Source organism: Chiloscyllium plagiosum, unplaced genomic scaffold (assembly GCF_037043375.1).
Source record: "Chiloscyllium plagiosum isolate Xiang-an unplaced genomic scaffold, Cpla_swu_hap1 HiC_scaffold_24, whole genome shotgun sequence".
In the NCBI taxonomy this organism is placed as follows: Eukaryota; Metazoa; Chordata; class Chondrichthyes; order Orectolobiformes; family Hemiscylliidae; genus Chiloscyllium; species Chiloscyllium plagiosum.
In genome coordinates, this window is record NW_028270162.1 from 50,268,380 (window position 1) to 50,405,348 (window position 136,969).

The window sequence follows — 136,969 nt, forward strand, 5'->3', positions numbered from 1 at the left end:
GTATATTCACACATCTGTAGGTGTGGGTGAGTTTGGGTTATTCATGTATCTGTATGTGTTTGCTTGTGAGTTTGGGTATTCACATAACTGTATATGCGTGTGTTTGAGTTTGTTTTATTCACAAATTTGGATGGGCATGTGTTTGAGTTTGGGGTATTCACAATCTGTGTTGTTTGTTCGTGTGTTTGGGGTACTCATGTATCTGTATCTGTGAGTGTTTTAATTATGGGTATTCATGTATCTTTAAGTGTTTGTGGGTGAGTTTGAGGTATTCAGGTATCTGTATGTGTTTGCGTGTGAGTTTGGGTTATTCACTTATCTCAATGTGTGTGTGGGAGTTTGGGATAGTCACGTATCTGTATGTGTTCGTGTGTGTGTTTGGGGTATTCAAGTATCTGTATGTGAGAGTTTGGGGTATTTATATATATGTATGTGTGTTTGTGTGAGTTTGGTGTCTTCATGTATCTGTACGTGTGTGTGTGTAAGTTTGGGGTATTCACGTGTCAGTGTTTGTGTCTGAGTTTGTGGTATTCCTGTGTCAGGATGTGTGTATGTGTGAGTTTGGGGTATTCATGTATCTGTATGTGTGTGAGTTTGGGTATTCACATATCTGTACATGCGTGTGTTTGAGTTTGGTGTATTCACATATCTGTATGTGCGTGTGTTTGTAGTCGTGTAATTGTATATGTGTTTGTGTGTGAGTTTGGCTTAATCATGCATCTGTATGTGTGTGAGTGAGTTTGGGGTATTCATGTAACTGTAAGTGTTTGTGCGTAAGTTTGAGGTATTCATGTATCTGTATGTGTGTGCTTGTATTCTTGTAACTGTATATGGATTCGTGTTTGAGTTTGGGGTAATCATGTATGTCTTTGTGTTTGTGTGGGAGTTTGGAGTATTAACGTATCTGTATGTGTTGGTGTGTGAGTTTGGGTATTCACGTATCTGTATGTGTTTGTGTGTGAGTTTGGGTATTCACGTATCTGTACGTGTGTGTGTGAGTTTGGAATATTCACACATCAGTGTGTGTTTGTGTATCAGTTTGGAGTATTCACATGTCAGGATGTGTGTATGTGTGAGTTTGGGGTATTCATATGTCTGTATGTGTGTGCTTGTAGTCTTGTAACTGTATATGTGCTTGTGTGTGAGTTTGGCTTAATCATTAACTGTATGTGTTTTTGTATCAGTTTGTGGTATTCACGTAGCTGCATGTGTTTGTGTGTGAGTTTTGGTATTCGTGTATCTGTACGTGTGCGTGTTTGTGTGTTTGGGATATTAATGTATGTGTATGTGTTTGTGTGTGTGTGGGGTATTAACGTATGTGTATGTGTTTGTGTGTGTGTGGGGTATTTATGTATGTGTATGTGTTTGTGTGAGTGTGGGGTATTCACGTATCTGTGCATGTGTGTGAGTTTGGTGTCTTCATGTATCTGTACGTGTGTATGTGTGTGTGTGAGTTTGGGGTATTCACATATCTGCATGTGCATGCATGTGAGTTTGGGGTATCCACATGTGTTGTGTGTGAGTGCTTGTGTGTGAGTTTGTGATAGTCATGTGTCAGGTTGTGTGGAAGTGTGAGATTGGGGTATTCACGTATCTGTATATTCACCTGACACATGAATATCTCAAACTTATAAACAAACACATACAGATACTTGAATACCTCAAACTCATGCACACACAAACAGATACATGAATACACCAAACTCGCACACAATCACTTACAGGTACATGAAGACCCGAAACTCACACACACATACAGATTTGTGAATATCAACATTACACACAAACATATACAGATAAGTGAGCACCCCAAAATCAAACAAAAACACATACAGATACGTGAATACCCCAAACACACACATACACACATCCTGCCACGTGAATACCACAAACTCAGACACAAATACACACTGACATGTGAATACCCCAAACTCACACACAGACACACACACGTACAGATACCTGAAGACACCAAACTCACACACATGCACAGATACGTGAATACCCCAAACTCTCACAAACACATATACAGATACATAAATGCCCCAAACTCACACACAAACACATACAAATACGTGAACACCCCAATCTCACACATACACAAAACCTGACACATGAACAGATACGTGACTGTCACAAACCCACACACACAAACACATACACATACGTTAATACCCCAAACACACAAACACACACACGTACAGATACACGAAGACCCCAAACTCACACACACGTACAGATACAAGAATACCCCAAACTCTCACACACACATACAGATACATGAATACCTGAACTCACACAAACATATGCAGTTACATGATTAAGCCAAACTCACACACAAACACATATACAGTTACAAGACTACAAGTGCACACATACAGATATGTGAATACACCAAACTCAAACGCACGCACATACAAATATGTGAATACCCCAAGCTCACACACAAACACATACAGATACATGAATACTCCAAGCTCACAGACATGAACATACAAGTACATGAGTCAAACAAACACATACAGTTACATGATTAAGCCACAAACACACGTACAGATACGTGAATACCCCAAAATCACACACAAACACATACAGATACATGAATACTACAAACTCAATCACACACACATACAGATATGTGAATACCCCAAACTCACATACAAACACGTACAGATACATGAATACCCAAACTCACACACAAACACATACAGATATGTGAATACCCCAAACTCACACACAAACACATACAGATACATGAATACTACAAACTCAATCACACACACATACAGATATGTGAATACCCCAAACTCACACAAACACATATACAGATACATAAATGCCCCAAACTCACACACAAACACATACAAATACCTGAATACCCCAATCTCACACATACACAAAACCTGACACGCGAACAGATATGTGACTATCACAAATCCACACACACATATGTTAATACCCCAAACATACAAACACACACATGTACAGATACATGAAGACCCCAAACTCACACACATGCACAAATAGATATGTGAATACCCCAAACTCACACGCATGCAGAAACAGATACAAGAATACCCCCAACTCACACACAAACACATACAGTTACATGAATACCCCAAACTCACACACAAACACATACAGTTACATGATTAAGCCAAACTCACACACAAACATATATACAGTTACAAGACTACAAGCACACACATACAGATATGTGAATACCCCAAACTCACACATACACACATCCTGACATGTGAATACCACAAACTGATACACAAACACACACAGATGCGTGAATACTCCAAACTCACACACACATACAGATACATGAAGACCCCAAACTCACACACATGCACAGATATAACAATACCCCAAACTCACCCGGACACATACAGATACATGAATACCCAAACTCACACACACATATAGATACATAACTACCCCAAACTCACACAAACACACAAACAGATACATGAATATCCCAAACTCACACACACACGTACAGATACATGAATACCCCAAACTCACACACAAACACATACAGATACGTTAATACTCCAAACTCACACACAAACACAAAGACATACATGATTAACCAAACTCACACACAAGTCCATATACAGTTACAAGAATACAAACACACACATACAGATACGTGAATACCTCAAACTCACCCACAAACACTTACAGTTACATGAAAACCCCAAACTCACTCACACACATACAGATACATGATTAAGCCAAACTCATACACAAACACATATACAATTACAAGACTACAAACACACGCACATACAGATATGTGAATACACCAAACTCAAACACACGCATATACAGATACATGAATACCCAAACTCACACACATACAGATATGTGAATACCCCAAACTCACACATACACACATACATATAAATAATACCCCAAACTCTCACATACAGATACTTGAATACCCCAAACTCACACGCGAACACAGATACATGACTATCCCAAACTCCCCCACACAAACACATTCAGATAAGTGAATACCCCAAACTCACCCACACCTACAGATGTGTGAATACACCAAACTCAAACATACGCACATACAGATACGTGAATACCCCAAACTCACACACACACTTACACATACATGATTAAGCCAAACTCTCACACAAACACATATGCAATTACAAAATTACAAACACACGCACATACAGTTATGTGAATACCCAAACTCACAAGCAAACATCTACAGATACATGAGCACCCCAAACTCAACTACACACACATCCAGATACATTAATACCCAAACTCACACAAATACACATCTGTAATACCCCCAAACTCACACTGACACATGAATACCCCAAACTCACACACAAACACATACAGGTACATGAATACCCCAAACTCACAAGCATGCACATGCAGATATGTGAATCCCCCAAATTCATACACACACATACAGGTACATGAATACCCAAACTCACACACAAACACATACAGATACATGAATAACTCAAATTCACACACACACATACAGATGCATGAATACACCAAACTCAAACACACGCACATACAGATACGTGAATACCACAAACTCACACACACACACACATATACAATTACAAGACTACAAACACACACACATACAGTTATGTGAATACACCAAACTCAAACACAAACACATACAGATACGTGAATACTCCAAACTCACACACAACACACATACAGATACCTGAATACCTCAAACTCACCCACAAACACAAACAGATACATTAATAACTCAAAATCTCACAGACACACCTACAGATACGTGAATACACCAAACAAACACACAAACACATACAATTATGTGAATACCTCAAACTCACCCACAAACACTTGAAGATACATGAATACCTGTAATTAAAACACTCACACATACAGATACATGAGTACCCCAAACTCACACACAAACAATACAGATGTGTGAATACCCCAAACTCAAACACACGCCCATCCAAAGTTGTGAATACACCAAACTCAAACACATGCACATACAGTTATGTGACAATCCCAAACTCACACACAAACACACACAGATATGTGAATACCTCAAAATCACAAACACACAAACAAATACGTGAATACCCCAAACTCCATACATACACACATATACAGATACCTGAATACTGCAAACTCACATACAAGCAATTACAGTTACACGAATACCCCAAACTCACTCACATGCACATACAGATACATGAAGACCCCAAACTCTCACACATGCATAAACAGATATGTGAATACCCCAAACTCACACAAACACACAGATACATGAATACCCAAACGCACACACAAACACATACAGATATGCGAATACCCCAAACTCACACACACACACAAACAGATTCAGGGTGTCAGGGTGTGTGGTTCTGTGAGTTTGGGGTATTCATTTATCTGTATGTGCGTGTGTGTTTAAGTTTGGTTATTCTAGTATCTGAATGTCTTTGTGCAGGCGTTTGTTGTATTCAGGTATCAGGATGTTTTATTGTGTGACTTTGGGTTATGCATGTACCTGTATATGTTTGTTTGTGAGTTTTGGGTACTCACATATCTGTATGTGCGTGTGTGTGAGTTTGGGGTATTCATGTATCTGAAAGTGTTTGTGTGTGAGCTTGGGGTACTCATGTGTCTGTATATGTTCGTGTGTGAGTTTGGGGTATTCAATGTATCTGTATGTTGTGTGTGATTTTGGGTTATTCATGTATCTGTATGTGTTTGTGTTTGAGTTTGGGGTATTCATGTATCTGTATGTGTGTTTGTGTGAGTTTGGTGTCTTCATGTATCTGTACGTGTGTATGTCTGTGTGTGAGTTTGAGGTATTGACGTATCTGCATGTGCATGCATGTGAGTTTGGGGTATCCACATGTCAGTGTGTGTTTGTGTCTGAGTTTGTGGTATTCACGTGGCAGGATGTGTGCATGTGTGAGTTTGGGGTATTCACGTATCTGTATGTGTTTTTGAGTGATTTTGGGGTGCTCACTTATCTGTATATGTTTGTGAGTAATGTTGATATTCACAAATCTGTATGTGTGTGTTTGAGCTTGGGGTACTCACTTATATGTATGTGTGTGTGTGAGTTTTGGGTCTTCCTGTATCTGTAAGTGATTGTGGGTGAGTTTGGTGTATTCATGTATCTGTTTGTGTGCATGAGTTTGAGGTATTCACTTATCTGTATGTGTTTGTTTATGAGTTTGTGATATTCATGTATCAGGTTGTGCGTATGTGTGATATTGGGGTATTCACATATTTGTATGTGTGTGTGTTTTGGTATTCTAGTATCTGCATGTGTTTGTGTGTGAGTTTGGGGTATTCACGTATCTGTATGTGTGTGTGTGAGTTTGGTGTATTCACGTATCTGCATGTGTTTGTGTGTGAGTTTGGGGTATTCATGTATCTGTATGTGCGTGTGTGTTTAAGTTTGGTTATTCTAGTATCTGAATGTGTTTGTGGGTGAGTTTGTGGTATTCAGGTATCAGGATATGTTTTTGTGTGACTTTGAGTTATGTACGTTTCTGTATATGTTTGTTTGTGAGTTTCAGGTACTCACGTATTTGAATGTGCGTGTGTGTGAGTTAGGAGTATTCATGTATCTGAAAGTGTTTGTGAGTTTGGGGTTCTCATGTGTCTGTACATGTTTGTATGTGAGTTTGGGGTATTCTAGTATCTGAATGCGTTTGTGTGTGAGTTTGTGGTATTCAGGTTTCAGTATGTGTTTGTATGTGAGTTTGGGGTATTCACACATCTGTATGTGTGTGTGTTTTAGTTTATGGTATTCATGTATCTGTGAGTGTTTGTGGGTGAGTTTGAGGTATTCATGTAACTGTATGTGTGTGTGTGTGTGATTTTGGGTATTCACATATCTGTATGTGTGTCTGTGTGAGTTTCGGGTATTCATGTATCTGTATGTGTTTGTGTATGAGTTTGTGGTATTCATGTGTCAGGTTGTGTGTATGTGTGAGATTGGGATATTCACGTATCTGTGTGTGTGTGTGTGTTTGCGAGAAAGAGAGAGTTTGGGTATTCTAGTACCTGAATGATTTTGTGTGTAAGTTTGGGGCATTTAGATATCATTATGTGTTTATGTGTGATTTTGGGGTATGCACATGTGTGTATATGTGTGTCTGTGAGTTTGGGGTATTCATGTATCTGCATGTGTGTTCGTATTCCTGTAACTGTATGTGTGTGTGTGTACATTTGGGGTAATCATGTATCTGAATGTGTTTACATGGGCGTTTGAGTATTCAGATTTCTGTATGTGTGTTTGTGTGAGTTTGGGTTATTCACGTATTCGTGCATGTGTGTGAGTTTGGTGTCTACATGTATCTGTACATGTGTATGTGAGTTTGGGGTATTCATGTATCTGTATGTGTTTGTGCATGAGTTTGTGATAGTCATGTGTCAGGTTGTGTGGGTATGTGAGTTTGGGGTATTCACGTATCTGCATGTGTGTGTGAGTTTGGGTATTCTAGTATCTGTATGTGTTTGTGTGTGAGTTTGGGGTATTCATGTGTCTGTATGTGTGTGTGTGAGCTTGGGGTATTCACGTGTCTATATGTGTGTCTGTGTGATTTTGGGTTATTCACGTATGTGTATGTGTTTGTGTGTAAGTTTGGGTTAATCATGTATCTCTTTAAGTTTGTGTGAGAGTTTGGGGTAATAATGTATCTCGTGTTTGTGTTTGATTTTGGGATATTAATGTATCTGTGTGTGTTTGTGTCTGAGTTTGGGGTCTACATGTGTCTGTACGTGTGTGTGTGTGTGATTTTGGGGTATTCATGTATCTGTATGTGTTTGTGTATGAGTTTGTGATAGTTATGTGTCAGGTTGTGTGGATATGTGAGTTTGGGGTATTCACGTATCTTTATGTGTGTGTGTGCATTTAAGTTTGGTTATTCTAGTATCTGAGTCTGTTTGTGTATTCAGGTATCAGGATGTGTTTTTGTGTGACTTTGGGTTATGCATGTACCTATATATGTTTGTTTGTGAGTTTCGGGTACTCACGTATCTGTATGTGCGTGTGTGTGAGTTTGTGTACTCATGTGTCAGTATGTGTTTGTGTGTGAGTTTGTGTACTCATGTGTCAGTATGTGTTTGTGTGTGAGTTTGGAGTATTCACACATCTGTATGTGTTTGTGTATGAGTTTGTGATAGTCATGTATCTGAAATGTTTGTGTGTGAGTTTGGGGTACTCATGTGTCTGTATGTGCTTGTGTGTGAGTTTGGGTTATTCACGTATCGGTATATGCGTGTGTTTGAGTTTGGTCTATTCACACATCTGTATGTGTGTGTGTGAGAGTTTGGGGTATTCATGTATCTGAAAGTGTTTGCGTATGAGTTTGGGGTATTCATGTGTCTGTATGTGTTTGTGTGTCAGTTTGTGGTATTCAAGTATCTGTAAGTGTTTGTGGGTGAGTTTGGCGTATTCACATATCTGAATGTATATGTGTATGTATGGAGTTTGGGGTATTCATGTATCTTTAAATGTTTGTGTGTGAGTTTGGGGTATTCACGTATCTGTATATGTGTGTGCGTGAGTTTGGTGTATTCACGTATCTGAATGTGTTTGTGTCTGAGTTTGGGGTAATCATGTATCTGAGAGTGTTTGCGTGTGAGTTTGGGTATTTACGTATCTGTATGTGTGTGTGTGATTTTGGGTTATTCATGTATCTGTATGTGTTTGTGTGTGAGTTTGGGGTATTCACATATCTGTGTGTGTGTGTACATATTCTTGTAACTTATGTGTGTGTGTGCATTTGGTGTAATCATGTATCTGAATGTGTTTGTGTGTGTTTGTGGTATTCACGTATCTGCATGTGTCAGTGTGTGTGTATGTGTGCGTGTGTGTGACAAAGTTTGGGTATTCACGTATCTGTATGTGTTTGTATGGGACTTTGAGGTATTCACATATCTGTATGTGTGTGTGTTTGAGTTTGGGGTATTCATGTATCTGTATGTGTTTGTGTGTGAGTTTCGGGTATTCTAGTATCTGAATGTGTTTGTGTGTGAGTTTGTGGTATTCAGGTATCAGTATGTGTTTTTCTGTGACTTTGGGGTATCTGTATATGTTTGGATGTGAGTTTGGGGTATTCACGTATCTGTATGTGCGTGTGTGTGGGTTTGGGGTATTCATGTCTCTGAAAGTGTTTGTGTGTGAGTTTGGGGTCTACATGTATCTGTACGTGTGTGTGTGTTTGGGGTATTCACGTATCTGCATGTGTTTGTGTGTGAGTTTGGGGCAATCATGTATTTGAAAGTGTTTGTGGGTGAGTTTGAGGTATTCACGTATCTGTATGTGTGTGTGAGTTTGGGGTAATCATGTATGTGTATGTGTTTATGTGTGAGTTTTGGTATTCATGTATCTGTATGTGTTTGTGTGTCAGTTTGTGGTATTCATGTATCTGTGCATGTGTGTGAGTTTCGGGTCTATATGTATCTGTACGTGTGTGTGTGTGTGAGTTTGGGGTATTCAAGTATCTATATATGCATTTGTTTGAGTTTGGTGTATTCACATATCTGTATGCGTTTGTGTGTCAGTTTGTGGTATTCATGTATGTGTATGTGTTTATGTGTGAGTTTGTGGTATTCTCGTATCTGTGCGTGTGTGAGAGAGAGTGAGTTTGGGTATTCACGTGTCTGCATGTGTCTGAGTTTGGGTTATTCATGGAGCTGTAAGTGTTTGTGGGTGAGTTTGAGGTATTCACGTAAGTGTATGTGCTTGTGTGTGAGTTTGGGTATTCACGTATCTGTATATGCGTGTTTGTGAGTTTGGTGTATTCACGTATCTGCATGCGTTTGTGTGTGAGTTTGGGGTATTCATGTATCTGTATGTGCGTGTGTGTTTAAGTTTGGTTATTCTAGTATCTGAATGTGTTTGTGCATGGGTTTGTGGTATTCAGGTGTCAGGATGTGTTTTTGTGTGACTTTGGGTTATGCATGTACCTGTATATGTTTGTGAGTTTCGGGTACTCACATATCTGTATGTGCGTGTGTGTGAGTTTGGGGTATTCATGTATCTGAAAGTGTTTGTGTGTAAGTTTGGGGTTCTCATGTGTCTGTACGTGTTTGTGTGTGAGTTTGGGGTATTCAGGTATCAGTATGTGTTTGTATGTGAGTTTGGGTATTCTAGTATCTGAATGTGTTTGTATGTGAGTTTGGGGTGTGCAACCATCTGTATCTGTTTGTTTGTGATTTTGGGTATTCACATATCTGTGTGTGTGTGTGTGAGTTTGGGGTATTCACGTATCTGTATATGAGTGTGTTTGAGTTTGGTGTATTCACACATCTGTATGTGTGTGTGGGTTTGGGGTATTCATGTATCTGAAAGTGTTTGTGTGTGACTTTGGGGTAATCATGTATCTGTAAGTGTTTTTGGGTGAGTTTGATGTATTCACGTATCTGTATGTGCGTGTGTGTATGGAGTTTGGGGTATTCATGTATCTTTAAATGTTTGTGTCTGAGTTTGAGGTATTCACGTAAGTGTATGTGCTTGTGTGTGAGTTTGGGTTAATCATGTATCTCTTTGGGTTTGTGTGGAAGTTTGGGATATTCAGGTATCTGTGCATGTATGTGAGTTTGGGATCTACATGTATCTGTACGTGTGTGTGTGTTTGGTGTATTTACGTATCTGCATGTGCATGTGTGTGAGTTTGGTGTATTCACATATCTGTATGTGTTTGTGTGTGAGTTTGTGATAGTCATGTGTCAGGTTGTGTGGATGTGTGAGATTTGGGTATTCACGTATCTGTATGCGTGTGTGTTTAAGTTTGGTTATTCCAGTATCTGAATGTGTTTGTGCGTGAGTTTGTGGTATTCAGGTAGCAGGATATGTTTTTGTGTGACTTTGGGTTATGCATGTACCTGTATATGTTTGTTTGTGAGTTTCGGGTACTCACGTATCTGTATGTGTGTGTGTGAGAGTTTGGGGTATTCACGTATCTGAAAGTGTTTATGTGTGAGTTTGGGGTACTCATGTGTCTGTATGTGCGTGTGTGTGAGTTTGGGGTATTCGTGTATCTGTATGTGTGTTTGTGAGAGTTTGGGGTATTCACGTATCTTTGTGTGTGTGTGTATTTGTGTGTGGGAGTTTGAGTATTCACGTATCTGTATATGTGTCTTTGTCATTTTGGACTTTTCATGTATCTGTATGTGTTTGTGTCTGTGTTTGGGGTATTCACATATCTGTATGTGTGTGTTTGTATTCTTGTAACTGTATGTGTGTGTTGTGCGTTTTGGGTAATCATGTATTTGTATGTGACTTTGGGGTATTCAAGTATCTAAATGTGTTTGTGTTGGAGTTTGGGTATTCACGTATCTATATATGTTTGAATGTGCGTTTGCGGTATTCACATGTGTGTTTGAGTTTGTGGTAGTCATGTATCTGTGAGTGTTTGTGGGTGAGTTTGAGGTACTCACGTAACTGTGTGTGTGTGTGTGTGTGTGTGAGTTTGGGGTATTCATGTATGTGTGTATGTGTGTGTGTGTACATATATGTGTGTTGGTATTCTTGTAACTGTATGTGTGTGTAATCATGTATCTGAATGTGTTTGCATGGGCATTTGAGTATTCATGTATCTGTATGTGTTTGTGTATGTGAGTTTGGGGTGTTCATGCATCTGTATGTGTTTGTGTGTGAGTTTGGGGTAATTCTTGTATCTGTATGTGTGTGTGTGAGTTTGGGGTATTCATGTGTCTGTTTTTGTTTGTGTGAGTGAGTTTGTGGTATTAACGTGTCAGGATGTGTGTATGTGTGAGTTTGGTGTATTCACGTATCTGTATGTGTTTGTATGTCAGTTTGTGGTATTCATGTATGTGTATGTGTTTATGTGTGAGTTTGGGGTATTCACGTATCTGTATGTGTTTGTGTGTGGGTTTATGGTATTCATGTGTCTGTATGTGACCGAGTATGTATATGTGTGTGTATATGTGTGTGTGTGTGTGTGTGAGAGAGAGAGTTTGGGTTTTCACGTACGTGTATGTGTTTGTGTGGGAGTTTGTCGTATTCACGAATCTGTATGTATGTGTGTGTATTAGTTTGGGGTTTTCACACATCTTTATAGGTGTGTTTGGGGCATTCACGTATCTGTATGTGTGTGAGAGTTTGGGTATTTACGCATCTGTATGTGTGTGTGTGAGTTTGGGATTTTCACGTATCTCTATATGTGTGTGTGACTTTGGGTATTCACATATCTGTGTGTGCGAGTGTGTTTGTTTGGGGCATTCACATATCAGTATTTATTTGTGTGTGATTTTGGGTGTGCACGTGTCTGTATGTGTGTGTGTGAGTCTGGGGTATTCACGTATCCGTAGGTATTCACGTCTCTGTATGTGTGTGTGCAAGTTTGGGGTATTCACGTATCTGTATGTGTTTATGTGTGAGTTTGGGGTATTCATGTACCTATTTGTGTACATGTGTGTGTTGAGTTTGGGTATTCACGTGTCTGTTTGTGCTTGTGTGAGAGTTTCGGGTGTTCACGTATCTGCATGAGTTTGTGCGTGAGATTGGGGTATTCACGTATCTGTATGTGTGTGAGCTGGGAAATTAATGTATCTGTATGTGTGTGTGTGAGTTTGGGTATTTACGTATCTGTATTTGCACATGCGTGAGTTTGAGTATTTTCACGCATCTGTATGTGTGTGTTTGCGTGTGTGTGTGATTTTGGTGTATTCATGTATCTGTATGTATGTGTGTAATTTTGGTGTATTCACGTATCTGTATCTGTATGCCTGTGTGTGAGTTTGGGGCATTCATGTATATCTGTGTGTTTGTTTGTGATTTTGGTGTTTATCTGTGTGTGTGTATGTGTGTGTGTGCGTGTGTGTATGTGTGTGAGTTTGGGTATTTACATATCTGTGTGTGTGTGAGAGTTTGGGGTATTCACGTATCTGTGTGTGTGTGTGAGAGTTTGGGGTATTCACGTATCTGTGTGTGTGATTGAATTTGGGGTATTCACGTACCTGTGTGTGTTTTTGTGTGAGTTTGAGTATTCACCTATCTATATGTGTTTGTGATTTTGGTGTTTAGCTGTGTGTGTGTGTCTGTGTGTGTGTGAGTGAGAGAGAGAGTCAGAGAGTTTTGTGTTTATCTGTCTGCATTTGTGTGTGTGTGTGTGTGAGAGAGAGAGAGAGAGAGAGAGAGAGTTTGGTGTTTATCTGTCTGTATGGACTTGTGAATTTTTTTTATGTCAGTTATGAGTGCATCTTAGTTTGGTGATTATGTGTTAATATGCGTGTGTGTGTTTGCGGGCTTATGCGTTTGTGTATGGGTCTTATGTGTCTGTATGTGTGCATGAGTTTGTGTGTGTATATATATACTGGATATGTGCGTGCGATCAGGTGTATATATAACTTTTTGCGTGTGAATTTGGGAAATGATGTGTCAGTATGTGTCTGCATGAGTTTGGCTGTTTATATGTCCATGTGTGAATGTGTCAGTTTGAGTTTGTATTTATATGTTAGTGTATGAGTTTGGGTTTTATGTGTCTGTGTGTTTGTTTGTGTGTGAGAGAGAGATAGAGTTTGAGTGTATATATGACTGGATCAGTATGTGTGTGTGAATTTGGGTATTCATGTGTCTGTAGGTGTATGCAAGTTTGCGTGTTTATGTATCGGTGTGTATGAGTTTCGGTGTTTATGTCTCTGTATGTGTGTGTGAGTTTGGGGTATTCATGTATCTGTATGTGTGTGTTTGTGAGTTTTGGTGTTCACATATCTGCGTGTGTTTCTGTGTGATTTTAATGTTTATCTGTGTGTGTGTGTGTGTGTGTGTGTGTGTGAGAGAGAGAGAGAGTTTTGTGTTTATCTGACCGTATTTGTGTGTGTGTGCGTAAGTTTGGGGTTTATCTGTCTTTATGGGCTTGTGAATGTTTTTTGTGTCAGTTATGAGTGCATCTTAGTTTGGTGATTATGTATTAATATGCATGTGTGTGTTTGGGGTATTTACGTATCTGTATGTGCGTGTGTGTGTGAGTTCGGAATATTCATGTATCTGTGTGCGTGTGTGTATGTGTGAGTTTGGGGTATTCACGTGTTTGTGAGGGTTTGGGTGTTTATGTATCTGTGCATGTTTGGGTGTTGTAGGGGACACCGTATTTCTTTTATACAATATATATCATTGCTGCTGAAACCAAAGGAACTCTATGAGAAAATGTAACCCACAGTTCTGATCTGGACTTTTGATATTCAGAATGTTCGTCTGAGTACAGTATTCTCTTCCATGAAATTGATGTCAAACTGCCTGTATTTGTCTGCCTTAATCATGAATTATTCAATAGCTAGTTATTTCCTGTTAATGGTGAAACTCTGTATGAATTGCTTTTGCCTGGAAGATAGCAGTCAGTCAAACAAGTTGACACTTTAGTGATCTTACTGGGATTTCATACATTTAAAAACAGCTTGTGAAACACGGGGAAGTGATTCTCAGTGCCCTCTCCACAGTTAAGTCATTGCAGTTTATATGTGTGTGTGTGTGTGTTTGTGTGTGTGTGGGGCTGTGAGCATGGTCTACTTGTGTCACGGTGGAGGCTACAAACTGGACATAAAAGGGGGAAAATTAATCAGCCTCCTGATGTTTATCATATTAACTGCTTCTGGTGTTCAACAGAGAATGCCACCTGTAGTTGAATAAGCTACTTCTCAGGCTCATTGTTTTATAATACCTACTTGAGAAGGGAACGAGTCAGCCAGCAGGATGCACGGAACTGTGTCCCAGTAAAAAGGAGCAAGGCGGGGGGGGGTCAAACAGGGAGCAAATTGGAACAAGGTGGAATGTTAAAAATCAGTTCTACTGTTCATTTCTCTCCAGCAGTTTCAAAGTTTCTTTATGCTGTTCTGCACAGGACGTTAACTAAAACAAACACTCAATGGCTAAGACGGCCATTTTCAAGAATGGCTTGCACGTTGACTCAATCCAGTTGGGAGCCGTGCAGTATGATTGTATTTTTCTGATCCAGTCCTTTGATCCGATAGGGTACAGGATTAAACACAGCTCCAGCTCCGGATGATTTGTCACTGATCAGATGAACAGGGCAGCAGTGACAATCAGAGTCGTTACAATATTTTAAACAATGCCTGTTTGTTGGAGACACTGGTAGATTGGTGCTCAGTGTTCCACAACCTCCTCACTTTTGGGTATTGACTAGTTCATTTGGGGTGTGGCTCCAGAAATGGTGACCCCTATTTTACATCTTGCCCAAGGATCCTATTGGTCATAAGTTGCAGAAGACTCACCAACTGAGGAGGCCCTTCACAATTGAGCCTGATTTTGTCCTTATTCAATGGCCACTCATACCTCTTCCTCGTCATTTCTACTGATTGCAATCATCATCAACAGGAAGCCAGACTGATTCCTCCTCAGTACCCCAGGGAGACTTCCCTGACATGTGGCTCCTTTGCTAAAGGGCCTCAGTTGGAATTTCAGACTGGGTATCGAACCTGGGTCCTGCTCAATCTGTTAAGACTAGTGTTACATGTTTGAAGCCAGCAATGGGGAATGGTTTACAAAGCAATGTATCTGTAACACAGAAACACTCCTCCTTGTACAATCATGTATAGGTTTTACAAGCACTGTAATTCACAGCTTCTTCTAATCCTTAAACAGCTATTTCACTTTGGATCAGCTCCAGTCTCCATTCTGTCTATTCCCTCAGCGAGCTGCACCAGTAACCATGTGATTCTAGTACCTCTACAACACCAACATCTACCTCACAAAGACAAAAATTGCCCAAGTATGTCCTCTTGACAAATAAATCCAACCTGGCCAACTACCTCCCCATCAGTCTACTCTTGATCATTAGCACAGTGACGGAAGGGGTCACTGACAGTGTTAACGTATTGAGCACCAACATGTCCCTCAGTGTTCCACTAGAATCACTGAACACCAGACTGTAGAACAGCATTGGTCAAAAACGCCAGTGATGAAGGGAGGGTGACTGCCCTTGACATCATGACGGCTGTATTTGACAGATTGTAGCATCAAGAGCCCGAGTAAAATTGGAGTAGATACCAACGGCAGCTCGTGGCCTTCTGGTCAACTGAAGGGCTGATGGTGTCACTGAGGATGACCACAGGCCTCTGACTACCCATCCCCAGCAATCTTCAGCAGCAGAGTTCCTGTTGCTGCTTCGGACCAGGGGAGAATCTGTCCAGCCGGGGGTCTTAAGATCTAAGCTGACCTTGCAAAGTCTCTGGTGCAAGAATCCCTGACGACAACTCCCCAGCCCCGCCCGCCCACCCAGCATTTCCCCAACCAGGACAATTACCACACGCAACCTCGCCATGAGCAGAGACAGGTGAGCAGGCTGCCTTCACATCTGAGGGCTCAAAAAAAGTACACCGTGGAGGTCATATGGTCTATGTAGCACTGAGTGGGTGACTAAATGGTGCTTCACTGCATCTGTGCATTGTGTTCCTTTCTGAGCACAATGCAAATACTTGAGGTCACATGTGTGAGAGTCCCTTTCTTAGGGGAGCACATGAAGAGTTTTGAGGTGGTGAAGAAGATCAATGGTTACTCTGGGTAGATATCCATTCTTCACTGGCGGTAAGAGTTTACATGTTCTGGGCTGTATTTCCAATGGAAGATTCACTGCCATTTTAAATGGTGCTGTTTATCCTGTGGTAGAAGGACTTTGTCGGATTGGTTGTAGGATCTTGACAAAAAGTTCGGGCCCCCTGCTATATCTGGTCACATCCCTGTGCAGCCAGACTAATCCAGTCTTCTGGAAAAGCACAGCCAGTCAGACAGCATCCAAGGAGGAGGAGAATTGATGTTTCGAGCCTAAGGTCTTCATCAAGGATGAGGCCTCATTCCTGTTGAAGGCCTTAGGCCCGAAACGTAGATTCTCCTGCTCCTCGGATGCTGCCTGACTGACTGTGCTTTTCCAGCACCACACTCTCGACACTGATCTCCAGCACCTGCACTTTCTCCCAACACAGTCTTCTGCAAAGTCCACCTCTCTCTCTCTCTCTCACTCCTGCAACTCCGCCTCTGTCAGAACCTCCTCCTCTTCTTCTCTGTCCATGGAAGTACTGTGGTATCGAGAGCACGGCAGCCCAGCACAATGAGTGGGGCAAATGCAGAATGCCACCACCAGTACCAGAAACCCACCCTGAGAAACCCAACTATCTATTCATTTGCCAGGAGAAGAAAGTTCTGTGATTGAAGTAGACTTCGATGCCAATCACAGGCGATGTGCTGAGGGATGGTTGTCCATCGTGCAAAAAAAACAGAATTGAGCTTTAATACTTCCCAGCACTTGGCTTTATTGCTTAATGAAGTAAGCAGTTGTCATCAAAATATTTTGTGTTGAAGGACATCTTTCCAATTGAGTTGGTAATCATGGTGGCCTCTATTTAAATTATAGCGGGGTATTTTAATAAGGCTGTAAAGAATGCAGATGTTTCCTTCCAGATATCAGGTAGATGGATAGACCTGTTACACACAGCAGTCTGTCTATCCTCAGAGTGACGTTTGACAATGAGGCTTGTAAATCATTCCCCACATCCAGATAGGATCTGAACTTGTTTAAAGTGACCTTCCTTCGAGTTTAAGCATGTAGCACTTAAAACATTTTTTTAAACAACTCCCTTCTCATGAATAAAAGCAAATTACTGCGGATGCTGGAATCTGAAACCAAAAAAAGAGAAAATGCTGGAAAATCTCAGCAAGTCTGGCAGCATCCGTAAAAAGAGAAAAGAGCTGACGTTTCGAGTCTAACAACTAAGCTTTGACAGAGGGTCAGTTAGACTCGAAACGTCAGCTCTTTTCTCTCCTTGCAGATGCTGCCAGACCTGCTGAGATTTTCCAGCATTTTCTCTTTTTTGGGTCTCTTCTCATGAACACGGCTGAACTTGCCCATTCCCAGCCAGTGTGTCCCCCTGATGATCTTCTGTCCTCTCCCATCCAGCCCATTCTGTGGTGCACATAATGCAGCCACACTTGGCTCTAACACGACACCGAGCCCTTTACTGACCGTCACTCATTGAATTCTGCTCACAACACCTGGGCAGTCAGCCATTTTGTCCAATCAGAGAGGTCAATAAAACCACTTCCATGTTATTTTGGGCACGTTCAGAGGGGCCTTTAAAGATTCTTACTGGATTCAGTTTGAGAATCAAACTTATTCAAACTGCCATGGCTTTAATTTCCAGATCTTGCCCTCTTTTTGTTAAGTGCTTTTTAGTCATTGGTTGTGATTTGCTATACGTTTACAAACCCTGAGGTAGGTGTGACCTAGTGGACCTTATTATCACTGGAATGTAAAGCTGGGGACACAGCGTTAAATCCTGGCTTGGCATATGGTGGAATTTGAATTAATTTTAAAAATAATTCTGGAATTAAGGGTCTAAGGATGACCATAGGTCCACTGTTGGAAAATCCCACTGATGTCCTTTAGGGAAGGAAACTGTCATCCTTACCTGGTCTGGCCTACATGTGCCTCCAGACCCACACCAATGTGGGTGACTCTTACTGGCTGTCTGGGACAATTATGGATGGGTAATAAATGCTGTCCTGGTCAGTGATGCCCCCATCCTGTGAACGAATACAAAAATAATCCACCATAAAAGTTGAATTTCCTGTTTTACACCAGTGGCCATGTTTTAAAAGCACTTCATGTTGTACAAGCAGGAGATGCCAACACTTCGACAATCCCCCTTGCTGATTAGATTAGATTACTTACAGTGTGGAAACAGCCCCTTCGGCCCAACAAGTCCACACCGACGCGTGACCCATTCCCCTACATTTACCCCTTCACCTGACATTTCCAGCAACACATTTCCAGCTCTGATCTCCAGCATCTGCAGACCTCACTTTCTCCGCTACAGACAATTTAGCATGGCCAATTCACCTAACCTGCACATCTTTGGACTGTGGGAGGAAACCGGAGCACCCAGAGGAAACCCACGCAGACACGGGGAGAACGTGCAATCTCCACACAGTCAGTCGCCTGAGGCAGGAATTGAACCCAGGTCTCTGATGCTGTGAGGCAGCAGTGCTAACCACTGTGCCACCGTGCCGCTCTTAATGGCCCTACTGGGTCTACTTGGCTTTCTTGGCTTAAGGTGACAGTGGAGTTTCACAGGAGGAGGCTGTAGTCTTAAACAAGCTGTTGTTGATTGCATGGTGACAATTGAGGACAGGTCATATGAATATAACAGATATTATCATGAAGTCTATCAGGGGACTTGGAAAGATAGGTCTTTCTTCCTCTGGGTCCAGAGCACTCCGGTCCTTGTGACATCACCAGATCAGCTTGAGAAGTCTTCAGAACTACCACCTTCTCCCTTTCTATCTTCTTCCCCAAAATTGACATTTATGTAGTCAGATACATTATCACATTTCTGACCTCTCCATCTTTTCCCAGTCTCTGACTTGCACACATTCAGGCAGTCTGGACGGTTCACTTGTCTTCCAGAAGGCATTCTCTTCAGGTTTAGAAGATTGGTCGGGTCTTTGGTTTGAAGAATGTTGGCATTGATTGTGCTCTAAACCCAATAAGGTCACGAATGGCTCTCTCCACTGGAGGACATTGTATCACTTGGAGAACAATGTTGCTGCTAAACCCAGCAATTGATCCATGGCCTCATCTGGTGGACCCTTAATCTCCTGAATGTCCTTCACTGAGGAACTCCTTCTTGCTGACACAGGTTATTAATCCAATACATCAAGGACCTGATGAATTTTCTTGATGTAAGATGGCTGCCCTGTTGAAGTGTGTGTTTTTTTTTGTAGGGAATCCTGTAGTGTTTGGAATGAGGTCAGCTCGGGAACCTCATGAAATAAGAGTTCCCTGATTGGGGCTATTAATTTGGTCCAATTAGGGAGTCCTGGCCAACAGATAAAAAGAGGCTTTGTATTGTCTGCACTTTGTGTGTAACAGTATTGTCTAATGTACAAATGTCATTGTCACTGTCTTGCCATAAGTGGAACTGGGATTTGAGGTTTGTCCTCATCTCCCTGTAAAATGGTTGAATGGTAGGGTTTGGGGCCTAGCTTTGCTGCTCCTCTCCCTTGTAACATTGCTGTCTCTTATGTACAGCTGTAAATGTTTTTTGTAAACTGTTTGTTTGTAATTTGTTTAATAAAATATAAATAAACAAGAAAAAAAAGAGGCTTGTCAGATATTCGGACACTCTGAGAGTTGGCTCTGAGGGAGCTGAACCAGTGTCAAGGACTCTCCCCGTGCAAATAAAGGGTGCCTTGGCGATAGGATACCGGCCTCTGTGGAGTGATGTCATATCCTGGATCTCCATGCAAGGTTGTTCCTCTTGACCTCATGACCTTAGAAGAACATGCATAAGAATCAGGAGCAGGAGTAGGCCGCCTGCCCCTTCGAGCCTGCTCCACCATTCAATACGATTATTGTGGCCTGATCTTTCCGTGGCCTCAGCTCCACTTACCCACCCTCTCACCATATCCCTTAATTCCATCACTGTTCAAAAAATGATCTATCTTACATTTAAAAGCATTTATTGAAGAAGCCTAAACCACCTCAGTGGGCAGGGAATTCCATAGATTCATAACCCTCTGGGTGAAGAAGTCCCTTCTCAATTCGGTCCTAAATCTGCCCCTAATTTTGAGACAGTGCCCTCTTGTCCTATTTTCACATGCCAGTGAAAACATCCTCTCTACTTCTATCTTATCTATTCCTTTCATCATTTTATATGTTTCTATAAGATCCCCCACATGTTTCTAAATTCCAATGAATATAATCCTAATCTACTCAGTCTCTCCTCATAAGCCAACCCCCTCAACTCTGGAATCAACCTAATGAACCCCCTCTGGTGCCAGTACATCTTTTTCTCAAGTAAGGAGACCAAAACTGCATGCTGTACTCCCGGTGTGGCCTCACCAGCACCCTAACAGCTGCAACATAACATCCCTGCTTTTAAACTTGATCCCTTTAGCAATGAAGGACAAAATTCCATTTGCCTCCTTAATTACCTTGTTGTATCTGCAGGCCAACCTTCTGGGACTCATGTACAAGGACACCCAGGTCCCTCTACACAGCAGCGCCCTGCAATTTGTCAGGGCTATTCAAGTAATAGTCCTTTTTACTGTTATTCCTACCGAAATGGTTAACTTCACATTTATTAACAATGTACTCCATCTGCTAGACCTTTCCCTTAAGCTATCTACATTCCTTTGCAAAGTTTCAGTCCTCTGCACACTTTGCTCTGCCACTCATCTTAGTGTCATCTGAAAACTTTGACACACTGTACATGGTCCCCAAATCCAAACCCTCGATGTGAATTGTGAGCAAGTGTGGTCCCAACACTGGTCTCTAAGGCACTGGTTGCCAACCAGAATAGCACTCATTTATCCCTACTCTTTGCTTCCTGGTGGTTAACCAATCCTCTATCCATGCTAATACATTGCCCATAACACCTTGCATCTTTACCGTATGCAGCAGCCTTTCATGCGGCACTTTGTCGAGTGCCTTCTGAAAATCCAGATACACCACATCTACCGGGTCCTTGTTGTAATGTGCTCGTAATGTCTTTATAGAATTCCAGTAGATTAGTTAAGCATGACCTGACCTTCATGAACCCATGCTGCATCTACTCAACAAGAGAATTTCTATCTAGATGACTTGCTATTTCTTCCTTGATAATAGACTCGAGATTTTCCCCACTATAGAAGTTCAGCTAACTGGTCTATAATTCCCCATCTTTTGTCTACCTCCCTTTTTAAACAGTGGTATCATATTTGCTGTTTTCCAATCTGCTGAAACTGCTCCAGAGTCCAGTAAATTTTGGAAAATTACCACAAGTGCGTTTGTTATTTCTCCCACCATCTCTTTTATCCCCCTGGGATGCACTCCATCAGGGCCAGGAGATTTGTCTATCCTTAGCTCCATTAGTTTGCCCAACCCAACTCTTCTGCAATAATGATCGATTCCAGGTTCTCACCTCCCTTCGTCTCTTTGTCATTAACTGGCATGTTATTAGTATCCTCCACTGTGAAGATTGATACAAAATGCCTGTTCAATGCCTCAGCCACTTCCTCAAATTCCATGATTAAATTCCCCTTCTCATTCTGTAATGTTTACCTTTACCACTCTTTTTCGCTTTATCTGTGAACACTGATTGTCCCACCTGAATGGTATCTTCCCTGGAGTCACATGTACCCTATTCTCACTCAGTATGTGCAATTCTTTAATTTGTTTCCCAATCTGTGCTGAAAATGTTTTCCCTGTGTCTGTGTGGATTTCCTCTGGGTCCTCCGGTTCCCTGCCAGTCTAAAGATGTGCTGGTTAAGTGGATTGGCCATGTAAAGTGCCCGTAGTGTCCAAGGGTATTCAGGCCAGGTGGATAAGCTATAGGAAATGAAGGGTTATGGGGATAGGGTTGGGAGATGGGTCTGGGTGGGATGCTCTTCGGAGGGTCGGATGGGCTGAATGGCCTTTTTGCGCATTGTCGGAATTCCATGATTCTAAGTATGTAAACTCTGCACTGCAACTTGCTGATTAAGTTGAATTGATGTTTCCCACTCTCCAAAAGCCATTCAACCCTCCAAAGGCTCTGTGCCCCATTGGTAGCAAAACAACCTTCAAGCCAGGAGTCCTGCTCCAGAGGTGTGTAATAATATCTCTGGAAATGTTTCTTATGAAAATGTCTACTATTGATCCTGAAAGGGTCACTTCTCCAGCCATGCTAATGAAGGATCGCTGCTTACTTATCATGCTCACAATCATACAGCATGAGAAGAGACTGCTGATTGGTTGGGTCACCATTAGCATGTAGATATAGTTAACTTAACCTAAGTTCACCTCATTCTCAGGCAAAGGAGGTAAATTCTGATTGGTCAGGACACTGCCATGAGAATGCTGCAGAGATTGGGAATCTCTCTGACCGCTTATATGTACAAATTCTTCTGATCAGTAGGAATAATTTTTCTACATTTCCCTTAATACCTGTCAAACCTCTATCAGCTCAGCTATAATCCTTTACATTCTAGGCAATACAATCTGAGTATGTAATTTCCCCTCGTAATTTAATTCCTGTTGTTCCGCTGTCATTTTGGTAAACAGGTCAGCGATTGGGAATTTTGCAAAGAACAATTCACCTCCTGCCTTCCCAAACTCTGTCCACCATCTACAAGGCAGAAATCAGGATGTGACGGAATGTTCCCGCTTGCCTGGTTGGGAACAGCTCCAGTAACACTCAGGAAGCTTGACACCATCTAGAACAAAACAATCCAACTGACTGGTGCCCAATCGGCCACTCTCAACATTCATTCCAATCACCACTGGTACATAGTGTATACCCCATCCATAAGATACACTGCAGCAACCCACCATGGTTCCTTCAAGGGCACCTTCCAAAACTCACAACCTCTACCACTTCGAAGGACAGGGCTGGCAGAAACATGGGAGCACCACCACCAGCAGGGCCTCCTTCAAGCTGGCAGTCCTTTGTCTGGGATCTGCTTCACACCTAAAGATGCACGATGTTTGTTGAAAACCTGCCACGGGACTGAGGTCTCTGTGCACAACTGTACATCTGCCAGAGCAGTACTCTCATCTCTTCAACATGTTTCATTTTATTTTCCGGGCACAACATACCTTTTCACAAGTCCATACAGGTTCCCTTACTTCCAGAGGAAGTGGTGGAGGCTGGTACAATTGCAACATTTAAGAGGCATCTGGATGGGTATATGAATAGGAAAGGTTTGGAGGGATATGGGCCAGGTGCTGGCAGGTGGGACTAGATTGGGTTGGGATAATCTAGTTGGCATGGACAGGTTGGACCAAAGGGTCTGTTTCCGTGCTGTACATCTCTATGACTCAATGATCATCTGAACATTCACAAAATAGAGTCATAGAGTCATGGGAGTCACTGACTGGGCCAGCATTAATTGCCTGCCCCAAGATATCCTTGAGAAGGTACTGGGAAGCTGTCTTCTTCAACTGCTTTCAATCCACATGCTGTGAGTTGACCCACACTGTCCTTCGGGAGGGAATTTTAGGATTTTGACCCAATGATAGTGAAGCAACCGTGATATATTTCCAGGTCAGGATAGTGAGTAGTTTGGAGGGGAATTTGCATTTCTGCTTCTGACTTGATTAATTTTATATATTTAATCATTTCCCTTTTAACCGTAGTGCCTTGTACACAACTCCCAGCTATTGTTTTACTCTCTTCCCTTTCTTTGCCAGTTGGCTGTCAATCGTAGGCCTCAATAGGCCCTTCAGGGGCAACAAGTTGCCTGAGGCAGGAAGCGACCAGTGGAGCTGTGCTGCCCCCTGCTAAATGACCCAGAGACAGGAAAGTCTTTGGAAATAGGCCCAACAGGACCACATTGGGAAATTCTGCACCTGTCTACCCCCATTCCTGCCTTGGCTGGGCTTCCAGAATCCATCGAAATTTACAGCAGAGAGGGAGGCCATTCAGTCTGTCGTGTCTTCGCCAGCCAATTTGTAACCATCCGATCTAATGTTTCTGGAATGGCTCTTCAAACCATAACTCTCAACGAGGACGGGGAACGATACTGAAAAATGAAAGATAGAACATAAAATGCTGGAGTCACTCAGCATGCCTGGCAGCATTTCAGATCTGCTTCCATCGCCTTAAATGTGAGGTGGAGGGGGTCAAAGGTGATGCAATATGACTCCGGAAAGGCAGGTGGAAGTTTGAGGGAAAACACGATGGCCCCAGGGTCCTTCATCCATCTCCTTAATTGGACAGATATCCTTAAAGATAAAGAGGTTACATTCTCCTGCCTCGTCCAACCCTTCACAGAGAAGATGGAGAATTTAATCATCGACCTAGTGTTGGTCCCAAAAATAGGTGAAACAAATCGCAGTGAATCACAGGATTGCTGCAGTACTGAAAGGATCCACTTGCCATCTGAGTGATTAGTGCCACTCCCCTACCTTCTTCCCCAAGCTCTACACATTTTTCATTGTCAGATGATCAATTCCCTCTCGAGTGCCTCAGTTGAACCTGCCTCCTAACTAGGATTTTCTCCTGTCTCGACTGTTTCTCTTAAAAACTACATTAAGTTTTGTCCCCTCTTGCTCTCAATCCCTCCATCAATAAAAGTACTTTCTCCCAATTCAACCTGTCAAATCACCAGCAGCAATAAATCATCGTGTAGGAGACAATACCAGGACCTACATAAAGTGATACTTGATGCAAGATCACTGAAGCCACATCCCGACCCTGTACAATCCGCCCCTTGGTTGATCCACGGCTTGTACAGTCATAAAGATGTACAGTACGGAAACAGACCTTTCAGTCCACCCCGTCCGCGCCGACCAGATATCCTCGCCTAATCTAGTCCCATTTGCCAGCACTTGGCCCATATCCATCTCCACCTTTCCTATTCATATACTCATCCAGATGCCTTTTAAATATTATATTTGTACCAGCCTCCACCACTTCCTCTGGCAGCTCATTCCATACACGCACCACCCTCTGCGTGAAAAAGCTGCCCCTTAGGTTCCTTATAAATCTTTCTCTTCTCATCCTAAATCCATGGTCCCTTACTTTTGGACTCCCCAGCCCTCTCCATGCCCCTCATGATTTTATAAACCTCTATAAGGTCACCCCTCAGCCTCTGATGTTCCAGGGATAACAGCCCCATCCTATTCAGCCTCTCCCTACAGCTCAAATTCTCCAACCCTGGCAATATCCTTGTAAATCTTTTCTGAACCCTTTCAAGTTTCACAACATCCTTTTGATAGGAGGGAGACCAGAATTGCACACAATATTCCAAAAGTGGCCTCATCAATGTCCTGTACAGCCGCTACATGACCTCCTAACTCTTGTACTCAATATTCTGACCAATAAAGGAAAGCATACCAAACGCCTTCTTCACTATCCAACTACCTGTGACTCTACTTTCAAGGAACTATGAACCTGCACTCCAAGGTCTCTTTGTTCAGCCACACTCCCCAGGACCTTACCATTAAGTGTATAACTCCTGCCCTGATTTGCCTTTCCAAAATGCAGCACCTCACATTTATCTAAATTAAACTCCACCTGCCACTTCTTTGTTCATTGGCCCATCTGATCAAGATCCTGTTGTACTCTAAGGTAATCCTCTTCGCTGTCTACGACATCTGCACTTTTGGTGTCATCTGCAAATTTTCTAACTACACCTCCTACGTTCACATCCAAACCATTTATATAAATGACGAAAAGCAGTGGACCCAGCACCGATCCTTGTGGCCTCCACTGGTCACAGGCCTCCAGTCTGAAAAGCAAACGTCCACCATCACTCTCTGTCTTCTACCTTCGAGCCAGTTCTGTATTCAAATGGCTAGTTCTCCCTGTATTCCATATGACCTAACCTTGTTAACCAGTCTCCCATGAGGAACCTTGGTGAACATCTTATCTCAGTCCATATAGATCACATCTACTGCTCTGCCCTCATCAATTCTCTTTGTTCTTCAAAACTTCTTCAAAAAACCCATTCAAGTTCGTGAGACATGATTTCCTACGCAAACGCCATGTCGAATAGCCCTAATCAGTCCTTGCCTTTCCAAATACATGTACATCCTGTCCCTCAGGATCCTCTCCAACAACACGGTGGCACAGTGGTTAGCACTGTTGCCTCACAGCGCCTGAGACCCGGGTTCAATTCCCGCCTCAGGCGACTGACTGTGAGGGGTTTGCACATTCTCCCCATGTCTGTATGGGTTTCCTCCAGGTGCTCCGGTTTCCTCCCACAGTCCAAAAATGTGCAGGTTAGGTGAATTGGCCATGCTAAATTGCCCATAGTGTTAGGTGAAGGGGTAAATGTAGGGGAATGGGTCTGGGTGGGTTGCGCTTCGGTGGGTCGGTGTGGACTTGTTGGGCCGAAGGGCCTGTTTCCACACTGTAAGTTATCTAATATCTAACTTGCCCATCACAGATTTCAGGCTCACTGGTCTATAGTTCCTTGGCTTGTCCTTACTACCCTTCTTAAACAGTGGCACCACGTTAGCCAACCTCCAGTCTTCCGGCACCTCACCCGTGACTATTGACAATCCAAATATCTCCCAAGGGGCCCAGCAATCACTTCCCTAGCTTCCCACAGAGTTCTAGGGTACACCTGATCATGTCCTGGGGATTTATCCTCTCTTATGCGTTTCAAGACATCCAACACTTCCTCCTCTGTATTACGGACATTTTTCAAGATGTCACCATCTACTTCCCCACATTCGGCATGGTGGCTCAGTAGTTGGCACTGCTGCCTCACAGTGTCAGGGACCCGGGTGCAATTCCAGCCTCGGGTGACTGACTGTGTGGAGTTTGCACATTCTCCCCGTGTCTGCGTGGGTTTTCTCTGGGTCCTCTAGTTTCCTCCCACAGTCCAAAGATGTGCAGGTCAGGTGAACTGGCCATGCTAAATTGCCCATAGTGTTAGGTGCATTAGTCAGAGGGAAATGGGTCTGGGTGGGTTACTCGTCGAAGGGTTGGTTGGGCCGAAGGGCTTGTTTCCACACTGTAGGGAATCTAATCTAACCTAATCATTCTATACCTCCCATGTCCTTCCCCACAGTAAACACCGATTCTGTGTCATCTCTGCATACCTTTGAAGCATAAACCACGACACCAGCCTTCCAGGACTGTCCTGGAGGCTGCCGGGATTAAAGGTTCCTTTCGGATGTACTGCTATAAAGGGGAAACAACTCACAGAGGTGTTGACCAAAAGTTGCGTGTTCTTTTCCCATTATCTTCACACATTTCTGCTTCATTAGGAATACAAATATTGGAGACTGGAGAAATGTCTGTTTAGAGAGGTGAGAGAGGTGATATACAAGATAATTGAGATTTATTCGACCAATATTTATTGCCCTTGAGAATGGTGCAGTGAGTTGTCTACTGCAGCCCATGTGCTCAAGGCAGACCCGCAATGCCCATAGGGAAAGAATCCCAGGTTTTTTGACCCAGCGACAGTGAATGAACGGGTATGTATTTCCAAGTCACGATGGTGAGTGGCTTGGAGGGGAACTTGCAGATGGTGATGTTCCCATGTATCTGCTGCCCTCTTCCTTAGCGATGGATGTGATCATGGGTTTGGAAGGTGCTGCCTGAGGATCTTTGGTGAATTTCTGCAGTGCATCCTGCAGATAGTACACACTGCTGCAACCAAGCATTGATAGTGGATGGAGTGGATGCTTATTAACCCCAAACAAGGGATTGCTGGGAAACAGACATGCAAATTCATTGAGTGATAGGAGTTGGGAGGTCATGTTGCAGCTGTTCAGGACATTGGTTTGGCCACTTTTGGAATACTGCATTCAGTCCTGATCTTCCTGCTACAGGAAAGATGTTGTGAAACTTGAAAGGGTTCAGAAAAGATTTACAAGGATGTTGCCAGGGTTGGAGGGTTTGAGCTATAGGGAGAGGCTGAACAGGCTGGGGCTGTTTTCCCTGGAGCGTTGGAGACTGAGGTTTATAAAGGTTATAGAGGTTTATAAAATCATGAGGGGCATGCATAAGGTGTATAGTTAAAGTGTTTTCTCCAGGATAGGGGAATTCAAAACTATAGGATCTAGGTTTAGGGTGAGAGGGGAAAGATACAAAAGAGACCTAAGGGGCAACACTTTCACGCAGAGGGTGGTACGTGTATGGAATGTGCTGCCAAAGGAAGTGGTGGAGGCTGGTACAATTGCAACATTTAAGAGGCATCGGGATGGGTATATGAATAGGAAGAGTTTAGAGGGGATATGGACCAAATACTGGCAAGCGGGAGTAGATTAATTTAGGATATCTAGTCAGCATAGATGAGTTGGACCGAAGGGTCTGTTTCCATGCTGTACATCCATGACTCTAAGTAGAAGCATTATTTGGTCCAGGTGGGAGGGGGGGCAGAAATTAAGGAGTGAAAATAAATTAAGATGGGATTTGCAGACGACTTAACCTGGCTTGGACAGCTCTAATTTGTGAATCCACACTTGTCTAGGCTGCAATGATAGTCAGTGGTTAGCACTGCTGCCTCCTAGCACCAGGGGCCTGGGTTCAGTTCCAGCCTCGAGTGAGTGTGTGGGGTTTGTACAGTCTTCCCACATGTGTGCAGATTTCCTCTGGGTGCTCCGGTTTCCTTCCACAGTCCAAAGATGTGCAGGTTGGGTGGTTTGGCCGGGGGAATGCAGGGGTTACAGGGATAAGGTGGGGGTGTGGTTCTGGGTGGGATGCTGTTCAGAGGGTCAGTGAGGACTCAGTGGGCGAAAAGGCCGGCTTCCACACTCTAGAGATCCTGTGATTTTGTGGTGTTAATGCCCCATCTTGCTCCCTCTGCTGGATATACCTGCAATTACAAATATAATTTTAAAAAACACATATTGGGATGATAATGTAACCGCAGAGCGGGCAGAGGGATACCAAGCTCTTTACAACGTCACCGGAGAGTGTTTTCAATCCTAGCACTGCTCTGATTGTCATCATTTAACTTTGACATCACCAGCCAGTGGGATAGTCCTGGTGTTCGGTGACCTATTTCCCTACACTCACAAAAAGCTAAGACACCACCGTGCCTCCCAGATATTCTGGCTCAAATCCTGTCCGATCAGCTGTTGGGGATATGAACCCCAAATATGACTGGGGGATCCACATCCTTGTATGGATTAGTGGTGCTGGAAGAGCACAGCAGTTCAGGCAGCATCCGAGGAGCAGCAAAATTGACATCTCGGGCAAAAGCCCTTCATCAGGAATAAAGGCAGAGAGCCTTAATGTATGACCAAGGGTTCTGAAACTGGACGGTTTTTCTCCCTGCAAGACTGTAGCCCTGCATAAATGCGGGTTCTTTACCTCGATATGAATTAGATTCACCGGGGGGGAGGGTTGGGGAGGGGGGGGGGGAGGTTAATTAAACCAGACAAAGGGCCATAACCACGGGTCTACATTTCTGAAGGGCGATCTCTCCCCTTTCTAATTAGGGGTATGGGTGGTTTGCGCTTCGGCGGGGCGGTGTGGACTTGTTGGGCCGAAGGGCCTGTTTCCACACTGTAAAGTAATCTAATCTAATCTAATCAGCCGATTAGTGCGGGGGGGATCACCCTCTCGGACCTTTCTGCTGAAGTATTATGAGAGTCCATTCGGCTTTCAAATCTCTCATTGCCTCAATGTGTGTCAATATGGTCCTGCATGAGTAAGAAAAGCCTTTGGTCTTTTGCAACTGCAGGGAATGTCAGATTCCAAAGCTTGTTTCCTCTTGATACGCCCAAGACTGTATGGAATTGCTTTAGTACCTGTGAGTGTAGCTAAAGAATTCTTATGAACAAAGTATATTTTTGCAACAAATTTTTAAAAAACGCAGTAAATGGAAAGCCCTTATCTACTTGGTCCTTTTGGACCACCCCATCCCAATTTTTGACCTTGCTCAATGGATAATTTTGGCTGTAGTTTGATTTTCCGATGCTGACAGCAACAAGGCAGGATTGTGGCCCCCTGATCATTGCTGATGGTTTGCTCCAGGCTGCAGGCCCTGTCCTAATCTCTTCATTCATTAGCACATTCCTGACATTCCTCAGGCTCCTTATCAGATTCTACAACAAAACCGCCTGTCCACGTCCTGCTGTTGGGCCCAAGGCTGCTGGTTACCTGATCACTACACATTCCATTTTCATTCATATATTATTTTTAAAACATCACTTGCAGCCCCTGGCGATAGTTAATGCAGGGCAGCTTGCTGGTGAGGTGGGCAGAAAAGATGACTGAGGGACTTAAAACTGGCTTCAGTCTGGTTTGTGCACCATAGTCACTGCTGGTTAGTGGGGGTAGGGGAAATGATTGTAGTCCCATGGGGAACAGTGTTCTTTTTACAACAGCCCAGCCATAAACTGGGAATGGCTTCTCAATAAGGATTTGTCAGTGAAATCTAAAAGCTACTCGCCACAATTTGAGCTGCTTCCCAAATCCTCATTGTGCCATTCTCGGGAAAACGAATGGCTTGCATTAATATAGCATCTTTTGTGATGTTAGAATGATCTGAAGAAGCTTATGTTCATTTAAATAGGTGCTTTGGAGGCGGAATCATTGTGGGTAATCTCATGGCTAATTTGTGCAAGGCATAATCACACAAACAGAGACCAGATTAGATTAGATTAGATTCCCTACAGTGTGGAACCAGGCCCTTTGGCCCAACAAGTCCATACCGACCCTCCAAAGAGTAACCCACCCAGACCCATTTCCCTCTGACTAATGCACCTAGCACTATGGGTAATTTAGCATGGCCAATTCACCTGACCTGCACATCTTTGGGCTGTGGGAGGAACCAGAGCACCCGGAGGAAACCCACGCAGACACTGGGAGAATGTGCAAACTCCACACAGACAGTCACCTGAGGCTGGAATTGAACCTGAGTTCCTGGTGCTGTGAGGCAGCAGTGCTAACCACTGAGTCACTGTGCCACCCCATGAAGTAAAATCTGAAGATACTGGAGAAACACAGCCGATCCTGGCAGTATCTGTGGTGAGAGAAACAGAGAATAATGTTTCAGGTTGAGATGACCTTGCATCAGGACCTTTCCATTATCTTGACAGCAAATGTTAAATCTATTTCGCTCCACAGATGTTATCAGCTGTTGAGCAGAGTCATAGAGATGTACAACACTGACACAGACTGTTCGGTCCAATTCGTCCATGCCGACCAGATATCCTAAACTAATGCAATCCCATTTGCCAGCACTTGGTCCATATTGCTCCAAACCCTTCCGATTCATATCCCCATCCAGATGCCTACAGCCATCCTTCTTTTTGCTTTTCTTTCAGATTTCCAGTATCTGCAGTATTTTGCTTTTGTGTTAGATTTTTCACCATGTCGTTTGATGCTGACATCCATGAGTTGGTCAAAATGAACGTTAATTTCCTTAGACCCAGGCTTCTTAATCACACTTTTTGTTACATATTAAGACTAAATGCCACAGTAGACAGCGTTCGGAAATATACCGGCTCAGTATTGCTGTTGCATTCTTGAAAGTCTCGTCATGAACTCTTGCTTCATGCTTGTCAGTCTATTCCACATGCTTCTTGCACGTTTCAAACATTCACATGACTAGACTTCAAGCTTCTGTCTAACTCTTGCATGGTTTTCTTTTGACTCCGCCCACACTGTGCTATTTATACCGAGTGAGGAGCTGCTCTGTGACATTGTTACATAGTTACTCCTAGGACCTAACATTCTATTAACATTGGAAAGGCCAGGTTTTTGAAGATTAGTTGTAAGATGAGTGTTGGCCCATGACATTGGGGTGAAGTCTTCTGTCTTCCTTCTTAACTACTGGACATGGAATATTTTACATCCATATGAGAGAAAGTTGGTTCATGTCTCATCTAGCAGAAGGACTCACTAACACTGCAGCACTTTCTCAGTGCAGCACTATATAAAACTACTAAGGCTTAGATTTTGACTCAGGGTGAGTTTGTCGACTCTCCTGCTCCTCAGATGCTGCCTGACCAGCTGTGCTTTTCCAGCGCCACACTCTCGACTGTGAGACTGTTACCATCAGAGCTGTGGCTATGAGATACAATGCAGTGACAGAGGACACCTCAGTCATTCTCCTGTACCTCACTCAAGTGACTGAAATGATAATAGAGATTTGTGGGTTCTACAGTCATGGGGCCCATCATCCAGTTTGATTCTGTCCCATTGGGGTCACTGCATCGTGATCAGGAACATTCAGCCTTGGTCGTTATTCTTCTCTTGTTTAGCCAGGAAGGCTTTGAGGCCAGTGCTTACACCTGGATTGCGGACCTGAGCAGCATAGATACAGTCACCCACGACCCAATCATACACAACTCAGGCATTAACCTTAACACTACAAGGCACCTCAGACTCCGATATACAAAGCGACACTTGGGATCCACTTGACCTTGAAATTTTTGGATTGTGGTGTACCCCAGCCATGTTTGCCTGTGATATGTTCACGGTTGATTTGTCAGATGTTTGGGATTGGGGACCACACAGTAAGGGGTGTAGTTTACTTGTCTCGGGGGTTTCAGGTACCCAACCCATAATCTCTAAAGCTCTCACAAGTGTGTGGAGGGGTGTTGGGGTGGGGTTAATGAGATGGAGGGTGAAAGGTAGTGTGATTGATGAGGATTTGGGGTGAAGGATGGGATACTGGAGAGAGGGAGGTTTGACAGATTGATAGGGCAAGGGCAAGGAGGGGATGGAGGGGTGGGGGAAAGGGGTAACAGTGTGTGCTGATGGAGGGATAGGATAAAGTGTGGCAGATGGAGTGAAGAGTGTTCGGTGGGACAGAGAATTGGGTGGAGATGTGACGGGGCGGAGGGAGAGCTGGACAGCTGGGCTGATGGACCGAGGAGTAGGGGAATAGGATGACAATGCGGAGGGGGGGGGGGGAGAGTGAGCATGGGCAGTGGCGTTGCTGGGGGGGGTTTGTTGTCGAGTGACGAGAGAGGGCTTCAGGGTGGAGGTAGAGATAGAGGGCAGGGAGTGAATCATTAAAAGTGGAGAAGAATCTGGAATAGGATGTGAATGAAAAAAAAAGGGACAAACACGAGGAGCAGTAGGGTGTAATTTAAAACGCTGTGATACCTCACTGAGGATTCTTAATGAGAGACTGTGTCTCCCAGCCTGAGTGATTGAGCAGGAATTCGGAGCATTGCAAATACCAGCGCTGGGCCTGTACAAGCAGAACAGGGGTCAAAGGGTTAGGTTCACTTGAAGAAATGTGTCTTTCCTTTTTGAAGTGCGGTGCGAGCTTTTGTACTGTCACTCATTCAGAACACCCATCTTCCCAGGCTCACAAAAGGAACCAAATCCTCAATACTTTAGCTCAACTCCTTCCTGTGAAACTCTGTGAATGGTGCGGCACTTTCCAACACGTGTTTTTTTTACAACATTTCCCGCAACTGTTAAGGGACAGAGACTCCGGGGCGTTTGAGGTAGTGTTAACAAACCTGCAAACATACATTCTCACTTTTGCAGGGTTGCCTTTAATAGTGCTTCGCACTGGGATTGTCTTCTGTGGCTACCCTTAACGACAACAAATAGACTTCAAAATTATCACATTGGCTGTGAAACCTTATGGGGATGCCTGGGGTCATGAAAGATGCCATACGAGTGGAAGTCTTTTTATTTACCAGCTTCTCCTCAGTGATCATTAATCAGCCGATGACTGAATAAAGACCTGCAACTCATCCCGGCTCTCAGAAACATCTCCGAGAACCTCACAATAGGTTCACCTTTGAAGTGGTTGGGCTTTTGTGTGGCCAAGCTGACAGCTGTTTGGTGTAAAGATCCCAGAGATTGACGCAAGAAAGTGCTTGTCCTGCTGGTGGGTAATTTATCTGACCGTCCTCATGTGCCTATGTACCTTGTGTATGTATACATCTGAGAGTGTGGGTCAGACAAACACACAACACCTCACTACACCCCTGCGCACTCGTACACACATCACACACTAATCCTCAACATACGCATAATTCACACACACAGGCATACACATGGGTGCGTACACACACGTACACACCTCACCAGCACCATGTGCATTCACACACCTGCACACTTATTGACACACACACACACGCTAGATTCTCTACAGTATGGAAACAGGCCCTTCGGCCCAACAAGTCCACACATATCCTCCGAAGAGCAACCCACCCAGACCCCTGCCCTACATTTACCCCTGACTAATGCACCTAACACTGCGGGCAATTTAAAGTGGCCAATCCACCTGACCTGCACATCTTTGGACTGTGGGAGGGAACCAGAGCACCTGGAGGAAACCCACGCAGACACGGGGGGGAATGTGCAAACTCCACACGGGCAGGTGGGAATTGAACCCGGGTCCCTGGTGCTGTGAGGCAGCAGTGCTAACCACTGAGCCACCGTGCCACCCCTTGCAATTTGAATTTATAAAGTGCCTTAAGCAATAAAAAAATTAAGATGAGCCTCTGCAACCTAATCAAAAAGATACAAAGCTGGACATAACATAACAGAGACTGGGAAACCCACATGATTGAGGGTCAGTGTTCGGAGTGAGTGAAATCGATCAGCACTCTCCCCCTATTGTCAACACGACTCCACCAATAAATGCTGTTACAGATTTAACTCTGTTACCTCTTTGATCAGGAGAATACTTCAAGAATCTATAAACAAAATTACTCATTTAACATCATGAACCATTGTGTGACAAACACAGTTGAAAGGGAACTGGGGATCATTGACACTGCTCCTGCCATCTACTGAAGGATGGATGCTTCAGGGATAGCCTAGGATCTGAAATTGCGCCATTTAACTGTAAAAGTGGACTAAAAAAATCATCGCTTAATTAGACATATTGTGAAGTTTGGTCACTGCTATCCACCAGGAGAAAGTGGGGACTGCAGATGCCGGAGATCAGAGATCACAAGAGTGTGTTGCTGGAAAAGCACAGCAGGTCAGGCAACATCCGAGGAGCAGGAGAATCGACGTTTCATCAGGAATGCAGAGAGAGAGCTGGACAGGGCTGGAGCGCTGAGATCTCGGAGCTGGACAGGGCTGGAGTGCTGAGATACCGGAGCTGGACAGGGCTGGAGCACTGAGATCTCGGAGCTGGACAGGGCTGGAGGAGGTGACTAGGAAAAGGAGAAGCCTAAGCATGAAGAGATTCATAATAACTTTAAAATGGACACACCAGCAGAACTGAAACTAATGTAGGTTAGTGAGAGTAGGGATGATGGGTGAAGCGGATTAGTTGGTGAGAGATGTCAGTCAGAGATGAGAGTGAATGCCTTTGTTATCAAGGCAGTTTTTGAACTGAAGGCTGGAGGTGACATGTTTCTAGCACCATTGTTACACATGCCTGAGGGAAGCCCCATAATGCACCAGGTGGTCCACGGATGAAAGACTCATGCCCAAAACATCGATTCACCTGCTCCTCAGATACTGCCTGACCGGCTGGGCTTTTCCAGCACCACACCCTTGACTCTGATCTCCAGCATCTGCAGTCCTCAATTTCTTCTGGTCAACACTGGCAGCCCATCCACTGTATTTAAATAGATAATTAAAGTCTACTAAAGCCTATTGAGCAGAATAATACATTGTGCAAGCCATGATATGGTTGGCATGGGCAGGACACAGCAGATTGTATCACTTTGGCAGAGTTAAAATAACATCAGGAAGGAAGGGACTAACTCCACCACTCCCCCACCCTCCCAAGATGTCACACCTTACTTAGTCCTTCCCTCCCCCATTGAGTTAGGACTATGGAAGTGACCTTCATTCCAGTGGGTTAGTGAACAACTTTCCATGTCAGTGTGTGAGCCGGCTTGACCCTGCACCTCCAGAAATTGAACTGAACTGAACTGAATTGATTGTCACGTGTACCGAGGCACAGTGAGAAGCTTTGTCTTGTGAGCAATGCAGGCAGATCACAGAGTTAAGTGGCACGGACAGGTAAATAATAGGTAAAGAGCGGCAAAACCATAAACACAGGAACGTTAAGAGTTGCAACCTTGAGTGTGGCATCAAGGAGCCCTGGTAAAGTCTCATCGTTGGAGGGTCAGCTCCAGGACCTCACTGCAGGAATCCCTCAGGGTACTGTCCAATATCCAACCCATCTTCAGCTGCTTCATCATCAGGTCTGAAGTGGAATATTTGCCCTTCAATCACATTCCATCTTCTCAGATACTGAAACGGTCTGTGCCCATCAAAGGCAAGAACTGGACAACATCCAGACTTGGGCGCGTAAGTGTCGAGTGACAATTGTACCACACAAGTCTAAAAGATACTTGGATAAGTACATGAATAGGAAAGGGTTAGAGGGATATAGGCCAGGAGCAGGCAGGTAGGACTAGTTTAGTTTGGGATTGTGTTTGGCATGGACTGGTTGGACCAAAGGGTCTGTTTCCATGCTGTATGACTCAGTAGCTCTAAGTGCCAGGCAATGACCATCACCGACAAGACAGAAGCCCAAGCATCGCCCCCTGACATTCAAAGGCATTATCCTAAATAAATGCCCCACTATCGATGTCTTGGGGTGACCATCGCTCAGAAACTGAACTGATCAGTGACACAAATGCTGTGGCTACAAGAGCAGGTCAAATGATGGGATATCTGTGGTGAATAATTCAGCTCCTGATTCCACTAAACCTAAGCATTATCTGCGAGACATGAGTTAGGAGTACAATGGAATATTACTCACTAGCCTGTATCAGCCTGACAACACTCAAGAAACTCAACATTATCCAGGATTAAGAAGTCGGCTTTGCTGGTATCCCACGCAACCTTCAATATTCACTCCCTCTACACCCAGTGGCTGCACTGTTTACCATCCAGAAGATGCTCCGTAGAAACACGCCAAACAGCAACTCCGTCACCTGCAACTGGTCCTGTCTGGGGGATAATGACAGCAGATTAATGAGAGCCTGCAAGATCCTAATTGAGTGAATCAGCACCCTAACTTGGAAATGCATCATCATTTGTACAATATCACTACATCAATATCCGAAACCTCATCCTCAAACGCATCTGCAGGTGAGCCAACATCACATCGACTGGGCAACTTCTGGAAGGCAGCTCATGCCCACAGCGTGTGTTGGTGAGTGTATCAGTTCTGCTGTGCCAGGGTCAGACACCTTCATAAAGAGGGGAAGTTACAGGACAATGCTGTAAGGTGAGATCGCCTGCACCCTCAGCTACGTATCGTTCCATGGATTTGGGGAGGGGGGAAAGGGGACAGAAAATATTCAAAGAGAGTTAATACTGTCAAAATGGGCTGTGTTTACTGAGCTGTGGGACTTTCCATATGGCTCCCACTTGGGGATTCAAACAAGTCTAATGAACTTTTAACAAACAAATATCCAAATTCGCCAGGAAGGATAGTCATTCCAGAACACACACTAAGTGCCAGCAACTCTCCAAACACATGGCAAAGCCCTCATCATTCAAACTGCAAGCTCTGTTACATACCATTCCAGTGGACTGAGCTGCAGCATACACTACTGCCCTCTGCTGCTGAACGGGAAGAGGTGCAGGCTCTTTCATTCATAGAATCACATCTTGGTCACAGCCTGTTCTCAGTAAGAGCACCTCCAGAGGTCCAATTGCCAGCCTTTTCCCCGTACTCCTGGAAATCTCTTGGCTTCCAATAGTCATTCAATTTCCTTTTGAAAGCCGTTGTTGAAACTATGATTCTAAGACTCTTTCTGACTCTACCTCCATTGCATTATCCTCTTTATTCCCCTTGATGGTTAACTGCCATATATTCTTCTTAGATTCGCCCTTTCACGTTTTTGTTTACTTTTCCACTATTCCTTGAACTTCAACATGCAGCTTGGATCCTGAATGTGTGATTGAAACATACAGTATATGTGCAGCATTACCCATGTGGCTGGTGGGGAAGCAATGGTTTAGTGATGCTGCAGCTGGACGAGAAAGCCAGAGACCCAAGGGGACCTGGGTTTGAAACCAACTATGATGGAATTTGCATTTTAAAAGATTGGAATGAAAAGTCTGATATGACCATGAAATCATTTTTGATTATCATAAAAATCTATCTGGTTCAACTGGTCTCATCTACATATGAGACCAAATACAGAACAATGTGATTGACTCTTAACTCCATCTGAAATGGTCGAATAAGCCACTCAGTTATATTAAACTGCTAAAGAGTCTCAAAGGAATCAAACTGAATGGACTGCCTGTCTTCAGCTGAAGCACCAGAAACAAGAATGGCAAATCTGGTCCTCTTGACATTGCAAAGTCCTCCTTACTGACATCTGGGGACCAGTGCCAAAGCAGGGAGAGACTCAGTCCAACAACAGCCTGACGTAGTCATGCTCAAGGAATCCTATCCGAGAGACATTGTCCCAGACATCCCTATTACCAACCCTGGCTATATCCTGTTGCACCAGCAAGACTGAGCCAGCAGAGGTGGTGGCACCAATGATATACAGTTGGAGGGAGTTGCCCTGGGAATCCTCAACATTGATCCTCGACCCCATAAAGTTTCCTATACATACTGTACTTCAGAGGGTCCCAGCCTTGGCTGTTTATACCTTCACCTTTTATTCTTTATCCTCACGTTTTCCAGCAGGAATAAAACCACATTGGGGAGTCAGCAGACATGTTTTCTAACAAATACAGTACTATGATGCTGGCGATCTTAAATAAAAGTGGGAAGTTCTTTTTCTCTGAAGGAGTTATATTGGATATGCAATGTTAGCTGTTTTTCTCTGAATAAATTCTACCAGACCTGCTGAGTATCTCCAGAACTTCTAGTTTTATTAAATTTCTAAGCTCAAGACAGCTGAAGTCAATTATGTCAACATCCTAATCATGCGCCCCTGGTTCCCTATACCCTCTTCTCAGTCACTAATCTGAGATCAGTTCAGGTAAAAACAATGACTGCAGATGCTGGAAACCAGATTCTGGATTAGTGGTGCTGGAAGAGCACAGCAATTCAGGCAGCATCCGAGGACGGGCAAAATTGACGTTTCGGGCAAAAGCCCTTCATCAGGAATCTTTTTTCAAGGCGGCAGTAGGAAGAGGTGTCCTCGAGTTGGCGTTTGGCTTCAGCGATATAGAGGTCAGTGCGCTAGACTACCACTGCGCCCCCTTTATCCGCTGGCTTGATGGTGAGGTCGGGATTGGAGCAGAGGGATTGGAGGACTGCATGTTGTGAGGGTGAGAGATTGGAGTGGGGGAGGGGGGTAGACAAGTTGAGGCAGTTAATGTCCCGGCGGCAATTGGAAATGAAGAGGTCGAGGGCAGGTAATAGGCCAGCGCGGGGTGTCCAGGTGGTTCCTGATGAAGGGCTTTTGCCCGAAACGTCGATTTTGCCTGTCCTCGGATGCTGCCTGAACTGCTGTGCTCTTCCAGCACCACTAATCCAGAGATCAGTTCAGCCCACTGCTCAGCACACCGTGTTTTGGAGCTACATGGTGTAAGTACCCATGGTGGCAATGAAGGTGGGAGAGTCATAAAGAAAGCTGATAAGTCAGGGTCTTCCATAGTGGGGCTTGGGACTTCAAGTGGGTGGAAGGACAACAATGATTACTCAAAGTTCTGACTAAGCCACAAACAGCTTTGCTCCCATTCTAACAGGCAGTTGCATTCCCAGCCCCCAACAACCCTGCTCTCACAGGTCTCCTCCCCAACATAACTGGCTCTTACCGAAGGCTCAGAGGGATTTTCAAGCCTTGTCTGACAGCGAGCCCATCTGGGTGAGGTGAGCAGTGAATTACATTCTCAACTGCCCTATGATTGGCCTAGTAAGCGATTTATTAACTGCTAAAAAATCTCAAAACGGGAATGAAACCAGACTGATCACCGAGCATCGAGCTAGGCACCGGAAAAGACAATGAGGAGAAAGTGAGGTCTGCAGACGCTGGAGATCAGAGCTGAAAATGTGTTGCTGGAAAAGCACAGCAGGTCAGGCAGCATCCAGGGAACAGGAGAATCGACGTTTCGGGCATAAGCCCTTCTTCAGGAATGACCTTCAGGAAAGCCCTTCCTGAAGAAGGGCTTATGCCCGAAACGTCGATTCTCCTGTTCCCTGGATGCTGCCTGACCTGCTGCGCTTTTCCAGCAACACATTTTCAGACTGGAAACGACAATGTCTGAAACAGCCCTGCAAATCCTCTTTTCTGACATCTGGGAGCTGGTGTCTCACAGACTAGTCAAGCAACAACCTGACCGAGTCACACCCACAGAATCATGCTTTACATATGCAATAACTCCTTGCAAGTCCCAAGGAGAACCACTAATTAATCTCCAGGCGGTGTTTACGGAGTATGAGCTCCCTTGGTAACAGGTAATGGCCTATCCAGCTAGAACTCATCACCTGAGCCCTCAATAAAGCAGAGCCATTCAACTTGCACCTGCTCCAGAGACATGTGATAACATCTCTGAACAAGTTGATTCGAAAAATAGGTTAATAAAAAATGTAAGATTTGGTAGTGGCCTTTGTGATACCGTGGTCATGTCCCCATCTCCAAACTAAGTCGTCCTGGTTTATGTCTCACCTCCTCCAGAGATGTGTCACCACAAAACAAAAGATTTTAAAAAAAATAAAGCTAAGGGCTCTTGTAGGCCAGTGGTAGTGCCCCTGACTCTGCACAGAGAGGCTCAGGTTCATGTCCCAATTGCTCTGGACGTGGGTAATGGAGCTGATAAGAACGTGTCGAGAGAGCAACTGGAAGACTGAACAAACAGCGGTGATGGTCTAGTAGTGAGTATTGCTGCCTTCCAAGCTGTTGACCCAGACTTGATTCCTGGATACGGGAAGTTGAGTTTTGGGCTCTCTTGCATCACAGTGGTAATGGCCCTTCCCCTGGACTGAGAGGCCTGGGTTTAAGTCCCACCTGATCCAGAGGTGTGTAATTACATCTCTGAACATGTTGCTTAGAAAATTAGGATAAATTACAAGAAAACAGGCATGGTCTTCTCTGTCCTTACATCCCCCTCACTTTTGATGGTTTGCATGGCCCATAATGGGCTTTGCTTGTAAAGGTCTACTTGGCGAGACAGGTATTTTCCTGGTGGCGGTTAGGAACTTAAAGAAACAAAAGAAAATATCATGGTGATTTTGGTGCTGGGAAAGTCACTCAGATGCGCATGATAGCAATCCAGATATAAACAAAGAAAAATAAATTAAACAATCCTGTATAATCACAGATTGCATGGACTCTGAGCCCAACTATTTACTTTGCAGCGTTGTTGAGCCTGTGGACAATGTGTACGTTGCTTGTGGGTGACCACACTGTTTTTGTTTTTGATATTTGAAACATCTTTTGCTGGGTTTTTGGTTGCACTCCCACACTCCGAATCTCTGGGCACCCAGGTCAAAGGGGTGAGGCCAGATCAGAGGATGCCCTCATGATTCTGCTCCTGGTCAGGCTGGTTATAAACTGGGCCGGGGGGGGGGGTGTAAACTCTGCCAACTTCCTGCCCCTCTTCCACAGCTACATTCAAGTCTGGGTGTTGGCGGAGAGAGCAGTGTCCACGAATGCCCTCAATGTCTGGAGAAGAAGGTGGGCACCACAGGGGACAGAGTGCTTTATCTCCCCCTCCTATTCCATTTTGATTTAGTCCCTTCCCTCATTCTCCATCTTCCCTCACTTTTCATAGTTTGTGTTGCCTTGAACAGACTTTGCATGTAAATATTGATATAGCTGGACTGATGATTTAGATTAGATTACATTACATTACAGTGTGGAAACAGGCCCTTCGGCCCAACAAGTCCACACCAACCCACCGAAGCGCAACCCACCCAGACCCCTACATATTCCCCTTACCTAACACTACGGGCAATTTAGCACGGCCAATCCACCCTAATCTGCACATCTTTGGACTGTGGGAGGAAACCGGAGAACCCGGAGGAAACCCACGCAGACACGGGGAGAATGTGCAAACTCCACACAGTCAGTTGCCTGAGGCGGGAATTGAACCCGGGTCTCTGGCGCTGTGAGGCAGCAGTGCTAACCACTGTGCCACCGTGCCTGACGGCAGTTAATAAAAAGGTCACGGTCATTCGGTGGTAGGGGAAAACAAACGTTTGGCTGTGTGTAATAGCACTTCTGGATATAAAAATAAATAAAAACAGACCCAGTTGAACTTCCAATAATGGGCTTTTCATCCATATGTCTAATTGGCTGGTTTCTGGTTGTGGTTGATGTTTAGAAACAAAAAAAGTCAAGGTGTATTGGTGATGGAAAAAAAGTGTTCAGTTGAGTGTAAGAGCACCCCTCGGTATATAACAAAAATTTGTGATATGGTGGTAGTGTCCCTACTCAGGGGCCTGGGTTCACATCCCATCTGTCCCCGAGGTGTGCCATAACATCTCCTCGTGCACTGGTTGCAAGTTGCTGAGATGTCTGGTGGAATCCTGTCTGCTTGGATGAAATTTCATATTGGCTCCAGGGTCCTGAACCTCCCCCAGGAGCCTGTGCCCCCCCCCCCCCCCGCCAACCTGAAGCGACTCATGCGAATGCCCCCCACGTCCTTCTGCCTCACAAACAGGTGTTTTTTTTGAAACAGGCTGCTGCTGTACACCATGCAATGCCAGCGAGTCTGCAATCTGAACATGCCTTGGGATGTTTATTTTTCACCGGATGGTGGGGATTCCCAATAGAGGGTTGTGGACATAGGAGTCCTCCCATTCTCCATAGGGGACTTGGGATGGGGTGTGTTGCGCTGTTGGAAATAGAACATTACAGGCCCTTCGACTCTCTATGTTGCACCGATCTGTGAAACCAATCTGAACTACACAATTCCACTTTCGTCCATATACCATTTAAATGCCCTTAAAGTTGGTGTGTGTACTACTGTTGCAGGCAATGTGTTCCACACCCCAACTACTCCGGGTAAAGAAGCTTCTTCTGACATCTGACCTATATCTATCACCCCTCAATTTAAAGCTATGTCCCCTCATGCAAGCCATCACCATCCGAGGAAAAAGGCTCTCACTATCTACCCTATCTAACCCTCTGACTATCTTATATATCTCAATTAAGTCACCTCTCAACCTCCTTCTCTCTAACAAAACCAGCCTCAAGTCCCTCAGCGTTTCCTTGTAAGACCTTTCCTCTATACCATGCAACATCCTGGTAAATCTCCTCTGAACCCTTTCCAAAGCTTCCACATCCTTCCTATAATGCGTTGACCAGAACTGAATGCAATACACCAAGTGCGGCTGCACCAGAGCTTTGTAGAGCTGCACCATAACCTCATTGTTCCGAAACTCGATCCCCCTACCAATAAAAGCTAACATCCTGTATACCTTCTTAACAAACCTATCAACCTGGGTAGCAACTTTCAAGGCTCAATGTACCTGGACACCGAGATCTCTCTGCTCATCTACACTACTAAGAATCTTACCATTAGCCCAGTTATCTGTGTTCCTGTTACTCCTTCCAAAGTGAATCACTCCACACTTTTCTGCATTAAACTCCATTTGCCACCTCTCAGCCCAGCTCCGCAGCTTATCTATGTCTCTCTGTAACTTACAACATCCTTTGCCACTATCCACAACTCAAGTGACCTTCATGTCATCTGCAAATTTACTAACCCAGCCTTCTATGTCCAGGTAATTTATTAAAATGACAAACAGCAGTGGACCCAAAACAGATCCTTATTTTACCCCACTAGTAATTGAACTCCAGGATGAATATTTCCCATCAACCACCACCCTCTGTCTTCTTTCAGCTAGCCAATTTCTGTTCCAAACCGTTAAATCACCCTCAATCCCAAGCCTCTGTATTTTGTATCATGGGAAACTTGATCAAACGCCTTACTGAAATCCATATACATCACATCAACCGCTTTACCCTCATCCACCTGTTTGATCACCTTCTCAAAGAACTCAATAAGGTTTGTGAGGCATGGCCTACTCTTCAGAAAACCATGTCGACTATCCCTAATCAACGTATTCCTCTCTGGGCGATTATAAATCCTCTCTCTTATAATCCTTTCCAACACTTTACTCACAACCGATGTAAGGCTCACAGGTCTATGATTACCAGGGTTGCCTCTACTCTCCTTCTGGAACAAGGGAACAACGTTTGCTAGCCTCCAGTCTTCTGGCACTATTCCTGCAGAAAATGACGACATAAAGATCAAAGCCAAAGTCTCGGCAATCTCCTCCCTGGCTTCCCAGAGAATCCTAGGCCCAGGGGACAGAGTATCTTACCACTGGCAATAGCAACATACTGGTAACATCCACAGCAAAGGGCACAATATTCAACAGTCTGCTTCTTATAAACAATTCAAAGACTGATCCGTAAGACTTGCTTTTCCCTAACTTATACCTTCATAGATTTGTCTCTAATTTCTAATTTGTGCATGTCTGTTCTTGCAAGACTATTCCATCTCATCTTTCTTCTCGTGGGAGCAGCACAGTGGCTCAGTGGTTAGCACTGTTGCCTCACAGCATCAGGAACCCAGGTTCAATCCCAGCCTTGGGCAACTGTCTGTGTGGAGATTGCACATTCTCCCAGTTTTTGCATGGGTTTCCTCTGGATGCTCCAGTTTCCTCCCACAATCCAAAGATGTGTAGGTTAGGTGAATTGGCTATGCTAAATTGCCCATAGTGTTTGGTGCATTAGTCAGGGTTAAAATGTAGAGGTTTGGGTGGGTTATTCTTCAGAGGGTTGGTGTGGACTTGTTGGGCCAAAGGGCCTGTTTCCAATACTGTAGGTAATCTAATCTTAGTAATTAATAAACGATCTCTTCATTAACTCAACTAAGCCTGGTTAAATTGGCTCCTTTTAAAAATTACAGGCAGTTCTTCCAGAATGTGATAGCTACATCCCTGTGCTACGCAAAAATCACGCTTTACAAATATCATGTAATGTGTTAGCAATGCGATGGTGCTTTAGCCAACTGATGTATTAAATATTCATGCTCTAGAAACAGTACTTCCTATTTGTCAGTTGTGTCACAGCAAATTTTGTTGATGAAATGCATGTTGTAGCAGAATGACCTGCAAGTTCATTTGGTCTGGGACCCTTTCAAATTAAGTCAGGATAAATGAAGAAAAGCTTATGCCCGAAACGTCGATGCTCCTGCTCCTCGGCTGCTACCTGACTGGCTGTGCTTTTCCAGCACCACATGTTTTGACTCTGATCTCCAGCATCTGCAGTCCCCCCTTTCTCCTAGTTTCGGGTAGGACCCTTCATTGAGTCCTGACGAAGGGTCCGACACAAAGCATTGACGCTCTTGCTCCTCTGATGCTGCTTGACCTGCTGTGCTTTTTCCAGCTTCACATATCAAACCATCCAGGACAAAGTGGCCCACTTGATTGGCAACTCATCTGCAAACATCCATTCTCTCCACCACTAATGTTCAGAAGTATCTACAAGATGCACTGTAAAAATTCACCAATGCTCCTTAGACAGCACCTCCAAATCTGTAATCAATATCATCTCAAAAGACAAAACCTTCAGAAACATGAGAACACCACAATCTGCAATTTCTCTTTTCAAGCCACTCACCATCCTGACTAAGAAATATATCACCTATCCTTTTGTGTCACTGGGTCAAAATCCTGGAAGCCCCCTCCCTAACAGCGTTGTGGATGTCCCAATTACAAATGGACTAAGGCACTTCAAGAAGGCAGCTTCTCACCATCTTTTCAAGGGCAGCTGGCCAAGCCAGAAAACCCCCACACGAATAAAATAAAAATGGTTTTTAAACATAGAGTTAGTTGTTTTGGTGTCGGTTCTGTGAAGGCAATGTTTCGAAGAGATCAGAGAAATATTTAGCACAGTGAAATCCAGCAGAAAGGCCTGTAATTAGTGAAGAGTCTGGGTTGTGACTGTGTGTGTAGACATTTTCAAGGTATCTGAATTGAAGAGATTTCGACTTTCCGAACTGAAAGCGGCAGCAGACATAGGAAGAAACTGTAAAGCTGTCTTAGGCCAAGGAAGAGAACGGAGAAAAGTCAGTTGAGTAAAAAAAATTAAAGAGTTGAAATAGGAAAGATATTTCCCTGGGATTGAGTGACTGCAAAAGCATAGTATTGGGAAACTGGTTGAAATTTGCTTATCTGTTTATGAGAAGATCTTTCTCAAGTGTCAAGTGTGCATATAGCTCTATTTTCTTATTCTTATGTGTGCTAACCTTGTTTTCTTTGTTAAAGAAACATTTTTTTTTTAAAACACTTGTTAACATTGTTAAAGAACACTTCCAGCAGTGCACATATGGTGAATTACTAACCAGCCCAGTAACCAACCGTGGATTGCAGATTGTCAAATGGGAATTCACAAAGGAGTCGAAAATCTGAAGGATGGAAAGTCTTAGCTCTTGGGAACAAACCAGAACAATGTTCAAGTATTAAAGAAAAAAGGCTCAAAGGAAGAAGAAATATAAAGTAAACAATATGCTTCCTTTGAAACAAAATTGGACATACTAAACCAATAGCTGGAAGTTAAATGGCAGACTGATGGTAATAGTGGGAATGCCAGAAGAATCCTGAAAAGGAGGCATCAGGAAAGAAAATGTGATTAAAACTGTAGCTGTTGTATGAAGGGAATATGGTTTCCTTAGAATCTACTAGGAAGAAAGATGATTTAGCAGAACAATGAAAAATCTTCCTTGACTATCAATAAAAAAGTATCTGACCAGTGGAGAGTCTTATTATTTTAAAGCCCTGATAACATGCTTGTAAATCACTTCTATACTTTCTCCAGAGGAATTATGTCTTCCTGTAATGTGGTAAACTCTAGCTGTGGCCTAGTCAGCCTCTTACATAGTTCCAGAATTGCATTCTAGCATTGTGATCAGTATCTCACCCAGTGAAGTTAAGCATTCCAGTATGCCTTCTTCCCACTTTATCTACTCACCCTGTCACATTCAAGGGCCTGTGGACATGCACTCCAATGTCTCTCGCTTCTTCTGACTCGCTCCATATCCAGTTGCTTTGTTTGCCCTCAGCAAATGCATAACCTAATTTCTTCAGATGGAATTGCACTTGCCACCTTTCTGCCTATTCAGTCAGTATGGATTTACGAAGGGGTAATCATGCTTGACTAATCTTCTGGAATTTTTTGAGGATGTAACTATGAAGATGGACGAGGGAAAGCCAGTGGATGTAATGTACCTGGACTTTCAAAAAGCCTTTGATAAGGTCCCACGTAGAAGATTAATGAGCAAAATTAGGGCACATGGTATTGGGGGCAAGGTACTGACTTGGATTGAAAATTGGCTGACTGACAGGAAGCAAAGAATAGTGATAAACGGGTCCCTTTCGCAATGGTAGGCAGTGACCAGTGGGGTACCACAAGGTTCGGTGCTGGGACCGCAGCTGTTTACAACATACATCAATGATATAGATGAAGTAATATTAGCAAATTTGCTGATGACACAAAGCTGGGTGGCAGGGTGAAATGTGAGGAGGATGTTATGAGAATACAAGGTGACTTGGACAGGCTAGGTGACTGGATGGATGCATGGCAGATGCAGTTTAATGTGGATAAATGTGTGATTATCCACTTTGGTGGCAAGAATAGAAAGGTAAATTACTATCTAAATTGAGTCAAGTTAGCTCAAGGGGAAGTACAACGAGATCTAGGTGTTCTTGTACATCAGTCAATGAAAGCAAACATGCAGGTACAGCAGGCAGTGAAGAAAGCTAATGGCGTGCTGGCCTTCATAACAAGAGGAATTGAGTATAGGAGCAAAGAGGTCCTTCTGCAGCTGTACAGGGCCCTGGTGAGACCGCACCTGGATACTGTGTGCAGTTTTGGTCTCCAAATTTGAGCAAGGACATTCTGGCTATTGAGGGAGTACAGGGTAGGTTCACAAGGTCAATTCCCGGAATGGCGGGACTATCATATGTTGAAAGATTGGAGCGACTGGGCTTGTATACATTTGAGTTTAGAAGGATGAGAGGGGATCTGATTGAGACGTATAAAATTATTAATGGATTGGACACTCTGGAGGCAGGAAGCATGTTTCTGCTAAAGGGTGAGTCCAGAACCAGAGGACACAGTTTAAGAATAAGGGGTAGGCCATTTAGAACAGAGTTGAGGAGAAACTTCTTCACCCAGAGTGTAGTGGATATAGGGAATGATCTGCCCCAGAAGGCAGTGGAGGCCAGGTTTCTGGATACTTTCAAGAAAGAGATGGATAGAGCTCTTAGAGATAACGGAATCAAGGGTTATGGGTATAAGACAGGAACAGGATACTGATTGTGGATGATCAGCCATGATCATAATGAATGGCGATTCTGGCTGGAAAGGCCAAATGGCCGACTCCTGCACTTACTGTCTATTCAACCATATCATTGCTATTGTCCTTGGGTCCACAGCTATACTCTTCATCATCACCTACATGGACATATGTCCCAATTGCAATTCTCACATTTAAATCTAAATCATTAATATTTACCACAAACAGCAAGGGACCCAAAACCTTGATTTCCATTCACAAAAGCACCCATCAATCATCACTCTTTGTTTTCTGTCACTAAGACATGTTTTGGATCCAACTCACCACAAAACACGGATTCCATCAGCCCAAGGTTCGGTGGCTTCAATGTCAGTTTTCTGCAGTGGTGGAGAATGTAGTTTGTGTCTTTTCTTTGACCTTGGGAACCCATGAGCTATGAACTGAACAATTTTAATTTTTTATCCCCAATACGTGGTCTCTGTTATAATACAGGTGTTGCAGTATGGCTACCTGAACACTTTTCACTGTCTTTTTTGGTAATTTATTGTCACTTTTGTTTTTACAATTCTATTCTAAAATTTTCTCATCCATCGGCCACGTGGGACCTGGTCAACTGTCTTACTAAAATCCACGTAGACAACATCCACTATACTCATCCACATCTTGTTGTTACTTTCTCAAAACGTTCTGTTTAGTTGGACACAATCTTCCCTTAACAAATCCATGCTGAGTATCCCAAAGCAACTTGCACCTTTCGAAGTAACAGTTAATCCGGTCTCTTAGTCTTGATTGTAATAGGTTACCCAACACCAAGGCGAAAGTGAGGACTGCGGATGAAGGGCTTTTGCCCAAAACATCGATTCTCCTACTCTTCGGATGCTGTGCTTTTCCAGCACCACACTCTTGGCCCAACACCAAACTGAGCAACCTAAAATTATTTGGTCTGTCCATCACATGTTTTTTGAATCTAGAACTAATGGGTAGAACTTAAAGTAAGTGACCTCCCAACCTAAGCAATGAGGATGGATTTCTTGTCCAAGAGTCATTAGCCTGCAATTCTGTTTCTCAGAGAAAAAAGAATATATTTAAAGGTTGAATTTGGACAGAAATTGATTTACAAATAAAAGGTTGTGGATGAGAATGTGGTGTTAAGGCCATAATCAGATCAGTCATGAAAATTTTCTACAAAGGAGAATTTTAAAAGTCAAGGACCAGGAGCCAATATGGATTAGTGACCACCCTGGAGCTGGGTCAACAAGAGTTGATGTCGTTTGGAGACTGCAGCAGTTTTGCACGATCTGACATTTTCAGAAGTGGACACAGTAAGGTACAGATAGCCAGCAATCAGAACTTTGTACGCAAAATGCTGGCATCTGTGAAATCCACCAGAGTCAGTTGCTATGGCATGCTGCATCCATTTTCTCTTGAAATTAAACACATCCAGGTAATGGAGCCATTGCATGGCATAAGGCACCATGAAGGGTGAATGGACAGGGAGACATGATTAGCTAAAACAAACCATAATATTAAAAATGGCTATATGAATAGGAAGGGGTTGGAGGGATATGGGCCAGGTGCTGGCAGATGGGACGAGATTGGGTTGGGATATCTGGTAGGTATGGACAGGTTGGACCGAAGGGTCTGTTTCCGTGCTATACATCCCTATGACTCGGTGACTCTGTAAGACAGATTTAGTAGTAGATCTAGGTCTGATAGAGGTAATATTTTTAAAAAGTAAGGTTCTGTAAAATAAGCAAACTGATCAGGTTAGGATCCAAAAGGATTGCTAGTAAAGAAAAGGGTACTTTACCTTCTCTCAAACTGGTAGCTACATTGCACAACCAACAGTTACTCACTAATTGTAGGTAACTAACTAGTCTATAAACAGATCCACACATAACATCAGGTAAGTCACAATATGACCATTTTGGGCACCACACATCTAAAGACTTGTTGGAAGGTTGCCATCCTGATGGTTTTCACCCCACAGATGCCCCACTGAACACTTCCAGCATTTGTTTTGTTTTGATCTCAGACTTCTTGCATTCATGTCATTTTGCTTTTGTACAGGTCCAAAGCACGCTCCACTGACAAAGTAATGACCTGGATGTCAACACAGATGGATGCAGGAACAGGAGAACAGATTGACAGCAACATGCTATAAAGTCAAAACTGCTGCATAAACAGAACAACAAAAACAAGTTGATGAATGCTTATAATATTGAATTTTAAACAATAATTACAAATTTGAGCAACAATTACAAAAACACAATTAGAAATGGTTTGCCATACCTCAGGGAATGCTGAGGCAAAGAATGTGAGAATGTTCCAGCTTCCTTATCCACCTGAAAATGTACAATCAGCAAAATGTTATGTCATGTTCCAGATCACTAAGTGAGTCCAAATTAATATGGCAACACATAAGTTTGGTCTTTGCCGGTATGGAGGCTCCAATTTCCATAACTTGGTAAACAAGGAATCATTCCCATTCTTATCACCTGCCATTGGCATATTTGGAAGGGAGGATTGCATTTTGATTTTCAGCCAGTCTATCTAGTTTATGAACACACCTTGTTTGGCAATCAACTCAAGGTAGGATTCAAAGCTAGAACTTCTCACTCATTGGCAATCACTAATGTTAACTTAACAGAAGATTACAGAAACAAAATCAGTCACGCAGCATTATCAGGACACAACTGGTACCTTTGTAATACCAAAGTGTGATTTTCAGGTCTGTTCATGATATGATTTGAAATTTTGGAGCGTGTCACGAGCTATGGAAAGCAAAACATCTCAGATTCAATCACTGAGCTATGCTAAGTTGAGGTAGCAATAGGGGTGCAATAATTGATTGCAATACCCCTGACCAAAACAACACTTAAATAATAATCAGTTTATATTTCCATGCTTAATCACTAAGTATTGGGAAATTATTTATGGGGGTTGTGTGGGGGGGGGGGGGGGGGGGGGGAAAGAGTGACAATTTATGGCTTGGAGATAATGATTCCTATGTATAAATAGGCTCTGGACACAAGGTGTGCAAAGAATGGCCTTCTAGGTGATGCAAAAGCAGGGTGTTTGCATAAAATGAATTAATATTTTAATTTGTTTTTCTTTTGACTTTTACTTAGACTGACACGTCCTCGTCTTGTCTCAAGAATTTTTAAAATTATTTTTTGTCATAAAGAATTCATCAATTTGCTTAAAATCACAACTGTAAATGTGTCTCTCTAAATTGAGACTATAACATCATAAGCTCTGAATAGCTAGATTGCTGCACTCGGGTTTCGGGGGATCAGTTCAGTCAAATAATTTTGGATGCACCATTTGAGAGGAAAGTTACTCTGAGGAGGATTAAAGCCAGCTTTGTATTTTGGCGACATGTTCTCTACTTTTAGCCTTCGGTTGGTACCTATCATATTTTTCTCAGAAAGGTTGTTGTCTTTGGTACTGTTTAAGATGTTTTATAACAACAGTGCACTGTTTCACAGCAAGTCCTCACTTCTAGAAAAGTGGGACACACCATCATTAACTTAAGGTACAGAAAGTCTGGGGGAAATGGATTCCTTAGGCTGGCTGCCAGCACACTCCTTAATACAGGTACAAGACGGAGGCAGACTTCATACACACACACTGTTGCTAGCAGAGTCAAAAGAAAGTGGAAAATCTGACATGATGGGATAGCGCAAGGTTCAAGCAGTGGGATGTTTGTCAATAAGGCTGGATAAAGTAGACACTTATCAAATCACAGTTGTGGCTGGAGATGGACAGTTATCCTCTTGAATCTCAGAGTCATTGCCTGCTTGAAACCCAGGAGGTGCTGTCACACCAAAGCCTAATGATTATGTTTTATTAGTTTAAAAATTCTTTGTTGCTCAGGCCTCTGAATTATTTATTAGTCACTAAGCAAGTTGGGTACAGGAACATGAGAGTAGCTGAAGTTGAGGTCAACGGATCAGTTTGCACTTGCTAGAACTTGCTGAGTCGCAGGATGATGTGCTCTCCTTGGTGTGTGAGGTAGTCTTGAATTCCTGCAGACAGATGGTTAAGAACATAGCATGAATAAAGAGAAAACATTTCTATTCAAGAGGCAGTGAGGGACAAAACAATCCAGTAATCAGAACGGTCACAAAAATAAATTTCCTGTTGATTGTGGGCTTGTTCACGCCTGAAGATGTTGTCAAAAGTACATACTTATTTAGATCCTCAAGCCTCGGCTTTACACAACCACATTAACTTGCTGGACGTCTTAATAGACTTGTTAAACAGAGATCCTGTCTGCCCTCACAGATGGCAATAAAGCTCCATGCCAGTCAGAGCATAGGATGCCCCTCTGGTCTCTTGCCTAGTATTTATTCCTCAAAAAAAAAACAGGTTATTTAGTCAATGTCACATTGCTGCTTGTAAGTTTGCTACGTGCAAATTGGCTGCTGCATTTCCTTCTCAGTGGTTGACTAAGTTTTAGAAATACTTTATTTGTAAAGTAACTTGTGAAATCCTGGGATCATGAAAAGTGTAATTTAAATAAGATTCTTTCTTGAAAGCAGTGTTCAGCTCTTCAAAGGGAATAAGAACTGCTAGGTATGCCTTTGAGCCATTTAAACCAGAATGATTCTGTGATGAATCCAGATCCATGCACATGAACTCTACCATAACAAGGACAATTAGAGTTGGGCCACTAATTATTAAGCTGGCTAGCGACATTCATATTCCATAAACAAACTTTTTTTGAAAAAGGTAAAAAAGGAAGCATAGCAAGAATTAGAGTTGCTGATTAGCAGTTCCTGCAGTAATGCATGAAAAGAATGGACTGCAACGCTTCGATCAATAAGCATCGAAGGGCTGCTCATGAACATATAGGGGTGACTGTCACCCTTCTCATTGTAGTGCAGTACCCTGGTAGGATTGCAAAATGATGGAACCCAGAGACTAAAATCCAGAATTCAAGATAGCGGTGGGCTAAGTTGCTTTCATAAAGTTTATTACCACAATTATGCATTTGAAAATGTATACACGCAATATGAATGTGCATTGTTGCACATGCCAGGTTTTCAAAAGTATTGGCACCTGTTCATTTCTGCATGTTTGTGTCATAAATTTAAAATTGAAAATTCCTCCACCACCGATGAAAATGCATACCTCTGCTCATACTCTTGGAAATGAAGGCACAATTGTATTAGAATGGTACCAGACTTATGGGCATTAAAATTGAGGACAGATTGCATACATTGGCTTGCATACACTAGTTTATTGTATAGGAAATTACCAGATGATGTTCCGATTGCCATTTTCTAAAATGGTAGAATTAATTTTATTTGACAGACACAGAGACTATTTCCTCCTGTGGAGGGATAAAGAACAAGCAGACATCATCTTCAGTCAAGCAAGACCATGCATAAGTGCTTTTTCCATGGAAAGAGTAGAATCATAAAATCCCTACAGTGCAGACAGAGAGCATTCAGCCAATTGACCCTCTGAACAGCATCCCACCCAGCCCCCCTAACCCTTCAATTTAACCTGCATATCCTGGACACTCTGGGTAATTTGGCATGGCCAATCCATCTAACCTGCTCATCTTTGGACTGTGGGAGTAACCAGGGCGTCTGGAGGAAACCCATGCAGGCACTGGGACGATGTCTGCATGCAGTTTACAAAGCCACCCAAGGTTGGAATCGAACCAGGGTCCCTAGTGCTGTGAGGCAGCAGGGCTAACCACTGAGTCACCATGCCACCCTAGTGGAATAATAATGGAAATTTGGAACTTTCTTTTCCAAGGAGGTGATACAATCATTGCTAGTTTTGAGCTTGAAACAGGTTTTTGTTAAGTACACAAATCAGTGATTTGGAGACAAGGTGTGCAATATCTTGCAGATCGTCTATGGTCTAACTGAATGTCAAAGTAGGCACAAAGGGGTCAAATGACAAATTCTTGTCCAAATGTTACCAGTACCAGACAAGTTTATCACTGGACTAAACCACACATTACTGCCCCCAATTACGTCTCACCTTGTTTAAGTGGGATATTATTTTCTGTGAGCAGACGCCAATAGTTTCTCGCGTTATCTTGTGCCCTTCGGTTGCATACTGAAGTCAAAAAAGGTCCCCACAGAGTCGGTCTGGTCTCAAAGCTAGAGGGTGCACAGGAAGGAAAAAAAATCTTTTTTCTCGCTGAAATCTAGGTATGAAGCACCATCAACTGAAAGATCCACTTCTGAAAGAGCAAAGACCCAAAAATCATCTGCACTTCTGCCCATATGGCATAGGTATAAATTAGGAGAGGAATTTAATACTTGAGCAGGCTACAGACACTCATCTGTGCAATTGTGAAGAATTGGGTGATGTAGCAGAGGATCTGGCAAGTTTTCCTTAAAGGACTGAGAGGGGATTGCATGGTTAGAGATGTCATGAACTGGATGAGATGGTAAAATAAGGCCAGAATTTCAAATCTCTAAAATAGACATTTAACCAATTTTTTTTAAAAACTTCTTTTACAACAAAACAATTGAATGTACCCATTAGCTGTCTTGAAGTCTCTTTTGGTTTAATTATCTTCTAATTCTGCTTCAATGTTTTAAACTGTTCAACAGAGCACTAAGCAAGAAATAACTGGAGCTTGTCAAAAAAACACGATGTAATAATCATGATAAACTTTAATCTCCATGTACACAGACTGCAGAAATCGCATTGGGAAATGTAGAATTTATAAAATTTGTCAACAGTTTCTTGAAGCAATACATTTTGGAACCATAAGACCACTAGATATAGGAGCAGAATTAGGCCCTTCACAATAAGGCACTCAATGGCTTGGTCTCCACTAGGAGGACAGACTAGGACCTGAGGGAATAGCCTCAGAACAAAGGGATAACCCTTCAGAACGAAGAAGAATAATTATTTCTTCAGCCACCGCGTGGTTAATCTGTGGACAGCTATGGAGGCCAAGTGAAGAAGTGTCTTTAAGACAGATAGATTCTTGATTGGTAAGGGGATCAAGGGTTATGGGCAGAAGCCAGGAGAAATGGTTTGACAAACCTATCAACCATGACCAAATGGCAGAGTAGACTTAATGGGCTGAATGGCCTAATTCTGCTCCTGTATCTTATGGTGAAATGCCACAACCTTATTCAAGAAAAGGAAAAGAGATAAAACCAGCAACAACTGAAAATTAGCTCAAGCACAAATGCTGGGAAAATGCTGAAACAATGCACTTAGGAAATTGTAGTAAATAGGAAAGTTCATGTGGTGCTACAAAACAGAAATGATGCTTGACAAATTTAAGGAAGTTGTTTGAGAATATTACTAGCTTGGTAGATAAAGGCAAGCCAGTATATGTAGATGACTTGGATGTCTGGAAGACTTTGATCAGGGCCAAGACTAAATGTGCTGAAGGAATAACACATTGGCATGTTGGAGGATTGGTTAACAGACAGGAAGGAAAGAATAGTGATGAACAGGGTAATTAGTGACGTGCCACAAGAATCAATGATGTGGCCTCAGTTATGTACAATTTACGTTAATATCTTGGATGAAGAGACTCAGAGTAATGTATCCAAATCTTTAATGGATTGGAATTATAATTTTACAAGTCTTCGATTGACCTAAGAAAGTCCTTTATACATGAAAACTGGTGGATAACAGTGAAGATATAATGAGATAATTGGATCAAGAGAGGAAAGCAGTAAGTGCTCACAGTAAGATCGGGTCTCAAATGAAGACAGCAATGTGTGGAGTTCTTCCTATTCTAGATATTACATTTCAATTCATAATTGTTTCGCACTGCAAAATGATTATATATATGGACAACATCATGCTAGAGATATTGTGATACGCTCAATTAGTAACTAAGATCTCACACAGTACCAACTTGGACCCAGGTTGAGCAGTAGAAATAAAGCTAAAAATGTACGAAGGGACTGCATGGAAGTCAAAATAGCAGATGTATATTAACATGGTTAAGAGTATCTTGCTCATGTTTTTAGTTGTTTCAAGGACAGTGATGTCATCTGCCATACAGACATATCTGGGGAGATTCATTATGATACGATCGATAGGTTGTTGGAATAGTGTGGCATTAATTGCAAGGGATATGAAATATAAAAGAGTAGGAAAATATATTGCAGTTATAGAGGGCCTTGGTCAGACCACATCTAGAGTGATGTGTACAATTCAAGTCTCATTTGTAAAAACAGACAACTGGATTAGTTTAGAGATGCACTTGCCTCACTGCTAGGGTGAGTGGCTTCAGCTGAAGGAAGGTTAAACCCATTGAGTTTAGAAGATTCTAAAATGATCTTATTTAAATCATTTAACATACTGAGATGACTCAAGAGAGTGGATTTTGAGAAGATGTTTCCCTTGTTAGAGAAATCAGAACTAGGGGACAGTTTAATAATGAGAGGGCTTGCTTTTAAGACAGAATGCAGAGAAATCTTTTGCCTGTGGAATTTTATTCCTCAGAAAATAGTGGGGGCTAAGTTTTTGAACTTATTCAGGGAGAATGAGGTAGATTTTGACAGAAGAGAGAGTCAAAGGTTATGGGAGGAGTGGTTAAGGTGAAGTGGAGTTGGGATAACACGATCACATCATATAATGAGAGTAGGGTCAAATAGCACACTTCTACTCCTAACAATACCAACAGAAAATTCAGGAGAAACATTTTAATCTAGAGATGATTTGGAGATGCCGGTACTGGACTGGGGTGTACAAAGTTAAAAATCACACAACACCAGGTTATAGTCCAACAGGGTTATTTGGAAGCATTAGCTTTCAAAGCGCTAATCCTTTAGCAGGTGGTTGTGGACTATAACCTGGTGTTGTGTGATTTTTAACTTAACCTAGAGAGTGGAACCTGCTCACCCAGGAAGTACTGAGGCAATTAATATTGATTTACTGAAAAAGGGGAAATTAAAAATGTGCAAAGAAAAGTTTAGGAGTTATCAAAGGAGTCAGGTGAGGTAGAACATGATCGAGCTAGTCAGAAGCAAGAACTTGTTTTGACAAATATCCGAGCTCCATGCTGCAAATATCATGCAGGAAAATGAAAATAAAAGGTATATTAAAAGCGATGATCTTACTTGAATTTTGCATCATTACTTCTTGCTTTATTCAAGACTGCTTGGAGAGACATCTTCTGAGATAGTGGCACCTTGGCTGTGCAAATAACAGTGCCATTCATGTCATTCACAGATAAACGAACAAAACCTTTCTGATTGTTCAAGTTAGGTTCAGTCCTGTGATCTGATCGCATCCACTTCAGGTCATCTGTTCGATAACAGAAGTAGTGTAATTCAGCAAAAATCGAAAGAACTGTAGATACTATAGATAAGAAACCAAAATAGATGTTGCTGGAAAAGCTAGGTAGGTCTGGCAGCATCTGCGAAGAGAAATCAGTTGTTAATTCTGAATTCTCTGCACAGATGCTGCCAGACCTGTTAAGCTTTCCAGCAACATCTGATTTTGTTGAAGAGTTATTCAGGTTGTACTGTGGAAATGTTAGCACAGAGGCCACTTTGTATAATAATCACACTTTAAAAACTCAAATGCTGCAGTTTCATACAGGTATTTTTCAGATCGCACCGTGAACGTCAGACTGATGCACAGTTAGTTCAATACAAACTGTAATGCACTAATGACTAACGTAGCACATCTGGATACATTTGACTTCATATGGCTCCATGCAAATATATGATTCTTAACTCACATTGGAATAATGCACTATTCCTCTTCTTTAAAACAAATATATAAATAAATAATAACTCTCATCATTAACTGTTTAAAGAAAATTAACAATTGACTTTATCGATTGCTTTCACATTAAAAGAGAAGGGGAGACAAATTATCAAAAGTAGAAGAGACAGTAAGAGGATAACAACCAAACCCAAAAGATGTAGGTCTGAAGTAAGGAATGTTTGGGGAAGGACAACGGTGTTTTGCCTGTGCATTTTCAGCAAAGGTTATCATTGCGTCCTGACGATGCGTGTGTGCTTTGGGGAGGGGGCCTGGAGGCAGAAAATTAAAATTGGTGACAGGTTTTGAGTTGGATGAACCATCTGAGGTATTGTGTCGTATAAGCCAGCTTAGAAGTTTTGTATTGGGTGCTAAGAGGATTTTCTTTTAATAAACCAGTTTGTTCTTGAACCAAACCCAGTTCCTGTGCAATTCTGTTTTCCATAAAATTATTAAGTCCAAACGCATTTGTAAGTCAAATGGGAACTGATTGCAATAGTTCTTTTTTTCCCTGTATTGTGTGTGCGCGCGTGCAAGTGAGCGAGCGAAAGAGAAAGAGAGAGAGAGAGAGAGTCTGTGAAGTCATTAAGATCATGCAGAATTTAAAAGTTGAATAAATAATGTTCCTGGTTCCTAAACCCAAGGAAGTTGGCTGCAGAGACTTTTTTTAAATTGACTTCATCAACACAGATTTGAGGAATTAATTTATTCAGTCGTTGGAGATGGATCTCGTTGGTTGGGCCAGCTTTCATTGCCAAACCCTAGTTGCCCTTCAGAAGTTGGTGGTGAGCAGTCTTCATGAACTGCTGCAGTCCACATGCTGTAAGTTGACCTTAGGGATAGAATTCCATGATTTTGATCCAGTGACACTGAAGGAAGAGCAACATATTTCCAAGTCAGCGTGGTGAGCGGCTTGCAGGGTAACTTGCAGGTGGTGAAATCCCCATGTATCTGCTGCACGTGTCCTTCTTGATGGAAGTATTTGTGGGTCTGGAAGGTGCTGTCTAAGATCTTTGGTGAATTTTGGCAGGACATCTTGTAGACAACACATACGGCTGCTATTGAGCATCAATGTTGGAGGAACGGATGTTTGTGGATGTGGTGTTAATCAGAGGCTTCTCTGACCTGAATGGTGTCAAGCTTCTTGATTGTTGTTGGTGCTGCACCCATCCGGCAAAGCTTATAATGCTTCCCTTTTAAAATTAAACTACTCTATCCAGACAAAAGGAAAAGGAGAATAATAGAACTGAACTAGCTCTGCAGTTTGATGAACATGCAGTTTTCCTACTGTCTGTGAGCCAAAGTTGTCATCTACAGCTCTTGCACACTTGTGTATCCTGGATATGCTGCTTTGCTCTTGCTTCACTGCATCACTGCATGGGCGGCACGGTGGCCCAGTGGTTAGCACTGCTGCCTCACAGCGCCAGAGATCCGGGTTCAATTCCCGACTCAGGCGACTGACTGTGTGGAGTTTGCACATTCTCCCCGTGTCTGCGTGGGTTTCCTCCGGGTGCTCCGGTTTCCTCCCACAGTCCAAAGATGTGCAGGTCAGGTGAATTGGCCCTGCCAAATTGCCCGTAGTGTTAGGTAAGGGGTAAATGTAGGGGTATGGGTGGGTTGCGCTTCGGCGGGGCGGTGTGGAGTTGTTGGGCCGAAGGGCCTGTTTCCACACTGTAACTAACCTAATCTAATCTAACTTGCTGTCTCTCCTTTGACTTAACTGAAAGCATGCCATTTGAGTAAATTAGCACCTTCAACTCTTGCCTTGTGACTTTATATATGCTGGCAGCTTTTGTGATTTTGGAAGTCTGTGCTTTCCAATCAAAGAATTTTGCTCTGCATTGTTTGCAGAGTTCCAAATCAGCTAACGTGGTAGCAGCTTCTCATCTGTTTCACTGTATTTGCACTTGCTGGCTTAATTTCTCAATCTCATGAAGCAATTATCAACAGGCTCACCCAATTCCTGCCTCAGGTTTGGGAGTTTTCACTCAGTGGATCAGGTGGCTTGATCTTTGACTGTAAATGCATGTTGAGTTTCTCAACATTTTGTCTAGGTTATTGCTGTCACCCTCATTGATATCTCTGTTATGATTAGATTACTTACAGCGTGGAAACAGGCCCTTCGGCCCAACAAGTCCACACCAACCCGCAACCCACCCAGACCCATTCCCCTACATTTACCCCTTCACCTAACACTACGGGCAATTTTAGCATAGCCAATTCACCTAACCTGCACATTTTTATTTGGACTGTGGGAGGAAACCATGCAGACACGGGGAGAACGTGCAAACTCCACACAGTCAGTCGCCTGAGGCAGGAACTGAACCTGGATCTCTGGTGCTGTGAGGCAGCAGTGCTAACCACTGTGCCACCTTGCCGCCCATTATTAAACAGATGTAATACTTTCTCTCCCAACCTCAATAGATGTAGCTGACTCTTTCACTGATACTCTTTATAAATGTCAATTGGTACTTTGTGTTCAAACTTTAGATTTCATCCGCCTCTCAATTTATTCTGAGATAGAGCTTAGCCATTGCCTCAGCAATGAATGTATTTCACATTTGCACTATTTTTTACCCCTTTCTGATATTAAGTCAGTTTGATTTTTAAATCTAATAGAGTATTTATTTTACTTATAATGCTTAGAGTTTACCAACAGACATCTATTGCTTCCATATTAATGTCTTGTTGTTTCTGAAAATTTTTTTTAAAAAATCAAACCTTTAAACTCACTTATTTGATAGGATTTCAATTCCCTGATCATACAGTGGACAGATACATTGTTAATTTAAAACACAGACTGTAGAGCAGCACTCAGCGATGTGGTCATAGAGTCAGAGATGAACAGCATGGAAACAGACCCTTCGGTCCAACCCATCCACGCCGACCAGATATCCCAACCCAATCTACTCCAACCTGCCAGCATCCAGTCCATATCCCTCCAAACCCTTCCTATTCATGTACCCATTCAGATGCCTTATAAATGTTGCAATTGTACCAGCTTCCACCACTTCCTCTGGCAGCTCATTCCATACAGGCACCACCCTCTGCGTGAAAATGCTATCCTTTAGGTCTCTTTTATATCTTTCCCCTCTCACCCTAAACCTATGCCCTCTAGTTCTCTACTTTGGATATTCATATAAACATGTGCAGGAACATATACCTTCTAAATCATACTGGATCAATAATAATGATGGGGCAAACGCTATTATTCTGTGGCAATGGAGGGCGAGAATCACTTCTCAAGCTCCCTCATCCCACCCATAGGTCCATATACAGTAATGGCAGCATACTGCCCTTTACCTCCAGCTCATTGACAGGTCACCTTAGTGATTCACCTTTCTTACCAGTTTTGTAAGAGCTTATCTTAGTGACAACCCATACTTTGCTTACCATTCTCATTGCTGCAGTTAATTTGGCCAATATCCAGGTAGGTTTTGTGATACAGGACAGGTAACAGTTGAGACAGTGCCATTGGATTCCGGAACATTCCCCGTTGGGCCTCAATCAGGAGTCTCGTTTTTCCTTTTAACCACCTTTCTTCATCTCCTCCAGCTAACAAAGCCTAAAGTAACGCATCATAATTGGTGATAACATGAATAGTATAATTCACAAGAGAGAATATACATTAGGTATCAGCTGTTCCTTACAGGATTTAGTGGGGCGTAATGACTGCTGAGGAGAACAGCAGGGTAAAGAGAGCACAGATTGATAACCAAATGAAATAAAGAACACAAACTGCTTTATAATTTCTGGCCCCTCTAGAACTTTCACTTCATTGTTCAGAATTTCTTGTACAAACCACAGGTACTAAGGTTTGACATTACGCACAGAATATTGGGTATTGTAGTGCTGAACAGAGTATTAACAAAACTAACTTGTTACTGTGAATTACGTGAGTCAATTCATAATCAAGATTACTAACTCTGGAATCTTCAGAAGCTACAATTTATCTCCGTGTACTTTAATAATCCATGGGAAAGAAAATTATAGGGACAGTTTAAGAAAAAAATTCAGAAACATTTTCTTTGAACATCTTGGTTGTTACAAAAGTATCTAAAATTAAAAGCAGTTTAACTTGACTGCCAGAAATCATGCAGCAACATATTGATACTTCTATTAACTATTCAATTTGTTTAGGAAGTCAAGATACCGCAAGAATGGAGACGACCGGGGTCTGGCGACAAAGGTGTTTGTGGATCATGTGAAGATATGTCCAGGCATGCGCCTAACCCTACTAACAGAACAAATACTATTCTAATCAGATGATGTGAAGTAGACCACAATCAACTTATTACTTTTGCTGAAGAGAACAACAGAACTGATTCAATGGGCATAAAACATTTAACCTACACATTTTCAGTTTATCAAAACAACAAAATACACTATACTGACAATTCTAACAACACTAAGATCATTATTCAAAATTTATTGTACCTCACATAACCTTAAACTGTTTATTTCCACACAGATGGAATGACAAGAACTGAATACAGGGTGTTGAACACATTTGCCTTCACATGAAACAGTCAGTCGACGTCTCCAACTGAAACACACTAATGCTGGGCCACAAGGAATGTTGTGGCTTAATATAAAGATGGGATGATGGACGGCCCACTTCACCGACTTCATGGAACCACACAGCATAGAAAAACGCTTTTCCAACCATCATATCTACACCAGGTCTTTCAAGTAGTTATTCATCAAGTTCCATTCCTTAGTCTTTCCCCACAGCCTTGCAAGTCTCTCCTTTTCAAATATATCAATACATTTTAAAGTTACCATTAAGATTGCTTTTCTACCCTTTCAGGCAGTGCACATCTGATCACAACAATAACTGTATTAAAAGTAGTTCTGTCCTGGGCTGTTCACCAATAATCTTAAATCTCTGTGCCCTCTAATTGTTGACCCTCCTGTCACCTGAAATAGCTTCTTCTTTCACTATTCTATCAAATTATTTCAAGTCTTTGAATCTTGTGCTGAAACACACGTCCACTCCTTAGCAAACTAAACATCCTTTTCAACTCAAAACTTGATTATTTGTGAAACAAGCAGTAGTCGGATTCAACCATCCTTTGTTGTCAGTCAATATTACAAATAACAGGTTTTCAATCAAAAAGCCAGACTTGCAAAGGGAGAATTTTCTGCCTCGATGAAATGGCAGCTGGAAAGCTTGGGATCTCAGTGAACCAGTTGCTGAGTACATAGCACATCTGGGATTTGGAATATTTAATTACAGAATAAATCTTGGTAAGATTTATAAGAAAATCCTTAGTTCACTGCACAAAGTGTGAGGATATGTATAGAAGAGATAAACTGATTTGCAGTGTTCACTCACATGTCACTGTGACTTCAAACAAAGAATGCTAAGATACTTGTTTAGATCTATCAGATTCAATAGGTGAAATGTTAAACCTATTCTATCCATCACAACAAGATCAAGTGTGAACTAGTACTTTACTTGATTCCAACGGTCCACTGCGTTCCCTCCTGCTTCCCATCCCCAAATTACAATACACATTGGGGTTACGTTCAGGGTACCCTATTCATTTATTAACAGTAGGAAGAGTGTTTCTAGGGATTTCCTCATTCTAATGGACTGCAGCCATTTGATTACAGTATCACTGGTAGACTCCTAGATAGCGAGAGCTGAAAATGTCAACGATCAAGTAGCCAGCTTTCTGTCAAGCGAGGGAACAAAAGGCAAATTAACATTTGGAGAGAGATAGTTTTGGGAAAACCAGTTGACATGAGGTAGCAAGAATGACTTGGTTAAGATAGAGCTAGCCATAATCAGCAGAAGTCCTGGCCAAAGACACGAGATATTTTGTCCACTAAAGAAGCAACACCAAACTAAGTTAAATAAATAGTTCAAAGTTTGTGCGAAGATTTGTAGCTCGGGTGCTCGTTGTTGTGGTTCTGTTCACCGAGCTGGAAGTTTTTGTTGCAAACGTTTCATCCCCTGGCATGGCGACATCATCAGTCCTTGGGAGCCTCCTGCGAAGCACTTCTTTGGTGTTTCCTGCAGTGTTTATAGTGGTCTGTCCCTGCCGCTTCCAGTTGTCAGTTTCAGCTGTCCGCTGTAGTGGTTGGTATATTGGGTCCAGGTCGATGTGTTTGTTGATGGAGTTTGTGGATGAATGCCATGCCTCTAGGAATTCCCTGGCTGTTCTCTGTCTGGCTTGCCCTATGATAGTAGTGTTGTCCCAGTCGAATTCATGTTGCTTGTTGTCTGCGTGTGTGGCTACTAAGGATAGCTGGTCGTGTCGTTTCGTGGCTAGTTGATGTTCATGTATGCGGATTGTTAGCTGTCTTCCTGTTTGTCCTATATAGTGTTTTGTGCAGTCCTTGCATGGTATTTTGTACACTACATTAGTTTTGCTCATGTTGGGTATCGGTTCCTTCGCTCTGGTGAGTTGTTGTCTGAGCGTGGCTGTTGGTTTGTGTGCCGTTATGAGTCCTAGGGGTCGCAGTAGTCTAGCTGTCAGTTCTGAGATGCTCCTGATGTATGGTAGTGTGGCTAGTCCTTTTGGTTGTGGTATGTCCTCGTTCCGTGGTCTTTCTCTTAGGCATCTGTTGATGAAGTTGCGCGGGTATCCGTTTTTGGCGTTCCTTTTCTTCTTTTTGCAGTTCTGGTGTACTGCAGTGTGTTGTGGCCCTTTTGAATAGTGTCCTGATGCAGCTTCGTTTGTGTGTGTTGGGGTGGTTACTTTCATAGTTTAGGACTTGGTCTGTGTGTGTGGCTTTCCTGTATACTCTTGTAGTGAATTCTCCGTCTGGTGTTCTCTGTACCATCACGTCTAGGAATGGGAGTTGGCTATCCTTTTCTTCCTCTCTAGTGAATCGGATTCCTGTGAGTGTGGCGTTGATGATCCGGTGTGTTTTTTCTATTTCCGTGATTTTAATGTTTACAAACGTGTCATCGACATATCTGACCCAGAGTTTGGGTTGAATTTGTGGTAGGACTGTTTGTTCTAACCTTTGCATAACTGCCTCTGCTATGAGTCCCGAGATTGGTGAGCCCATGGGTGTTCCGTTGATTTGTTCGTATACCTGGTTGTTGAATGTGAAGTGTGTTGTGAGGCACAAGTCCAGTAGTTTAAGTATGCCGTCTTTGTTGATAGGTTCAGCGTCCTGTTTTCTGTTCTGTATGTCCAGTAGGTTGGCTATTGTTTCTCTGGCTAGGGTTTTGTCAATCAAAGTGAACAGTGCCGTCACGTCGAATGATATCATGGTTTCTTCTTTGTCTATGTGTATATTTCTGATGATGTCCAAGAATTCCTGTGTTGATTGTATAGAGTGTTTGGATCCGCTGACCAGGTGTTTCAGTTTCTGTTGTAGTTCTTTGGCCAGTTTGTATGATGGTGTCCCTGGCAGTGATACTATGGGTCTGAGTGGGATGTCTGGTTTGTGCACTTTAGGTAATCCATAGAATCTGGGGGTGTTGTTGCTTTCAGGTTTCATTCTTTGTAGGTCAGCTCTGGTTATCTGTCCGTTTTTTTGTAGATTCCTTAGTGTGTTTTTTATCCTATTGGTGAGCTGTGGTGTGGGGTCAAATTCCTTCATTTGGTAGGTGTTGATATCTGCAAGTAGTTGTTGTGCTTTTTGGATGTAATCAGATTTATCTAGGATGACCGTCATTCTGCCTTTATCTGCTGGTAGTATGATTATGTTCTTATCGTTTCTTAGTGAGTTCAGTGCTTCCCTCTCCTTGGTGTTGAGGTTATGTGTTTGTCTTTTCCTTATTATCATAGGTACGAAACTATGAAAGTAACCACCCCAACACACACAAACGAAGCTGCATCAGGACACCATTCAAAAGGGCCACAACACACTGCAGTACACCAGAACTGCAAAAGAAGAAGAGGAACACCTATACAAGGTATTCGCCAAAAACGGATACCCGCGCAACTTCATCAACAGATGCCTAAGAGAAAGACCACGGAACGAGGACATACCACAACCAAAAGGACTAGCCACACTACCATACATCAGGAGCATCTCAGAACTGACAGCCAGACTACTGCGACCCCTAGGACTCATAACGGCACACAAACCAACAGCCACGCTCAGACAACAACTCACCAGAACGAAGGACCCGATACCCAACATGAGCAAAACTAATGTAGTGTACAAAATCCCATGCAAGGACTGCATAAAACACTATATAGGACAAACAGGAAGACAGCTAACAATCCGCATACATGAACATCAACTAGCCACGAAACGACACGACCAGCTATCCTTAGTAGCCACACACGCAGACAACAAGCAACATGAATTCGACTGGGACAACACTACTATCATAGGGCAAGCCAGACAGAGAACAGCCAGGGAATTCCTAGAGGCATGGCATTCATCCACAAACTCCATCAACAAACACATCGACCTGGACCCAATATACCAACCACTACAGCGGACAGCTGAAACTGACAACCGGAAGCGGCAGGGACAGACCACTATAAACACCGGAGGAAACATCAAAGAAGTGCTTCGCAGGAGGCTCCCAAGCACTGATGATGTCGCCTAGCCAGGGGATGAAACGTTTGCAACAAAAACTTCCAGCTCGGCGAACAGAACCACAATAAATAAATAGTGTGAAGATTTGTATTGGTTCAATGTGCATTTCAGAAAAACAGAGCAGAACAACAGTTATACAGGAAATAATGATATCACTTCACGTGAGAGGTTCTGTTAACAAGAGGTCCTAGTAAAATGGCTTTAGATCTTACTGCAGTGATGCTAGGTATTGGCCAGGCAACATGAACTAATCATATGGGTCACAATGGAGAAACTAGTGACAGAAGCCAAGTCAGGTTTTAACTGAGACTCAAAATCTGTTAAAACCTGTAAGCAGAGGCATATCACCAGGTGATGCGAGTCCATTCGATGTCTCAAGGAGTTTGCTGCTCACAAAGAAAATGCGTTGAAAAGAAGCTAGGGCTTTAAATACAGGATTGCGATTAACTAACACACTACTATTTATGTAGCATCTTTAATGTAGGTAACACTTTTTAGGCATTTCATGGAAACTTTGTAAAGCAAAATATGATACTATGCTAAGGAGATATTAAGGTAGGTGACCAAAAGCTTGGTCAAAGAGATAGGTTTAAAACAAGATCTTAAAAAGGTCGGGGGGGGGGGGGGGGGGAAGCAATAAAAAAGGTAGTAGTGAGGCAGAAAATGAAAAAAAGTTCAGAGCTTGGAGAGTTGACAACTGAAGGAGTAGCTACCGATGGTGGAGCAATTAAAGTTAGAGAAATAAAACAAAGCACTGCAGATATAATAAAATACCGCGGATGCCGGAAATCTGAAATAAACAAACAGATAGTACTGGAGAAACTCAGCAAATTTGGCAGCATTTGTGTTGAGAAAACAGAGTTGATGTCCAGTGATAGTAGCTGTGATAGTCTCCAGTTGCCTGTCACTTCAACAAACCTTTGTGTGCCCTGACAACACTTCTGTCTCAGGCCTGCTGCAGTGCCCCAGTGGTTCTCAATGCAAGCTAAAGGAACAACATTTTATCTTCCAGCTGGGGACATTACAGTCTTCAGGACTCATTATTGAGTTTAACAATTTTAGAGCGTGAACACCTCCTTCCATCTCTACTAGCCACTACCGTGCCCCAGATCATGTGATGAAATGGGTTGTTTTCAGTATAGCCAACCATTTCACCTATTTATTGGTCACATTATCACCTATCCCAGCTATCATTTCTGAAGAAAAGGTAGACTTGAAACGTTAATATTGTTTTCTTTTCACAGATGCTGCTGCGAGACCTGCTCAGTTTCTCCAGAAATTTCTGTTCTTGCTTATTTCTGAATGAAAGCAGCATAGACATTCTCAAACATTAAAGGGATAAGGAGAGGCGACGGAAGGATGCAAATTCTGAAACCAATCATTACTTAACTGAGAGCCAATGTAGGTCAATGACAAATTTAGCTTTGTGGTTTGAATAGGAAATAACTACCACATGGAATATAAATAGGGTGAAGCTAGATAAGGTAAAATGTCCCAGGTGGTTAGGGAACCAAACGTTTGGTCAAAGAGGGGAGTGACTCAGGAGAATAGAATTCTAGAGTCTGGTACTAGAGTTGAAAGTCAGTAACAGTTGGAGGATGACGAAGATTGAACAACACTCTCAGGAATGATGACTATGATGAGGAGGAGAGGATTTACAGTTTGAAAGAGGATATTGAGATAGGAAGGGATGAGTCCTTACTGGGATTTAACCCAAGGCCTAGAACAGTAAACAAGAAATCAGAGGACTGAGGGGGAAAAGTATTGAGGACCTTTGAAGTAGGTAAAAAAGCTTCAATAATAGGATAAAATACAAATTCCAGCATTCAGTGCAAGCTGTCACTTAGAATATAGGAATGAAAAAGGAGTAGACCAGATGACCCATCAAGCCTATTCCATAATCAGAGATAAACTTGTACATCAATTCCACTTTCTCCCACGGAGGTAGTGAGGCAGATTTCAATCTGAGACTGGTACAGTTGAGAACAAAGGCGAGATAAACAGTTAGGGCAGGCAGGGACCAAACAGAGAACAAGGTAGGACTGATAAATTATACTGCATTTATTTCAAAGCAATAGGCCTAACAGGGAAGGTAGCTGAACTCAGGGCATGGTTAGGAACATGGGACTGGAATATCATGGCGATTACAGAAACATGGCTCAGGGATGGGCAGGACTGGCAGCTTAATGTTCCAGGATACAAATGCTACAGGAAGGATAGAAAGGGAAGCAAGAGAGGAGGGGGAATGGTGATTTCGATAAGGGATAGGATTACAGCTGCACTGAGGGAGGATATTCCCGGAAATACATCCAAGGAAGTTATTTGAGTGGAACTGAGAAATAAGAAAGGGATGATCACCTTATTGGGATTGTATTATAGCTCCCTAATAGTCAGAGGGAAATTGAGAAACAAATTTGTAAGGAGATTTCAGTTATCTGTAAGAATAATAGGGTGGTTATGGTAGGGGATTTTAACTTTCCAAACAGAGACTGGGACTGCCATAGTGTTAAAGGTTTAGATGGAGAGGAATTTGTTAAATGCATACAAGACAATTTTCTGATTCAGTATGTGGATGTACTACTAGAGAAGGTGCAAAACGTGACCTAACCTTGGAAAATAAGGCTGGGCAGGTGACTGAGGTGTCAGTGAGGGAGCACTTTGGGGCCAGCGACCATAATTCTATTAGTTTTAAAATAGTGACGGAAAAGGATAGACCAGATCTAAAAGTTGAAGTTCCAATTGGAGGAAGGCCAATTTTGACGGTATTAGGCAAGAACTTTCAAAAGCTTATTGGGCACAGATGTTCGCAGGTAAAGGGACAGCTGGAAAATGGGAAGTTTTCAGAAATGAGATAATGAGAATCCAGAGAAAGTATATTCCTGTTACGGTGAAAGGAAAGGCTGGTAGATATAGGGAATGCTGGATGACTAAAGAAGTTGAGGTTTTGGTTAAGAAAAAGAAGGAAGCATATGTCAGGTATAGACACGATAGATCAAGTGAATCCTTAGAAGAGTATAAAGGCAGGAATATACTTAAGAGAGAAATCAGGAGGGCAAAAAGGGGACATGAGAAAGCTTTGGCAAAGAGAGTTGAGAAGAATCCAAGGGGATTTTACAAATACATTAAGGACAAAAGGGTAACTAGGGAGAAAATAGGGCCCCTCAAAGATCAGCAAGGTGGCCTTTGTGTGGAGCCACAAGAGATGGGGAGATACTAAACGAGTATCTTGCATCAGTATTTACTGTGGGAAAGGACTCGGAAGATATAGATTGTAGGGAAATAAATGGTGACACCTTGAAAAATGTCCATATTACAGAGGAGGAAGTGCCGGATGTCTTGAAACGCATAAAAGTGGATAAATCCTCAGGATCCGATCAGAACTCTGTGGGAAGCTAGGGAAGTGATTGCTGGGCCTCTTAGTGAGATATTTGTATCATCGATAGTCACAGGTGAGGTGCTGGAAGACTGGAGGTTGGCTAACGTGATGCCACTGTTTAAGAAAGGTGGTAAGGAAAAGCCAGGGAACTATACACCAGTGAGCCTGACCTCGGTGGTGCGCAGGTTGGTGGAGGGAATCCTGAGGGACAAGATGTACATATATTTGGAAAGGCAAGGACTGATTCGGGATAGTCAACATGGCTTTGTGTGGAGGACATGATGTCTCACAAACATGATTGAGTTTTTTGAAGAAGTAACAAAAAGGATTGATGAGGGCAGAGCGGTGGATGTGATCGATGTGGACTTCAGTAAGGTGTTTGACAAGGTTCCCCATGGGAGACTGGTTAGCAAGGTTAGATCTCACGGAATACACGGAGCACTAGCCATTTGGATACAGAACTGGCTCAAAGGTAGAAGACAGAGGGTGGTGGTGGAGGGTTGTTTTCAGACTGGAGGCCTGTGACCAATGGAGTGCCACAAGGATTGGTGCTGGGTGCAATTCTTTTCATCATTTATATAAATGATTTGGATGTGAGCATAAGAGGTATAGTTAGTAAGTTTGCTGATGACACCAAAATTGGAGGTGCCGTGGACAGTGAAGAATTATAACAGGATCTTGGGCCAATGGGCTGAGACGTGGCAGATAGAGTTTAATTTAGATAAATGTGAGGTGTTGCATTTTGGGAAAGCAAATCTTAGCAGGACTTATACACTTAATGGTAAGTTCCTAGGGAGTGTTACTGAACAAAGAGACCTTGGAGTGCGGTTCATAGCTCCTTGAAAGTGGAGTCACAGGTTGATAGGATAGCGAAGAAGGTGTTTGATTTGCTTTCCTTTCCTTTATTGGTCAGAGTATTGAGTACAGGAGTTGGGAGGTCATATTACGGCTGTACAGGACATTGGTTAGGCCACTATTGGAATATTGCATGCAATTCTGGTCTCCTTTCTATCGGAAAGATGTTGTGAAACTTGAAAGGGTTCAGAAAAGATTTACAAGGATGTTGCCAGGGTTGGAGGATTTGAGCTATAGGGAGAGGCTGTTTTCCCTGGAGCGTCTGAGTGGGAGGCTTATAGAGGTTTACAAAATCATGATGGGTATGGATAGGATAAATGGACAAAGCATTTTCCATGGAGTGGGAGAGTCCAGAACTAGAGGGCATAGGTTTAGGGTGAGAGGAGAAAGATTTAAAAGAGACTCAAGGGGCAACTTGCTTACGTACAGGGTGGTACATGTATGGGACGAGCTGCCAGAGGAAGTGGTGGAGGCTAGTACAATTGCAACATTTAAGGGGCATTTGGATGGGTATAAGAGGAAGGGTTTGAAGTGATATGGGCCAGATGCTGGCAGGTGGGACTAGAGTAGGTTGGGATATCCGGTCGGCATGGATGAGTTGGACCAAAGGGTCTGTTTCCGTCCTGTACATCTCTATGACTCTGTGCCTCTAAATCCACAGTTCTTAGGGGTAGAGAATTCTAAAGATTCAAAAGCCTTGAGTGGAGAAATTTCTCTTCATTTTAGCTCCAATAGCTGACCCCCAATCCTGAGATACTTATCCCTAGTTCCGGACTCTCCACTCTTTTAGATAATTCCATACTTTCTCACTTAACTAGCAAGCATTCCCTTTGCATCTCCCTCTTACCTAATGTATCCACCTGGCCTGTGTTTCCAGTAACTTTGAATAGCTTATACTCAGTTCTCTCATCTAAGTCATTCATACAGATTATGAATAACTGACTGTAAGAGGCCACATTTTAATTTTTTTAGGACTATAAACTGAAGTGGAAAATGGTCTGCTCGATAGCTGAACTATCAACAAGAGCTTTGCAACTTGAAAATAAAATGCTACATACGTCAGGTTGTGCCAGGCAACGTTACTTTTTGAACCAGTGAAGGAAAGAATTTGACGCTGAGCCATTGTATTAAGGAAATTCTTCCTGACAACAGCCCTCTGATTGCATTAGCTGCAGAGTGTTAAAATCTAAGTACCAGGGCAGCAGAGAAATCCAGACTGTGATCTGAATGTATTCATCCCTTCCTTACCATTTGTGTAGAATGTCAACAGAAAACTGAGAAAGCTTAAAAGAAACAATTTGAACAAGATCTAGGTCTGCTGGACAAATTATTGTAGAATAACCAACATTTTACAGATAGCAGCATTGATGAGGGGGGAGGTCACATTGCAGCTGTACCAGACATTGGTTAGGCCACTGTTGGAATATAGCCTGCAATTGCGGTCTCCTTCCTATCGGAAAGATGTTGTGAAACTTGAAAAGATTCACAAGGATGTTGCCACGGTTGGAGGATTTGAACTATAGGGAGAGGCTGAACAGGTCGGCGCTGTTTTCCACGGAGCGTCGGAGGCTGAGAGGTGAACTTATACAGGTTTAGAAAATCATGAGGGGCATGGATAGGATGAATAGACAAAGTCTTTTCCCTGGGGTCGGGGAGTCCAGAACTAGAGGGCATAGGTTTAGGGTGAGAGGGGAAAGATATAAAAGAGACCTAAGGGGCAATTTTTTTCACGCAGAGGGTGGGAAGTATATGGAATGAGCTGCCAGAGGATGTGGTGGAGGCTGGTACAATTGCAACATTTAAGAGGCATTTGGATGGGTATATGAATAGGAAGGGTTTGGAGGGAGGGATATGGGCCGGGTGCTGACAGGTGGGACTAGATTGGGTTGGGATATCTGGTCGGCATGGACAGGTTGGACCGAAGGGTCTGTTTCCATGCTGTACATCTCTATGACTCTATGACTGAGATACAATTTGAAATTAGTGCTTAAGAGATTTGGAGTTTAGTTCACCCTGTCTATGATCTATGTTCATTCTTAGTATTTACAGCAAACCTTTTGTCTTGTGTCTGTATTACTTATGAAGAGGTGTATGTATATTTAGCATTTTTGAAGGAGCATAGTTGAAGTTGCATAGTAGTACATTAGAAATCCTTAATTTTCTATCCTTTTGTTCAACTTAATTGCATAACAATGAATAGAGAGTTATTTTCTGTTAATTATAAAACGTTGTGAGAATGCTTTTGTCCTGAATAGTAGTCAGTCAGGCAAATTGGTCACCTTCATTTCAAATTGAGATTTTATACATTCTGGGAAGACTAATGGAACAGTGGGGCTTGATTATTTGTGTGATTATCTTCCCAGTCAGTTGTAACACTGACACCGAAGTACTGGCAGCACTTGACCAGGTACCTCTTACCAAGTTGAAAATGACCCATTTATTTCTATTATGCCAAGTGATGGCAAATGGAGTTTAATATAGATAAGTGTCACATCTTTGGAATGTCAAATCAAGATAGGAGTTTCATGGTGAATGGTAGGACCTTAAGGGGTGTAGCGGAACAGAGGGACCTTGGAGTTCAGGTGCACAGTTCTCTGAAAGTGGAGTCACAGGTAGACAAGGCAGTGAAGGTGGCTTTTGGCACACTGGCCTTTGTTAGGGCACTATGTGTAGAAGTTGGGAAGTTATGTTGCAGCTGTACAGGTCATTGGTGAGGCTGCACTTGGAGTATTGTGTTCAGTTTTTGTCACCTTGCTATAGGAAGGATATTATTAAACTAGAAAGAGTGCAGAAAACATTTACAAGGATGTTGCTTGGACTCAATGGTCTGAGTTATAGGGAAGAGGTTGGACAAGCTAGGACTTTTTTCTATGGAGCACAGGAGACTGGGGGTGGGGGGGGGGGGGGGGAATGATCTGATAGAAATGTATAAGATCATGAGAGGCATGGATACAGTGAATGGACTCAGTCCTTTCCCCAAGGTTGAGGAATCAAGGACTGGAGGGCATCAATTTAAGGTTAGAGGGGAAAGACTAAAAGAGAACCTGAGGGGCAACGTTTTTACCCAGAGGGTGATATGCATGTGGAATGAGCTGCCAGCAGTGGTTGAGGCGGGTACATTAACAATATTCAAAAGGTATTTGGACAAATACATGGATAGGAAAGGTTTAGAAGGATGTGGGCCAAGTGCAGGGAAATGGGGTTAGCGTGAATGGGCACTTTGGTCTGTGTGGACCAGTATGGACCAAAGGAGCTATATCCATGATGTAAGACTCTCGACTCTATGCAATCTATCCATTAACCAATTATTAATTCATGCTATTAACTCCAATCTTAGCCATGTGCAAAAATCTCCTCTACAGTAACTCTTGATAACCTTTTGAAAATACAAACTATCGACACTTCCTCTGCTTCCCTGTCTGTCCTGCTAGTTGTACCCTCAAAAGCTCAAATACGGGGGATCTAAGATGGCGGCGATCTGAGAAGATCACACTGCAGAGCTTCGCATTGCAGAAGCAGCAGGACGGTCCTTTAGCCCACCCAACCCAGGTCATCAGGATTTCTTGGGGTGTTGGAAAAATTGTGGAGCCCCAAGAAACATTTAAAAATTGACTTACCTGTATTGTCAGCTGTCCAGAAATGCCTAAAAAAGGGAGGAGGAGCATCTGAGGCCAGGCCTGCAGCTCAGCCTGCAGCATCCTCGGAGCCGATTACTCTCCAGGACCTGGTGAACCAGCTCTCAAAATCTCGCGAAATGTTGGGGAAACAGATTGAAGAGAAGCTGGCTCCAGTCTCTCTCATGCTGCAGATGCATGAGCAGCAGCTGCGATACCTGGAGCACAGGACGGATGAGGTGGAGCACAGGGTCACAGTGGTGGAAGCTGATGCCAGTTCATTCAAGGATGAGATCCAAGCCCTGAAGACGCAGGTTTGTAATTTGCGTGACCAAGTGGATGATCTTGAAAACAGGGGCAGGAGAAAAAGTATTCAGATCATCGGTCTGCCGGAGGGAAGGAAGGTGAGCGGCCTGCAGAATTTGTTGAAGATTGGCTTCCGAAATTCCTTGACTTGGAGATTGGCATGAGCGGATTGAAGATAGAGAGGGCTCACCAGGTCGCAGCAAGGAGGTCGGGTCTGGGTCAATGCCCTCGTCCTTTCCTGGAACGTCCGGTTCCATCATTACCGGGATAAGGAGAGAGTCATGGAGGCTTCCAGACTCCAGGGGAAGGATCCAAAGGCCCTAATTTACAAGGGGTCTAAGATCATGTTTTTTCAGGACTTTTCAGCGGCGGTGATCCAGAAACGAAAATCATATGATGGTGTCAAGAGAAGACTGAAGGAGCTTGGGATTCAGTACTCCCTGAGATATCCGGCAGTGCTTCGGATCACCTTAGATGGATCCATGCATCTCTTTGACACATCGGAGAAGGCAAGAGACTTTGTGGACAAACTAACTTAATTTAAACAATTGTAGTATGTATAAATATTGTTGCTTGGGTATGCGTTTATCATTCTGTAAAAGAAATGGAGGAAATCTGGTTGGAGCTTTGTTTTTCCCCTATTAAGTTTTTTTTATTCATATTGATATTCTATGGGGTGTTTATTCTTTTTAGCTTGTGCTTGCGATCCGGCTCTAGCTGGGAGACGTGAAGGTGGTTGAGATGGTTAGATGCTTATTTATGGGCAGTTCGGGACGGGTAGTTGCCCCCTCCGGGCGCGGGGGGGGGAAGAGTTCCCCTACTCAGCGCTATTGGTGCTTTATATGTTGGTTTGTTTTTTGGTTTTTGTTGGTTTTTTTATTTTTAATAATTTTGTATATTTGTTAAATGCAGTGGTTTTAGTTTATGTAGTTTTTATATTTGGTGGACCATGCGACACTAAGGCTCAGCAATTTGTGATTCGGGTTCCTCCTCTCTGGAATTTCAATGTAATTGCAGAAGATTATGGCTAATGATTTAATTAAATGGTGTACCTGGAATATCAAGGGAAGTCACTCACCAATTAAGAGGAAGAAGGTACTCTTGAGTCTTAGAAAGGAGAAGGTGGATATTGCTTTGTTACAGGAGACACATTTGGATGACAAGGAGCATCTGAAATTACAGCAGAATGGCTTTGACCGAGTTTATTTTTCATTACTCAATACCAGAAGTAGGGGAGTAGCTATATTGGTTAGGAAAAATCTCATTTAAATTGTTGGAATGTGTTAAAGACACATACGGGAGGTTTGTAATTCTTAAAGCCTTGATAAATGGGGAAGAATATGGCATTTTAAATGTTTATTGTCCCCCAGCTCATCCTCTTAAATTCTTGGTAGATGCTTTTTCTAAACTGATAAGTCTCAAGTCTCGGCACATCATTATAGGGGGAGATTTTAACTGCCTCATGGACCCCACAGTAGACAGGTTGCCTAAAGGTCCCTCGATACCCTCTGCACAAACTAAACAGTTATTGGGTTTGTGTGGGGAATTACGATTGGTGGACGTCTGGAGGTGTCTCCTCCCTACAGGTAGGGATTTCACGTTTTTCTCCAATCCGCACAGATGTCACACGAGGATTGATTTTTTTCTGACTCCTGCGGTAACCCTGAATCTGGTGGCACCCTGTACAATTGGTATTATTGCCATCTCTGATCATGCTCCAGTGTACCTCATGGTTAAAATTAAAGGATGTTACAGTGGATTCAAGGTACTGGCGAATGGACCCCTTTATTCTCATGGACAGCAAGTTTGTGGAGTATTTCTCTCTGGAATTTCAGGCATTCCTAGACATCAGCATAGGCTCAGCTGTTCTCTGGGAAACTGCCAAAGCTTATGCCAGAGGGTTAGTTATTTCATATTCCACAACTAGGAAGCGACAGAAGGGTGAGCAGCAATGTCTCCTTGAAGCACGGTTGAAGGCAGCCGAGAAGGCCTATTTTGACAGACCCTCGTTGGTCAAACTACAGAGGATTATGGCACTGAGGTCTGCACTAAATTCTGTGCTCATGCAGACGGCAAAGAAGGAGCTGGCTTTTGCAAAGCAAAGGTTATACGAGCATGGTGACAAGCCAGGCAAATACTTAGCATACCTTGCCAGAAAGAGAAGTGCCCCACAAACCATTACAGCAATTAGGGAAGGGCCTGGGAACCTAACATGTGATTCTAAAAAGATTAATGTGGTGTTCCAGAGATTCCACTCTAAGTTATATCAGTCTGAGAATTGTGAGGAGGGGCAGGCCAAAATGGAATCCTTTTTTAGAGATCTGAAGCTCCCGGGTGTGACTCCCGAACAACAGTCCTTTCTCATTGCCCCATTATCAGAGCAAGAAATGCAGGAAGCTGTGAGGCAGCTTCAGAGTGGAAAGGCACCTGGTCCTGATGGACTTCCCAGTGAATTCTATAAGGAATTCATAAGTATACTGTCAGGCCCGATGCTGAATATATTTAATGATTCATACAGTCATGTTTGTCTCCCACCATCTCTGAGAGAGGCCAATATTTCACTTATCCTTAAAAAAAGGAACCGGAAGACTGCGCTTCATACAGGCCCATCTCACTCTTAAATGTGGACCTTAAGATCCTCTCTAAGGCTCTTGCATTAAGGCTGGAGACTGTGTTACCCTCTATTATTAAAGGGGATCAGACGTGCTTCATAAAGGGTCGCAGATCCTCCAATAATGTTAGGAGGTTGCTTAACATAATTCAAGCATGCCAACAGCAGTCAATACAGGGATTGGTGATTTCTTTAGATGCAGAGAAGGCATTTGACCGAGTTGAGTGGCCGTACCTTTTCTATACTCTAGACCGGTTTGGTCTGGGCGAAGTTTTCATAAGATGGGTAAAGGTTCTCTACAGTGAACCTCTCGCTGCGGTCATTATCAACGGTGTACGATCAAGCAATTTTAATATTTCTAGGGGCAGCCGGCAGGGCTGTCCCCTTTCACCATTACTTTTTACGTTGGTGATTGAATCGTTGGCAGAGGCCATTCGTGGGGATCTCAATATATCAGCTCCAGAAGTGGGGTCAAAATTACATAAGATCTCGCTGTATGCAGATGATGTTCTAATTTTCTTGACAAATCCAGCAGTCTCAGTGCCTTGCCTGATACAATACATTCACACGTTTGGTGCTTTTTCAGGGTATAAGATTAATTTTGCTAAATCAGAGGCTATGCCTATGGGTGGCCTTACAAAAGTGTTGGCTCTTGAGAGTGACTATAGATTCCCATTTAGGTGCTCACAGGGGGGTTTTGTGTATTTGGGCATATTCATTACTCCAGTTCTGGATTGGCTGTTCAAAGCCAATTTTACTCAATTATTTGAAAAAATTAAACAAGATCTCCAAAGATGGGAGGTACGTCCAGTCTCATGGTTGGGTCGGATAGCGCTTATTAAGATGAATATTCTCCCTGGTTTGCTATACCCTATACTGATGCTCCCCCTGATTTTCAATAAACAAACACTCAGGAGACTGAACAGTTGGTTCAGCTCCTTTATCTGGCACCGTAAACGGCCCCTCATTAAATTAGCCAAACTGCAGTTGCCTCACAGATTGGGGGGAGTAAACCTTCCGGATGTTAAAAATTACCAATTAAGCTCGCTTTTGACCTACGTAAGTGATTGGGTTTGTGGGGACCCTCTTTCAATATGGCTAGATATCGAAGCCTCCCAGGCAAGGTGACCCCTTACCAGTTTGCTGTTTTTGGACAAGGTGAGGACAGTTAGGGAATATTGCCATAACCCAATATCATCAATACTGTTAAAGCATGGAGGGCAATTTGGCAGAGGGAAGGTAATATTGGCAAAACATCTTTGTTTACACCTTTAGTGGGTATGCCGAGTTTTCAACCAGGTATGATAGTTTCAGGATTTAAACGTTGGGCAGCTAGGGGTATATCTTGCATGGGTGATTTATTTGAGGGAGATGTAATGATGTCCTCCGATCAGTTAGTACGGAAGTACGAGTTACCTAATAGAGACCTCTTTCGTTTTTTTTTCCAAGGTAGGGATTTTATTCAAAAAAGGACCACACTTTTGACTGATCCCTACAAATCTGACATAGAAAGGGGGTATTGAGGGCTAAGAGTACACTCTCTGTCAGTATTCTATATCACCAATTGGGGGGTGCCACCTCAGAAGAGTCTGATCGACTCTGCAAGATGTGGGAAAGAGAGCTGGGTGTTGAAGTTTCTTCAGAGGCATGGGAGGATATTGGGGAGAATGCAAGGAAGATATCAATTTGCAATAGGACCCATGCTTTACAGTTGAAGATTCTCCACAGGATCCACTTATCCCCAGACCGTTTGTCAAAATTTAAACCAGGGGTATCTTCAGCATGCCCCAAGTGCAAGGTCAGCACGGGCACTCTTACCCATTGTCTTTGGTCTTGTGACAGGCTTCAAACATATTGGAGCGCTGTAGTGGGGGTGCAATGGAGAAGATTTTAGGTGTAGGGGTGAAGAAGGACCCTATTTCGCTCCTTTTAGGCCTACCGTGCATGAGGCAAAACTTTTCAATATTATTACATTCTGTGTAAGAATATATTGCTCGGTTGGATATCAGAAAGCCCCCAGGCCTGTCGGGTTGGCGGAAGATTGTTATGGAGCATATTCCCCTGAATTTTCTCACAGATATGGTACACCACAAAACTGAGAATTTTTACAAGACATGGCAACCCTTTTTGAAATACCTGGACACAGATTTATCTGCCACACTAACAAGGGCGTTTATATAGCCGTAACGATTGTGTTTCATGAGTCCAATGTCCAGGGAGGAGGAACTGTGAATGTATGAGTGTTTTGCTTGGCTGGGCTGAGTTATTACTATTTGTTTGTTGTTAGGTATTTATTTAGTTAGTTAAGTAGCTAGTTTAGGTTTTTTTTAAATTTTATACCTCCCTATATATGTTTATACATTCATATAGGAGGGTGGGTTGGGGAATTTTTTTTTATTATTTGGGTTTAGTTTTGTACTATTTTTGTACTGTTTTGAATTGCATTGTTTTGTATTTGTTGTAATATTTAAAAATCTATTATTAATAAAAATATTTTTTAAAAATAAAAAAAAGCTTAAATACATGTGCTTTGTTTCCCCCATTGTTATGCTATTTCTTTACTAATATTAGTTACTGTCAGTTCTTCAGATCGCAGACTCTCCATGAGTTCCAGCATACTCTCTGCATCTTCCATGAAGAAAGGCACAAAATATTTAATTGCTTTGTCATTTCCTTATTCCCAGTTATAATTTCTCCTGTCTCTGCCACTAGAGGGCTCATCTTTACTTGTTAAAATTCTTAGAATACATTTACAGAATCATAAAGATGTACAGCATGGAGACAGATCCTTTGGTCCAACTCATCCATGCCGACCAGATATCCTAACCTAGATTAGATGAGATTAGATTTCTTACAGTGTGGAAACAGGCCCTTCGGCCCAACAAGTCCACACCGACCCGCCGAAGCGCAACCCACCCATTCCCCTACATTTACCCCATACCTAACACTACGGGCAATTTAGCATGGCCAATTCACCTGACCTGCACATCTTTTGACTGTAGGAGGAAACCGGAGCACCCAGAGGAAACCCACGCAACACGGGGAGAACGTGCAAACTCCACACAGCCTGAGGCGGGAATTGAACCCAGGTCTCTGGCGCTGTGAGGCAGTAGTGCTAACCACTGTGCCACCGTGCCGCCCTAACCTAATCTAGTCCCGTTTGCCAGCACTTGGCACATATCCCTTTAAGCCCTTCCTATTCATAAACCCATCCAGATTCATTTTAAATGCTGCAATTGTACCAGCCTCCACCACCTCATTCCATACACACATCACCCTCTGCATGAAAAGGTCACCCCATAGGTCCGTTTTATATCTTTCCCCTCTCACCCTAAACCCATGCCCTCTAGTTCTGGACACCTCCACCCCAGGGAAAAGACTTTATCTATTTTATCCTGTCCATGCCCCTCATGATTTTACAAACCTTTGTAAGGTCACCCCTCAGCCTCTGACGCTCCAGGGAAAACAGCCTCAGCCTATTCAGCCTCTCCTTATAGCTCAAATCCTCCAACCCTGGCAACATCCTTTCTGAGTTTCACAACATCCTTCCAACACAAAGGAGACCAGAGTTTCTATATTTCTTGGCCATTTATTATAACTCTATTCTGTTTTCTTCTTCTTTCTATCCTTTCTGTAACATGCTTCACTGACTCTTTAAAATCTCCCAATCTCTAGGTTTGTGGCTGTTTTTTGTCAACTCTAAACCTCTTCCTTTAATCTATTTTTCTTCAGTGAGCTTGGCTGCTCCACTTTGTCAGTGGACTGTCTACTCCTCAAGCAAAAAATTAGCAATGCTAATGAAATGCATTGCTCATCTACAATCATGTCTTTTATTTAACTGACCGATCTACCTCAGCCATTTGTCCTCATTCCTCTAGAATTTGCTTCAATTATATTTAATTAAAGGGACAGCATGGTTGCTCAGTGGTTAGCACTACAGTCTCACAACACCAGGGACCAGAGTTCGATTCCAGCCTCGGGGACTGTCTGTGGAGAGCTTGCACATTCTCCCAGTGTTTGAATGGGTTTCCTCCAGGAACTCCGGTCTCCTCCCACAGTCCAAAGATGTGCAGGTCAGGTGCATTGGCCATGCTAAATTGTCCACAGCGTTAGGTGTATTAGTCAGAGGGGAGTGGGTCTGGGTGGGTTAACCTTCGGAGGGTCAGTGTGTACTGGTTGGGCCAAATGGCCTGTTCCCACACTGTAGGGAATCTAACCTAATCTTAATTTTTTGCTTTCACACAAACACTCTCAACATTCATAGGAAATTCAGTTGTATTATGAACATTATCTTTCCTCAAAAGGCAATTTACCACAAGATCACAATTAACTACCATGACACAATATGAGATTTAAAAACAGCCTGTTCCATTGCTGGCTCCTCTACATATTATTCCAGAAATCTTTCTCAAGAACCTCCTTCTGAACTCAGCCTAAAAGATAATGTAATCAATTTGGATTGGCCAGCCCAGAGAATTGATATCCTCTATACTTGTTACATTCCCCTCAAATATGATTTGTTCAACAGTGATTAATATTCTAAACATTAATCCCATTTACTCATTCTTGTTCCTTGGCACCACCCATACCAATTCCATATCCTGATTTTTCTGGACGAAGAATCTTCCTTTAGTGTATTCTTTACCATGGTTACCCCTCCATATTTTTCATTTGCCCGTTTTTCTAAAAGTTAAATATTTTGCTATATTTAGTTCTGAACCTTGGACTTGCTACAGTCATGTCTCACCAATGGCTCGTAGATCAAAGTCCATTCATCCGTTATGCTGCCATCAATTGTGGTACAGGTTTAGTTTTGGAGCCTCTAGAGTCATAGAGTTGTAGAGCACGGAAACAGACCCTTCGGTCCAACCTGTCCATGCCAACCAGAAATCCTAACCTAATCTAGTCCCACCAGCCAGCACCTGGCCCATATCCCTCCAAACCCTTCCTAATCACATACCCATCCAGATGCCTTTTAAAATGTTGCAATTGTACCAGCCTCCACCATTTCCTCTGGCAGCTCATTCCATACACTTACCACCCTCTGCGTGAAAAAGTTGCTCTTTAGGTCTCTTTTAGATCTTTCCCCTCTCACCTTAAACCTATGCCCTCTAGTTCTGGACTGCCCCTCCACAGGGAAAAGCCCTTGTCATTTTATCCTATCCATGCCCCTCAATTTTATAAACCTCTATAAAGGTCACCCCTCAGCCTCCGACACTCCGGGGAAACCAGCCCCAGTTTATACAACCTCCCCTTATAGCTCAAATCCTCCAATCCTGGCAACATTCTTTAAATCTTTTCTGAACCCTTTCAAATTTCACAACATCTTTCCGATAGGGAGGAGACCAGAATTGCATGCAATATTCCAGCAGTGGCCTAACCAATGCCCTATACAGCTGCAACATGACCTCCCAACTCCTGTACTCAATACTCTGACCAATAAAGGAAAGCATACCAAACGCCTTCTTCACTATCCTATCTACCTGCGACTCTACTTTCAAGGAACTATGAAGCTGCACTCCAAGGTCTCTTTGTTCAGCAACACTCACTAGGACCTTACCATTAAGTGTATAAGTCCTGCTAAGATTTGCTTTCCCAAAATGCAGCACCTCACATTTATCTAAATTAAACTCCACCTGCCACTTCTCAGCCCATTGGCCCATCAGATCAAGATCCTGTTGTAATCTGAGATAACCTCCTTCGCCGTCCACTACGCCTCCAATTTTGGTGTCACCTGCAAACTTACTAACTATACCTCCTAAGTTCACATCCAAATCATTTATATAAATGATGAAAAGTAGTGAAACCAGCACCGATCCTTGTGGCACTCCACTGGTCACAGGCCTCCAGTCTGAAAAACAACTCTCCACCACCACCTTCTACCTTCAAGCCAGTTCTGTATCCAAATGGCTAGTTCTCTGTATTTCATGAGATCTAACCTTGCTAACCAGTCTCCCATGGGGAACCTTGTCAAAAGCCTTACTAAAGTCCATATAGATCACATCTACTGCTCTGCCCTCATCAATCCTCTTTGTTACTTCTTCAAAAAACTCAATCAAGTTTGTAAGACATGATTTCCCACATACAAAGCCATGTTGACTATCCCTAATCAGTCCTTGCCTCCCCAAAATCAAGTACATCCTGTCCCTCAGGAATCCCAACAACAACTTGCCCACCACTGACATGAGATTCACTGGTCTATAGTTCCCTGGCTTTTCCTTACCATTTTTCCTAAACAGTGGCACCACATTAGCCAACCTCCAGTTTCTCCTGGCACCTCATCTGTGACTATCAATGATACAAATATCTCAGTAAGCGGCCCAGCAACCACTTCCCTTGCTTCCCACAGAGTTCTAGGGTACAACTGATCAGGCTCTGGGGAATTCATCCACTTTTATGCATTTCAAGACATCCAGCACTTCCTCCTCTGTAATATGGACATTTTTCAAGATGTCAACATCTATTTCCTTGCATTTTATATCTTCCATGTAAGTTTCCACAGTAAATACTGATGCAAAATACTCATTTAGTATCTCCATCTCCTGCGGCTCCACACAAAAACTTAGAACATTTTATTATTTTTCCCTTATGTTGCCTTTGCTGTTATTATTAAACTCTATCCATTCTTGACACATGTTGCTTGATTACAACCAAATGGTTATTCAGCTCTACAACTGGTTTTAAATTTATAAATTTACCCTTACTGGAAACATCCTTTTCACTTGTTAGTTTAAAGAACTATCTATTGCCCTGGTTATTAGATGTATAAGGATACTCATCCTAGCCTGGGTTAAGTCCCAATGGAAGAACGCCTACCTCCACTTTTAATAATACACTTAAAATGTCTAACTTGTTTGTCTCTATGCTAAATTGCTCGAGTCTTGCATAGTATTCTAGAGATTACTGTTCTGTTTCTTAAGTAACAGAAGTTCTTTCCTAGTTCCACCTATTTTGTTGGTTCCTGTGTTGCCCACAACAACTGGATTCTTGTCCTTCCCTCGCCAGTCAAGAGCAGGTTCTTAATATAAAAGCAAAAATGCTAGGGTTGCAGATCTGAAATGAAAACAAAGTGTCAGAGAAATCAAGCAGGTCCTTTAGCATCTGTGGAGAGAGAAACAGAGTTGACCTTTTGAGTCCAATATGATGTTTCTACAATTGCAGATGGGTTTGGCAGTGGCAGATAACAGCCTTCAAATTTTTCATCGTGATGCAAAAAGGAGTATCTATCCCAATTAATATATACATTCCTTGTCAACACCAATCCATTTGAATGTACCAGCAGTCTATTTACTTTTCATTTCTCTTGCCTTTATTTTTATCCATACTGGCAGGCAGTCTTCATAACTGTTGGACAAAGATAAAGGCTGAACCTCTTTAAAACTGAATCCGTGGTCCTCTTACCTGTGAGTCAATCAGTTACTGACCACTGACCAAATCTAAACATTACACAACTGAGGGTTGAACATCGCTCCTGTCAAGGTGTCCAGTTAACATATGCTTTCCCAGATGCACCACAATGCCTTCACCCAGATCTCCAGCTCAGTTTACTAGATGCAGGTTTGGAAACCAGAGCACTGGAATACTTAACTTTAACAGGCAATGAAAGCATAGACAAAAGTTGTGGTGATAGACTGGCTGAGATAGATGTTTTTACTGAGGCCAAACACAAAATTGACAATTGAGAGAATGGAATCAGAAGCTTAGCTTAGATTCAAACAGCAACTGGGGGTTACAAATGATCCGATTTGACCTGAGACTGTGGTTGGGAGAGCAGGGTCAAGCCTTTGGTGAGGGTGCAGAGATTATGCTTGAGAAAACAAAGCATTTCTGCTCTTTCCAACAATTAACGGGAGCAAATGAACATATTCAGGACTGGATGTAAATAAGCAATGAACAGTTTGGGATGTGGAGAGGTAAAAGCTGGAGGTCAGTGCGCATGTGGAAGCTTTGATTACATCAAAGTAAAACATGCAAATGAAGGAAGGGGGGGTGAACAAAGGATGAATCCTTGAGAGGAAATACAAAAATAAATCATCAGTTTTTATGCTTGGGATGGGTTTAAGGAAAACCAAGTGTGAGGGCAATTCTATCAAGTTGAATAATATAGAGGTATTGGAGGAAGATGGTGTTGATTTTCTTTCCTTGTTCTTAAAATCACTTAATACACCATGATCACAGACCCTCAGAAAATGTCATTCAGTAGTCAGTGGGTTAATATAGACAGGCCACATTTTCTGCACCATTATCTTTCTGTTGTTACCCAAGTATGACCTCAATTTTAGCATGTCAATACAGGAGAAACCTTTCAAGATAATACCTGCAAGGCCAGTGATGTGCTGTAAATGTCCCCAATTTCGCCATTCTTTGCTTGTCGATCCTGTATCTTTTGCGTCATTTTATTCATTGTAGCTTGTACCTTCATTCTTGTATCATTGCTGTACATCCATGTTCCAGTGTGGGGCACTTTAGATTCACTGACACACTTAAGTGCCAAAACCATCATCGCTGCTGTGCCAACTGTTAAAACAGAGCCAGATTAACTATTAATTTAACTATGTCAAAAAGTTTAAGTTGTGGGGAGTTTAAGTACAATTCAAGACATCAGGCAATATCAACTTATGCTCCTCTTAAGGTCATTAGCAAGCACGTCGCAAGTGTGCATTATAATTATATTGGTGTCAGTCTGGATCTTTGCGTAGCACACAAGTCAGAAATCTGACTTCACAAGACTAAAGCATTAAAAAGTAGCTGACGCTGCAGTACAGCACTGACAGCATGCTACAATGTCTGTAGCAACATCTTCCAGATAAACTATTAAATCAAGGCACAGGTCTAGTTGCTTTATTGGTTCAATAGCCCACATCAGATCAAGAATCAGTGTCTTGGCAAATGCTTTTTGCTCAAGAAACCCCACACAAATAAATCAGCCAATTGCTCCTCTCAATTATATTGATCAGATCATATGTATCCAAATGGCTCCAACTGAAGTTCACCGAAAATCCAGAGCTATAAATAACGGGACGTAAGACCCATCTTCTGACTTGCAGTATTGACCAATTTAAAGTTACTGACAAAGGAATATTTTTCAAAAGTATATGTTATTCATATGAAACACATTTTTTCTTTCTTTGAAGAGTGACTTCTAAAACAATATGCATTTAGCGATGGAGGGCATGAAATCCACTCCCATTCTCAAAGAAAAAATCTCAACAAAGGTCAGTCTACCATGGCTGACAAAGGAATTAATAGATTGCATAAGATAAAAGGGAAAGGCTCATAATGTGTATGAATAGGAAGGATTTGGAGGGATATAGGAAGGGTTTGGAGGGATATGGGCCGGGTGCTGGCAGGTGGGACTAGATTGGTTTGGGATATCTGGTCGGCATGGACGGGTTGGACCGAAGGGTCTGTTTCCATGCTGCACATCTCTATGACTCTATAATTAGGAATAAATTCAAGAACTGGAAAGTTTTTAAGAATACAGCAAAGGAAGACCAAGAAATTGATAAGGGAAAGGAAGAACAGAACATGAATGCAATTTACGAAAAAAAACTAAGTGAAAACTTCTACAGGTACAAGAAGGGAATTAATTAACGAATTGACTAGGGATCTATTACACATAGAGTCAGGAGAATTTATGATTTGGAGATGCCGGTGTTGGACTGGGATATACAAAGTTAAAAATCACACAACACCAGGTTACAGTCCAACAGGTTTAATTGGAAGCACACTAGCTTTCAGAGACTTTATAATAGAGAACAGAGAAATAATGGTGAAGGTAAATGATTATTTTGTATGTTTTCATGAAAACTCCCAGAATTAGGGATCAAGTGATGTGGGAAAATGAAATATTGGTTTTAAAAAATGGTATTTGTAAGAAGGTTATACTGGAGAAATTAATGGGACTGCAAGTTTATAAGCCCCCAAGACCTGCTCTTCAACACTCTGGGATGTAGAATGAGATAGCTAGAAATAATTGATGCATAGGGGATGAGCTCCCAAACTACCAGATGCTGGAATGATTCCTGAAGATTGGAAGCTAGCAAATGTCAAACCACTAATTAACAAAAGACCAAGAAAAAGGGAACTACAGACCTATCAGTCTTATACCAGTCATAGGAAAAATACCTGAATCTACTATTAAAAATAAATGTACACTTGGAGAAGGTAATCTGATTGGTCATAGTCAGCATGGATTTGTAAATGGAAAATAGTGTTTAACAAATTTTTTGGAGCTTATTTGAGAACATTACTGGTCAAATTGATAAAGTCCCCCAAAGTAGGTTGGTTAGTAAAGTTAAAGCACAAATAATAGGAGACCTTGCACTCACATGCATTAGGGAATGGCTAGCAGGCAGAAGCAGTAGAAATAAATAGATCATTCTGGAGTTGGCAGACTGTGACTAGTGGGGCATCACAAGGATCAGTACTTAGTGGCCCTAGCTAATCCACAACATATATCAATGAAATAGTATGCAGACAAATATTTCCCAAATCTGAAAATTATACAAAGCTCAGCAGGAATGTGTTGTGAGGATGATGTAACACAGTTTAGTGATTGGGCAAGAACATGGCAGATGTTGGAATGGAATGTGAAAATAAATGTGAAGTTATCCTACTTTGGTGAGAGAAACAGAAATGCAAGTATTTCTTAAATGGGGAGAGGTTGGAAAGTGTGGATGTACAAGGGAACATGGGTGTCTTTGTGAATGTCATTAGCGGCTAACATGCAAATGCAGAGAGCTATTAGGAAGGCTAGTGGATTGTTAGCTTTTATTGTAAGATGATTTGAATACAGGAATAGTAAGATATGGATTCAATGGTAAAGAAGCTTGGTCAGCTTACCAAACCAGTGCCGGCGGTGCTCATGTGGCATCAATCCTGACAGGGCATGAAACCAGTGGTGATGGTGTTCATGTGGTACTAGTCCTGACAGGACACTGCTATCTATCCTCACATCATTCACACACAGTGCCAGCACACCCAGACTGTACTGGTAATAGTTGTTGAAAGACACATCATGTTCTGGAATCAGAAGATGAAACACAGATTAGTAAAATATCAGCAAGCTGAAATGTAATTGTGCACAGTCAGAACTGACTGAGGCTGCTTCCACAATATCATCTAAAATGCAATACAACACTTAACACACTCACGATACAACATTCTGGCGTACAATAGCAGAATATACAAGTTTACAGTGGAAATTGTAAAATATAACACTCTAATTTACATGCTTGAACATACAAGAAAGTTCCTTCACATGCTTTGAGGTAATGTGCTACATGTCATACAAGCCAGTTTCAATTTTTCTGTGCCTGTCTTCAATGTCCCCTAGCTTGATAATTGCAAGTGAGTCTTCCATTTCTAATGTGTGACACTTCTCACAGATGGTGAGGGCCACTTCACTCTGACTGGGTTGATTGGATTCAATGATTTTTGATAAATACTAATTTCAATTCAGTCTATGCTGGTTCATTCCACATTGTCCAAGCTTCATGGAATTAATCTGGCAGCTCAGGAGCTTGCTGTAGCCACTTTAAGTCAACATATTTGCCCCTTTTTAAGACAATTTCAGTCCATGAAAGTTCAATTATTAAAATCGAACAATGTGTTATGGATCAGCTATTCCCCCCCCAAAGTATGGTGACAGCCTAGACCCTTACTTTTATATATTTTTTAAAAAGGTAAGGTGCTGTGTTCCAGATATGATTTGATTGTTCCACCACTAAGCCTTAATCAAAATACACTTTATTCTTACAACATAGTTAAAATACAACAAAAAGAGTAATTGGAATAATTTTATTCTATTGAAATACTTAACAAGGAAATGTACTATTTAACCACTAATCATCAATTGTCCCAATCTAGGCAGCATCCAATAAACACACACTTGGTAAATGCAATTCAGGAACATAGTTATTCTTCTCACATGCTGTCTCTCTCCAGTCCAATACAAAGAAACACCAAAAGAAGTAATCTGTCCCTTTTGATTTTTAAAGAGGAACCCTCTCTGCCAAAGACTTGACTCTAGCAGCAGAGAATCGAAGCCTTTAGCTCCAATGACCAGCAAAAACCCACCAAATAACTGAAAGCAAACTCAAAATCCTTTTGGATCGGTGTGAGCCTGACCCAGTTCACTCATGTTTCTTTTGTCTTACTTTTTTTAAGAAGTACACACAGCGGAACTCAAAGCTATTTTCCAACTGCCTGTCTGAAGGAGACATTGCTGCGCCACTGTGACAATAACCCTCTGCAACAGGAACAGGACAGAACACATCTCTTATAGGCACAGCATCATCAGAAATGCTATTTGAAAATCTATAGTCCATATTTTGTCACCATAGTGGCAACAGAGATTGTAACATTCAGATGTGCTTCCTGCCATAATGTTCCTGACATTCCAATGCAAGAATAGACAAAAATTTCAAATAACTTAAAGACAGAAATCATTAATTCCATTCTGACCTCTATGGAACAAGATTTGTTGAGATTGGATAATATCACCTGTGCCCTGTGCTCTCCGGGTACCTAACGGATGATCTCACCCTCCATTTGTTCTGTGGTCCAGTGATCATACCCTTAGCTTGAAGTCAAAGGCTGGAAGGATCAATTCCCAGAGATCATCGACTTGAGCTCATAACTGTGGAACTTTACACTGTTGGAGGTGTTAGAGTTGTTAATCTTTCTGAGCAGATGTTAAACCAAGTTTCTGGCTGCTCTTATTGCATTTAAAAAGATTCCATGCAGAGTTTACCTGGTGTCAAGGCCAATATTTGCTTCTCAGTCGTCAACTAGAGAAGGTGCCAATGGTAATATTTTTCAAACTTGTTGGAGGTTACTATGCACAAATTCAAATGTGTTTTTTTTTAAAATACACTACAACAGCAACTGCAGTTCAGAAGTACTGCATTGGTTATAAATCAATCTGGGAATCTTTAAGGAGCAAGTTTTATCCTTTGTGACACTTCTGAGAGTGACATCCCCAGAAATTTTAAAACTTTCTGTAAAGAGAGTCTGATCTACAAAGCCAGATAGACATTCTCCCAAAGACACTCTCAAAGCCTCTGCAGTAGCCCTCTGTACAAATCTCCCTATCGACAGTCTCATTACTCTATATAGAACCTCCAAGCCTGATTCTTCACAGCGAGCACCCAAGATATTTCAAACATACAGGACACTCACCCTCCATAGAAATCCTAATCAAACACCACCGCCCCACCCCACCAACCCCCTATATACACACACACACACACACGAGAAAGGTTTGAAAGTACTTACGAATTATGTGTTTTTTCTCAGCACGGAGTCTACTTTTCAGATATGAAATTGCACGGTGTTGACTATGATGGTCTTGGCAGGATGCACGCAGGGCCAGCAGGTATAGGGCGGCAAGATCTGTGGAGGGTTGTACACCTGAGAAACTAAAAGAAAGGATTGTGAAAGTCCGATAAGTCCTTCCTGTCATCATTAAGCACAAACCTTTTAAGGCCCTTCCCCATCTATGTCATATCCATCAGTCAGCCCCATTGCCTGGCTGCACACTGGCAAATCCTTGGAGCCAGCAGAGGGCAGAATTCATTTATAAATCAGCAGGTCTCAGAGCTTTCTTGTGATTTGCTAATTGGATATGGGTATTGCAGGCTCAGCAATTTATTCTGCTAGTCACCCTTGGGAGGTGGTGCAGAGCTGCCTTCTCAAACTGCTGCAGTCCTGCTGGGAGACACACAGTGCAGCTAGGAAAGGAGATTCAAGATTTTGACTCAGTGGCACTGTAGGGATGGTGATATAATTCCAATTCAGGAATAGAATATGGCTTGGCAGGGAACTTTCAGGCGGTGGTGGTTCCATGCATTTGCTGCACTTATCCGAAGTAGTAAAGGTCTGGGTTTTGGTAGATGCTATCGAAAGAGCCTTTGGCATTGCTACAGGATGCATTGAACAACATATTGTAATCACAAAGGTAACTAATCTCGATTTTACAATGAGCACCCAATCAGGGAGTAGTAGGCCAAGTTTCCAGGAGTCAGAGATATTGCTGACAGCCCAAATGAGGGAGAGAGGGAGGAAATTTTAAATGTTCAGACATTGCTGGACTGCCATTCTAAGACAGCAAGTGCAGGACAATTAGGATTAACTGAGTTTCGACACTGCCAGAAGAACTTTGAAGTCACCAAATTTTCAGAGATTGCATGGTGAGAGACTATCAGCAGCATGTTGGAATGGTCAACTCTGGAGGTAATGTAAGGAAGCTTACAAATTTCACGGGCAGATGATTCAGTTGGATCAAATGGCATTTCTCTGCATTGTAAATTCTGTATAGTTCTACTTTAGTCACTTTGAACAACGGTTCAAGTGATCTGTTACACCTATCCCTACTTTGTTCTCTTTGTATGAAAAAGCTTAAAATACCAAATGAGTAAAGGACCAGGCATCCTTGGCTTTTTTGAAATTTTGGATAGGGCTGAAATGATTACCTGGATAGTTTGCTTTGAAGGTCAGTTTTCAGCCTGTGTAGGTATCTCCGTTCATCGTGCACGCTGTGGTGCGCTGATAACCGTAGGGCGATATGGATACTGGGATTGGCTGGCAAAGCCAAGCGGGTGGATTGCAGGAGACGTGCATTCAGGGATGTGATAGGATCTTCGGAAGTTCTTCGCAGCTCTGAGTGAAACAAAATGCAAGAGGTCTCATCAGCAGGAACCTTTATGGAATTTTGCTCATGTGCAGGAGTGCTACGTAGTAAGGAAGTGTTCACTGAGAATGTAGGCAATGCCCTCTATCACAGGCCAGAAGTCTCAAGTAGAATTCCCAACTTTATAAGTGCTTTGTGATCTACTTATTTGACATAAAGAACACTAGAAGGTACACAAATATTGCCATTTAATAACAACTGGAGCCATGAAGGATGATGGGGTTTGTGGAATAGAGCTTCAGTAGAACAATTTTCTCCTTTGTAAGAAAACCCTTTTTTTAAGTTCACTTGTAGGGGGTGGATGTCACTGGCTGGGTCACCATTTATTGTCTATCCATAGTTGCTCGAGAAGGTAGTGGTGAGCCCCCTTCATGAAGCAGGTAAAAACAATGACTGCAGATGCTGGAAACCAGATTCTGGATTAGAGTGGTGCTGGAAAAGCACAGCAGTTCAGGCAGCATCTGAGGAGCAGGAAAATCGATGTTTCAGGCAAAAGCCCTTCATCAGGAAATAGTTCATTTGGTGTAGGCAACACCAAATGTTAGGGAGGGAATTCCAGGATTTTAACAGAGTGAGGAAAAGGCGATATACTTCCAGGTCAAGATAGTGAGTGGCTTCATATGGTTTTGTTCCCATCTATCTGTTACTGTTATTCTTCTACATGGTAATGATCATGGATTTGGAAGGTGCAAAGGATCTTGGCAAATTTCTGCAGTGCATCTTGTGGATAGCAACACTGCTGCGACTGAATCAAGCGGATTGCTTTGTCCTGGATGATGTCCAGCTTTTTAAAGTGTGGTTGAAGCCACACTTGTCGAGGCACGTGTGGAGTATTCCATCACACTCCTTACTTGTGCCTTGTAGATGGTGGACAGGCTTTGGAGTTCAAATGATGAGTTATGTGCTGTACTATAAAGATTCAGTGATGGTAAAGCTGTTGAATAGTTAGACTGTATCTTAATAGAGTTGGTATTTGTGTAGCATGGATGTTACTTGCCAGTTTTCAGCCCAAGCATGGATACTGTCCAATTCTTGCATTTGTACATGGACTGCTTTCATATCTGGGAATTGCAAGTGATGCTGAACATTATGCAATCATTAATAAACACCCCCATTCCTGACTTCATGGCAGAGGGAAGGTAATTGATGAAGCAGCTGAAGATGGTTGCTCGTAGGACACTACCTTGAGGAACTCCATGCACAGATGTCCTGGAGCTGAGATGATTGACCTCCAAAAAGCAGAACCATCTTCCTATGCGTTAACCAAGAATTTTCCTCCCGATTTCCATTGACTCCAGTTTTGCAAGTTCCCTTGATGATACAGTGGTTCAAATGCAGTCTTGACATCAAGGACTGTCACTCTCACCTCACCAATGGAATTCTTTTGTCCAAGTTTCAACCAAGGCTGTAATGAGGTCAAGAGCTGAGTGGCCCTGGCAGAATCCAAATTGGGCATCACTGAGCAACTTATTGCTGAGCAAATGTTGCTTAATAATACTGCTGCTGGTACCTTCTATCGCTTTACAAATGATCAAGTATAGATGGATAGGATGCTTTTGGTTGGACTGGATTTGTCCTATATTGTGTATACAGCACATACCTGGGCAATTTTCCACATTGCTGAGTAGATGCCAGTGTTGTAACTGTATTGGAACTGTACTTGTTCCAACAGTAAGTTCTGGAGCACAACTCATCAGTAAATATTTCCAGAATGTTGTCAGGGCCCGTAACCTTTGCTGAATGACATATTCCTGTCTCTTGTTCGTATGTCAGAAATGTGATACTGAGAAAATATTTATTCTGATGAAGAAAGTGGAGAATGAGCGCACACTATTTTAAGCTTAGATACAGATATCATTTGGGGGAGGGACATCATTAGCATTTTAGAAGAGGGCTTCCTTGGACCGGTATCAGATTGGAGAAAAAAACGTTTGCTGTGGGAAACCAAAGACCAGTAAGTTTAACATCAGTCAACAGGAAATTGTTAGAATCCATTATTAACAAATGGATAGCAGGACATTTGGAAAGTCAAAATGCAAACCATCTGAGCATGGTTTTAGGAATGGTAAATCCTGGTTTGACTAACTTGCTATAGTTCTTAAAAGATGTAACAAGTAAAATGGATAATGAGAATCCTGTAGGTGTAGTATATCTGGACTTCCAGACAGCATTTGATAAGATGCCTCACAAAAGGTTAATACACATTGTAAGATCATGAAGTTAAGAGTAATTTATTAGCTTGACTAGATGATTCGCTAACCAACAGAAAGCAGATAGTCAAAATAAATGGGTCTTGTTCTGGTTGGCAAGATGCAACTAGTGGAGTGCCACAGTGTTCAGCCATTGGGCCCCAAATATTTAAATTTATATTAAATTACTTAGATGTAGGGATAGAAGGTTCTACAGTCAAATTTGAAGACAACACTAAAACAGGTGGAAAAGTAAGTTGCAGGAAAGAAAAAAGAAATGTTCAAATGGTTATGGATAGGTTAGGAATAGAAAAGCAACTTATTATCTAAATGGAGGGAAACCTCAGTGTGCTTTCAGGGCAGAGGGATTTGGGTGTCTTCAAGAATAAATTGCAGAAAACCAGCTTGCAGATGCAGCAGGTATCGATGAAAGCAAATGGAATTTTGACATTTATTGCTAAACAAAGAGGGCATTAAAGTAGGGAAGTGTTGCTGCAAGCGTACAAGGCTTTAGTGAGACTACACCTAGAGTATTGCATACAGTTTTGGTCCACTTGACGGCGTCAGAGTTGCATTGGAGGCAGCTCAGAGGAGATCCACTTGATTGATTCCAGAGGTGAGGGTGTTTTTGTTAGGAAGGGAGATTATGCAGATTAGGCCTTTACCCACTCGAGTTTAGAAGAATGAGAGATCTAATTGAGGCATGCAAGATGTGGGACAATCTCGAATGAGACGTCATAGTTTTAGGAAAAAGGGTAGCAGATTTAAAACGGAGAGGAGGAGAAAATACTTTTCTCAAAAGTGGTAAATCTGTGGAAACCATTATCCCAAAGTGCACTTGATGCTGGGATACTCAGTAAATTTAAGGAGGAGTTAGACAAACTTTTAATTATGAACAGATTGAAAGATTATGGGGATTGGACAGAGAAGTGTAGTTGAGGCCAAGATGAGATCAGTCATGATGGTACTGAATGGCAGAGCAGGTTCCTGGGGCTGGATTGTGGGCTCCGAGTTCTTATGTTTTTATATGTGGGACACCTACCAATCAAAACAAGGAGATCCATCGGTCATCAGATGAAGAGTTGAAAAGAAATGAAGGAGACAACAATCTGGACAGAGAAGGAATATGGGACAGTTTCACTTCGGCTAGGGAATCTGCATGTGACTAGATTATACCCTTATCATACAATAAACAAACACAAAGTACATGATTGTGCATAACACATACATGTCAGGGCTATGGAATCAAGCTTTACAGTTTCAAAGCCACAACAGCTCTTTGATCAAGAGGTCAACTGGTTCATGACCTCCCGGAGCTTTATAACTCTAACCATACAATCATTAACCCTTTAACCTGTGCTGTCTCAGTTTGACACAGAACAGTCTAGTCGCAAGTCTTTGACATACTGAAAACCTTGTATTGAGCTTTCAGTATGTTAAACTATACAGACCTGAGACTTGTAACTCTCTTACTCAAACCAAGACCCAAGGGCATGTCCACTTATGTTCTTTTCCAATTCAACCAAAATTAAAATAAACAATATGTTTGCTGAAAGACTGTTGGCTGCTTGAAGTTTGGACTCATTCTGTCCATCAGCAGCAGCTATTATTCTAAAGCCCATAGTCATTCTGTGAACATCCAAAACAATGAAGTCTCCTACAGGATTCATGAGACAATTTACAGGCTCAACAAGACAATGAAAGAACAGCACTGCAATGGGTTTGTATCATCTTTCATTAATTATTTGTTCTGGTTTTCACTTATGTCCTCAACTAATCCATTGTCAACAATAGCAAAGAGTTTGCAAACCATATCATTTCTGAAACTGCAACAAAATCAATTCTTACCCTACCCTATTCTATAGTGTTAACCTCTCATACAACAGAACAGTATCAAATATTAGGAAGCCTATCCTGTGGCTCTAATAATAAGTCAGAAATGCATCCTATGCACCCGTTAACAGGTTTCATGCACATTCACATGACAAGGTAAACTGCTGTCAGTTTGTCTCAGATGATAATGAGATACATTTAATCAGATTGCTTATCTGCCCATGAATTCTATTTTCAAGCTATTCCTGTGATAATTACTCCTATTGCCATGTTGCACATAATCCTGCACTTCCATTAACACATACGATCTTGTACCCAAATCTGGCTCATTTTCCAAACTGCACAGTGCCTTGTTAACATCTGGTTGTATGAATTAACAGGAACAACACATTTGGAACAGCCCTTGATGAAATCTGCCATTAGAATTAATCTTAAGGTCACTGAGAAAAAACGTCTATAGTTTGTCTCCAAATTGCTACTTATTCAAGAGGTACAAAGTTGATTTTAGAAATCCAGTAGATTTGTGGAATTAATCATCTGCTTTGTTTCTTCCTATGGTGGTGGGGTAAATCAGTAGCTTTCACTGTCTCCTCCACTAACCAAAGAAGTACAAAAAACAGTTTACAATTGCACAAATGTGGATTTATGGCAGCTTCAATGATTTTCAATAATTTAATTTGTGGTGGCCTAATTGCTTTTAGGGAAAGGTTTAAAGTTTTATGTGATGGACCTTTTAAGGAATAGGTTTCTCTGTAAAATGATTTGAGACTTACTTCCAGTAACTGATGAAGCCATTTGGGAGATGGATTTTTGTTTACCCTATTTTCATACAATTTATTACAAGTGAATGTAGATTCCTGTGTGTGGTTGCTTTCAGGCACTTCTAGTTTAGAACAGGCAGGAAACATTTTGCTCATGCTGAACTCAGTTGAAATTCTATGTGCTGACCAACGGGAGTTAAACGTTGATATCTGCAAACATTGAGTTAGACTTCTTGAAGTAGACAAGAATGAGAAGAGAAGCTCTCAGGCTCAAGATCCCAGCATTAAAGCCCATTAGAACAATAGAATCTGACTTGAGGTGGCTACACTTACGATTCTAGCAATGCCCATGATAAAATGGAAAACTATCACGGTGGCACGACTGAACAAGACTTAAAAGGCCAAGTAGGCAGAAGGCACAAGAGTTCTCAGGTTTCGTGTTTGAAATATTTGAAACAGCACTCAAGCAAGGAGCTTATGTTCCAATTTCTGGTGAGTATCTGACGAGTTTTTTCAGAGTGTAGGTCAAACAAAATTAATGAAATTTGATTTAGTGTACATGTAAATTCAGTGTATTTCAACAAATTTTTAACATTGTCTTTTAACATAAATGACTACTGAAAATAAAAGTGTAGTTATTAGTATTCATGTTTTGATTTGTGCTCAACAAAATTATTTTACTTTGGACAATCAACTATGTGACTTCATTCCTAAATACTAGAACTTAAAGATTTCCAAAAGCAATAAACATACTGTTGGTCTCTACTGAGATAATAACAAATTAAAATGAACTAATGAAATATTTCTTCCAGAGACTATAGTAGAGGTTATGTTAATGTCGCTGTTGCAAAATTGACTGCCAACTCTTTTACACTATCTGGCCCTCTTCCCAAGAGCTTTTGGGACTGTTAGCCACAAATCACCCTATACTTAAACTGATCGAAATTCCCAAAAGGATTTGTTAAATACTCAAATCTTTAAAAGAGGTTAATCTATTATAAATTGCATCTCCTATTTATATCAAGCTTTGCATGGGTTCAGAAACATACGGATTTTTCTAGAATATATTTTTTCTAATTTTGCAATGAAAGTAGTGTAAAGTTTCTCAGGAAATTTACCTGCCCTGCTGCAAGCTCTGAAATTTCCCAGTCATGACGTATCAGAAATGCCCTGCAGCCTGTCCAGTGAATACCGTGGGGACAAAGTTGATTTAGTATCAACAAAATCTGGTCCATAGGCTTTTCCAAAAACACAATAATAATAATAATAAAGCTAAAATACCTTACTTACTTGCCTATTTAAGTGTAGAATAAGGAAAGAATTGTGTCTCAGCACCATTGACAAGTTTCACCCTTAGTAAAACAAATAAACGTTCATTGGCATAATGGAGTTCATTGAATGTATCCGCGATAGTTTTCTTGAACAGTATGTAAATGGAACAGACGAGGGAGCAAGCTATCCTAGATGTGGCCCTGTGTAATAATGCAGGAATAATTAATAATCTTTTAGTTAGGGATCTTCTTGAAAGGAGCGATCACAATATGGCTGAATTTAGCATACAGATGGAAAGTGCAAAGACAAAATCCAATACCAAGGTCCTGTACTTAAGTAAGGGAGACTACAATAGGATGAGGGAGTGGTTGGTTAAAGTTTGTGAAAAGATTTGTAGCTCGGGTGCTCGTTGTTGTGGTTCTGTTCGCCGAGCTGGGAATTTGTGTTGCAGACGTTTCGTCCCCTGTCTAGGTGACATCCTCAGTGCTTGGGAGCCTCCTGTGAAGCGCTTCTGTGATGTTTCCTCCGGCATTTATAGTGATTTGTCCCTGCCGCTTCCGGTTGTCAGTTCCAGCTGTCCGCTGCAGTGGCCGGTGTATTGGGTCCAGGTCGATGTGTTTGTCGATTGAATCTGTGGATGAGTGCCATGCCTCTGGGAATTCCCTGGCTGTTCTCTGTTTGGCTTGTCCTATAATAGTAGTGTTGTCCCGAACTCAGGCAACATGAGTTCGACTGGAGAACTGACAACCGGAAGCGGCAGAGACAAACCACTATAAATGCCTGAGGAAACAACACAGAAGTGCTTCACCGGAGGCTCCCAAGCACTCAGGATGTCACCTCGACAGGGGACGAAACGTCTGCAACACAAATTCCCAGCTCGGTGAACAGAACCACAACAACAGTAGTTGGTTAAAGTAGACTGGAAGCAAAGACTTTATGGTGGGACAGTTGATGAACAATGGAGGACTTTCAAAGCAATTTTTCAAAGTTCTCAGCAAAAGTATATATCAGTGAAAAGGAAGGACTGTAAGTGAAGGGGTAATCTGCCATGGGTGTCTAAGGAAATAAGGGAGGCTACAAGATGAAAGAGAAGGTTAAGATCAGTAGGAAACTAGAAGATTTGGAAAACTTTAAAGGTCAACAAAAAGCCACAAAAAGCTATAAAGTAAAGTAAGATAGATTATGAGACAAAAACTAGCAAACTATAAAGACAGGTAGCAAACATTTCTTATAGAGATATAAAACAGAGTGGCTGAAGTGAACATTGGTCCTTTAGAGGATGAGAAGGATGTCTTCAGTAATGTGATATGATGAAATGGCCAAGGCACTGAATAGATATTTTGTGTCGGTCTTCACAGTGGAGGACATGAATAACATACCAGTAATTAACAAAGACACGAAGATAAGCAAGGACCTGAAAACAATCATTATCACGGAAGAGGTAGTGTTGGGTAAACTAATGGAGCTAAGGGTAGATAAGTTTCCTGGCCCTGATGTAATGTATCCCAGGGTACTAAAAGAGATGGTGGGAGAAATAGCAAATGCACTTGTGGTAATTTTCAAAAATTTATTGGACTCTGGAGCAGTTCTAGCAGATTAGAAAACTGCAAATGTGATGCCACTGTTAAAAAAGGGAGATGGACAAAAGATGGTGAATTATAGACCAATTAGCTGAACTTCTATAGTGGGGAAAATGCTTGAGTGTATTATCAAGGTATCCAGATAGAATTTGTCCCGTTGAGCAGACGCAGCATGGGTACATGAAGGGCAGGTCAAGGTTAACTAGTTTATTGGAATTCTGTGAAGACATTCCAAAGCAAAAGAGTCTTTGGAGTACAATTCCGGTTTACAATCAATGACTAGTGGTGTCCCTCAGGAATCAGTGTTGGGACTGCAATTATTTACAATTAACATAGATGAATTGGAGTTGGGGACTACATGTTGTGTGTCAAAGTTTTCAGATGACACTAAGATGAGTCGTAGAGCAAAGTGTGCAGAGGACTGAAACTTTGCAAAGGGACATAGATAGTTTAAGTGAGTGGGGAAAGGTCTAGCAGATGGAGTACAATGTTAATAAATGCAATATCATCCATTTTGGTAGGAATAACAGTAAAACGGACTATTACTTGAATAGTATCAAATCATAGCATGCTGCTGTGCAGAGGGACCTTGGTGCCCTGGTGTATGAGTCTCAGAAGGTTGGCCTGCAAGTACAAGGTAATTAAGAAGGCAAAGGGAATTTTGTCCTTCATTGCTAAAGGGATCAAGTTTAAAAGCAGGGATGTTATGTTGCAGCTGTTAGGGTGCTGGTGAGGCCACACCGGGAGTACAGCATGCAGTTTTGGTCTCCTTACTTGAGAAAAAGATGTACTGGCACCAGAGGGGGTTCATTAGGTTGATTCCAGAGTTGAGGGGGTTGGCTTATGAGGAGAGACTGAGTAGATTAGGATTATATTCATTGGAATTTAGAAACATGAGGGGGATCTTATAGAAACATATAAAATTATGAAAGGAATAGATAAGATAGAAGTAGAGAGGATGTTTTCACTGGCATGTGAAAATAGGACAAGAGGGCACTGTCTCAAAATTAGGGGCAGATTTAGGACCGAATTGAGAAGGAACTTCTTCACTCAGAGAATTGTGAATCTATGGAATTCCCTGCCCAGTGAAGTAGTGGAGGTGCATGGTTAGCACTGCTGCCTCACAGCACCAGAGACCTGGGTTCAATTCCCGCCTCAGGCGACTGACTGTGTGGAGTTTGCACGTTCTCCCAGTGTCTGCGTGGGTTTCCTCCAGGTGCTCCGGTTTCCTCCCACATTCCAAAGATGTGCAGGTTAGGTGAATTGGCCATGCTAAATTGTCCATAGTGTTAGGCAAGGGGTAAATATAGGGGTATGGGTGGGTTGCGCTTCGGCGGGTCGGTGTGGACTTGTTGGGCCGAAGGGCCTGTTTCCACACTGTAAGTAATCTAATCTAATCTAACATTTAAAATATATCTGGATGGATACATGAATCAGAAGGGTTAGAAGGATATTGACCAAATGCTGGCAAATGGGACTAGATTAATTTATGATATCTGGTCAGCACGGATGAGTTGAACCAAAGGGTCTGTCTGTGTTGTACAACCCTATGACTCTATAACAATCCTGCAATTTTATAATACATTTATCATAGTCAAACTACCCTAACCATTCCACAAATAGACAATGTAATTGGAAAAGGTAAAAACAATGACTGCAGATGCTGGAAACCAGATTCTGGATTCGAGGTGCTGAAAGAGCACAGCAGTTCAGGCAGCATCCGAGGAGCAGTAAAATTAACGTTTCCTGGCTGTATTCCTGATGAAGGGCTTTTGCCCGAAATGTCGATTTTACTGCTCCTCGGATGCTGCCTGAACTGCTGTGCTCTTCCAGCACCATTAATCCAGAAAATGTAATTGGAAAAGTAGATTACAGAAGGTAAGTACATTTCAGAGATATGAGGGAATCACCAGTCTCCACAGTACTTTGTTTTAATCATTTCCACTACACACTCAAAATATCTGATGCGCAAGATTCCAGTCAAACATGTGAGTAGTCTCATTTTTTTTTGCAATCACAGAATACATTGTGTTGAAGAAATCTCAAAAATTCAGTTACACTCGGACACTTGTCTGTGGTTGCTTTTCTGGTCTACACAGATATTACATGCCAAACTCAGCAGAAAGCAAATTCATAATCACCTTTGGTCAAGGCTGTTAGCATAATAGAAACCTTTCCCCTCTCCACTGTGAGCAAAACATCCTGTGAGTTCATTGATAACTTTCCCTCTCAACAGGAATGACAATGCCTCTTGCTTCTAACAATTATTGTATGATATCACAGAGCTGCTGCTGGAGACCTTTGGAACAGATATTTTCAATGGGTGGCAATTCATATTCATATCAGCAAGAACATAAGAATGTTTAGAAAATTCAAATAAAATTAGAACTCTTTAATAAACTTTTCATTTCCAAACTCATTTCCATCACATTCCTAACTTGCCTCTTCCTGCAGGGGAGGTGAGGTGAGGGCAAGTAAGAGACACAAAAAGAGGAAAAGTGAAGAGAGGGGACGAAATGCTCACTGTGAACATTGAGCAGCAGCAGCAGCACAGTCCCCTAATGTTGAATTGTGCAATGGCACTCTTCAGTATTTCATATCTAAAAACTCAGAAGCTGGAGTGCTGGAGAAACCCATGGGTCAATGTTGACTCAAAGTCAGTACATGAGGGGAGAACACCCTTGAAAGCAAAACTCTTCTGTGAACTGATCCACTCAGGAGTAGGCAATCCGGCCACTTTCAAAACAGGAGTGAAAAGACTGAAAACAGGCAGGAGAATGTTCCTTCATCCCGTCATTTCCGTTGAACTCTTCTACAGTTTTAATGTTGGATTGAGAGAATAATTGTAGAAATATTTTAAGAGGTGCAACAACTCTTCTTGGATTGCAAGTATTGCAATATTAACATTGTTTTTAATAAAAGGGAAGTGCAACAGCTATGTGTTTTAAAGCAAGTATAATAAAACTAAAGGTCTGCTGCACAGTTTGGAAAAATACAACACCCATCTGGAATTAAACTGAGATGTCAATGGAATCAGTGCCTGATCGGAAAGATAGATCTGGAGACCACGCAAGAAATTATACCCTTTTGTAAAAGGGATATTGATAGTGAGAATTTGCACCTCATATTCGCTAGACACAACATTGAACACAATACCTCTTACATATTAGCCCTACCATGAGTCATGAAACAGAAAATGCTGCAAATTATTGCAACTTTACTGTACATCTCCCTCAACTGTAATTTACACTGTGTCAAGTCTATGGAGTAAAACCTTCAAGGATTGCTGCACAAGATGGAACCTGGGGGCTGGCTGTGAAGTTTACTCTAACAATTTGCTCAGTAGTTAGCACTGCTTCCTCACAGCGCCAGTGACTCAGCACATTCTCCCCATGTCTGCATGGGTTTCCTCCAGGTGCTCCAGTATCCTCCCACAGTCAAAGATGTACAGGTTAGTTGGATTAAATTGCTAAATTGCCCATAACTTACCAGGGATGTGTGGGCTATGTGGATTAGACATGGGAAGTGTCAGGCTGCAGGGATAGGGTGGGATGCTCTTCACAGGGTTGATGAGGACTTGTTGGGCTGAATGGCCTGTTTCCACACTGAAGGAATTCTATGATGGATTATACTTACTGACTGAGAGGAAGAGGACCTGCATGCAGGATATCAACAGCAACTTTCCGGGCTGCATAACGTTCTTCAGGAAACCAACCTGTTCCACAAAGCACAGAACAAAAAATGCCTTAAAGGTGAATGTGTTTGCCTTTGATTGACAGGAAAAAAAGTGACAATTATTGACCATTTACATAAACTATTAGGGACATCTGTCATTGACAGTTCCAATTATTCATCAAAATACATTTTGACAAGTTAAAATATGCCATTCAATCCTGATGGAGATAACTGATGTGGCATCATGCTTTGGGCACCCTGGTTTCAAACGGAGCAGATTCAATAAAGACACCATTCAGAACAGCAATAAAATAGCTAGAGCTCGAAGGAAGTACTCAATATATTGCAAATTGTAATACGTTATTACATAGCGATGATAATGAAAGATGCTGAAATTGTATAATAATTCCAATAATTAAAAAACAAGTAACTGAAAGATTATTCCATTCATTACGTTGGGTACAAAACTGGGTTCAGAAAAGATTTACAAGGAAGTTGCTAAGGCTCTACAGGCTGTTTTCCCTGGGGTGTCGAAGGCTGAGGGGTGAACTTATAGAGGTTTATAAAATCATGAGAGGCATGGATAGGATCAATAGACAAGGTATTTTCCCTGGGGTGGGGGGAGTCCAGAACTAGAGGCCATAGGTTTAGGGTGAGAGGGCAAAGATATAAAAGGGACCACATGGGCAACATCTTCACGCAGAGGATGATGCTGTAAAAGGCATCTGGATGGGCATGTGAATAGCAAGGGTTTGGAGGGATATGGGCCAAGTGCTGGCAAATGGAACTAGATTAATTAAGTATATCTGGTCTGCATGGATGAATTGGACCAAAGGGTCTCTTTCCATGCTGTACATCTGTACGACTATTACCTGATGAAGGGCTTTTGCCCGAAACGTCGATTTTGCCTGTCCTCGGATGCTGCCTGAATTGCTGTGCTCTTCCGGCACCACTGATCCAGAATCTGGTTTCCAGCATCTGCAGTCATTGTTTTTACCATAGAAACTTAACAATACTTTCAAAAATGGGATGAGCTTTTAGTACAGCTTAAAATTCAAAAATGAAAAAACAAACCTACAGGAGCAAAAGGAAGTCCAAAGTAAGGGTGATAATTCTCATTAAATTCCAGAGATGTATAAATTATATGCACTCAAATAACAAACAACTTCGACTCTCCAGAGGCTCCCAGCATCACAGATTCAAGCCTTCAGACAATTGAATTCCTTCCACATGATATCAAGGAACCACTGCAGGCACTGAATACTGCAAAGACTATGAGCTCAGACACATGTATGGTATGGTACTGAAGTCTGTGCTCCTGAACTTGTTGCACCCACAACTCATGGATGGGAAATTGAAAGAGTGAAAATTCAGTCACTTTCCCATCTTTCCTCACCAATCACACCCACTGCTCTATTGAAATCTGCTGAAAAAAGAAGCCAACTTCAAAAATACAACCATGAACCTTCACTATTTGCTTCTTTGTGGTACAGTAATTGAAATAAATATATAATCAATTTTTGAAGGTCTTAGGGTGTAAACAAGCAGCACAACACTGAGCTCTAATTAATTTTAAAAATCAAAAAATGCCGATACCAATTATTATTTCTGCCTCTCACTGGTATTGGGGCAGGGCCGATTATGTAAAACAAGGCACTTTGAATCACATCTCACACCAGCATTACCTTTTGATGTGCTCTGATTAATTTTACACTCCCACCCACACTGGATACTTTCCCTCCCATATCAAATGCCCAACTAACACAACACACACTGTACATAGTGAGATCAAAACAAACAAAATTCCTGGTCTGTACCTGCAAGATACTTTCAAAATTATATTAAAGGCCACAGCCATGCCATTATCTCCCCCCAACTATCTTTGAATAGTTAATATTAACACAAGGATAGCACAAAGAGTTTTTTTTTATAATTCAACTTGCTCAGGAGGTAATACAGAAATTCAGGCCTCCTGGTTCTAAAGCAGGGACACTACTACTACACCATCAGAACCTTTAACAGCAGCAACAGAATATATTCTAATCAACCTGTTCAGAGATATGAAAAGACACCTATGGAGAAGGTGGGACTTGAACACAGGCTTCCAGGCCAGAAATATAGACACTACCATTGCACCAAAAGAGCCCTCATCGAGGTGGAGCAGTGGTTCAGTAGTTAGTACTGCTGCCCACAGTGCCAGGGACTAGGGTTCGATTCTAGCTTTGGACGACTGTCTGTGGAGTTGCACATTCTCTGTGTCTACATGGGTTTCTACTGGGTGTCCTGGTTTCTCCCAGAGTCCAAAGATATGCAGGTTAGGTGGATTGGCCGTGGGAAATTGCCCATAATGTGCAGGCTTGGTAAATACAGGGTTATGGGGATAGGATGGGGGTCTGGGTCTGGGTCTGGGTGGGATGCTCTTCAGAGAGTTGGTGCAGACTTGATGGGCCAAATAGCCTCTTTCCACACTGTAGAGATTCTATGAACAGAAACAAGAGTAGTCCATAGGATGCACCTGCTCCATTGTTCCACATGATTGGGGCTGATCTCAGGCTTTGGTTCCACATTTCCACAATACTGGGGTAGATAACATCATAAGATTCACAACCCTCTGATTGAAGAGACTTTTCTTCAGTGCTAAAAGATTAACCAAAACTGTGCCCCTTGATTGAAATTCCCCAGCTAGGGGCAGCATCTACCCCTTCGATCTTCAATGTTTTAACACTTCTCACCATTCTAAACTGCAAACTAGTTTATCTCAGCCTCATCATCAGACAAGTGAAATTACGAGGATACGAATTTATATGCAGACAAGGACATATTATACAAAAATGTACACCTAATGTGCTGACCATGACAGTATCAGTACGGGTTACCACTGCCATCCATCACATACTGTTGCTGTTGCAAATTCCTCATTGCTTCCAACTATCTCTCCAACTGATCCATTTGATCTGATAAGATCTGATAGGATTTATGAGTATCTGGAAAGACACTGCTTGATTAGCGACAGCCAGCACGGATTTGTGAGGGATAGGTCTTCCCTTACAAGTCTTATTGAATTCTTTGAGGAGGTGACCAAGCATGTGGATGAGGGTAGAGCAGTGGATGTAGTGTACATGGATTTTAGTAAGGCTTTTGATAAGGTTCCCCATGGTAGGCTTATGCAGAAAATCAGGAGGCATGGGATAGTAGGAAGTTTGGCCAGTTGGATAGAGAACTGGCTAACCAGTCGAAGTCAGAGAGTGGTGGTAGATGGTAAATATTCAGCCTGGAGCCCAGTTGCAAGTGGAGTTCCACAGGGATCAGTTCTGGGTCCTCTGCTATTTGTAATTTTTATTAATGACTTGAAAGAGGGAGTCGAAGGGTGGGTCAGTAAATTTGCAGACGATACGAAGATTGGTGGAGTTGTGGATAGTGAGGAGGGCTGTTGTTGGCTGCAAAGGGACTTAGATATGATGCAGAGCTGGGCTGAGGAGTGGCAGATGGAGTTCAACCCTGCCAAGTGTGAGGTTGTCCATTTTGGAAGGACAAATAAGAATGCGGAATACAGGGTTAACGGTACGGTTCTTAGTAAGGTGGAGGAGCAGAAGGATCTTGGGGTCTATGTTCATAGATCTTTGAAAGTTGCCACTCAGGTGGATAGAGCTTGTAAGAAGGCTTATGGTGTATTAGCGTTCATTAGCAGAGGGATTGAATTCAAGAGTTGTGAGGTGATGTTGCAGCTCTATAGGACCTTGGTAAGGCCACATTTGGAGTACTGTGTGCAGTTCTGGTCGCCTCACTTTAGGAAAGATGTGGAACTTTGGAGAGGATACAGAGGAGATTTACCAGGATGTTGCCTGGAATGGAGAATAGGTCGTATGAGGATAGATTGAGAGTGTTAGGCCTTTTCTCATTGGAACGGAGAAGGATGAGGGGTGACTTGATAGAGGTTTATAAGATGATCAGGGGAATAGATAGACAGTCAGAGACTTTTTCCCCGGGTACAGAGTGTTACAAGGGGACATAAATTTAAGGTGAAGGGTGGAAGGTATAGGGGGAATGTCAGGGATAGGTTCTTTACCCAGAGAGTGGTGGGGGCATGGAATGTGCTGCCTGTGGGAGTGGCAGAGTCAGAATCAGTGGTGACCTTTAAGTGGCAATTGGATAGGTACATGGATGGGTGCTTAAGCTAGGACAAATGTTCGGCACAACATCGTGGGCCGAAGGGCCTGTTTCGTGCTATATTGTTCTATGTTCTATATATATGTTCTATTTTAGGTCAAAATTTAAGCCCATAAACCACTTATCCTGCAGGCAACTTTTTAAAATTATCCGTTCCAGGATATCAGGTCAGCATGTATTGCTTACCCCACAGGGCAATTAAGAGCCAACCACATTGCTGTGGGTCTGCAAGGATGGCAGCTTCCTTCCTTACCGGACGTTAGTGAATCAGATAGGCTTTTTCAATCGATTAGAAATGAAACCACTTGGTCACCGCCTCCCCGTTTTTGGCTAAGTGCTCGCGGAGGCGGTTTTAGATCAATAGATGTATTTTCCATTGTCGTGCAAGTTTCTGTTGTCGCGCAGGTGAGACTTGAACCCAGGACTTCGGGGCCAGAGGTTCGGACACGACCACTGCGCTGCATGAACCCGACTGGTTCTCTTCTTATAAGAAAGGAACGTACGCGTGTGACAACTGAATTGTGATGGGCCTCATATGTAGAGATAAAGTCATGACAAAGTTCTATTTGAACTTTTAACTCCTGTGGTTGTTGATGTTAAACCTCCACACTCAGGCCTGTCCCTGAACGAAACGCAAATAGAGAAGCGAGACTGGATAGCAGGGAATTTCCGTTAAAAAAGCGCCCAGGGCCAAAGACAAGTGGAATTGGAAAGATAGGTTCAACAACAAATGTAAACTGTTTTTTTGTTTTGCTGCAATAATAGATTCCTGTGCGAAAATCTTGGCTTTATAACGTTCCCCGGTATCACAAAGTTTAGTCTACAAGCAACACAGCAATCCCAAATCAGATAGGAAAGTACAACACACCCCTGATCCCAAATCGCGAGGTAATGAGCAACTAACACAGCACCGTTCATCGAACACCGTAAAAAAATGAAAAGATACACACTACCCGCCAGCTCTTGTCCTTGTGAAATGGTGAGTTTCTATCCCTTCGGCTCGAATCAGTATCATGTGAGTTCTCAGCTGACTCCAATCGACATCGCCTCCGGGCTGAGTGAGCTTGGCTTTCTGGAACAACTAATGTACTTCCGCTTTTCACACCGACCTGTTGAGTCCATGTGGATAGTTTAAAGTACACGGATTTCGTATCTAATATACCTCTATTTGCAACCAGCAATATTGATTTACAACATGCATCTTTGAGAACTGTTGTGTAACACAGTATGCAGCATGTATAATGTGTATTTACATTTATTCATGGTATGCTTTATTGATTAGAGCATTAAGTATAGGAGTTGGGAGCTGAAAATGTGTTGCTGGAAAAGCGCATCCAAGGAGGAGAATCGACGTTTCGGCCATGAGCCCTTCTTCAGGCCTGACCTGCTGCGCTTTTCCAGCAACACATTTTCAGCTCTGATCTCCAGCATCTGCAGTCCTCACTTTCTCCTAGGAGTTGGAAGGTCATGTTACGGCTGTACAGGACATTGGTTAGGTCACTGTTGGAATATTACGTGCAATTCTGGTCTCCTTCCTATCGGAAAGATGTTGTGAAACTTGAAAGGGTTCAGAAAAGATTTACGAGGTGCTGGCCAGGGTTGGAGGATCTGAGCAAGAGGGAGAGGATGAATAGTCTGGGCCTGTTTTTCTTGGAGAGATGGAGGCTGAGGGGTGACCTTATTAGAGGTTTATAAAATCATGAGAGGCACGGATAGGATAATTAGACAAAGTCTTTTCCCTGGGACGGGTCAAGTCGAGAACTAGAGGGCATAGGTTCAGAGTGAGAGGGGAAAGATATAAAAGAGACATAAGGGACAATATTTTCACGCAGAGGGTGGTATGTGTGTGGAATGTGCTGCCAGAGGAAGTGGTGGAGGCAGACACAATTGCAACATTTAAAAGGCACTTGGATGGGTATATGAATAGGAAGGGTTTGGAGGGATATGGGCCTGGTGCTGGCAGGTGGGACTAGATTGGGTTGGGATATCTGGTCGGCATAGACGGGTTGGACCGAAGGGTCTGTTTCCATGCTGTACATCTCTATGACTATGACTTGGGTACAGCTATTAATTAAAACCAGTGGTTGTTGCCTGCCCTAATGTCCATGCGAGTAGTTACTAATAAACCATAGTGAGGTGGACCTGGAGTCACATCGAGCCCAGACCAGATAAAGGCAGCAGATTTCCTTCCCTAAAGGATAGTGATCAGATCTACTTTAAAAATTCCAACTGAGGCTAGCTTGCAGTTCTGGATTTTAAAAACATGTAATTTTAAAATCCAGAAGCTGTGATGGTTTGAACCATGGCACACAGTACAAATGTGCAATTCCGGACTGTGAGTCCATTATAAACTGGACTACATCTATTGCCCCCTTTTTTGTGCTCTATAACAATGATCATGGCATTAAATAATAACCACCTACCTCTGGCCAGAAACTGAACTGGATTAGCCACATTGTGGCTACAAGATCAGGTCCAGAGGTGAGGAGCTTTACAGTAAGTAACTCACCTCTTAACTCCCCAAAACCTACTCACTCCACAAGGCACAAGTCAGGAATGTGGTGGCACCCACTCACCTTGATGGGTATAGCTATAATAACGCTGAAGAAGCTCAATACCATCCAGGATAAAACAGCTTGCTTAATGAACACCCAAGGCATCACCTTAACCATTTCTTTCTTCCAACTGTAGCAGCAGTGTGCGCCATCTACGAAGTTGCTCCCTGCTGCACTTTGTAAAGTAGTGGTTGTCACATCTAGAAGGAGCAGAGATGCATGGAAATGCCATCAACAACCTAAATATGGGAGTTCAGTGGCAATTGGCTTGCCACTCCCATTACAATGAAAACTGACTAAACTGCAATCCAATTAGCTGGTTGCTGAGCTTCTTGACCTACAGCAAACTTAGAAAGTGGAATCCCATGTCACGAGATCAGGGGTCATCAGATTCTGGGTACTAAGAACCTTCAACCAAAGTCTAGTACTCATGGGATCCATGTCAAGGTGGTAATTTTGTTTTATTTTGTTTCTTGCAGAGTAGAGTTTGGGGGGTCAGATGCAAGGACAGAAAGTGGCTTTCATGATATACCCTCTTGTCCCCATCTGCGTTTTATATTGGGGCAAATGGAACTCCCCCAAAACCCAGCAGGCAGATTGCCCTATTTTCCCACTTGAGAAATCAGGCACTTTTCCTCCTTTGTTGGGAAAGCAGATAATTTGGGGTAGTGATGATTTGAGGCCCTTAGGTGACTACTAATTCATCACTTAAGGGCCTTAATTGCTGATGAATCAAGGAACTTCCCAATGGACTTTTTCTCTCGCAACACTGAAGTGATGAGAAGGATAAGTATCACCCCAGGGCCAACTTGCCGAATTATTTTGCTTTCTCGTCACCTCTGTCACCAGCTCCAGTGAGGGATAAAATCTGCTGAACTGAAACAACAGCTGATGGTACACAGTAGATCGATTAAACTTAGGATTGCAGTGAGAATGAAAGTCCACAAACTGAAGAGGTGAGGAATTATAACCGTGGCTCAGCAGAGGATATAGCAAACTGGGAATGTTATGCAAAGGACTCACCTTCGTCCCCCTCCGTCCACGCATCAATGAATTTAATACACGCCGTGACATCGAACAATTCTTCCGTCGCCTCCGCCTCCGAGCTTACTTTCATAATCAGGACTCCCGCCCACCTTCCGAGGACCCCTTCGCCCACCTCCAACACACTGCATCCACCTGGACACCCCGCGCTGGCCTATTACCTGCCCTCGACCTCTTCATTTTCAACTGCCACCAGGACATTAACCGCCTCAACCTGTCGACCCCCCTCCCCCACTCCAACCTCTCACCCTCACAACGCGCAGCCCTCCAATCCCTCTGCTCCAATCCTGACCTCACCATCAAGCCAGCGGACAAAGGGGGCGCAGTGGTAGTCTGGCGCACTGACCTCTACATCGCTGAAGCCAAACGCCAACTCGAGGACACCTCTTCCTACCGCCCCCTTGACCATGACCCCACCCCCCATCACCAAACCATCATCTCCCAGACCATACAGAACCTCATCACCTCAGGAGATCTCCCACCCAAAGCTTCCAACCTCATAGTCCGGGAACCCCGCACTGCCCGGTTCTACCTCCTTCCCAAGATCCACAAGCCTGACCACCCTGGCCGACCCATTGTCTCAGCATGCTCCTGCCCCACTGAACTCATCTCTACCTACCTCGACACTGTCCTATCCCCCCTAGTCCAGGAACTCCCCACATACGTTCGAGACACCACCCACGCCCTCCACCTCCTCCAAGACTTCCGTTTCCCCGGCCCCCAACGCCTCATCTTCACCATGGATATCCAATCCCTCTACACCTCCATCCGCCATGACCAGGGCCTCCAAGCCCTCCGTTTTTTTCCTCTCCAGACGTTCCCAACAGTACCCCTCCACCGACACTCTCATTCGTTTGGCCGAACTGGTCCTCACCCTTAACAATTTCTCCTTTGAATCCTCCCACTTCCTCCAGACCAAAGGGGTAGCCATGGGCACACGTATGGGCCCCAGCTATGCCTGTCTCTTTGTTGGCTACGTAGAGCAGTTGATCTTCCGTAATTACACCGGCACCACTCCCCATCTCTTCTCCGCTACATTGATGACTGCATTGGCGCCACCTCGTGCTCCCGCGAGGAGGTTGAGCAATTCATCAACTTCACCAACACATTCCACCCTGACCTTAAATTTACCTGGACCATCTCTGACACCTCCCTCCCCTTCCTGGACCTCTCCATCTCCATCAGTGACGACCGACTTGACACTGACATCTTCTACAAACCCACCGACTCCCACAGCTACCTGGATTACACCTCTTCCCACCCTACCTCTTGCAAAAATGCCATCCCGTATTCCCAATTCCTCCGCCTCCGCCGTATCTGCTCCCAGGAGGAGCGGTTCCATCATAGAATACACCAGATGGCCTCCTTCTTTAGAGACCGCAATTTCCCTTCCCACGTGGTTAAAGATGCCCTCCAACGCATCTCATCCACATCCCGCACCTCCGCCCTCAGACCCAACCCCTCCAACCGCAACAAGGACAGAACGCCCCTGGTGCTCACCTTCCACCCTACCAACCTTCGCATAAACCAAATCATCTGCCGACATTTCCGCCACCTCCAAACAGACCCCACCACCAGGGATATATTTCCCTCCCCACCCCTCTCCGCATTCCGCAAAGACCGTTCCCTCCGTGACTACCTGGTCAGGTCCACGCCCCCCTACGACCCACCCTCCCATCCTGGCACTTTCCCCTGCCACCGCAGGAACTGTAAAACCTGCGCCCACACCTCCTCCCTCACCTCTATCCAAGGCCCCAAAGGAGCTTTCCACATCCATCAAAGTTTTACCTGCACATCCACTAATATCATCTATTGTATCCGTTGCTCCCGATGCGGTCTCCTCTACATTGGGGAGACTGGGCGCCTCCTAGCAGAGCGCTTTAGGGAACATCTCCGAGACACCCGCACCAATCAACCAAATCGCCCAGTGGCTCAACATTTCAACTCCCCCTCCCACTCTGCCGAGGATATGGAGGTGCTGGGCCTCCTCCACCGCCGCTCCCTCACCACCAGACGCCTGGAGGAAGAACGCCTCATCTTCCGCCTCGGAACACTTCAACCCCAGGGCATCAATGTGGATTTCAACAGTTTCCTCATTTCCCCTTCCCCCACCTCATCCTAGCTTCTAACCTCCAGCAACTCGATCCCCTGACCTGTCCGGACTTGTCCTACCTGCCTATCTCCTTTTCCACCTATCCACCCTCTCCTCCCTGACCTATCACCTTCATCTCCTTCCCCACTGACCTATTGTACTCTATGCCACTCTCTCCCCACCCCCACCCTCCTCTAGCTTATCTCTCCATGCTTCAGGCTCACTGCCTTTATTCCTGATGAAGGGCTTTTGCCCGAAACGTCGATTTTGCCTGTCCTCGGATGCTGCCTGAATTGCTGTGCTCTTCCAGCACCACTGATCCAGAATCTGGTTTCCAGCATCTGCAGTCATTGTTTTTACAATGTTATGATGCACCCTGTCTATTTAGTAGTCCTGTTTCTCAAACTTATTGATATGAAGGAAGATATCGGCTTCCATCTTTTTTGTATATTTTTTGGTCACATGCTTAGAGTGTACTGTTAACACGTGATTATCAAAGTGTGGATTCAGCAAACACTGTGATATCCCCTTCAAGAGGTCACCCACTGTTACTATGCAATTTGAAATGAGTGGCTGGGAGTATGAATGACACTGAATGCAATTGAATATCTGCCATTAGGGAGAGAAAGCAGCATTACCAACCTATTCAACTTGAGAAGCATCACATTCTTGTTCATTGGCAACATCCACAGGTGCTCACTTATCTGCAGGGAATCACTGGATAGCAATCAAAGAGGAAATTTAAAGCAATAAAACAAGAGAATCTAAGAGAAGAGGTTGCTGGGCAGAGCTGAACTCAACCATTTAAATACTTCCTTTCTGTCAACATCCATTATGAAAAGATTGATCATTTTCAGAGCAGGGCATTGCATATTTCATGCACTCACTGATTTCCCCCAGGTTTTCATTAAGTGCAGTATCAAATCCAGGGATAGGAAATAGTGATTGTATGATAACGGATTGCACATGCTAGCCAAATAAATGTGCACTCAATTTCAGCAGGTCACTTTGGTTAGTTCTTTCCTGTGTATTTGGTGAATAACAGAGAATACACATTGTAACAGTGGGTGACCTCTAGAAAGGGATATCCCAGTGTTTGCTGAGTCCCCACTTTGATAATCACAGATGTGCTAACTGTATGCTTTGGGTATGTGACCTAAAGAATATACTAGGTAAGGAGGTAGCAGATCCCTTCTCTCATATCCAAAAGTTTGAATAACAGAACTATTCAACAGATAGGGTATATTATAATATTTCCAGTTTGTATTTCCCCTGCTGAGCCAATGTTATAACTCTTTGCCTCTTTAGTTTGTTTAAAAATAAAGCTGGACCTCCATTCTGACTGCTATCTTAAGTTTTAGTTTCAACAGATATAAGGTCAAGTGTCTGAATTTTCTCTTTGCTAGTGGGGCATTTCCTTGATCAGGATCATAGGATCTAGTTGCACAGCACAGATAAGTTCCCATTTATATTAACTGTCAACATCACTACTAAACATTACAGCAGGAGATCTCTCTATACTTAGCCTGCTACTTCTGTAATTTATGCTTTAGAATCACTGCACAGAGCAACCAGTAGGGTAGTCTGTACCCACTATCCTCACAAATGTCAACTCATTGGTGATGACACAAGTCTATTGGCAATAGTCTCCATGCAAATATGACAGTACAGTGTATGTTAGTGGAATTCAAGATTCAGAAAATCACAATCAAACTATTCTGTGCTTGAGTCAAATTATATCTTGAATAGTGTGTTTAGTCTGGTCACCAAGACACGCAGCAGATATTCAAGAAGTGGAGGCTGTATACAGAGAAGGGCCATGAGTCTGACTGATAGTTCACATATTTTTCCAGAAAGAATTTGTTTTACAGCCTTGAGAAAAAGACATTTTGAATTATCTAATCTTGTAAAAAGAAAATAATTTGTATTTATACTGCGCCTTTCATGACCCCAGGACATCAGGACCTCTCAAAAAGTGCTTTATAGGCAATGAAGAAACATTGAAGTTCAGCGGCTGTTGTAATGGAGGAAATGTGACAACCAATTTGCTCACAGCAAGGATCCAATAAAACAGCAGTGTAATAATGAATGTAATGATAATCTGTTTTATTTAATGATGTTTGAAGGATTGTTGGCTGGGATACTGTACAGATATCTCCTGCTCCTCCTCTTTGCCTATTGCTTTTTTAAAAAAAATTTGCTCTGAAAGGTAAGATGGACTTCAGTTTAATGTCTCATCCAAAAGTTAGCAGTTCTGACATAACAGCAATTCTTTAATATGAGTAGCAGCCTAGATTTCCATCAAAGTATAGATGATGCAGTGAAGGATTAAAAGAAAAATCTGGAAAACGAATTTAAATTGTTGAAGAATGTTGAGGGCCAGAATGTCAAGCTCATTAAAGATAAATTTAGATTTGTCTTCATATAATAGGTAACCAACAAATGGGATGGCCTCGCCGATAATAATAGAATATTTTAAATAATCTGTTTCAAAGCAGAGGAGTTCTCCTGGTGTCATAATCAATGTTATCCTTCATCCAACACTTTAATGGTGGAATCTTATCTGAACACTGTGACCTATGGCGGGATGTGTGACAGAATCAGGGAACAACTTCAGTGATGCCCATCCTGATGTTGAGGTAATCGCTCTTCATCCTTTTATGCTTTTCATAGAATCTCTATAGTATGGAAACAGGCCATTTGGCCCACAAGTCCACACCAACCCTCCGAAGAGCCATTCTCCTACCCTATTACTCAACATTTACCCCTGATTAATGCACCTAACCTACACATCCCTGAACACTATGGGCAATTTAGCATGGCCAATTCACCTAACCTGCATATCTTTGGACTGTTGGAGGAAACTGGTGCACCCAGAGGAAACCCATGCAGACATGTGGAGAACGTGCACACTCCACACAAACAGCTGCCTGAGTCTGGAATCAAACCCAGGTCCCTGGCGAATGCTAACCACTAAGCCACCATGCTGCCCTTTTCGCAAGTGGCACAGTGAGACTCATCTAGACAGTGATGAGATATCAATTGATGCTCATATTGATTTGATAAATGTCATGTAAATGCCGCAACTCGCTTCATGAATATTCAGACTCCCATCTTGGCAAACTTACTAAACAAGCTTGATATTGGGAACACTCAACAAGGAAACCAGAGTAAGAATCTGGTGGATTCGGTTCACTGCTTGCTCTTAACAATCTCCATGGTGAAAACTGGGCATCGATATCTTAGGGCATACTTCATAGGCATCACCCATATGCACCCCACATCCAAGGACATTGGCATCTGATATTGCTTGACTCTAAGAACTCTCATGGCATATCTCCAGGTCACTTATGCACTCCAATACTGTTTTGTGGACTGTACCAGCAACTATCATTATAATGCTACAACAAAGATACCATTGTTCAGGGGCACACACTCAGCTCATGGACTGAACTAGTCTGCATTTAACTCACTCTGACCCTACCTGGATACTCACAGAAACCCCGTCTTGCAAGATCTTGCCTTGCCTTATTGTGCTTTGACCTGTTAGCTAGAAACCAGGTTCATATTACAGCTGCCTTGCCTTGCCATGCCATTTAGCACAGACACAAAGTCAGGAAGCTTGACTAGTTGTCAGCAGATCTGAGTCTTGTCAAGGGGGATAGCCTTCATTCAGGGGATCCCAGTGCAATACACTAAGGGAAGTCTCTGATATCAGTCCAGGGCCTGCTTGTGGCTGTCAGTATCCTCTCATGAGGGGTAAGGAGCAGAATGTTGGGCAGTTCATAAACTGTCTTGACTCATTCTGTCCTACATGTTGCTTTCAATCTGGAATGAGAGAGAGAGAGAGAGAGAGAGAGAAAAAGGGGTAGATATTATGGGAGAGGAAGTGGGTGGCACAGCTGTTACTTTTGGTACAGGTAGGGAGGTGTACTGAGTCAGTGAGTAGACAATGCAGAGGGCATGCAGGGTTAGTAGTGTCAGGGTTTGGGTGGGTGAGAGCAAATAAGGAAAGAGGTGGCAGACATTATTGAGAATTGTGAAACATGACCATTGATGAGAGGCATGTACAGTAACAGAGTGTGTGTGAGGTATTAGAGAGAAGATGGTCGAATGTATCCTGGCAGACTTTGAAAAGAGATTGAATTTTTTTCTCCCTTTAGTACTTCTGCAGATGGCTGAGTCTACTTGAACCTGGGTGGTAAACTTGGAACATGGTCTGCTATTGTAGCCTCCACTGCTGGTCCTGGGTTCAGGGGAAGTTCTGCATGAGCACCATCTCATCCAGCATGACCTCTCGGACCCTTCTCTGAGAGCAGGGCACTGATTTCACCCAGTCTGCCATGTCCAGGGCAAATGTCAGCAATGAGGCAGGCAGCTCTGGACTGACTATGCTTATTCAGTGCTCTTAAACACAATGTAGGCACAAGGGATGCAGGTGAATTCTATGATATCTGGAGAGAGTCGAGATCTTCCGGAAATGCATGTGGCAAAATGAATGTGAGAGATACCATAGGGACCAGAGAGGTAATGATTGAGGTGAGTTTGATAAGACAGGGTGAGAGAACTTAGATTAGAGTGGTGCTGGAAAAGCACAGCAAGTCAGGCAGCATCCGAGGAGCAGGAAAATCGATGTTTAAGGCTAAAGCCCTTCATCAGGAATGGAGGCAGGGAGCCTCCGGGGTGGAGAGACACTGGAGGCTCCCTGCCTCCATTCCTGATGAAGGGCTTTTGCCCAAAACATCGATTTTCCTGCTCCTCGGATGCTGCCTGACCTGATGTGCTTTTCCAGCACCACTCTAATCTGGATCTGGTTTCCAGCATCTGCAGTCCTCACTTTTGTCTAGGGTGAGAGAACTTGCTAGCCTTGTGATAACAAACTCACCAGGGAAAATAAAATTCAATGCAACACAGACTTAGTGAAGAAAAACTTAAGATTTAGATTTAATAGCAGACAATCTAGTCAATATCGCACTGATGTTTCTGGAAACTTGCTCTGTGCTAATTGGCTGCTGTGTTTCCTGCCTTACAACAGACTAGATTTCAAAAGGTATTTCATTGGCTGTAAAGTACTAAAAATATCCTGATGTGAATATGTAAATATGTCCAACATCTTGCATGCCTTGTCTGCAAACACAGTACATTGTACTGTCTTTCTTCTTTTGTCTTTGTTTAAACTAAAACGTGTGGTTCTTTGTTTTATTCATAAGTCTCGGAGAGCCTGCAGAAGGCATTGGTCACAAACACCAAAGTGGGAGAGTACCTGCCATTAGATATCCTTCTCACGTTATGGATATAGGGCTATCGTGGTGCTGAGTTAGTGACCCAACCTTTTAGCCAGGAAACCAAGCTCAAAGTCCCACGGTCTCCAGAGGTGTGTCATAACATGTCTGTACTTGTTTTTATTTAATTCTAGCACTTTGTGGATACAGGGCTTTGTGGTGCAGTGTCCCACTCTCTGAGTCAGGAAGCTTAAGGTCAAGTGCCACTTACTCCAGAAGTGTGCAATGTCATGATTGAACAGAATGATTAGAAAAAATCTATTCAGCACTCGGGTGCAGTGGCAGTGCAATAAGTATGACATTACTCTGAAGTACAGCAAACAGAATCAAGCTGTAAGGTGACTGTAGTTATTGAGATTACTGAACTGAAACATTACAAATAACTTATAATGTTGATCTAATAGTTCAGTTAAAGCGTATCTCAGAAATATCAATAATTGTACATATGTACATCAATCAGAACATAAGAGCTCCCTGATAGCTATGTTAGCAAAAGGCAACAAGAAAACAAAGCATACTGAATAAAATGTTCCTGAGTCGGGTCCCATGCTGTGCTCAGTTTAGATGTTTGAACTCGTATGATAGTTGGATAATTATAATTTCTCAGAGCTAAGGAGCACTAAATCTATTCCAGTGCTATTCAATGTCCAATAATTCACGCTAGAACATAATCAGGATAAGATCACATCATACAATGGTGTGACCCACTGTAAATCAGCCTGTTGATGTTCACCATTGAGGCTCTCATAAAGATGGTTGTAACATATAGAACAATACAGCACAGAACAGGCCCTTCGGCCCACGATGTTGTGCCGAACTTCTAACCTAGATTAAGTACCCATCCATGTACCTATCCAAATGCCGCTTAAAGGTCGCCAATGATTCCGACTCTACCACTCCCACGGGCAGCGCATTCCATGCCCCCACCACTCTCTGGGTAAAGAACCCACCCCTGAGACATGCCAGTCAGTCTAACTGGTTTATGCTGGTTTTTATGCTCCATACAAGCATTATCCCATCCTACTTCATCTGATCCAATCACCATTATTTCTAATTCCTTTCTTTCTCATGTCCAAACCTAGCTTCCCCTTGAATGCATCTGTTCAACTCCCTCAACACCTCCATTTTGTACCAACTGTGATTCCTTCGGAATACTTTCTCTCTACTTTATCAAAATTATTCATAATATTGAAAATCTTTATCAAAACTCCACTTGACCTTCTCTTCTCTGAGAGAACAAGTCCGGGTTCCCCAGTATCTTTATCCATGGTACCATTCCAAAATATTTGATACCAATTGCAAAGCTTTGATATTCTTCATGAAAAGTGTTGCAATACTTAGCTGAGTCCTAGCCAGTGTTTTATAAGAGATTTAGAATAATTTCCTTGTTTTTGTATACAAAGCCAAGAATCCCCAATTTTTTAAAATTGTTTGCTTAACTTGACCTACTGTGCATAAGCCCCTGTTTTCTCCTGTAAAACTGTAGCATTTTGTTTATAGTATCCAGAGTGACCGACGATGCTGATTTTCTCAGAATTTAGCTGCATGTACTGTGTCCCATTTGTAGGCCTTCTGGGACAACATTTGTCCCAATTCCTCAGGGCTCTAACTGAGGAGATGGCTTGGGATCTCCTCTTGCTACCTGCCCAACCCTCCTTTGGTTCTTGCATATGCGCACTCTTCTGCTACATGGTCCAAAGCTAGTACAGTGCACATATGTGATTGTGTTATCATAAACCACAAGGAAATAGAGGGAATTCTGATAGGTATTCCCCTCTCTGAAAGTCGTCTGGCTTAGACAGGTGAGTGTTTTGTGTTCCAGCAGCAGCAGTATTCTGAGGTATGAATCTAGGGTTTTGGGTCCAGTACAGGCCTAAGGTCCAGGAAATATCTGGGGATGCTAGAGAGGGAGTCTTTGGAGAGTTATCAAACAGGCCTGATGGAAAAGTGCATTACTCCATGTCATTCTTCCCATTGAAAAGTATCATTTCACATTTCTCCACATTAAATACATCTGTCATATACCTACTCATTTAAGCACGCTGTGTCTCTGAAGTTGGTTGCTTTCTTCCTCATTTTTTTTAACCATATACCCAAGTGTTTCATCTGCAAACTTTGAAATTAAGCTCAGATTATTGATATATATCTAAAAGATCACGAAAAAATATAATTTTATAGACTATAGTTGAAAGAAATGGACATATGAATTGGGAGAAGTAGGCCACTTGGTACTTTGACTCTTCTCCATCATTCAGTAAGATCAGGATTGCTTTTTAATTAATCCATATTTCCTGGCTATCCCGCAATCTTTCACTTCCTCACTGATCAAGAATTTATCTATCTTTGCTTTTAAAAATTTCCAAGACACTAACTTTTGAGGAAGAACATTGCAAAGATTTAAAACCATCCAAGGAAACAAAAATCCCATCTCTGACTTAAATGGACAACTCTTTATTTTTAAATAGTGACCCCTGGTCTAGATGCTTCCACAAGTAGAGACATCCTCTCCACAAATACATTGTTAAAGATCTTGTATGTTTCAATCAATTTTCTATTTCTCTTCTAAATTCCAGTGGATAACAAGTCTGGTCTGTCCAACGCATCTTCATAAATGACCTACCCATTCCAGTTATGAGCCGAGTGAACCTTCTTTGAATTGTTTCCAGTGCATTTACAAATTCATTAAGTAAGGACACCAACACTAGATATACAGTACTCCGGATGTGTTCTTACCAATACCTTCTGTAACCGAAGTGTACTCATCCTATGTTTGTATCCAATTTAGAGTCATAGAGATGTACAGCACGGAAACAGACCCTTCGGTCCAACCCGTCCATGCCGACCAGATATCCCAACCCAATCTAGTCCCACCTGCCAGCACCCAGCCCATATCCCTCCAAACCTTTCCTATTCATATACCCATTCAAATGCCTTTTAAATGTTCCAATTGTACCAGCTTCCTCTGGCAGCTCATTCCATAGACGAACCACCCACTGCGTGAAAATGTTGCCCCTTGGGTCTCTTTTATATCTTTCCCCTCTCATCCTAAACCTATGCCCTCTAGTTCTGGACTCCCTCACCCCAGGGGAAAAGACTTTGTCTATTTATCCTATCCATGCCCCTCATAATTTTGTAAACCTTTATAAGGTCACCACTCAGCCTCCGACAGTCCAGGGAAAACAGCCCCAGCCTGTTAAGCCTGTCCGTATAGCTCCAATCCTCCAACTCTGGCAACATCCTTGTAAATCTTTTCTGAACTCTTTCAAGTTTCACAATATCTTTCCGATAGGAAGGAGACCAGAATTGCACACAATATTCCAACAGTGGTCTAACCAATGTCCTGTACAGCCGCAACATGACCTCCCAACTCCTGTACTCAATATGCTGACCGATAAAGGAAAGCATACCAAACGCCGCCTTCACTATCCTATCTACCTGTGACTTCACTTTCAAGGAGCTATGAACCTGCACTCCAAGGTCTCTTTGTTCAGCAACACTCCCTAGGACCTTACCATTAAGTGTATAAGTCCTGCTAAGGTTTGCTTTCTCAAAATGCAGCACCTCGCATTTATCTTTTCTCTTGTTAGCTTTCCTTATTACTTGCTGAACCTGCATATTAACCTATCACAATTCATACATAAAGATAGCCAGATCCTTCTGAATGTATGGGTTCTGTAACCTGCCAACAAAATGGACAATTTGACATTTTCCCACCTTGCAATCCATTTGCCAGATCATTACCAACATAGTTATCTGAATCTCGCTGTATGGTCCTTACATTCTTTTCACATCTTGCACTCCTAACTGCTTTTTGTCATTAACAAACTTAACAATAGGGCTAGCAAAACGGGACCCTTTGCTTTCAACTGCAGGAAGCTCCTCATTGCTAATCTTAAATAATTCTTAAGTTTCTTTCTAATATCCATGTTGTTCAGAGGCTGGGAAGATTCCACCCTGTTTCCTCAGGACAGCAGGGGTAAGGAATGGAGGAAAGTCAATGTGCAATTAATTCACTGGATTAATTAGGTTGGTTTCAGGATACTGAATATTTAGTTAAAATTTAAAGCAGTCCGTTTCCTTAAGCTTAGTGTTGCAGATGACCTTTTGTAATTCATCCTGAATTGTCTTTTGCTGAAGTTGACAAAGACAAAACATTAAGCTACACAGGGAGATTAAGGAATGACAAGCAATCACAAGTCAATAGATGTGAAGCTGGAAAAGCACAGCAGGACAGACCGCATCGGAGGAGCAGGAAAATCAATGTTTTGGGCTGAAACCCTCTCCGAACAATCAAATGAGGTGTAGCAGAGATTAGATCCAGAGTAAAAACTCTCACTGTGCAACATCATCCTGGAGGAAATTTCAGCTCTCTCCTTGGCTTGGTAAAATCATAAATGAGTCATAGATCTACAGCACAGAAAAAGGCCCTTTGGCCCAATATGTCCATGCCAATCAGAAACCAATACCTAACTACAATATTTTTATTCCATTTTCCAGCATTTGGCCCATAGCCTTGTGTGCCTTGACATTGAAAGTGCACTTCTAAATACTTCTTAAATGCTCTCAGGGTTTCTGCCTCTTCCGTCCATACACTGAGTTCCAGATTCCCACACCTTCTGGTTTAAAAAAAACTTTTCCTCACATCTCTTGTAAATCTCCTGCCATTTTCCTTAAATCTATACTCTCTAATCATTGATCCTAAAATAACTCCATCACTGGTACAGCTCTGGGTATCAAAATAGATTAGAGACAAAAAAAAACTGCAGGTGCTGGAATCCAAAATAGACAGACAGGAGGCTGGAGGACTCTGCAGGCCCTGAAAAAGGGGCTCAGGCTCACGCTGTGTTCTTCCAGCTTCCTGCCTATCTATTGAGTATCAAAATGCCAGACACTCCTATTTTTTATTTGTTTTTACAAAGTGCACGAATCTTTATTCAAATTCCACCACCAGGAAGATAGGAAAACACCCGGATGGCCAGTGACAAACACTGCCCTTCACATCAAATAGCAGTGCTGTGTGATCAAAACAGTGAAATACTCCTATTTTTATTTTTTTTATTTTTTATTTTTCTTTTAAATTTAACCCCCACACTACCACCGAAGTGCGGTAGTGCTTATTTTTTCCCCCAGCACCCATGGTGTGTGTGTGCAGGTGTGAGACACAGTGAAAGACACAAAGTGCACGAATCTTTATTCAATTTCCACCACCAGGAAGATAGGCAAACACCCGGGTGGCCAGTGACAAACACTGCCCTTCACATCAAAGGGCAGTGCTGTGTGATCAAAACAGTGAAATACTCCTTTTTTTTTGCCGGTGCCTCCTCCCCAGAGACACAGGGGGGAATTTATTTTTTCTTTTTCTTTTATTTTAACCCCCACACTACCACCTAAGTGCGGTAGTGTTTATTTTATCCCCAGCACCCATGGTGTGTGTGTGTGCAGGTGTGGGACACAGTGGAAGACACAAAGTGCACGAATCTTTATTCAATTTCCACCACCAGGAAGATAGGAAAACACCCGGGTGGCCAGTGACAAACACTGCCCTTCACATCAAAGGGCAGTGCTGTGTGATCAAAACAGTGAAATACTCCTATTTTTCTTTTTTTTTCTTTAACCCCCACACTACCACCTAAGTGATCCCTGTTTTTTTTTTTTTTATTTTAACCCCCACACTACCACCTAAGTGCGGTAGTGCTTATTTTATCCCCAGTACCCATGGTGTGTGTGTGCAGGTGTGAGACACAGTGAGAGACACAAGGTGCACGAATCTTTATTCAAATTCCACCACCAGGAAGATAGGAAAACACCCGGGTGGCCAGTGACAAACACTGCCCTTCACATCAAAGGGCAATGCTGTGTGATCAAAACAGTGAAGGGGAGGGTAGGGACTAAATCAAAATAGAATTGGAGGGAGAAATGATGCACTCCACTCCCTGCGGCGCCCACCTCCCCCTGAACGACTCCAGGGTGTTGGTGGACACCGCGTGCTCCTTCTCCAAGGACACTCGGGCTCTAACATAACCGCGGAAGAGGGGCAGGCAGTTGACACTCCTGTTAATTTTTTTTTAGTGACACTTCCCTTTTTTAATTTTTTTTAAATTTTTTTTTTATTTTAACCCCCACACTACCACCTAAGTGCGGTAGTGCTTATTTTATCCCCAGCACCCATGGTGTGTGTGTGCAGGTGTGAGACACAGTGAAAGACACAAAGTGCACCAATCTTTATTCAAATTCCACCACCAGGAAGATAGGAAAACACCCGGGTGGCCAGTGACAAACACTGCCCTTCACATCAAAGGGCAGTGCTGTGTGATCAAAACAGTGAAGTACTCCTATTTTTCTTTTTTTTTCTTTTTTCTTTAACCCCCACACTACCACCTAAGTGATCCCTGTTTTTTTTTAATTTTTTTATTTTAACCCCCACACTACCACCTAAGTGCGGTAGTGCTTATTTTATCCCCAGCACCCATGGTGTGTGTGTGCAGGTGTGAGACACAGTGAGAGACACAAGGTGCACGAATCTTTATTCAAATTCCACCACCAGGAAGATAGGAAAACACCCGGGTGGCCAGTGACAAACACTGCCCTTCACATCAAAGGGCAATGCTGTGTGATCAAAACAGTGAAATACTCCTATTTTTATTTTAACCCCCACACTACCACCTAAGTGCGGTAGTGCTTATTTTTTCCCCCAGCACCCATGGTGTGTGTGTGCAGGTGTGAGACACAGTGACACTTCTTTTTTTTTTGTGAAAGACACAAAGTGCACGAATCTTTATTCAAATTCCACCACCAGGAAGATAGGAAAACACCCGGGTGGCCAGTGACAAACACTGCCCTTCACATCAAAGGGCAGTGCTGTATGATCAAAACAGTGAAATACTCCTATTTTTATTTTTTTTTTATTTTTTTTTATCCCTATTTATATATTTTTTTTTCTCTCTCTTTTTTTTTCTTTTTTTTTAACCCCCACACTACCACCTAAGTGCGGTAGTGCTTATTTTATCCCCAGCACCCATGGTGCGTGTGTGTGCAGGTGTGGGACACAGTGGAAGACACAAAGTGCACGAATCTTTATTCAATTTCCACCACCAGGAAGATAGGAAAACACCCGGGTGGCCAGTGACAAACACTGCCCTTCACATCAAAGGGCAGTGCTGTGTGATCAAAACAGTGAAATACTCCTTTTTTTTTATAATTTAACCCCCAACCACCTGCTTATTTTTTTTTTCCCCCCACACTACCACCTAAATGCGGTAGTGCTTATTTTATCCCCAGCACCCATGATGTGTGTGTGTGCAGGTGTGGGACACAGTGGAAGACACAAAGTGCACGAATCTTTATTCAATTTCCACCACCAGGAAGATAGGAAAACACCCGGGTGGCCAGTGACAAACACTGCCCTTCACATCAAAGGGCAGTGCTGTGTGATCAAAACAGTGAAATACTCCTATTTTTTTTTTTCTTTTTTTTTATATATATATTTTTTTTTCCTTTTTTTTTCAACTAAGCCAGAACATCATGTTGACACTCCTGTTTATTTTCTTTTAACCCCCACACTACCACCTAAGTGCGGTAGTGCTTATTTTTTCCCCAGCACCCATGGTGTGTGTGTGCAGGTGTGAGACACAGTGAAGAGACACAAAGTGCACCAATCTTTATTCAATTTCCACCACCAGGAAGATAGGAAAACACCCGGGTGGCCAGTGACAAACAATGCCCTTCACATCAAAGGGCAGTGCTGTGTGATCAAAACAGTGAAATACTCCTATTTTTTTTTTTCTCTTTTTTTTCTCTTTTCTTTTTTTTTTCTTTTTCTTTTTCCACCACCAGGAAGATAGGAAAACACCCGGGTGGCCAGTGACAAACACTGCCCTTCAGGCATTTTTTTTTTTTTTTTTTATTTAACCCCCACACTACCACCTAAGTGCGGTAGCGCTTATTTTATCCCCAGCACCAATGGTGTGTGTGTGCAGGTGTGAGACACAGTGAGAGACACAAGGTGCACGAATCTTTATTCAAATTCCACCACCAGGAAGATAGGAAAACACCCGGGTGGCCAGTGACAAACACTGCCCTTCACATCAAAGGGCAATGCTGTGTGATCAAAACAGTGAAATACTCCTATTTTTATTTTAACCCCCACACTACCACCTAAGTGCGGTAGTGCTTATTTTTTCCCCCAGCACCCATGGTGTGTGTGTGCAGGTGTGAGACACAGTGACACTTCTTTTTTTTTTGTGAAAGACACAAAGTGCACGAATCTTTATTCAAATTCCACCACCAGGAAGATAGGAAAACACCCGGGTGGCCAGTGACAAACACTGCCCTTCACATCAAAGGGCAGTGCTGTATGATCAAAACAGTGAAATACTCCTATTTTTATTTTTTTTTTATTTTTTTTTATCCCTATTTATATATTTTTTTTTCTCTCTCTTTTTTTTTCTTTTTTTTTAACCCCCACACTACCACCTAAGTGCGGTAGTGCTTATTTTATCCCCAGCACCCATGGTGTGTGTGTGTGCAGGTGTGGGACACAGTGGAAGACACAAAGTGCACGAATCTTTATTCAATTTCCACCACCAGGAAGATAGGAAAACACCCGGGTGGCCAGTGACAAACACTGCCCTTCACATCAAAGGGCAGTGCTGTGTGATCAAAACAGTGAAATACTCCTTTTTTTTTATAATTTAACCCCCAACCACCTGCTTATTTTTTTTTTCCCCCCACACTACCACCTAAATGCGGTAGTGCTTATTTTATCCCCAGCACCCATGGTGTGTGTGTGTGCAGGTGTGGGACACAGTGGAAGACACAAAGTGCACGAATCTTTATTCAATTTCCACCACCAGGAAGATAGGAAAACACCCGGGTGGCCAGTGACAAACACTGCCCTTCACATCAAAGGGCAGTGCTGTGTGATCAAAACAGTGAAATACTCCTATTTTTTTTTTCTTTTTTTTTATATATATTTTTTTTTTTTCCTTTTTTTTTCAACTAAGCCAGAACATCATGTTGACACTCCTGTTTATTTTCTTTTAACCCCCACACTACCACCTAAGTGCGGTAGTGCTTATTTTTTCCCCAGCACCCATGGTGTGTGTGTGCAGGTGTGAGACACAGTGAAGAGACACAAAGTGCACCAATCTTTATTCAATTTCCACCACCAGGAAGATAGGAAAACACCCGGGTGGCCAGTGACAAACACTGCCCTTCACATCAAAGGGCAGTGCTGTGTGATCAAAACAGTGAAATACTCCTTTTTTTTTTCTTTTCTTTTTCCCCAGCACCCATGGTGTGTGTGTGCAGGTGTGAGACACAGTGAAAGACACAAAGTGCACCAATCTTTATTCAATTTCCACCACCAGGAAGATTGGAAAACACCCGGGAGGCCAGTGACAAACACTGCCCTTCACATCAAAGGGCAGTGCTGTGTGATCAAAACAGTGAAATACTCCTATTTTTATCTGACAGGTAGAGCTCCCTGAATGGGACTGTTAATCTGGTCCAATTAGGGTACTCATTCAATGAGGTCCACCTGACCTCATTACAATCACTATGGATTCCCTCTGCCAAGGGGAAAGGTTCTGTCCTGTCTACCCTATCAATGCTCCTCATAATTTTATACAATTCAATCATCATCGGCTCTTCTTCCATGAGAGAACTTTTTAAAAAATTCCCTAGATTACCAAGTCAGAATTTGTTTTGGTTGAAGGCATTTAGAAAGTGATGTAATACATGTAGGATTGAGAGCACGAGAAACTTCTAAACACAGAGTGGTTGAGGTTATTGGTTTCACTGTGAGAGCAAGTTTGGAGTCAGCCACATTGCTGTGTGTCTGGAGTCACATGGACGCCAAACCAGACAAGGACATCAGATTACCTTCATGAAACATCATTGACCACATCATTCCCATGAAAAATGGGGAGGGGGTTTAAGTTAACAAAAAGGGAGTGGAGAGGGAGTGCTTAAGAAAACCAAAATGGGATCTTGGAGACTGCCTATCTCCTGGTTCCCATGGTAACTCTCTGACTAATGAGAGCGAACCTGCCCTCATCTGAGGACTAAGATTAACAGGTAACTAACTGTTTTTGCTACATCTTCATGCCAGTGTTGATCCCATGAATCAGACTCTCTTCTCATAACATAGTAATGGTTTACAATTTAACCAGGTTAGGATTACAAAGAAAATTTGCATTCCAGATGCTTCTGAGCATGATTTATTTGTTTTGTTGCAAAAAATACTTTGTTTACAAAATGTTTAAAACTACATTCCCAAACATTTCAAATTCGATATTTCAGAAATCACAATAAATGCTGCATACTTAGGTGCTTCCATCCACTTGCCATATTTATTCTATGCATTCAGTGGCAATTGTACAACCTGGTTATGCATTCAGTGGTAGGCATACACATTGCATGGTACTGTAAGTCACAAATCTCTTGGTGTACTATGGTGGAAAGGCCTTTCCCCACTGTGACTTTGCAGTGGCTGCCCCAAGCTACTGAGATTGCTCATTTGAAATGAGCTTTGGGCTGTGTTAACTCCGTCCATTAAAAACTGGATTAATATCATGAATGGACTTCATGCTTATTGTATCCTGTGTACAGACTACAAAGTTCTGAAGAAGGGCAATTGGACTGAAGGTGTGAACAATATTCTCTTTTCACAGCTGCTGTCAGATCTGCTGAGTTTATCCAGCAATTTCTGTTTGTTTTTGCAGTCTATGGATTATGTATGTTGATGGAATCTTTGGAGACATTGCTAAATTTTAAGGGCCCTGCTGTTACAGAACTTGCTTGACTCTGAGAGACAAATGTCAGACACAAAGATGAAAAGTCACTGCTAACCCTCAGCACTATTCAATTGCTCCTCATACAATTCCACTTTTATTTCCTGACAATCTGATGAAAATTCCAGTCTTCTGATTTTGTAATTGTGTAATTGTGGAGTCTTCTTCCTACAGGTGGTTAATTTTATGTTTTAAGATTTACAAAATATTATTGTTCATTAGTTTTTCTGTTTAATCTAGTCTTTCTAGCTCTTTATTTTTCTTTCTGTATTTGGTCTGACTCTATTTCACCTTCCTTTTTATTTGTTATATCGGTTTTGTAAAGGAGACTGCTGGTCCCCTGTTCACTAAGACTCTGTGTCCTATTGCTGTCACTGCACTTTTCAGTTACTACTTTGAGCTGAAGAATTCAGAACTATCTTACAGCACCTGTTGCAAATGGCCTGTTCCACAACATCTGATTCATTAATTCAATGTGCTGAAATCATGTAGGTGCATCTCAGTAAGATCAAGTTTAAATCATATTTCAACATTTACAGGAACCCCATGCCCTTTAAGTAATTTCCTTCCTCCGTAATAAATGTGCACTATAATAGCAAAAATAAACACTCAAATTTGCTTTTGGTTTCCTTCCTTTCTGCTTGTGCCTTTCCTCAGAAGCAACAATGTTGTGCAAGGCTATTTGTGCCAAATTAATTTTGTTTCAACTGTGAACAGTTGTTAGAGGAATAGTCAGGCAAAAAACAAGAGCACTGGATCCTAAGATCAGCACTAACTATCTGTTCTAAGGTTTAGCAGCATATTGGATGCCATACAGTAAGTGATGTTTAAACAACAAGTTGGTGTTCAACTATCTCAGTTATTCTGCACCAATTCCCTCTGCATCAATGTAAAAGGTTTGTCATAAATAAGTTATGTGAAACTAAAACTTTCACCAATAATATTCAGTCCTGATTTTGTTTCCACGCTATCAGAATATTACCCCCTCTCTTTTCCACACTGCCTTCACACTCTTCACTGAAAAAAAAAACTACACAACACAAATTTCTCTCAGGTAAAAACAATGACTGCAGATGCTGGAAACCAGATTCTGGATTAGTGGTGCTGGAAGAGCACAGCAGTTCAGGCAGTATCCAAGGAACTTTGAAATCGACGTTTCGGGCAAAAGCCCTTCATCAGGAATAAAGGCAGTAAGTGGAGAGATAAGCTAGAGGAGGGTGGGGGGTGGGGAGAAAGTAGCATAGAGTACAATAGGTGAGTGGGGGAGGGGATGAAGGTGATAGGTCAGGGAGGAGAGGGTGGAGTGGATAGGTGGAAAAGGAGATAGGCAGGTAGGACAAGTCCAGACAAGTCATGGGGACAGTGCTGAGCTGGAAGTTTAGAACTAGGGTGAGGTGGGGGAAGGGGAAATGAGGAAACTGTTGAAGTCCACATTGATGCCGTGGGGTTGAAGTGTTCCGAGGCGGAAGATGAGGCGTTCTTCCTCCAGGCGTCTGGTGGTGAGGGACCGGCGGTGAAGGAGGCCCAGGACCTCCATGTCCTCGGCAGAGTGGGAGGGGGAGTTGAAATGTTGGTCCACGGGGTGGTGTGGTTGATTGGTGCGGGTGTCCCGGAGATGTTCCCTAAAACACTCTGCTAGGAGGCGCCCAGTCTCCCCAATGTAGAGGAGACCGCATCGGGAGCAACGGATACAATAAATGATATTAGTGGATGTGCAGGTAAAACTTTGATGGATGTGGAAGGCTCCTTTAGGGCCTTGGATAGAGGTGAGGGAGGAGGTGTGGGCACAGGTTTTACAGTTCCTGTGGTGGCAGGGGAAAGTGCCAGGTTGGGAGGGTGGGTTGTAGGGGGGCGTGGACCGGACCAGGTAGTCACGGAGGGAACGGTCTTTGCGGAAGGCGGAAAGGGGTGGAGAGGGAAATATATCCCTGGTGATGGGGTCTGTTTGGAGGTGGCAGAAATGTCGGTGGATGATTTGGTTTATGCGAAGGTTGGTAGGGTGGAAGGTGAGCACCAGGGGCATTCTGTTTTTGTTACGGTTGGAGGGGTGGGGTCTGAGGGTGGAGGTGCGGGATGTAGACGAGATGCGTTGGAGGGCATCTTTAACCACGTGGGAAGGGAACTTGCGGTCTCTAAAGAAGGAGGCCATCTGGTGTGTTCTGTGGTGGAACTGGTCCTCCTGGGAGCAGATCCGGCGGAGGCGGAGGAATTGGGAATATGGGATTTTTGCAAGAGGTAGGGTGGGAAGAAGTGTAATCCAGGTAGCTGTGGGAGTCGGTGGGTTTGTAAAAAATGTCCGTGTCAAGTCGGTCGTCATTAATGGGGATGGAGAGGTCCAGGAAGCGGAGGGAGGTGTCAGAGATGGTCCAGGTAAATTTAAGGTCAGGGTGGAATGTGTTGGTGAAGTTGATGAATTGCTCAACCTCCTCGTGGGAGCACGAGGTGGCGCCAATGCAGTCATCAATGTAGCGGAGGAAGAGGTGGGGAGTGGTGCCGGTGTAATTACGGAAGATCAACTGCTCTACGTAGCCAACAAAGAGACAGGTATAGCTGGGGCCCATAGGTATGCCCATGGCTACCCCTTTGGTCTGGAGGAAGTGGGAGGATTCAAAGGAGAAATTGTTAAGGGTGAGGACCAGTTCGGCCAAACAAATGAGAGTGTCGGTGGAGGGGTACTGTTGGGAACGTCTGGAGAGGAAAAAACAGAGGGCTTGAAGGCCCTGGTCATGGCGGATGGAGGTGTAGAGGGATTGGATATCCATGGTGAAGATGAGGCGTTGGGGGCCGGGGAAAACGGAAGTCTTGGAGGAGGTGGAGGGCGTGGGTGTGTCTCGAACGTATGTGGGGAGTTCCTGGACTAGGAGGGATAGGACAGTGTTGAGGTAGGTAGTCCTGGACTAGGGGGGATAGGACAGTGTCGAGGTAGGTAGTCCTGGACTAGCTGGGATAGGACAGTGTCGTGGATCCACTAATATCATTTATTGTATCCGTTGCTCCCGATGCAGTCTCCTCTACATTCGGGAGACTGGGCGCCTCCTAGAAGAGCGCTTTAGGGAACATCTCCGGGACACGCGCACCAATCAACCACACCGCCCCGTGGCCCGACATTTCAACTCCCCGTCCCACTCTGCCGAGGACATGGAGGTGCTGGGCCTCCTGTACCGCCTCTCCCTCACCACCAGACGCCTGGAGGAAGAACGCCTCATCTTCCGCCTCGGAACACTTCAACCCCAGGACATCAATGTGGACTTCAACAGTTTCCTCATTTCCCCTTCCCCCACCTCACCCTAGTTCTAAACTTCCAGCTCAGCACTGTCCCCATGACTTGTCTGGACTTGTCCCACCTGCCTATCTCCTTTTCCACCTATCCACTCCACCCTCTCCTCCCTGACCTATCACCTTCATCCCCTCCCCCACTCACCCATTGTACTCTATGCTACTTTCTCCCCACCCCCACCCTCCTCGAGCTTATCTCTCCACGCTTCTGGCTCACTGCCTTTATTCCTGATGAAGGGCTTTTGCCCGAAACGTCGATTTCGAAGCTCCTTGGATGCTGCCTGAACTGCTGTGCTCTTCCAGCACCACTAATCCACAAATTTCTCTCTATTTGGTTTACTTTATCGCAGTTGTTTATTTCTACTTACTTCATCTGTGTCACTAAAATCATTTATTACTATTATCACCATATCCCTCAGTCTCCTCAAACTCTGAAGCTCACTGTTAAAGGCAATCTGGAACCCTGAGTTGATATCCTGATCTGGTTCACTTGTGTTCAGCATTAAGGTAATGATTCATGTTTGGAATAATTGTACTATGCTGTATCTTGTTGATGTACTCGAGGTATGGCTGACCCACATTCTGTAATAATCATACATGGTCTATTTCTCAGCTGTAGAAAAATCAATGCCATCCTGTTTCTTCAGAATGTCCCGCGAGCACAGAGACAATGCAAGATCACAGCTGATCTGTTGTTCTGATGACCATGATTTTTGGCTTCCAGCTCCTTAACCAGAATTTCTGCACTGGCTTTAAGGTTGGCAGAGTACGTTTATACTTGTACTATCTCTGCTGCTTTTTGCTGTGAATTTCTCCTTTACATTTGTTATGAGAATTGTGTCCTAAAGCTGATATGTCTGTTATTATCTTCCTTCACATTAACAATTTTGCTGGCAACACTCATTATTCAACGGTGTAGCTCTCTCATTGAGTAGAGCGATTTCCCAGTCTGGATTCTTAAGCACTTTCCAGTTTTTTACTTCACTTTCTGCCTTTTTGTTGGACTGAGAATGCAATGGAGAACATATCACCTGGGTGTTGCTGACCTCTAATCTTCATTCATGATTTAGATTAGATAAGATTAGATTACTTACAGTGTGGAAACAGGCCCTTCGGCCCAACAAGTCCACACTGATCCTCCAAAGAGCACACAGACCCATTTCCCTACATTACTTTGATTAGATTGGATTACTTACAGTGTGGAAACACATCTAAGACACATTGTTTGATACTAATTCTTCTGGGAAAGCATGTATTGCAAAGATCCTTTTCAGTGTTCTCATCAGAGTCTGCTGCGGGTGAATGAAGTCCTTACACTTCAATCCATCTTGAGTAATAGTCGACTAGAGCTAAATACATCTTCCCTCTAAAGCCAAATAAATCTGTTGCCAGGCTTTTCCTTGGCCTTCCAAGAAACCTTGATTAAATACTTTATTCTGTAGGTATTTGGTTGTGTATGACACATGTTAGGCATGACAAAATGTAATCCTGTATGCCTTTGGAAATGCCTGGTCACCATATTGTTTTGTTCTTGCTCAACAATTTCTGATAACTAGATGTCTCCTGTGGAGTTTCTGTAAGATTTCTCTTCGTATCGACTTGGGTATAACCACCCTTTGGCCATATGGCAATAAGTCTTCCATTATTTTCAAATGTTTTTTTTTTCATTTTTTCATGGCACCTTTCCATTTTTTCCGGTCTCCTGGACTACATTTGAAACACTTTAATCTACTGCACTGAGGACAATCCTTGAAAACAGAGCTCTCTGATCTTTGTGCACACATTGTCAGACTTATCAGCTGCAGGAATTTGTCTAAGTCTTCCTTCGGTTGTTAGTGGTTATTGCAGTAAAATAAGACTCTACTCTGATAGGGCCTCAGTGTGATTGTTGAAACTGTCTTCCCTGCCACTGAGTTCTTTTCATTATCAAGCTCACTGCAATACAGTTTTTCCGTATCAGTTGCCTGGTGGAAAACTGAGAGACAGGATAAGCCTATATGATAGCCTGGAGATCATCTAGGGGACAACTGGAGAAGGGTATCACTTAAGGTTCCTTGGCATTCATTGGAAATGATGTAAGCATCTGTGTAAAAAGTGCTTGCAACTTCTCATACAATTAAAATGAGTTGTCACCCAACCTGATCTATTGCATCGTTGCTCCCGATGTGGTCTCCTCCGTATAGGGCTGAGAGAAAGTGAAGACTGCAGATGCTGGAGAGTCAGAGTCAAAAAGTGTGGTTCTGGAAAAGCACAGCAGGTCACACAGCATCCGAGGAGCAGGAGAGTCAATGTTTCGGGCATAAGCCCTTCATCAGGAACGTTCAACATTCATCATTCCTGATGAAGGGCTTATGCCTGAAATGTCAATTCTCCTCCTCCTTGGATGCTACCGGACCTGTTGTGCTTTTCCAGTGCCACACTTTTTGACTCTCCTGTATATAAGGGAGATCACACGCAGACTTTGGGACCGGTTTATAGAGCATCTGCGCTCTGCATACATCAACCAACCCGACTTTCCAGTCGCCATCCATTTTAATTTCCCCTTTCACCCCCGCCCCCAGCAACGTGTCCATCCTTGGCCTCTTCCACTGTAAGAGTCAGGCCAATGTAAACTGGAGCATCAACACCTGATAATTTGCCTGGAGAGCTTTCAGCCAAATGGCCTCCATGCTGGCTTCAGCAGCTTCAAAATCCCAGCCTTATCCCATGTCTGGCCCTACTCCTCCTCCTCGCCTCCTTGACCTGACCCAACCAGTGCATTTTCCTACTCACCTATCCAGATATTCCAAGTACAAAGGACAATCCAAGCAATAATAGATCTGAAATGCCAACTGCTATCATAACCATGATACCCCAGTGCTATAACATTGACATCACTTCTGTGTAATGTCTGGTGGGCAGATGCATGTCAGCTCAAACAACAAGATGGCAGATGCACCTTTTTCTGGAAAAGTTAAGCTGAGAAAGAAAAGTGTAGGTTATTAGTCAGGGGTAAATACAAGATGGGGAATGGGTCTGGGTGGGTTACTCTTCGGAGGGTCAGTGTGGACCTGTTGGGCCGAAAGACCTATTTCCACACTATCGGGATTCTAATTCTAAAAGAGACTCCATTGGGTTCTCTCAGCCAGCCTGCTGTGTACTAAACAAATGCCTTATAACCCTTCTCCATCACCCTAATCCCCAGAAGCATCAGTCATCAATCCATATGCCCCAACTTTAGAAGCAATGGATGTGGCCAAAGAGGAATTATTCAGTCTTGTTCACTTTTTATCATATGTCCAAAAGGTAGTCATGCTCATTATCCTTTGGGGATATCAATGCTGGAACTGGGACAGCCACAAAACTCTGTAATGCCGTTTTGGAAAGGAAGGAAGGCAAACACCAGAGTCATCCTCCAAACAAAATGCCTCAAACATGGATTGGATTTCCTATAGAATAATTACTGCACATAATTGGCTCAAAAGCACTTTGGGATATCCTGATTTCTTTTCATTCATTCATAGGATGTTGGTATTACTGTCCACCATTAGCTGCTCCTGAAAAAGTGATGGTAGTGTTAAGTTTTCTTCTTGGACTGCTTGAGTCCATTTGGTGTGGGTACCATAATAATGCTGTTAAGTAGGCAGTTCCAGGGTTCTGATAAAGTGATAGTGAAGAAACACTGATTATATTTCCAACTTAAGATAGTGAGTGGCTTGGAGAAGAATTTGCGGATGGTGGTGTTTTCGTGCATTGGCTGCCCTTGCCCTTCTAAATAATAGTGGCAATGGATGTAAGGTGATATATAAGAAGCGTTGAATTTCTGCAGTGAAATGCATTATATAAATGAAAGTCATTTTTATTCAGCTGATGTTGAATGTTTTCCAAAATTACCTACATGTGTAATTCTAGAAAAGCCAGCTCCATTAAATAAAAATTTAACAGAACTGCATTGGCCAGACTTTTTGGTACACCATACCCTGCAGGCAATAAAAGTTTTGTTGGCAAATTGTAAGTAATTGTGGGTTGCAATTAGGGAACTTTGTTGTCCCATGCTTGACTTTTTGATATTAAAAGTGAATTTTAAACTGATACTTTAAAACCATAAATCACTTAGTTTTATTAATGTAAATAAACTAGACTTCACTAAGTGGTTTAAATTTAAGAAATGGATTTCAAGGAATTTGCT

At 42.7% G+C, this 136,969-nt stretch overlaps 1 protein-coding gene across 2 annotated transcripts; it reads right to left on the minus strand.

Annotated features, from left to right (window-relative positions):
- Positions 1–50,784: 50,784 nt before the first annotated feature.
- Positions 50,785–108,819, minus strand: LOC122562793 (transcobalamin-2-like). Of its 2 annotated transcripts, none has more exons than XM_043715986.2 (10): positions 108,710–108,819; positions 103,554–103,632; positions 92,065–92,251; positions 90,869–91,011; positions 88,433–88,612; positions 85,905–86,104; positions 61,699–61,870; positions 57,654–57,840; positions 54,589–54,710; positions 50,785–52,613 (listed from the first exon to the last, which is right to left on the minus strand). In XM_043715986.2, exons 2-10 carry the CDS (start codon positions 103,609–103,611, stop codon positions 52,552–52,554), a joined length of 1,311 nt encoding a protein of 436 aa, XP_043571921.2. In that variant the 5' UTR covers positions 103,612–103,632; positions 108,710–108,819; the 3' UTR covers positions 50,785–52,551. The 2 variants fall into 2 exon arrangements, with proteins under 2 accessions (XP_043571921.2, XP_043571922.2); XM_043715987.2 differs by having other exon boundaries at positions 108,713–108,809.
- Positions 108,820–136,969: the final 28,150 nt, after the last annotated feature.

Coding starts and splice junctions, on each gene's coding strand:
- LOC122562793 (XM_043715986.2), bottom strand. CDS start 103,611: ATGCAGCCCGGAAAGTTGCTGTTGATATCCTGCATGCAGGTCCTCTTC. Junction 92,252..103,553: donor GGTCCTCTTCCTCTCAGTCA/GTAAGTATAATC, acceptor TGTTTCACTCAG/AGCTGCGAAGAACTTCCGAA. Junction 52,614..54,588: donor TAATATCCCACTTAAACAAG/GTGAGACGTAAT, acceptor ATCTGTCTGCAG/GAATTCAAGACTACCTCACA.